Source organism: Hypanus sabinus, chromosome 3 (genome assembly GCF_030144855.1).
Source record: "Hypanus sabinus isolate sHypSab1 chromosome 3, sHypSab1.hap1, whole genome shotgun sequence".
Taxonomy (NCBI): Eukaryota; Metazoa; Chordata; class Chondrichthyes; order Myliobatiformes; family Dasyatidae; genus Hypanus; species Hypanus sabinus.
This window is the reverse complement of record NC_082708.1, coordinates 90,923,111-91,067,289: the sequence shown is the minus strand read 5'-3', so window position 1 is coordinate 91,067,289 and position 144,179 is coordinate 90,923,111.

Sequence of the window (144,179 nt, the reverse complement as noted above, 5' to 3'; positions counted from 1 at the left end):
ACTGTCTACAAGCTTTCTCTATTTGTGAGCCAACCTCCTCTTCCCCAGTCTCTTCAGTTCTCTTTAGCTGCCTTCTCTTTGGCTTTAATTTGTTAGCCATGGTTGTGTCATCTTTTCTTTAGAATACTTTTTCCTCTTTGGGACATATATAACCTGTGCCTTCGAATTGCTTCCAGAAATTTCAGCCATTGTTGCTCAGCTGTCATCCCTGCCAGTGTATTTTTCCCCAATCCGTTTTGGCAGCTCCTCTCTCATGCTTCTGTAATTCCCTTTACTCCACTGTAATACTGACACATATGACTCTAGCTTCTCCTCCTCATATTTTAGGGTGAATTTGATCATATTATGAGCAATTTTCCCTGTGGGTTCTTTTTCCTTAAGTACTCTAATCAATTCTGATTCATTGCACAGCATCCAATCCAGAATAGCTGATCCCTTAGTGGGCTCAACCATGATCTGCTCTGAAAAGCCATCTCATTGGTGCTCTAGAAATTCCCTCTCCTGTAATCCAGCACCAACCTGATTTTCCCAATATAACTACATATCAAAGTCCCCCACGATTATTGTAACATTGCCTTTTTGGCATACATTTGCTATCTCCCATTGTAATTTGTAAACCGCATCCTTTCTACTGTTTGCAGGTCTGTATACGACTCCCATCGGGGTCTTTTTACCCCTTCAGTTCCTTAGCTCTATCCACAATAATTCGACTCCTTCCGACCCTGTGTCACTTCTTTCTAGTGATTTGATTTAATTTTTTACCAACAGAGCAACGCCACCCCCTTTGCCTTCCCGCCTGTCCTGTCAATACAATGTGTATCCTTGGACATTAAGCTCCCAGCTGTAATCTTTTTCAGCCATGATTCTATTATGACTATAACATCATACATGCCTATCTGCAACTGTGCTACAAGTTCATTGACCTTATTCCGTATAAGCATGCATTCAAGTATAACACCTTTAGTCCTCTATTCACCCTTTTCAATTTTGTTCACCTTTTGGATTGTTACTCATCCTGTTGACTGTAATTTTGCCCTGACATCAGCCTCTCCTTGATAGGAGTTTCACTACACATTGCCTCTGTTTGCAAACCAGCTCCCTCATCTTCAGCTCTAATATCCATCTTTCCTACAATACTTAGGGTATATGGGCCGAATGCAGGCTGAGGTGGGTATTCAACGGGCTGATTTCATGCGGTACAGCTAAGACTCACTCTGACAACGACATAAGATACAAAGGGCTGTGGAGCAAATGTCTTTTGGGAATTTACCAGTTAAATGTGATGGACTTGTTCCAGCAGTTAGATTTCTCTGCTTTGCTATCGTACTTAATGCCATTTGTTCTGAAATGTAGTCATTGAGCTCAAATTGCAGTTGCAGATGACAGGAGAGAGACAGGCTACTGGACAGCATTTACAGGAAGGGAGATATCATGGAGTAAAGGAAGGAAACAAAGTAGTTGGTGACTAGGAGGTAAACATGATTCAAGTGTTGACTATGGATAGCAACTGCTGTTTCATGTCTCCATTAACCAGGTTTATCAACCTGAGTAAGTGGGAATTCCACACACACATTGCTGCATCATTCACACAATCTGAATGTCATATTGTCCTGATCCCAGGAAAGGGTGGATAATGGAGTATACACCCCATGGCCACTTTATTAGGTACATGTATACCTGCTTTCTAATGCAAATATCTAATCAGCCAATCATGTGACAACAACTCAATGCATTAAAATACGCAGACAAGGTCAAGAGGTTCATTTGTTGTTCAGACCAAATATCAGAATGGGGAAGAAGTGTGATCTAAACGACTTTGACCGTGAAATTATTGTTGCTGTTGGACAGGGCCATTACGGTATCTCAAAAATTGCTGCTCTTCCAAGGTTATCTTAGAGTTTACAGAGAATGGTGCAAAAAAAAAACCCTAAAAAAATCCAGTGAGTGGCAGTTCTATGGTTGTAAAGGCCTTGTTAATGAGAAAGGTCAGAAGGGAATGGCCAGACTGGTTCAAATTGACAAGAAGGCAACAGTATCTCAAATAATCATGTATTACAATGGTGGAGTGCAGAAGAGCACCTCTGAATGCTCAACATTTCAAACCTTGAAGTGGATGGGCTACAGAGGTGAAGACCACAGGATATACCTACTAAAGTACTACTGAGTGCTACTGAGTGCATCTCAGGTAAGCTTATAGAAATAAGAGTGGGCCGTTAGAAGCCAGGTTTCAAATAGCAAGACACGGGAAAGCATTTTGCAAATGAAGTCTTGCAAATTTGAAGAACTTCAGAATTGCTGTAGATTGAAAACAAGGTTAATGTTTTCAGGGTCTTCCCTGGTGAAATTTTCCAGTTCAATAGTTAGATCAGATATATTGAAAAGAAAGAGTTCAGTGGCAAATGAAAAACAAAATGAGAGTTATCCCTTAAAGAGAATGGACACTTAGAGATAAACAAACAGACATTTAAGCGTGGATCAAGATTTACAGCTTTAAATTGGTGGAGAAATGACTATTCTAAGACTTTGCTGAGTTATTTTTCTGTACAGGAATTATGGTTGAGCAGAATTAGGAGGAATTGGGAATTTTACAAGGAAGAATAACTGAGAAGGGAATGTGTGGTAATAATTGTAGATGATAGGGTTTTTACCTAAACCAAAATAGACTGAAGTGGAGAGCAAAAAATTATACAGAGCTAGACTGGAGTGTATGGAAAAAGCAGCAATGTGTAACTTCGTTGATGTGCAATGGACAGAATTTACAAGGTTATTGATTTTCCATAGAGTTAGAAAGGTAAATTAATAGGAAAAAAGACTGTGTAGCCTTGCATATTTTATGATGATATAATAATAACTAAACCAAGGCTGTCCTTCTGAGGCAAAGAGCCTTATTAATCTGTTATAAGCTCTGCAGTCTGGCAAAAAAAATGTATGGAAGCTGATGTTCAAATCAAAATAAAAAGGTTATTGGTCATAGGTTGAGAAAATTAAAATGAAAATAAGAATGAATATTTCTTAATCTGGTTATGGACTTAATTAACTCAGATACCATGCAACTAATAAGACAGAACAATGTGAGGAATAGGGTGATAAAATAAACAGAAATACTACAGATGGTATTGCAACGAATCATCCAATGTCTTCCTTTGAATTAGTTTAATAGTTTGAAGTTACAAAACAGAACAGCAAGGGTCACTGAGACAGTGCAAGGGCATTTACTTCTGTGGAACCCCCTCCCGCCACTTCCCGCCACACTTTTCAATTAATAGCATGAAAAGCGTGGCAGCAGGATGCTGGAATGGTTTCTGTAAAAGTGAAAACCCTTGTACCAGAAATAACAAATCTGTACCTAGGGTTTCTTAAATCAGTGTCTAGATAGTCCAACCAGAGGAGAGGCCATGCTGGAACTGATATCAGCAAACTGGCATGGTAAGATGACTAACCTTTCAATAGGGAGAACCTTCAGGAAACTGTGATTGTAACTCCATATTTTTAAGATAGCTGTGAATCAGGATAAGTATGGACACTGTATTAAATTGAGGTAGAGCAAATTATGGTAGTATTAAACAGGAATTCAAGTGGGAACAGCTTAAAGGTTTAGGAAGCTTTTTGGGCTTCACCGTAGCATAGGGGTTAGTGCAACACAGGGCATCAGAGTTCAGAGGTCAATTCCGATGTCATCTGTAAGGTGTCTGTACATCCTCCCTGTGAATGTGTGTTTCCCTCAGGTACACTGGTTTCATTCCACAGTCCAAAGGTGTGCCACTTAGCAGGTTAATTGGTCATCGTAAGTTGTCCTATGATTAAGCTAGGATTAAGTCGGTCATTTGCTGGTGGTGCAGCTCAAAGGGTGAGAAGGGACTATTCTACGTTGTATCACTAACTTAACTAAGTAAGCTGAAATCAAACAAATCCCTTGAGGATTAGAAGGAAGCCAGAAAAGAACTCAAGAAGGGAATTAAGAGATCCCAGGGCTTCATGAAAAGTCCTGGGCAAGTAGGATTAAAAAGAATCCTAAGGCATTCTGTACATACAATAAGACCAACAAGGTAGCTAGGGAGTGGGTAGAACTACTCAAAGATAAAGGGAGGAACCTGTGCTTAGAGGTGAAGGATGTGGGTAACGCTTGCATTGTTATTTGCCAAAGAAAAGTATGTGGAAGGTAATGAGATCAGAGTGGAGAGCACTGATCTACAAAGGACATTTTGAGATAAAGAAAAAAGTAGTTGTGGGTCTCTTGAAGAACATTAAGGTTGAAGGTCCACAATCGGTGGTGTTTTCTAGGGATCTACTGTAGGTTCCTCAGCTGTTTGAGGTTTTATATAATTAACTGAGCTGAAAACATGGATAGATGATACAAAGATTGGTGCCATTTTAGGTAGTGTAGAAGATTGCCAAAGGACACAGAGGGATAAACACTCAGTGGCCACTTTATTAGATACTTCCTGTGCCTAATAGAGAGGCCACTGAGAGTATGCTTGTCGTCTTCTGCTGCTGCTAACAATCTTCTTCAAGGTTTGATGGGTTGTGTGTTCAGAGAAGCTCTTCTGCACACCACTTTTGTAATGCATGGCTATTTGAGTTACTGTCACCTTCCCGTCAGCTTGAACCAGTCTGGAGTCTGAATTTTCCTGTTAACTTCAACCAGAAAACCAATCTCCTCTGACCTCTCTCATCAACAAGGTGTTTTCACTCACTGGAGTCTTGCTCTAGAGACTATTGTGCTTAATTATCCCAGGAGATCAGCAGTTTGGGAGATAATCAAACTACCCTATCTGGAAACCACAATCATTCCAAGGCCAAAGTCACTTAGATCAGATTTCTTCCCCATTCTGAACAACAACTGAATCACATAATCTTGTCTGCATGCTTTTATGCAGAGTTGCTGCCATGTGATTGGCTGACTATATATTTGTAATAATGAGTATGTCTGTAAGTCTACCTAAAAAAGTGACCACCAGATATACACCATTTGCAGATATGGGTGGAGAAATGGCAGTTAGAGTTAAATTGGGTCAAGTATGAGGTAATGCACTTTAGAAGAGCAATTGTAAAGGGGCGATAACAGTAAATGGCAAGATTCTTAACAGTATTGATGTACATATGGAACTTGGATTGCAGTCCAGAGCTCCATGACAGTGGTGCTACTGGTTGGTGAGATGTTAAGGAAGTCATAGGCCACACTTGCCTTTATTACTTGAGGCAGAGCTTAGGAATTTGTGGTGCAACTTTATAAAACTCTGATTCGGCTGCATCTGGAGTATTGCATTCAATTCTGTTTGTCCCACTATTGGAAGGATTTGGGGACTTTGGATGACATCTTCACAAACTTTTAAGAAAGTAGAGGTGCTGCCATGCTTTCTTTGTAACGGCACTTAGTGCTGGCCATGACAGGACCTCTGAAATGCTAACACTGAGGAATTTAATGTTACTGGCCCTCTCAACCTCTGATCCCCTGATGATGACTAACTCATGGACCTTAGGTTTCCTTCTCCTGAAGTCAATAATCAGCTCCTTGGTCTTGCTGACATTGAGTAAGAGGGTGTTGTGACACCACTCAGCCAGATTTTCAATCTCCCTCTTATATGCTGATTCATCACCTCCTTTGATTTGGCCAACGCCAGTGGTGTCATAAGCAAAATTAATTATGGTATAGGAGTTGTGTTTAGCTTCACAAGCGTAAGTGTAAAGTGAGTAGAGCAGGAGATTAAGCACAGCCTGTGCTGATGGTGATTGTGGAGAAGATGTTGCCTATCAGAACTGACTGAGGTCTGCAAGTAAGGAAATCGAGGATCCCGTTGCACAAGGAGGAATTGAGGCCCAGGTCTTGAAGTTTATTGATTAGTTTTGAAGGGATGATATTATTGAATGCTGAGCTGTAGTCAATGAAGAGCATCCTGATGTATGCATCTTCATTGTCCAGATCTTCCAGGGCTGAGTGAAGAGCCAAAGAAACAGCATCTGAGGTTGATCTGTTGTGATGGTAGGCAAATTGGAGCTGATGCATGTTGCTTTTCAGGCTGGAGTTGATATGTTTCATCACCAACCTCTCAAAGCACTCCACCACTGTGAAAGTAAGAGCTACTGGATGATAGTCATTGAAGCACCGGTTTATCAGAAGCCTTCTTAAAGCACAAGGGTACCTCAGACTGCTGGAGACGCTCCAGCCAGTCAATCAGCACAGTCTTCAGTACTCAGTCAGGAAGCCCATCTAGGCCAGATGGTCTCCTGCAGAATAGAATAGATTCTCAGAGACTGAAATCACAGGGCTGTCAGAGACTCTGGGAGTTTGTGAAGGTTCCTCTATGTTTTGACAGTCAAAGTGAACGTAAAAGACATTGAGTTCATCTGGGAGCAAAACCTCGTTATCATCTGTGTATGTTGTTTGGTATCACTTTGTATGAGGTGATGGCATCATGCCCTTCCACAGCTGTCGAGCATCCTTCATATATTACAATACACTACCTTGAGATTCGTTTACTTGCAGGAAATTAAAGAGATACAATAGAATTTACAAAGAACTATACATAAACAAAGGCTGACAAATTTTACTATTGTACAAAACAAGACAAATTGTGCTACTAAAAACGGTTCTGAGAGCAAGAGCTTTAAGGAATCCATGAAAGTGAGTCTCAAGGTTGTGGAATCAGTTTGGAGTGTAGTTATCCATGGTTGCAAGATAATAAATGCTACTGAAGCTTGTGGTGTGGGACCAAATGCCTAATCCATATCAGGTACTCGTGCCTAATGTTAGTACTGAGAATAGAGTATGGCCAGGATGGTCAGGGTCCTGGATAATGGATGAAACTTTCTTGTGACAATGCTCCATGTAGATGTGCTCAGTGTGGGGAGGGCATTCCCTGTGATGGACTGGGATGTATCTACCAGTTTCTGTACACTTTTCCATTCTTTAGCAGTGACATTTCCAAACTGGTACTCGCCATTGTGCATCTCCAGAGATTAATCAAAGTTCTTGATGAAAGGCCGAATCTACGTAAATTTTAAGAAAGTAGAGACGCTGTTGTGCCTTACATGTTGGTTTCAGGACAGATCTCCTGATTTGATATGCTGAGGAATTTAAAGCTACAGACCCTCTCCACCTACAATCCCCTTATGAGGACTGGCTCATGGATCTCCAGTTTTCTCCTGTAGTCAATAATCAGCTTTTTGGTTTTGCTGACATTGAGTGAGAAATTGTGGCATAATTCAACCAGATTTTCAGAATCCTTCCTATATGCAGATTAGTAACGGCCAACAACAGTGGTGTCATCAGCAAACAAGGTACAAGGTACAAAGTGAGTAGAGCAGAAGTCAAAGCATGCAGCCTTGTGGTGTATCTGCCCCATTGGTGTGATGTTGCTGCCACTCTGCAGTGACTGGGGTCAGTATAGTTTGGCAACAAAATCTTGTCCCTATGCAAGTGAGAATACTAAGGATCCAGTTGCACAAGGTGGTATTGAGACCCAGGTCTTGGAGCTCAGTGAACAGTTTTGAGAAGATGATGGTGATTTTACTAAAGCTCTGCAACTTATACCTTACCAAATTCCCAGCAGCAATCCACATTATCCTTTTGCTTGCCTTGTCATGATTTGGCTGTACTGTGATTTGAAATTCTTTAACTCCTTTATGATCGTTATCACTACCTCTATAGATACTTCCACTGAGATCCCTTTGCTTTTCTAATTGTAACTTCTTGCACACCTTCACTTTTGGTGAAGCTATATTGGTGGATAGAGCTTCTGTGTCCCAGTTTCTGAAATCTTGGAAATACCCCCATTGATCTTCCAGCATTCAACAGTACACTATCATCTCCTTGAAGCTAACCAAGAAGCTCCAAGACTTAGGCCTTGATAACTCCTTGCGCAACTGGATCCTGGATTTCCTCACTTGCAGACCTCAGTAAGTACGGCAACATCTCCTCCAAAATGTCCATCAGCACAGCTGCGCCACAAGGTTGTCTACTTAGTCCTTGCTCACTCACTATGATAATGATAATAATAATGTTTTCATGAAAGCAATGTATTGCACTTTAAAGTGTTTTACAAAGGGATAAGATGCAAACATAAAAATAAAAGCAGAAATGACTTCAGTTAAAAGCAAGGATAAATAAATAGGTTTTGGGCTGCCATTTAAGTGTTAACTGAGACAGAATACCAGGAGTTTTAGATATTGAATTCCATAGGTTAGGAGTGTGGTTAAAAAAAAGCTTTTGAAAGAGATGTTTAAATTTAAGAGATCAGCAGAAGACCTGAGAACTTGAGCAGGCCTATAAAACGAAAGCAATTCTGTGATGTATTCCTGTCCCAGACCACTGAGAGCTTTAAAAAAAGTAAGAGAACTCTAAAATCAATTCTAAAAGATTCAGGAAGCCAATGCAGAGTAGTTAGGATTGAAATGATATGCTCTCTCATCCTGGTTTTAGTTAAAAGTCTAGCAGCAGCAGTCAACAACTTTAAATTCCTTGTATTATTATCAAATGATCTGTCCACGTTAGTGCCATTTCAAAGAAGACATGGCCACACCTTTACTTTCTTAGAGGTTTGTACAGATTCGGCATACCACCTAATACTTTAAAAAACTTATATATTTCTACTGTGAATGTTTGTAAGAAAATACATCTCAGGGTTGTATATGATGACATATATGTACATTGATAATAAACTTACTTTGAACTTTGGGCTTGTTTGTCTCACTCTTTTTAAGTCACCTTTGTTTTTCCCATATCTCAGCATGTTGGTAAATTTCAAATATTGTTTGATGAAGCTTCTGTGCTGCATCGATGTCAAGCTGATAGCACTTTGAGCTTTTAGTTAAGTTTGGATTTAAATACCACTGCAAAAACAGAAGTTTGCTGATGACACAAAGGTTGGAGGTGTTGTGGATAGTGTGGAGGGCTGTCAGAGGTTACAGCGGGACATTGATAGGATGCAAAACTGGGCTGAAAAGTGGCAGATGGAGTTCAGCCCAGATAAGTGTAAAGTGGTTCATTTTGGTAGTGTACCATATAGCCTACTGTATAACACGTTATTGAGCGTACGCTATTGGGTGTGTATTGATCTGTATATATGTGTTCAGTTTGGATTCTGCCAGATAAGAAGCATGAAATTTAGCTCTAGTCTCTAGCGTTTTTATTAAAGTTTTGTTGTGTAATCCAGTCACACACACAACAAATTGGTGACGAGGATGGGATACAAAACCACACATGAAAAACAGACTACATCAGATTGCTATAAAAAAGAATAATCCACGGAAATATCTCCTCAGTGTTGGAGATGGTGAAATTGTAGAGTTCGGTGCAGTGGAAGGCAAAAAGGGTGCAGAAGAAGCAAATATAAATGATCCTGGAGGAATTCCAGTCCAAGGAAGCTGATATGTTACGGACAGAAATCGTTATCATCGCTGCAACCCTCGCCACCGAGGTCCACCACGTAATTACCAACAGAACATTGAAGGTGGAGAGAAAGGGGATGGAGCAGAGTCAGCAACAGATGGGGGAAACCAAGATTATCAAAATTAGCATCATCGTTCTCCTTACAGAAGACAATGTCACCCACCTTACTTTGTTCATCCTCGCTATGGTTGCTGCCCACAATATAGCAAACAGCCTCAGGGAGAAATTACTGAGGGTGGTGAAATAAATGAAAAACAGGTTGCTGGGGAAGAAGGTAAACTTAACAGAGGACAAAATCAATTCCATTCAAATAATAACAGCTTTCGCACAAGGTAAACCTTGAACCAATTTTTTCCTCCATTGAGAATCATACACTTAATACTTTGTGGGAAAGTTTCTTTTGCATGTACATATTTTGAATCATCAGCCAATATGTCTTGTTTTTCACAAAGAAGTTGAGAAACATCATCAAAACAGAGGTGAATTCTGGCAACAAACTGAAAGGTTTCTATTGTTGTATTTTCACACTTGTGCTGAATGTGCATCTGAAGGAATTCTCCCTCTTAAGCCAGACAGATAGCACTGCGGGTAATCTTTAATATCAGCAAAACTGTACTTTAACAGCAGCTTAAGAACAATGAAATGAACAACAGGATTTTGATCAACTGCTGCACCAAATGGTGAAAGATTACTGGTAAAAGTTCTGATCTTTCTGTGAGTCATGGGATTGTCCTGACTTTTGAATAACTAGCAGAGATAGCAGATCACAAACCATTTCTTTTGTTGGTGGCAAGTCATCTTTGAAGCAGACCATGGAAACTCCCTGTGCTCAGAGGTCAGATTTTCATGACTTTTTTTTAATGGAAATCTGTGTTAAAACAAACAACTTTTTTGACAGACGTTACTCAGAGGGACAGAGAAGAACCCCCACCCCCAAAGACTTGAGTTATAATTATTATTATGTTACTTTCTTATAATTTCATATTATTAAGTTACTAATTAAACAGTGGGTGGGCATTTGTATATTAAGGGTACACATACAGTATTTGTCTAGCATAAAAAAAGTTGATACACTTTTTGAATAAAAGGGGAGGAGTGTATAATATGGGACTATTTTATGTCGTAGTAACACGTTATTCAGCATGCACTATTGGGCGCATATTGATTTGTATATATGTGTTCAGTTCGGATTCTGTCAGTAAAGAAGCATTTTTATTAAAGTTTTGTTGTGTAATCTGCTCACATACAAAACAGGTAGGTCAAATATGATTGCAGAATATAGTATTAATGGTAAGACTCTTGGCAATGTGGAAGATCAGAGGGATCTTGGGGTCCAAGACCACAGGACGCTCAAACCAGCTGCACAGGTTGACTCTGTGGTTAAGGTGTACAATGTATTGGCTTTTATCAATCATGGAATTGAATTTAGGAGCCGAGAGGTAATGTTACAGCTATATAGGATCCTGGTCAGACCCTACTTGGAGTACTACCACCCCACGGGAAGGATGTGGAAGCCATAGAAAGGGTGCAGAGGAGATTTACAAGGATGTTGCCTGGATTGGGGAGCATGCCTTATGAGAATAGATTGAGTGAACTCGGCTTTTTCTCCTTGGAGCGACAGAGGATGAGAGGTGACCTGATAGAGGTGTATAAGATGATGAAAGGCATTGATCGTGTGGATAGTCAGAGGCTTTTTCCCAGAGCTGAAATGGTTGCCACAAGAGGACACAGGTTTAAGGTGCTGGGGAGTGTTACTGGGTCACTTACCAGCAAAGTTAGAGAGGTCCGTTGAAGTCTGATGGTACTATTTTTAACAGTATTTATTGGTAAAAATACACAAAAATAATATCAATGCAAACATACAGATAATATACATCATCAATACTAACTCTAACAGTGCGGGTATGATAATAATCAATAAGAAATAAGCTCTATCGTTGTCTAGGGGATAATGTATTGTCCGATGGAAATATAAAAGTCATTAGCTCATTTAGGCTGCAGCCTTTGGTTGGAGTCAAGAGAGACAGATGTTTAAACTTGCCAGCTTTTCCTTTTTACGATGTCGATCCTTTGAGAGTTCCGTTTTTTGTAGTCGGTCCTTTTAGCTAAGCCGTTCCATGGACGCCCGCCAATTCCTAGGCCAAGGAAAAGGACGCACACGAGCCCCACCGGCTGTCGCTATTAAACGCTCTCATGGGATTTCTAGCGTTTCTCCGGGTGCGTCTCAAGGGGCTGTTCCCCAGACCCTCTTTTATCCTGACTCACAGGGTCTCAGATGTCAATCAGGGTGGAGGGATGCCTCCCCTCAACCAGCCCACCCCTGAGGGCTTCAAATAAATAGCACAGTATTCATACACAATTCCATCTCCAAGAGGCAATGGCCATTTCCCGTCACTTTGTATCGCTGAGGGGCCAGGACATTCTCATTTCCTGGGTCTCCTGACCTGACTTAATAGCGATCTTGCGATTCACAAAAAGGAGGGGGCAGGAGTAGGTACAGAGGAGATGTCAGGGGTAAGTTTTTTACTCAGAGAATGGTGAGTGCATGGAATGGGCTGCTGGCAACGGTGGTAGAGGTGGATACAATAGCGTCTTTTAAGAGACTTTTGGATAGGTACATGGAGCTTAGAAAAATAGAAGGCTATAGGTAAATCTAGTAATTTCTAATGTAGGGACATGTTCGGCACAATATGGGCTGAAGGGCCTGTATTATGCTGTAGGTTTTCTATATTTCTCAATTGAGGCTGGCAATACAAAGTGATAGCATCAGAGCTATAACCTTTGGATGAGATGTTGAACTTGAGAAGTTCTATTTGAGGAGGATATCTGTCCCTCAATAAACATTATTTACAAAATGGAATTATCAGGTCATTATGTGGCTTATGGATGGTAAGGTCAGCATTTGCTTCCTATCTTTAAATAGCTGATGGAGAGCTGCCTTTTGAATGGCTGCAGTTGTTCAAGTGAGGGTACTCCTATGGTGCTCCTGATCAGGAAGTCCCCAAACTTAGATTAATCAATGGTGTGACTTGGAGGGGAACTCGTAAGAGGCATTCTCAAATGCCTGGTGCCCTTGTACTTCTACTCATTTCAAGCTGTGAGTTTTGGAGATGGCTTATTGGTCTATTAGTTTATTAAATTGATTCATTGTTGTCACATGTACCGAGGCACAGTGAAAATTTCATTTTGCATGCCATCAATACAAGTCACAATAGAGAATGAAGTATTACAGTTTCAGAGAAACTGCATTGTAGCCAAACAGTAACGTGCAAGGCCATGTGCCAAGATGAAAAGCTTCTGTTTTGTGCGCCACCCAGACATATCGTGCCATGCATAACTGTACTGAGGTATTAAAAAGAAAGCAGAATGTGGAAAAGTATTGCAGTTACAGACAGTGTACAATCCAACAGTCAGGTCAGCTGCATGGTTTACCAGTTAAATTGCAAGGTCAAAGTTCCAAAATATTACAATGTTCAGCTGTTCAGCTGTCTAATATCAGTGGTGTATACTATCAAGATTTTGTATCTTCTTCCTGACAGAAAGGGAAAGAAGAAAGACAGGGTGGTGGAGACCTTGAGTATATTGACTGCTTTCCAGAGGTAGTAGGAATTGTAGACAGAGTCAATGGAGGAGAGGTTGGTTTGCAACACTCTACAATTTCTTGCAGTCTTGGGCAGAGCAATAGCTATACCATCAGAGCTTTGTTAGCCATCATATCCACATGGCTGGGCAATGACAAATTGTTCATGATACTGTACCCAGGAAACTGAAAAGTCCATGTTGTTGCCTATCATTACTTCTAGGGCACCTTCAGAGGCAAACTCAGTGTTGCAGCTCGATGGACACCATAAAGTCATAAGATAGAAGAGGCCATTTGGCCAATCGAGTCTGCCCTGCCATTTCATCATGGCTGATCCAATTTTCCTCTAAGCCCCAATCTCTTGCCAATCCCTTCATGCCCTGACCAATCAAGAATCTAGCAACCTCTGTCTTAAATATATATAAAGACTTGGTCTCCACAGCTGCCTGTAGCAAAGAATTCCAGAAATGCACCAGTCTCTGGCTAAAGAAATTCCTCCTCAACTCTGTTCTAAAATGAAATCTTTGTATTTTGAGGCTGTGTCCTTGGTCTTAGACTCTCCCTCCATAGGAAACATTCTCTCCACATCCACTCTATCAAGGCCTTTCATCATTTTATAGGTGTCAAAGTTAAAGTATGTTTATGCTCAATGTATACTTTATACAACCTTGAGATTCGTCTTCTCACAGGCAGCTACGAAACAAAGAAACCCAGTAGAACCCATTAAAACAAAAGAAGACCATGAAACACCAAACATGCAGAGAAAAAAATGAAAAGATATGTGCAAACAATAACAGTAAACCATTAGCATTCAGAACTGAAGTTCACAAATTGAGTCCACATCAGTGCAGACATGAGCAGTGATTTGAACAGGCCCATGCCTCGCCCTCCGACTTCAGCACCCTGTCCTTTTCAATCCAGCCCGGCACATAAATTGTCCATATCTTGCACTCGGACTTAGACCCTGCTCTTCAATACACACTTGGGATGTTGCTCCACTACCTCAATTGGGCCATTCACAACTTTTTCAATTCAGCTTGGTGCTTAAATCTATCTAATTCCGCTCATTCCTCGCTCTCAGGCCTGGGTTCGGGCCCCACCACCTTCACTCTGTATTGCCTCTGCTTGCCATGCATCAGTTCTGCTGAATTGAATTATCTCCAAGTTCAGTCCAGGAATGGCCAAACATTGGCTCATTCCCCACTCTCCCTGTGGAATGCCACTAGTCATCAGCCTCCAGTTAGAAAAGGCTCCCTTTATTCCCACTCTTTGTCTCCTGCCAATCATCCACTGCTGTATCCATGCTGGAATCTTTTCTGTAACAGCATGGCCTCATAGCTTGTTAAGCAGCCTCATGTGTGACACCTTGGCAAAGGCCTTCTGAAAATCCAAGAACATCAACTGAATCACCTTTGTTTATCCTGCTCTTATTTCTTCAAAGAATTCCAACAGATTTGACAGGCACGATTTGCCCATGCTGACTCTGGCCTATTTTACATGTGACTCCAAGTACCCTGAGACCTCATCCTTAATAATCAACTCCAATATCTTCCCGACTACTTACTGGCCTATAGTTTTCTTTCTTCTGCCTCACTGCCTTTTTTAAGAGTGGGGTGACTTTTGCTATTTTTCAGTCTTCCAGAACCATTCTAGAATCTAGTGATTATTAAAGGATCATTTCTTTGTTGCCCATCAGCATTGTTTTCCAATGGTCAGATATCTGCTCTCACTTTTCTCTTACACTTAATTTAGATGAAGAAACTTTAGGTATCCTCTTTAACGTTATTGGATAGGTTACATCTTCACTTTCTTAATGACTTCTTAATTGCCTTCCGTTGGCATTTAAAACCTTCCCAGACCTGTAACTTCCTACTAATGTTTGCTCTATTTTATTCCTTCTCTTTGTCTGTTATAACCATATAACAATCACAGCATGGAAACAGACCATCTCGGCCCTCCTAGTCCGTGCCGAACTCTTAATCTCACCTAGTCCCACCTACCCGTACTCAGCCCATAACCCTCCACTCCTTTCCTGTCCATATACCTATCCAATTTTACCTTAAATGACACAACTGAACTGGCCTCTACTACTTCTACAGGAAGCTCATTCCACACAGCTATCACTCTCTGAGTAAAGAAACCCCTCGTGTTTCCCTTAAACTTCTGCCCCCTAACTCTCAAATCATGTTTGAATCTCCCTTACTCTCAATAGAAACAGCCTATTCACGTCAACTCTATCTATCCCTCTCAAAATTTTAAATACCTCGATCAAATCCCCCCTCAGCCTTCTACACTCCAATGAATAGAGACCTAACTTGTTCAACCTTTCTCTGTAACTTAAGTGCTGAAACCCAGGTAACATCCTAGTATATCGTCTCTGCACTCTCTCTAATTTAATATCCTTGTTAAGGAGATGTCAGTGGAAAGGAGGCTACCGCGCGGAGCTACTAGTGCATTTAAAAATTAAGGTTTTCGACTCCCAATACCAACTATCATGCTGGCAAACGTGCATTCTCTGGTGAATGAAGTCCATGATCTCAGAGCTAGGGTGCTGAATCAGAGGGACCTCATGTGTCCTTTGTTTCACAGAACCCTGCATTCATACCGGATGCAGCGATTCAGATCGATGGGTTTACTATACACTGTCAGGATAGATCTATAGAGTCTCTCAAAAGCAGAGATGGTGGGGTATGCTTCCTGATCAACTCTTCTTGGTGCACAAATATATCAGTTCTAACTCTTTTTTTTATAATTTATCTTTTTATTGAAGTTCGTCAAACAAATATTTCCCTAAGATGTATTTCAGACATTGTACATATATATCATATAATCATATATATCACAAAATCTCCACAAAGTATTTATCTAGGGTATTCACATAGAAAAGAGCGGAAAGAAAAAAACAAGCAAAAGGAAAGAACTATGTGCAAGTAGGGAGAGATTGTTTTTTTACAACAGATTCATTGACTTGTGAGAATAAAATCAGGCCTATGAGGCATTATGTAGTTAAACCATTTTTCCCCAGTATGAATCAAGTTGTTCCAGCTTATGATTAACAGCTGCTGTTATCTTCTCCATTTTGTAAATGTCCATTGTAATTTCCATCCATGTATTTAAAGTTGGGCTCTCCTGTGATAACCATTTCCTAGTAAGAGTCTTTTTACCAGCCACCAACAGTATATTCATTAAATATTTATCTCTGTTCAACCATTCTTGAGGTATATATCCAAAATATATGGTCTTACTCTCCAAGGGTACTTCACATTTAAAGATGTCTTGTAGGACATTGTGTATCCCCCTCCAATAGTTTTTAATAACAGGGCAGTCCCAAAAAATATGATAATGATTTGCATTTTGATTTCCACAATTTCTCCAGCAAACAGGGAGGTTACCATCAAAATGGGATTTCTGAGAGGGTGTAATAAAATATCTTACCAAGTTTTTCCATCGAAACTCCGTCCATTTCTGCGAATTGATACTTCCATTGATACCTCCATATTGTTGTCCATTCTTCCTCAGATATAATTATCCCTCCTTCCTTCTCCCATTTTGTTTTAATGTATGAAGTCGAATGTGTTTTAAGATTTGACAACCCCTTATACATGCTTGAAATGATTCTACTACCATTATCTGAATTATATGCTTTTCTAAATAGCTCTATCAAGCATGTACTTGCCTTGGTTACATTTTTAAGCATCTTATTAACATATTGTCGCATCTGTAAATACCAATAAAAATCTTGTTTTTCTAATAAGTGCTTCTCTTTAAGCATTTCAAAACTGAACAGTGTTCCTTCTTTCATTATGTTGCAAAGAACTGTTATTCCTTTAGCTGTCCAGTCCTTAAATCTAGTATCCAATTTATTTGGTGTAAAATCAGAGTCATATGCACACCATTTATGAATTGCAATATCTCCCTCTAGATTATATTCCTTTATAGTAGTTTTCCATATTTTAAGAGTCAATTTCACCCATGGGTTATCAATAGTATTTATGTACATTTGCAAGTTGTTATCAACCAAAATTGCTTGTATGGGGATGGGAAGTACCCGCTCCTCAATGTTTTTCCATTGAGCATTATATGATGGGTTGCATCAACATATCACAGCTCTCAACTGTGCTGCAAAATAATAATCTCTAAGAGAAGGCAAGCCCCATCCCTCCTTTTCCTTTGCTAATTGCAAAGTTTTATGAACTCTAGGCCTTTTACCCCGCCAAGTATACCTTGATGACATCTTGTTCCATTCATTGAATTGATTTTGATTAATCTCTATGGGTAGGGTCTGAAAGAGATATAACAGTCTGGGCAGTATATTCATTTTAATAGACTCAATCCTTGAACTGAGACTGAAAAAAGGAATCAGGCTCCATCTTGCCACATCTTCCTTAATTTTTTTATATAAAGGCTGATAATTACATTCTGATAATTTTGCCAGATCTTTTGACATAATGATGCCCAAGTATTTGAAAGGCTCTGTGTGCCATGCCCAGGGATATCTACTTTCAATTTCTCTTGATGGGCTATTGTTATATGAAAGTAATTGGGTTTTATCTATGTTGATCTTGTATCCTGATAATTGACCATATTGTTCAAAGGATTCCATCAGTTTAGGTAAAGAGTATGTTGGTTGCCCTAGATAGATCAAAATGTCATCTGCATAACAAGCCAATTTATTCTCTGTCCCTTTAATAGTAATTCCCCTGATATCTCATTTTGTCTGATGTATTGAGCTAATGGTTCCAGATATAACGCGAAGAGTAGTGGTGACCATGCACAACCCCGTCTCGTGCCCCTTTCTAGAGTAAGACTATTTGATAAATATCCATTGATTTTAATCCTAGCAGTAGGATTGTCATATAGTGTCTGTATAGTTTTAATAATTGTGTCTTGGAAACCAAATCTATGTAAAACTCTGTAAAGAAATTTCCAATTAACTGAATCAAATGCTTTTTCAGCATCCACGCTTATCACTATTGCTTCGATTTTAGTTTTTTTGTATATGATCCATAATGTGAAGTGTCCATATATTGTCTTGAGTCTGGCGTTGTCGTATAAAACCTGTCTGATCGTTACGTATCAGTATGGGTAGAAACTCCTCTAATCATTTGGCCATGATGGAGGTAAATAATCTATAATCTACATTAAGAACGGATATTGGTCTAAATGACCCGCTTTCCATTTTATTCTTGCCTTCTTTCGGTATAACTGAGATTATCGCTTCCTTCCAACTGGGTGGCATTTGTGCCTTTTTTAGAGCCCAGTTCAGTGTGGGGAGTATAACAGGAATTAACTCATTTTTAAATTCTTTGTACCACTCTGCCGTATACCTATCTGATCCTAGTGACTTGCTTAATTTAAGCCTACTAATTGAAGCTTTTAATTCAACTTCAGTTATGTCAGCAGTCATCCTTCTATTTTGTTCTTTGCTTAAAGTGGGTAACTCTAGAGAATTCAAGAAGGTGTCAATTTGGTTTATGCCCCCCCCCCCGGAACTTTGGAATATAGCGTTTTGTAAAACACTGTCAGGGAAAAGGTCTCTCCATATGTCAATTAAACCAACATCCTCAAAAAGTGTATTAACTTTCTTATGTAAAGGTTTTGTTTCATAGGTATTTCTATTGGAAGAGTCTAAGTTTGGTTGTAATTGTAAATTTAAGTCTCCCCCACATATTAGGAGACCTTCTGTTTCTGTTACCATAATATCAGTAATTTTCTGAAAGAAACCAATATCACTTCCTGGGGCTGCATATATATTCAATAGAGTAACTGAATTGCCATCTTTATTCCCCCTTACCAGAATATATCTGCCTTCTTTATCGCCTATTTCAAATATTTTTTCAAAATTTAGCTTACTTGAGATAAGAATAGCAACTCCTCTCCTATGTCCTGATTTATATGAGGAGAAAAACAGATTAGTGAAGCCCATTCTCTTTAGTTTTTTTTTATGCTCATTATCACTTAAATGAATTTCCTGGAAATATACTACATGGGCTTGTTCTCTTTTCATTTTGGATAAAATTCTCTTACGTTTGATTGGATTTAATAGCCCATTTACATTAAAAGAAATGAATTTTACCTTGTCCTTAGCCATCTGAATTTATCTGTCAATGTATCATTGAAATTAGAATAAAACTTAATCGATCTACTCCCTGAACAAATAAGAACCTAGAAACTCGAATAATAACAAAAATGGCAACGAACGTGTGATTCCAAGGCTGAGGTCTCTAGTAAATGACTCTACGTTGAGCTAGAGGAAATGTCTAGCTGTGGGGGATGACCCCTCCTACTTGTGAGTTGAGGGCCCCCATTGCAGTATTCATAAAAATCAGTGAACAAATCCATTACACAGAAAAGATTTCCCTGTGTACTCCTCCTATATATATACACATACATACACACACACACACACACACACACACACACACACACACACACATATATGCACAAATATATATATTCTCATTTTGATGGGGTAAAAGGAGTAAGTAAGCGAATAAAGAATAACAACTAAGTAATATAAAATCCACATTATAATAAGTATTTCTCGAGATAGGTCTATCACCGTGTACTTCTGCTTCTGTTTAGCTTCTCAGCATTTTTAAAGTTAGTCAAACCTTATAGCTCTTATGAAGGGGGTGAGGACTGTCTTTAGGAAAATCCTGGTCTCTTCCTGATATGTTTCTCTCGGCCTTCTCCCATCTCCTGCCTTCTCGATTCTCGTACTATTTCCCAAGCCGAGCGAGACAAGTCCTCAGCCAGGCTTTCTGTCATTTTGGTCACGCTGATGGGCAACCTTCTGGCCTTCATCTCTGTAGTCGCCTCTTCCACTGTCTGGTACAACTGCGTCCCGTTGTCATAAAACACTCAAAGTTTAGCAGGGTACAGAGTTTGAAATCTAGTCTTATTTTGCTTTAATGCTCGCTTTACTTTGGAGTATTCTTTGCGATTCTGGAGGACCACGGTAATCTTGGTAGAAATATATTAATTTATCCTCTAAAAACACTCTCTTCTTACCCCAGGCTCTTTGTAGAATCTCCACCTTGGTGCTGTACCGAAGGAATTTAATTATAATTGAGCATAGCTTTCTATCCTGGGTAGGCTTTGGGACTAACGCGCGGTGCGTCCTCTCGATTTCCAGCTCCATAGCCGGGGGAAGGTCCAACGCGTCCAGCAGTAACTTTCCAACAAACTCCGTCATAGATGGGCCCTCCGCTCCTTCAGGAACGTTGTAGATTCTGATATTTTTCCGCCATGATCTTCCCTCCAGGTCAAGTAGTTTATCTTCTTGGTGATGTATTATTTTTATTGTCTTGCTCAGTATCTGTTCCATGTTTTGAATGCGATCTTCCACCTTCTCAATTCGAGTCTCTGCCACCGCTATTTTTTGATGAACACTGGCGAGCTCTGCCTTAATATCATGGAGCTGCTGCTTTATATCTTTCTGGACGTCCATTATTTCTTTCAGGATTTTGAAGACATTTTCCACTTCGACTGAACAAGGCCCAGTGGCCACCTCGCTCACACGCAGTCGGGTCGGAGAGCTGCTCACTGCACTCCTCTTGGACGCAGGCTCCGCAGTGTCGCTTTTTAAATTTCCATTCCTTTTCCCCATTCTTGCCCCGCTTTTCAGTTCAAATATTTTTCGAAAAATATTATATTTGACGGATTAATGAGGCTTAATACGGAAGAGCTAGTGACTTAAGCTGCCATTCTCGATGATGACATCACCGGAAACCCCCATATTAGTGCTGTCTCAATTCTGCTCACTGGACCTGCAGTTAAGTACTGTCCATTTTACCTACCATGGGAGATTTCCAGGGTCATTTTAGCAGTATACATTCCACCTCAGGCTGATGTCAATCGGGCTCTAGATGTCTGAGCAATGGGATCAACGTATATGAAACAGAGCATCCTAATGCCTTCACCATCATTTTAGGGAATTTTAACCAGGCCTTCTTGAAAAAGTCTCTAAACAATTATCATCAACTGATCACTTGCAGTACCAGAGGGAAAAACACACACCATCAAGAATGCCTACTGTGCTATCTCACGCCCTCCCTTCGAGAAGTCTGATCACCTAGCTGCACTTCTACTTCGACTTTCCCCCGCTTTACGAATGTTCCTTATACACCGTTTTGCTTTTACAAAAGACGTACATTAGTAACCTGTTTTCACATTACAAAGAGGATTTTCGTTTTTACAAAAATTTTTCCCATATAAATTGATGGTTCTTTGCTTTATGCTGTTACCGCTTAAGAAAGGTTTCATAGGAACGCTCTACCTTTGTAAAGTGGGGGACACCTGTATGGGCAGATACTGAAGACTGCAGCACCAGTAGTGAGGACCAAGAAGGTTTGGACAAGGGAGGCACAGGAGCACCTATAGGACTGCTTTGAATCGGTGGACTGGACTGTATTCAGGGATTTAACATCAAGCCAGGACGGGTATGCTGCAGTTGTTACTGCCTTCATTAAAGCCTGTGTTGATGAGTGTGCACCTACAAAGACTTACTGTACATTCCCAAACCAAAAGCTGCGGATGAACCAGGAGGTACTTCATCTGCTAAAGGCTAGATCTGTGGCATTCAAGTCTGGCAATCCAAGTCTATATAACAAAACCAGGTATGACTTGCAGAGGGTTATTTCAAGAGCCAGGAAACAATTCCAGGTGAGGCTGGAGGTGACATTGACGCACGTCAACTCTGGCAGGGTTTGCAGGCCATTACCTCCTACAAAGTGAAACCCAATGTTATGAATGGCAGCAAAGCTTCACATTTTCAATCTTTCACTGCTTTGGTAAAGATGTTCCCAGCTGCTTCAAAAGGGCAACAATTATACCAGTGCCCAAGAAGTTTAGCATGAGCTGCCTTAACAACTAACATCCAGTAGCACTTAGATCTGGGCCAGGGATAAATTGGTGGCATAGGGATGCAAGGTGGCCTGGCTCAAAGGGCCAGAGAGCTTATTCAGTGCTGTAGCAATAAATAAATAAAAGACATTTCATCACAGAATAAATTATTCTTGTCTGTGTCATTTCTTAGAATCCCTCATCAGGACATCTGCACAGCCAGCCCTAATAAATAGAAATGCCAGTCCTACAATCAGACGTTAAGGAGATAAGTAATAGAAATTTATTGCATTTTATAACACTCCCCGAATATTCCTGGTGACAGCTGGCACTGATTAGGATGACTATATAATGGTATTCCATCCATGACTGAGGACAGATTGCTTCTGGATTGTTTTTTCCCTTGGACAAGCCTGCAATGGATGTGCACAAGAAACTCACTTTCTTTATTGGCTGACCACAAATTGCCCCCTCTGCCAAATGAAACTGGTTGCTGGAAGTCATAATAAGCAATACAATTTTGACTCTTTGAGCAGATTTTGGTAATTTCTTGTTTTTCCACACAATGGACCTCTCAGAGGATCAGGTAGACAATGATACTCCTTATCTGTTATGACCCTCACGTTAAACTGCAAATCCATTGCAGAGGCAATTCCTGTTCAAAAAGGTTTATGTCAATATGACAGAGAGTTGTAACCAATTGACTTAATGTCAGCTTTGAGTATGTTAACAGGAACAATAATCAGTGGAAGCATTAATTGATAAGTGGCAAAGTCTGAGTTGATAGAGAACAAACATGCAATCATCAGACACAAATCATCTTTGACTAAACTGTTTGAACTGTTCAATGAGGTAAAGAGAAGACTGATGGAAAAAAATGCATTTGATGCTATCCAGGTGGATATTCAGAGGGTTTTTGTGTAAATTGAATCCACAACAGGTCACTTAACAGAATTATAGCCACAGTAATTAAAGATTGCTAGGGAATTGGCTTTGTATGAACTTGCAAATTAAGAGGAGTCATTCACATCCTTTCAAGGATTAAATAGGCACCTGATAGAGAAAATTTGCAGATCTTAAGGGAAAGAGTCATAAATGCAATGGGGGACTTCAATATGCAAGGGGATTGGGAAAATCAGGTTGGTGTTGGATCACAAGAGGGGAAATTTGTTGAATGACTGCAAGATGGATTTTAGAGCATCATGGTTAGAGCAGCTACTTGGGAAGAAGCTATCTTAGAGTGAGTGTTGTGTAATAATCCAGATTTTATTAAGGAGCTTAAGGTAAAGAAGCCATTAGAAGGCAGTGATTGTAATATGATTGAATTCACACTGCAATTTGAGAGGGAGAAGCATAAGGCAGATGTGTCAGTATCACAATGGAATAAAGGCAATAACAGAGGAATGGGAAGGAGATTACCCAGGTGATTAGAGGCAGGGGTGTATAGTTAATGTTTTGGGCTGAAACTATTGAGTCCTGCCAAAGGGTTTTGACCTGAAATGTCGACTATACTTTTTTCCATAGATGCAGCCTGGCTTGCTGAGTTCCTCTGGAATTTTGTGTGTGTTTCTTGGGTTTCCAGCATCTGCATATTTTCTCTTGTTTCTCAGCATCACATTCCTGCTCTTATGTTCTAGACCTCTTGAAATGAATGCTAACATTGCATTTGCTTTCCTCACCACTGACTCTACCTGCAAGTTAACCTTTAGGGTGTTCTGCACAAAGACTCCCAAGTCCCCTTGCATCTCAGAATTTTGAATTTTCTCCCTGTTTAGAAAATAGTCTGCATATTTATTAAGGGTGAGGTTTCAGGGTACTTGGAGACTAATGATAAAATAAGTCAAAGTCAGCGTGGATTCTATGAAGGGGAACCTTGCCTGACAAATCTGTTTGAGTTCTTCGAGGAAGTAACAAGCAGGGTGGACAACGGAGAGGCAGTGCATTTTAGTTACTTGGATTTTCAGAAGGCATTTGATAAGGTGCCATACATGAGGCTGCTTAAAAAGATAAAGTCCTATGGGATTTCAGGAAAGATACTGGCATGGATAGAGGAATGGCTGACAGGCAGGAGGCAGTGAGTGGGAATAAAGGGGGCTTTTTCTGGTTGGCTGCCAGTGACTAGTGGTGTTCCTCAGGGGTCAGTATTGGGACCACTACTTTTCAATTTGTTTGTTAATGATTTGGATAATGGAATTGATGGCTTTGTGGCAAAGTCTGCGGATGATATGAAGATAGGTGGAGGGGTAGGAGGTGCTGATAAAGCAATGCAATTGCAGCAGGACTTAGACAAATTGGAAGAATGGGCAAAGAAGTGGCAGATGGACTACAGCATTGGTAAATGTACGATAATGCATTTTGGTAAAAGGTACAGTAGTGTGGACTATTATCTAAATGGGGAGAAGATGCATAGGGCCAAGGAGTCCTCGTGCAAGACTCTCAGAAAGTTAATTCACAGACTGAGTCTGTGGTAAAGATGCATATGCAATGTTGCAATTTATTTCAAGGGAAATAGATATAAAAACAAGGAGAAAATGCTGAGCCTCTATAAGACACTAGTCAGGCTGCACTTGGAGTATTGTCAATGGTCTTGGGCCCCTTATCTCAGAAAGGATATACTGTCATTGGAAACAGTCCAGAGGTGGTTTGCGAGGATGATTCCAGGAATGAAGGGGTTAACATATGAGAAGCATTTGGAAGCTTTGGGCCTGTACTCACTGGAATTTAGAAGAATGTGTGGGCATCTCATTGCATCTACTGAATTTTGAAAAGACTAGGTAGGGTAGATGTTACTAGGAAAGGATGTTACTACTGATGGGGGCCTCTAGAACCAGAGTGCATAGCCTCAAATTTGAGTGTGATCCTTTAGAATAGAGGTAAGGAGAATTCCTTTCTCTTGCTAGAGAGTAGAGAATCTGTGGAATGCTCTGCCACAGACAGTTGTGCAGACCAAGACCATGGGTATATTTAAAGTGAATATTGATAGTTTCCTGATTGGCCAAGGCATCAAAGGTTCTGGTGAGAAGGTAAGTGTATTGGGTTGAGTGGGATCTGGGATCATGTAAAAGACACTAGCAATGTGCCAGATGTTGAAGGTTGCAAAGGAAGAGAAGTGAGCGCAGTTACTATTACAAGGGAGAAAGTGCTCAAACAGCTGAAAGATCTAAGGGTACATAAGTCACCCAGACAGATGAACTGCAAACAAAGAGTTCTAAAAGAAGTAGTGATCGAGATTGTGGAGGCATCAGTAATAATCTTTTTAAAATTATTAGATTCTGGCAAGGAGTCAGAGGACTGGGAAATTGCAGATGCCACTTCATTCTTTAAGAAAGGAGAAAGACAACAGAAAGGAAATTATAGACCAGTTAGCTTGAGCTCAGTGGTTGGGAAGAGGTTAGAGTCAATTGTTACAGATGAGGTGATGAAGTACTTGATGACACAGGACAAGATAGGACAAAGTCAGCATGGTTTCCTTAAAGGAAAATCTTGCCTAATGAGCCTAATGGAATTTTTTGAGGTGATCACACGTAGGATAGATAAAAGAGATGTAGTAGATGTTGTATACTTAGTGTTTCAGAAGGCCTTTGACAAGGTGCCACACACAAGGCTGCTTGGTAAGAGCCCATGGTATTACAGAAAAGTTACTGGCATGGTTAGAGCATTGTCTGATTGGTAGGAGGCAATGAGTGGTAATAAAGGATCCTTTTCTGGTTGGCTGTCAGTGATTAGTGGTGTTCCACAGGGGTCGGTGTTGGGACCACTACCTTTTATGCTGTATATCAATGGTTTAGATGATGAAATATATGGCTTTGATGCCAAGTTTACAGATGATATGAAGATTGGTGGAGGGGCATGTAACATTGAAGAAACAGGTAGGCTGCAGAACAATTTGGTCAGATTAGAAGAATGGGCAAGAAAGTGGCAAATGAAATACCATGTTGGAAAATGCATGGTCATTCACTTTGGTAGTAGAAATAAATGTGCAGATTATGTTCTAAATGGGGAGAAAATCCAAAACTCTGAGATGCAGAGGGACTTGGGAGTCCTTGTGTAGAACACCCGAAAGGTCAATTTGCAGGTGAGTTGCTGGTGAGGAAGGCAAATGCAATGTTAGCATTTATTTCAAGAGGTCTAGAATATAAGTGCAGGGATGTGATGCTAAGGTTTTATAAGGCACTGATGAAGCCTCAACTTGAGTATTGTGAACTGTTTTGAGATCCTTATCTAAAAGATGTGCTGCCATTGGACAGGGTTCAGAGGAGGTTCACAAGGATGATTCCAGGAATGAAAGGTTATCATATGAGGAATGGTTAATAGCTCTGGGTCTGTACTAGCTGGAATTTAGAAAGATGGAGGAGGGGGAAGAGATCTCATTGAGACCTTTCCACTGTTGAAAGGCCTAGCCAGAGTAGATGTGGAAAGGATGTTTCCCATGATTGGGGAATCTAGGACAAGAGGACATAGACTCAAAAGAGAGGGATGTCAATTTAAAAGAAAGATGAAGAAAAATTTCTTTTGCTTGAGGGTAGTGAATTGTGGTATTTATTACCTCATGCAGCTGAGGAGGCCAGGTCATTCATTGGGTGTACTTAAGGCCGAGATGACAGGTTCTTGATTGGACATGGTACCGAAGGTTATGAGGAGAAGGCCGGAGAGTGGGCTGAGGAGGGGCAAAAGGATCAGCCATGATTAAATGGTGGCATAACTAGATGGGTCAAATGGCCTAATTTTGCTCCTATGTCTTATGGTCTTATAGATCAGTCATGATGGAATGGCACAGCAGACTCGATGGGCTGAATAGCCTAACTCTGCTCATATGTCTTATAGTCTTATTGTTCTCCTTTGGTCAGACAGCTTATTCTTCCACCATGTCCTCCGATTGGCTTCCAATGTTCTATCTCCCTCTTAGTACCCCAACATTGAACCCACCAACCCTGTTTCCATATTGAAGTATCATTAAAAAAGCCTGATTTTTAAAGGGAAGATTCACAATGATTCAAGGTGCAATGTGCTGAACCACGGTAATGTGTTTCTGAACATTACCTTCACAACAGTTTTGTATCACACACAAGATGCTGGAGGAACTCAGCAGGTCAGGCAGCATCTATGGAGGGGAATAAAGAGTTGACATTTTGGACTAAGATTTGCATGACCCTTCAGGCTGAACATCATCCTGTTCAGTCAATCAATTGTAGAGGTCTGTATTTTTCACCATGTTGTGCTGTTAAGATCCCTGTGTTAAATCTTAAGATGAATTTGCCCAGAGGTTCTTCAAAGGTCAAGAATGAGACAAAACTCTTCTAGTTACAGATGTTATATTAGATGTTCATCATAATACAGGTCAGACAGGGTCAACCTGTACCAATAAGATAGGCAAGTGAAGAAGTAACAAAGGAGCAAAGTAAAAAAGGTAGTAGGGATAGTCCAGGTAATTATAGACCAGTGAGCCTTACGTCTGTGGTGGGAAAGCTGTTAGAAAAGGTTCTTAGAGATAGGATCTATGGGCATTTAGAGAATCATGGTCTGTAAGGGACAGTCAGCATGGCAGATTGTGCCTAACAAGCCTGATAGAGTTCTTTAAGGAAGTGACCAGGTGAGGTGAAAGTGATAGATGAGGGTAGTGCAGTGGATGTGATCTACATGGATTTTAGTAAGGCATTTGACAAGGTTCCACATGGAAGGCTTATTCAGAAAGTCATAAGACATGGGATCTAGGGAAGTTTTGCCAGGTGGATTCAGAACTGGCTTGCCTGCAGAAGGCAGAGGGTCATGGTGGAGGGAGTACATTCAGATTGGAGGGTTGTGACTAGTGGTGTCCCACAAAGATCTGTTCTGGGACCTCTACTTTTGTGATTTTTATTAATGACCTGGATGTGGGGGTAGAGGCGTGAGTTTGCAAGTTTGCAGATGACACAAAGGTTGGTGGTGTTGTAGATAGTGTAGAGGATTGTCGAAGATTGAAGAGAGACGTTGATAGGATGCAGAAGTGGGCTGAGAAGTGGCAGATGGAGTTCAACCTGGAGAAATGTGAGGTGGTACACTTTGGAAGGACAAACTCCAAGGCAGAGTACAAAGTAAATGGCAGGATACTTGGTAGTGTGGAGGAGCAGAGGGATCTGGGGGTACATGTCCACAGATCCTTGAAAGTTGCCTCACAGGTATATAGGGTAGTTAAGAAAGCTTATAGGGTTTTAGCTTTCATAAGTCAAGGGATAGAGTTTAAGAGACATGATGTAATGATGCAGCTCTATAAAACTCTAATTAGGCCACACTGTGTGGACACACTGTACTGTGTCCAGTTCTGGTCGCCTCACTATAGGAAGGAAGTGGAAGCATTGGAAAGGGTACAGAGGAGATTTACTAGGATGCTGCCTGGTTTAGAGAGTATGGATTATGATCAGAGATTAAGGGAGCTAGGGCTTTACTCTTTGGAGAGAAGGAGGATGAGAGGAGACATGATAGAGGTGTACAAGATATTAAGAGGAACAGACAGAGTAGACAGCCAGTGCCTCTTCCCCAGGGCACCACTGCTCAGTACATGGCTTTAAGGTAAGAGGAGGGAAGTTCAAGGGGGATATTAGAGGAAGGTTTTTCACTCAGAGAGTGGTTGGTGTGTGGAATGCACTGCCTGAGTCAGTGGTGGAGGCAGATACATTAGTGAAGAGACTATTAGACAGGTATATGGAGGAATTTAAGGTGGGGGGTTATATGGGAGGCAGAGTTTGAGGGTCAGCACAACATTGTGGGCCAAAAGACCTGTAATGTGCTGTACTCTTCTATGTTCTATGTTCTATGAACATGATAATATGCTTTCGTTTTGTGCACAAACTGGTCTCAACCAGTTAGTTGGATCAGAAACCTGTAAACAGTCAGGTACTGAGTGAGTCACACTTCAGCTTTGCAGACAACAAAACTTCAGATTCAAGATTCAAAGTAAAATATTTTTTAAAAAATTGGATAGGTATATGGACAGGAAAGGAATGGAGGGTTATGGGTTGAGTGCAGGTAGGTGGGACCAGGTAAGCATTCGGCACGGACTAGAAGTGCTGAGATTGCCTGTTTTCGTGCTGTAATTGTTATATGGTTATATGGTTAAGAATGTTTAATATTAAAGAATATAAATTAGACAACCTTGAGATTTTGTCTGCCTACAAAGCACAAGAAACCCAAAAGAACCCAATTTTAAAAATAAAGACCAACTCCCAATGTGCAGAGAAAGAGTAAAAAACACAAATCGTGCAAACAATAGAATAGAAGTAAGCACCAGCATTCCGAACCAAGTTGAGCCCTTAGATCCAAATCGCTGGAGCAGGTCCAAAGCCTCAGTCTCAGTTCATCATATTAGCAGGACAAAGCTTGCAGACACAGCACCAGGGCAGTTTCATAGACTAAAGCATTGAAGCAAAGTATAGAACTAAGTAACCAAGGCGACCAGAAAATGATGAAGTGATAATTGAAGAAATTAGGGACAACAATAAATGAGCAATTAGTAGAAGCATCAAATGGATGTTTGTTGGTGTGGCTATGCAAGAATTATGGAGGGATCGATAGGCCAGTAAACATGGCAATAATGGAAATTAAAAAAGTATTATGAATGGGATGGAGGGAACTGGAGTGTTAGACTACATCCACACTAGACTGGATAATTTTGAAAACGCTGGTTTTGCATAAAAACAATAGGTATCCACACTATGCGTCTTTAAAAATATCTCTGTCCACATTGAAATAGATATCTCGGCAAATCTCCTCCTACTGTGCATGCGCAGGACACATCTACCGAAAACAAGCAACATGTTTGGTGTCGAATCTCGCTGTGAAAGACAGTGCGTGTTTGTTTAGTTACAGACTAGAAAAACTTAAAAGACGGACAGCTGTTGGCTCTCAAGCAGGAGGACTTAAAAGTAAAAAAAAACAAATACTGCAGCGTATGAAGGCAACTGACAGGGAGTTTGCAGACAGTATGACCTGGCTGATGACGAACATTGAAAAACTGATGATCTCTCTTGCATTAATAAAGCCCCTTGTTAAATGTATAAAACATGTCTGCATCAGAATTATTTCATATTTCCATACAATGTTACATTAGGCTGTTACACATCTATTGTCAGAGAAGTACTGGTATAAATAGGGAAACCAACCATACAAGCAAGGACAGAAAACAGAGCAAAGTGAGTATACTTATTTATTCAGTAAGTTATGGGTCAAAGTATTTGGTGAGTACATTTCTAACTCTTCTGGCTTCAGTCTCGTTGCCGTCAGTTCTGAAATTGTTAGGTTGCTTTCAAGAAAACATTGAAATGGCACGCTGCCGTCACAATCTGTTCTGGCAAGTCATGACAGCGTGTACAGATTTCTCCAGTTACCCCATCCACACTGCTCCGGCCAAGCGGCGTTTTCAAAATTACACACCCTGAAAAGCGTTTCTGAAAATCTCCACTTTCAGGGGGCGAAAATGCCATTTTAGTGTGGATAAAGGGTAAAAATGGAGAGAAAAAGCTTCAGTTACAGATTTATCCAGTGTAGTGTGGACATAGCCTTATTAGTAGCTGGCGATAATGAGGAATTTGGAGCAATAAACATAAGGTATCTGGGTTTTGGGCAATTGGGAGAGGCATAATTTATGAATTAGGGACATCTATATAAGGATATTTGCATGGAATGGCAGAGCAGAGTGGACGGGCTGAATGGCCTAATTCTGCTCCTATGTCTTCTGTTTTCTGGCCGACTATTCTAAATGGACATAATCAAAGGCTGCAGATTCTTGTTTTCCCAAGAATAATACCTGGTAGTTCTGGGCAGATGGGGTTCATCAGCCATGGTGACAGCATATCTTGGAGAAGGAAAACTCTGATCTCAAACCTCTGCTGCCTTGTGGCTATACCCACTCATGGTGAAGGCTTTGGTAGTAAACCTTGAGGAAAAAATCTGGAGCTTGAGTCCCTAAGGCAGTCCTACATGCTGGCTGGCGAAATCTGCCAAGTTGTATTGGTTTCTGCCATTCCTTTGGTTACATCAGTTCTATGGGCAATAGTTTGCTCTCCATATTGTACTGCCCAGGCTTGCATATGATAGTTAGGATGTAACATCCATGGTCAACTCTGACCAGTGGAGGGCCTCAGTACTCAGCAGGATAATACCTAGGGAGTGATCTAAAATACCAACTCAGAATTAGGTTAATTATCACCAACATGTGACGTGAAATTTGTTAACTTAGCAGTAAATACCAATTAATATAGCTTTGATTATCATTTGAGTATCATTGAATTAGTCAAATTGGATCTCTGTGAGTTTCACTTTGAAGAAAATAAATAGCAATTAATATGAAAAATACGTATACTGGATTAGTTATTCAAGCTGGAAGCACTGGAGAATTGTGACAGTGTCCTGAATAGCAAAATAGTTTGAGGCTAAGCCCCTTTCTCCATACGTCTACAAAGCCAGTTCAGATAGCAGGCTGTGCTCGTTCAATGAACATTAAATTAGAGACACGAGACTGCAGGTACTGGAATCTGGGGCAACACACAAATTGTCCAGTCCAAACAAAAGGTCTGCACCCAAAATATCAGCTGTCTGCTGCCATCAGTTGAGTTCACCTGTTGAGTTCTTCCAGCAATTTGTACTTTGGGATTTAATTTCATAGCATTCCAATTTATGTGTCTATGTTGAATATTCCTTTGAGTTCAGAATTATGTATGAGTTCTAACCTAATAGTCTGGACAATTCCATTTGGGATCAAGATCAAGCAATGGGAGTGTCAGGCCCCATTGGCAATAGAAGTGTTATGGATACAGGGCAAAATTGTTTCAGGACCAATGCAGATTTAAAAGGCAGAATCATGGATTATCTTTTGATTTAAAGTAGGAGCAACCATCGGGTAAGGTAGTTGGGGTGATAGTTGACTCAGAAAATCTAAATGAGATGCCACAAAATAAATAATGAAATAAAATTTGAACATGTTGTTATTGAACCCACTCAACCATGTTATCTTTTGCACCTCATTCTATACTCATATTAGCGCAACACTATGACAGCATGGGGCATCAGAGTTCAATCCCGGCCTCTTCTGTAAGGAGTTTGGACATCCTCCCTGTGGAATGCATGCGTTTCCTCTGGGTTCACTGGTTTTCTCCCACAGTCCAAAGACCTAAATTGTCCTGTGATTTGGTGACGTATAAATCAGAGATTGCTGGTGGTGCAGCTCGAAGGGCAAATCTGTAATAAATAAAAACAAAATAAACTTCCAGTCTTTGCCAATATATATATCTATAGGCTTGGTCAATATGTGTTAGTGAGTCGGGATGTGTATTGACCAGAGCAATGAAGGACGTGTATTTGTGTATACATTTCATTAATGTGAATTATATTCAAAGACAATGATAGATTTTTAGGTAATGAAAGAATCAAAGAATATGCAATTACTACAGGAAAGTGGCAAGGAGTAAAAGATCTTATTGAATAGTGGAACAGATTCAAGAGCTGGATGGCCCATTTCCACTTCCATTGTTTATTTCCACATGTTCTCTGTGTTGTGGCATTGAACCTGGTCTATCTTATGAGGTTATGGTATTTTTCACCTTAATTCTGTGAGTGCAACTCTTGAGGGTTAGTGTGTAGACCATCTGTGGTAAATGACCAGAACAGTGGCACAGAGTAGATTGGTCATGTTGTGAATCTTATTTGTATCTGTCTTTCTGAGTAAATCTCCCTCTCCCCTGTCACTTCTCTACCCACCATAACACATTGTGTGGCAACACGAGTGAATCTGCAGATGCTGGAAATAAATAAAAACACAAAATGCTGGCAGAACTCAGCAGGCCAGACAACATCTATGGGAGGAGGTAGTGATGACGTTTCGGGCCGAAACCCTTCATCAGGAGGGTGACGATGTTTTGGCCCGAAACGTCGTTACTACCTCCTCCCATTGATGCTGTCTGGCCTGCTGAATTCCGCCAGCATTTTGTGTTTTTATAACACATTGTGTGTTGCTGCTGCCTAACAACATGGGGAATACAATATGCCTTTAAGAGCTATAAGCCCTGCTGTTGTTGCTGTGCAGCAAGTGGAAGCAGCTGATGCAAATGTAGCACTAAATGAAATTCAGAGAGCAGCTGTGGGAATCTGCTCTCATTACCTTATAAGGAAGTGTTTGGCACTTCACAGTGGCTGGGAGTGATCTTTACAGAGGGACTCCATTTAATGTGGAAATACCATGGATGATGTTTTAAGTCTCTAAAAAATGGAATGAATTGGAATCAGGTTTAGTATCACAGGCATATATCCTGAAATTTGTTGTTTTGCAACAGCAGTACATCACAAAAGATAATACTGTGTAAAGAACTATAAAATATAATAAGAACTACATACAAAATATTAAATTAAATTAGTGCAAAATAGAGCAAAAAATACTGAGGTAGTTTCATTATTTGAATTGTCCATTCAGAAATCTGATGGTGGAGGGGAGAAGCTGTTCCTGAAATGCTGAGTGTGTGCCTTCAAACTCCTGAACATCCTCCCTGCTGGTAGCAATGAGCTCCTGTGTGATGGGGGTCCTTAATGAAGGGTGCCACCTTTTTGAGGCATCACGTTTTGAAGGTGATGCACCATCAATAACTCACACTGAGACGTAGGCGAGATATCGGCTTTTATTGACTGGAAGAAGGAACCAGGAGTGAGTGTCTATCATACAAGGTCTTGGAGACTGAGGCCGAGCGTCAGGCCGCAGGTCTCCTTTATACAGGGGCCTGTGGGAGGAGCCACAGGAGCAGTCAGCAGGGGCGTGTCCCGACAGGCGCATAGTTCACCACATTCACCCCCCCTTCGTTTGAAAAAGTCCTCATGTGGCGAAGGTTCTTACAAGTCAAGCCTATCAGGTGGTCGAATCTGTTGCTGCGATCTACGTAGCACCGGCTGTGACCGCATAGATGCCGGCAACATTGGTGATTGCACAGGGGACGGGGGTTGCGCGTGTTCTTGCCCACTAGGCGCCGGTGATCCCTCATGCATGTGCGAGGCGCCTGGTATAAATGTGTACGAAACGCCCGGTATACAAGTGTCGTGAGGAGTCTGTGTAGGGCCTGGTGAGCACGGTGTCAACTCTGGTGCAGGGTTCTCAGTCACCGGAGAGCCTTCAGGGTAGTGGTCTGCTGCACCTGCGGGTGCCAGGTCGCAGATGGAGACCGTGTCCTCCCGCCCATCAGGTAAGACCACGTAAGCATACTGGGGGTTCGCATGTAGAAGGTGAACCCTCTCCACCAGCGGGGAGTACTTATTGCTCCTCACATGTTTCCGGAGCAGCACTGGCCCCGGGGACGTCAGCCAAACTGGTAGGGTGGTCCCAGTGACAGACTTCCTGGGAAAAGAGAATAGGCGTTCGTGAGGGGTGGCATTGGTGGACGTACATAACAGAGAGCGGATAGAGTGCAGTGCCTCAGGGAGGACCTCCTGCCATCGAGAGACCGGCAACCCTTTTGACTTAAGGGCTAAAAGTGTGGCCTTCCACACTGTGGCATTCTCCCGCTCCACCTGGCCATTACCCCGGGGATTATAACTCGTGGTCCGACTGGTAGCAATGCCCCTAGCTAGCAAGTACTGGCGCAGCTCCTCACTCATAAAGGAGGACCCTCTATCACTGTGGATATAGCAGGGATACCCGAACAGAGTGAAGAGCTGGTGCAGGGCATTTATGACGGACGTGGCAGTGGTGTCGGGGCAGGGGATGGCAAAGGGGAACCGTGAGAACTCGTCAATAACACTGAGAAAATAGACATTGCGGTCAGTGGAGGGAAGGGGGCCCTTAAAGTCAACACTCAGGCGTTCAAAAGGGCGGGTGGCCTTGACAAGTTGTGCCGTGTCAGGACAGTAGAAGTGCGGTTTGCACTCGGCGCAAATTTGGCAGTCCCTGGTCATCGTCCTGATGTCCTCCAGGGAGTACGGCAGGTTCCGAGCTTTCACAAAATGGTAAAATCGGGTGACCCCCGGATGGCAAAGTTGTGCATGAAGGGCGTACAGCTGGTCGAGCTGTGTGCTAGCACATGTTCCCCGGGATAGGGCATCAGGGGGCTCATTGAGTCTGCCAGGATATCATAGGTGTAGGTGGAGAGTTCTATCCTCCACCGCAAAATCTTATCATTTTTGATCTTGCCCCGCTGTTGGTTGCTGAACAGGAACGCAACCGAGCGCTGGTCGGTCAGCACTGTGAATCTTTTGCCAGCAAGATAGTGCCTCCAGTGCCTAACAGCCTCCACTATGGCCTGGGCTTCTTTCTCCACCGCGGAGTGCCGAATTTCGGAGCCTTGGAGGGTGCGAGAAAAGAATGCTACTGGCCTGCCTTCCTGACTGAGGGTAGCAGCCAGAGCGAAATCAGAGGCATCACACTCCACTTGGAAGGGAGCGGTCTCGTCCACTGCATGCATCGTAGCTTTGGCAATGTCCGCTTTAATGCAGTTGAAGGCCGCGCAGGCCTCAGCAGAGAGGGGAAACGAGGTAGACTTGACCAGGGGGCGAGCCTTGTCTGCGTAATGGGGGACCCATTGGGCGTAATAGGAAAAAAAAACCCAGGCACCGTCTGAGGGCCTTGAGAGTGGTGGGAAGAGGGAGCTCTAACAGGGGGCGCATACGTTCGGGATCAGTCCCAATAACCCCGTTTTCCACGACATACCCAAGTATAGCAAGGCGGGTGGTACCAAAAACACACTTGTCCCTGTTATAAGTAAGGTTCAGAGCTGCGGCCACTTGGAGAAATCGTTGGAGGTTGGCGTCGTGATCTGGCCTGTCGTGACCACAGATGGTGATGTTATCCAGATAGGGAAATGTGGCCTGCAGTTGGTACTGGTCCACCATCCGGTCCATTTCCCTCTGGAAGACAGAGACACCATTCGTGACACCGAAAGGGACGCGCAGGAAGTGATAGAGCCTGCCGCCCGCCTCAAAGGCGGTGTAGGGGCGGTCCTCTGGGCAGATGGGGAGCTGGTGATAAGCGGATTTCAGATCTATTGTCGAGTACACCTTATACTGAGCAATCTGGTTGACCATATCCGCGATGCGGGGTAGGGGGTAGGCGTCAAGCTGCGTAAACCTATTGATGGTTTGACTATAGTCCACCACCATCCTATCTTTCTGCCCAGTCCGAACAACAACTACCTGGGCCCTCCAAGGGCTTGAGCTTGGCTCAATGATCCCCTCCCTGAGCAGCCGCTGCACCTCCGACTGAATGAAGGCCCGGTCCCCCGCGCTGTACCTCCTGCTTTTGGTTGCCACAGGTTTACAGTCGGGGGTCAGGTTGGCGAACAGCGGTGGGGGAGGGACCTTGAGAGTGGAGAGGCTGCAAGTGTCGGTAGCGCAGCTGTCGGCCTGGTTCTGGATGGGATGTGTGTGTGCGGGTGTGTGTGTGGTCAGTAGCGGGGTATGAGAAGAAGTCCCACAAAACTGAGGATTCCGGACAGTGAGTGGTGGGAGGGGCCCGTCGTATACCATAGTCACACTTTCGAGATGGCTCTGGAAGTCCAGCCCCAATAGCACAGGTGCACACAGATTAGGCATGACCAGCAGCTCGAAGTTCCGATATTCTGTGCCCTGCACCACCAATGTCGCTACACAACCCGCCCGGATGTCTGTGGACTGCGACCCAGAGGCCAAATGGAACCTCCGACTTACCGGCCGCGTTGCGAGTCCGCAGCATTGCACTGTGTCCGGGTGAATAAAACTCCCAGTGCTGCCCGTGTCAAACAGGCATCCAGTCCAGTGTCCCTCCACCTGGATGTCCATCATGGACCTTGCAAGCTGGTGTGGGGCGCTTTGGTCGAGAGTTACAGTGGCCAGAGACCCGGTAAGCATCCGAGGGTCGGGGGCGGGGCATACTGACGTCGACAAAGATGGCCGCTCACATCCGGGGTACCCGGTCAGCATCCGAGGATCGGGGGCGGGGCATGCTGACGCCGACAAAGATGGCCGCCCACATCCCGGTATGCAAGATGGCGGCCCCCACGTTTCACCCGCAGCGCTGCACTCCGCTCGAGGTTGAGACTTACAGACCTTGGCGAAGTGGCCCCGCTTTCCGCAGCTGGAGCAGGTTGCTTCTCGCGCTGGACAGCGTTGTCGAGGATGTTTCTTTTGGCCACAGAAATAACAAAGCACGAGTTTCTGACGGGGCCACCCGTGGTCAGGGTCGGGGAGCTCGTGGAATCGCGACTGGCGGCGGCGTTGGCGAATTCGCTCCCGGGAGCCGGCAGTGGCGGGGTCTGAGGAGTCCACGGAACCGGCGGGGAATCGCGCGACTGGACAGCGTCGGCGTTATGCAGCGCAGCTTCTAGAGCATTGGCCGTCTCTATCGCCGAGCTTAAGGTAAGATCTGAGTTCTCCAGCAGCCGCTGGCGCATGTACACTGACCTCAGTCCCGTCACAAAGGCGTCTCGCACCAGCAGCTCCGCATGCTGTTCTGCCGTGAGCGTCTTGCAGTCACAAGCTCGGACGAGTGTCTGTAATGCTCGGAGAAACTCAGCGCACGATTCTCCAGGCCGCTGTTGCCGGGTAGCTAAACGATGTCTTGCGTAGACGGTGTGCACCGGCCGCAGGTACTGTCGTTTGAGGGCGTCCAGTGCCCCATCGTAGGTCGGCAGGTCCCGGATAAAGGAGTAAACTTTGGAGGAGACCCTCGAGAGTAGGATTCTGTGCATAACGGCGGGTTCAGTCGCACGAAGCTCCGCCAAGTACGATTGGAAGCATGCAAGCCAGTGTTCAAAAGCGAGAGCTGCGTCAGGGTCTTGAGGGTCCAAATCCAACCGGTCCGGACGCAAAACGGGTTCCATGTTTTAAAACTTCCAGTCAATAAAATTGATGCACCATCAATAACTCACACTGAGACGTAGGCGAGATATCGGCTTTTATTGACTGGAAGAAGGAACCAGGAGTGAGTGTCTATCATACAAGGTCCTGGAGACTGAGGCCGATCTTCAGGCCGCAGGTCTCCTTTATACAGGGGCCTGTGGGAGGAGCCACAGGAGCAGTCAAGCAGGGGCGTGTCCCGACAGGCACATAGTTCACCACAACAGGGCAGGCTAGTGTCCATGATGGAGCTGGCTAAGTTTACAACTTCCTGCAGCTTTTTCTGATCCTCTGCAGTCACCCTTCCATACCAGACGATGACACAACCAGTTAGAATGCTCTCCATAGTGCATCTGTATAAACTTGCAAGAGTCTTTAGTGGCATACCAAGTCTTCTCAAGCTCCTAATGAAATATAGTCACTGTTGCACCTTCTTTGTCATTGTATCAATGTTGGGCTCAGGATAGATCCACAGCAGACATCCAGGAACTTGAAGCTGCTCACCCTTTCCACTACTGATCTGTCGATGAGGACTGGTGTGTGTTCCCTCAATTTCCTCTTCCTGAAGTCCACGATCAATTCCTTGGTCTTAATGATGTTGGGTGCAAGGTCATTGTTTCAACCAGCTGATCTATCTCACTCATGTACACCTCCTCGTCACCGTCTGAAATTCTGCTAACAACAGTGTTTGGAATTTATAGATGGTGGGTGTAGATAGAGTAGTGCAGTTGGCTTAGCATGAATCCTTAAATTCTTATTCTAGATGCCTAATCTTGAATATATTAAGAGCAGTTAAGGTTTATATTTTATTATCAATATGTTTAGCTTGCTATTGTCTCAAGAAAAACATTATAACAGACTTTTAATGGCTTTTTTCAGTATATTACTGACAACTCTATAATGATTCAGAATTGAGACAGCTAGGTATACATTCCCTGAATGTGAGCGACTTCACTGACAATATCACATGGTTGTCGTACAGTTGGTTTTCCCTCATGAGCTTTCGCAGTTGAGAGAATTGGAAGTGGGGTCATCACATGAGTAGCCAGAATATTTGACAGCTGCATGTTGCTTTTTGTCCTGCCTATCAATGCAAAATACTATATGCTCATTACAGCTAATGCAGACGTCAGAGCTTGGCTCATAAACTTTACAAAGATCATCAATTATTCTGAAAATGTTCTGCTCGTAGTGAATGACTGGACACCTCAGAAACATTTGTCATGAGTATGTGATGCAAAGTGAAAAGTGCAACACCCTATCATATTGTATATTACGTGAAGGAATTTTAATGTTAGTCTATTTAATTCTTTATCAATCAGAGCTGCTCAGTTTAGATTTCCCAAGTTAAATCAAATGTCATTTATATTCTGATCTTGTAATTTGTTTAAGGGCACTTCTGCTGGAAACTCCCTTCAATGTTTAGGTGCCAAGCGAACTTTTTGTCATTGATCATCAGGAAGTGCCTGATTGGATCAACTTAGTGAAGAATTCTTACATTGATCAGTCCTATTTCTACAACTTCTTATATGATGGTATCTATCAGGCACATCCTTGGGTAGATAGCTGAACTCCACTGGGTCAGTTATTCCAAACACCCTGAACACCTCTCTTCACAAACTGGCATTGTATTAATAGTCAATGAAAATGTTATTGAAGAAAAAACATAAATAATCGTTGGATAAACATAGCAAGCAGCAAGCCTCTGTGGAAGATCAAGTTTTGAGTGTGTGCCTTTAATCATTACTGAAAGAGAAAAGTGTGTAGAAGTCTGCTAATCTTCACTCCAGGTATAAGATTTAAACAATGCCCCAGGTCCAAGATTATCATAAATTGGAAAGAGCAGCACAATGTTTGCTTGTTTTATCTTGAATTGATTAATTCACAACCTAACTTTCCAAAGCACAATTTTTGTAATACCTCCTTGTAATATGACGAAGCATATTCTGCAAATATGCACCGTGCTTCCTGCAAGGTCAATAAAAAATTCCTGAATTGTGGGAGCCAGAACTGTACTCGGTAATCCAGACAGAACACAGCCAGGGCTTTATGTCACTGGCAAATGTTATATAAAGCCTTTATGTGGAGAGAATCAGTAGATTTTAGAGATGGTATTAGCCCACTGAATAAACTACCAGGTATTAGAGTTCAGGATATCGTTGAATAGCTGAACAATATCTCTAAGGGCAGAAGTAAAAAAAAGACTAGTACAATTGACTTTAGTAGATGACAAAAGAGGTTCTACATTCAGAGTTTCAGAAACAACGAAGTCAGGGATGCCAGAGATGAGTGAGATTTTAAACCAGATTCTGATTCTGAGGTTGTTGCGGCACCATTCAACAAGATTTTCAATCTCGCTCCTATATGATTTGTCACCACCTTTTATCCAGCCAACAACAGTAGTGTTGTCAGCAAACTTAAATATGCATTGGATCTGTATGTAGCCTCACTCTCATAAGTACAAGGCGAGCAGAGCATGGCGGTTAAGCACTCAACCTTGTGGTGCACCTGTGCCGATGGAGATTGGGGAGGAGGTGTTGCAAATCCAAACTGACTGGGATTTGTAAGTGAGGGAATAAAGGATCCAGTTGCACAAGGAGCTATTGAGGCCGAGGTCATGGAGCTTATTAGTTTCAAGAGTTAGTTGATTTGTTTCACAGTGTTGAATACTGAACTGTAGTCAATGAAGAAAATCCTGATATATGCATCTTCACTGTCCAGATGTTCCAGGGCTGAGTGAAGAGCCAATGGAACGGCATCTGCTGTTGACCTGTTGTGAAGGTATGTAAATTGGAGCAGATCTACGTCACTCCTCAGGCAGGTATTGATAGTTTCATGACCAAACTCTCAAAATATATCGTCACAGCGAATATAAGTTCTACTGGACAATAGACACTGAGGCAGTTTATCACGTTCTTCTTGGACATCAGGATGATTGAAGCCGATGGGTAACTCAGACTGCTGAAGCAAGAGGATAAGGTTGTCAGTAAAACTCCAACCAGTTGATTATCACAGATCTTCAGTACTCGGTCAGGTACACCACCTGAGCAAGATGTTGTCTGGCAGTTCACCCTCCTGAAGGGAGATCACAGGCTCATCAGGGACTGTGGGAATTTGTGAAGGTGCTTTCGCATTCTGCCTGTCAAAGAGAACACAAATAACATTGAGTTCAGGTGAGCTTGTTTTCACATACGTTACTTGGTTTTACTTTGTAAGTGGTGATAGCATTGAAGCCCTGCCACAGCTGTTAAACATTCTTCTGTGATTCATTTGTTTGGAATTGTTACTTTGCACGTGAGATAGCTTTCCAGAGGTCATACCTGGACCTCTTGTACTTTTCGTAGAAGTCAGACCTCATCTGATCCTCAGCAGCCTGCAGATCTCATGGTTCATCCAGGGCTTCTGGTTGAGGAAGACTTAATGATTTTCTGGAAACACGCTCATCTACAATTGGACAAACCTGAGTCTACCTTCTCCACTGGCAGCTTGTTGCATACTCTCACCACCCTCTGAATGAAGCAGTCCCCCCACCCCCATGTTCACCAAGAGCATTTCACCTTTCATCATTAACCCATGAGCTCTAGATCTTGTTTAACCCTGAAAAATTTGAAACACTATTGAAAGAGATTGGTTAGTAACTGGATCAAAGCATCAAACTCCACACCATGAGGATCTGAAACTCTGGATTTACATTCCCGAAATTTTTAAATGTTAAAAAAATCTTGCAATGGCAATATTAACAGTATTTTTATCTACACATTCAAATGAGTCATTGCTTACAGTGATGAACTTGGTCAAGTCTAATTATAGAAGGAAACTTAACTGATGAAACAAGTGTTCTGTACATAGCTCTGAAAACAACCAAAGACAAGCCAGGTATAAAATATTTGTCATTGTTAGAGCAGCAACACCAAGTCTCACTGAGAGTAAACTGTCTTCATTTTCCTTTTCTGTGTCTTTTACGAATATTCACGAAAGCTTATTATTTCATGTTCACGTTTCTAATGTTATATATGAGGTACAATAGCAATACCATTTACCAATTATGTTACTTGCAATTGTATTTTTCAAAGATTAATATTGTGGCGAGCATTTGTTCCAGAGTGACAGATGAGAAAAGCTTGTTTAACTCAACAGCCGTTTTTATTGCGATAAGCACAAAAACAGACCGGGCATGATAACCCGGGGAGGGAGGAGGTCAGTCTCGTACAGACAGGGGAGGTGATTATGACACACCCTGGTTACAGTCAGGGTGACCCACAAACACACAAGCGAAAAACTATAACCTGAGCTAAAATGTAACAATAAATGAACAACACCCCACCATAAACCCACAGATGCATCTTAAACAGCAGGAGTGCTGGGGTGAGCTGCTGACCACACCCCCTGAGGGACAAACTGACCACCTGAGGGGTCAACACTCCCTAGCAACCTCAGAGTCCATGACACAGTCCTGAAGTGGCAATGGTGGCCGCCTGGGGCTCTGGGGGTTGTATGTAGCTCCCCCCAGGGGAGGCGCTGTTTGGAGACGCAAGAGACAAGGTCCCGGGAGTGTAATTTCTTTCCTTCAGGCTTGCTGGGTCAGTGGTGGCCAAAGGCTGATATCGTGCTAGCCATTCCTGGTTCATCATGACTACCTTCCTCTCAGGCAACCACAAACTGTATACCACATTGGCAATGCGATCGAGCACCTCTCCCAGCCTCCTCCAGTGGCTTCCAAGCCTGGGCAATGGCCCCTTCTTCCAGGAGGGGCAGTAGACCCATCCTGGTGCCCCCACTGTGTACTGATGCATTGGCACCCCAGACTGGTGGCCCGGCCCCTTCTGGGATGTGCAGACGTCACAGCAGTGCACGAACAGCTCCACGTCCTGGCTGTACCCAGGCCAGTAGAAGAGTTCACACAGCCTGTCCAACGTCTTTACAACTCCGAGGTGGCCGGCCCCCACCAGCCCGTGTGCCAACCGCAGCTCCCAGGGGACCACCAGCTGCTGGAGATGTCTGTCACCGTCGGACAACTGCTACCGGCGGAACAGCAACAGGTTGTGCACCTCCAGTGTTCCCCACTCTGAGTGCAGGGCCTTGGTCTCTGGGTCCAGGGCAGAGACCTCTGCCCACTCCGGCCGTCGTCCCACGCTCAGCCATTCCCTCACTCGGGTCGGCTCAGGACCGCTCACCTGTTCGCCGCACAGCTGCTGGTCCACGGTGGGGAGGTGGCTGCAGGCTGTCACCCGAAGGGCCGTCACCGTCACTTGCCCGTGGCTCAGCGGTGTTGTGTTGGGCAGCTGCCGGGTGTTCTACACTGCCGCGGGCCGCTGTGAAACCGGCGGTGGTTGCTGCCCCCGGTGGGACCGCTTCCTGGAGCTGCCCTGCTGGAGAGACACGGCGTCAGCACCGAGGCAGAATGTTGCCCCTGACACATCCACACGGGCCCCCAGCGGGACAGCAGGTCCAGGCTACTCTCGGATGTCGGTGAGCCACACCTCGTGTTCCACTGCGATGTGCAACCTCCTCTTCCCTCGCATCGCCGCACGGTCGCTGGTGACCATCTTCAGCTGGACCGCCGTCGTTGTCCACCCAGGCATGGATGCTGGTCCATGTCGGGGAGAATACCGGGACGAATGAAAGTGATGGTTGACCCCGTGTCCACCAGTGCTCAGCATCTGATGCCCTCCACCACGCAGTCCACATATGGACCCAAACCTTGCTCTTCACCCAAATGGCCCACCTGGAGGGGCGACAATGGAGGGGTTCTGCTGGAGGATTGGGGTGGTGCTGCCCGCTCCGCATTTCCCAATGGCTGCGCTGGGCTGTGGTGTGGCACTGATGTGGTCTCCCTCTCCACACTGCTAACAGCCATTGCTCTGTGGCATGTCGTGGGATGGCACAGCACTGGTCGGACCTGTCTCACGGACTCCTCAGTGGCACGAGCCTGGGCTCGCTGCATGTGGGCTGATGCTGGAACGCCTTGTGGGGGTGCTAAAATTGATTCTGCCTGCTCTACCTCAGCCTGCACCTCGGCCAGCGAAGATGGTGATGTCTGGTGGAGCCGAAAGCACTCTGGCATGAGCGCCCTTGCAAAGGCATGGCAGGCAAGCTCCTCCTGGGCCTAAGAATGGAACTGGGGGTAGCCATGCCAGACACAGTGGCAGAGATCTGCTGCAAATGCCCCCAGGCTTTCTCCCACATGGTAACACCTGCTGGCCAGTTCTTCCCTCACTACTCCCTCCAATGGCCTCTGCTCGAAACGCCAATCCATGAAGGACCTGTGTCATGCTGCTCAACCGGTAGTTCAACCCCCTCCAGCGCCAGGGTAAGGTACACTGCTGTCTTGCTGGGGCTCCACCTGTTGTGCTACATGGCATTTAACATGCCAGATAAGGTTCCAGGTGGCTGTTTTAGGTGGACCGTGTGACATTAAATGCCGATGCAAGAGGTCTTCCTCTTGCTCTGGCAGTGTTGGTAATGCCTGCTATGTTGCCTGTGCTCCCATGCAGGCCACGAGGGAGCTGGGTGATACACTCTGCTCTGCCCTCGGTTTGGGGAGCCTGAGTACCCTCTTCCCATCAGAGTTCCCTGGGAAGGCACGATGTTTGGTTCCCAGGTTCTCCCTCTGGGTCAGTATCCTGTCTTCGGGAGCCTGGTCTGGGGGTGCGGAAGAGGCATACTGCTCGATCCCTTGACTTATTCCCTGGGTTTTAAGGTGCTCCATCTGACGTCGTAGCTCTTCAATCTTTCTGTCAATTTCAAATCCCACTACTGACTCCAATATGGTGAGCATTCCAGAATCAGAATCGTGTTTATTATCACTGGCATGTGACATGAAATTTGTTAACTTAGTAGCAGCAGTTCAATGGAATACATAATATAGAAGAAAAAAATAAAATAATTACAATTATAAATAAAAAGCTAAATCAATTACAGTATACATACAGTATACAGATCAAAAATGGTGCAAAAACAGAAATAATATATATTAAAAAGTGAGGTAGTGTCCATGGTTCAAGGTCCATTTAGGAATCAGGTGACAGAGGGGAAGAAGCTGTTCCTGAATCGCCTTCAGGCTTCTGTACCTCCTACCTGATGGCAACAGTGAGAAAAGGACATGCCCTGGGTGCTGGAGGTCCTTAATAATGGACACTCCCTTTCTGAGGCACCGCACCTTGAAGATGTCCTGGGTACTTTGTAGGCTAGTACCCAAGGGACTGACTAAATTTGCAACCCTCTGCAGCTTCTTTTGGTCCATAATGACCAAGAAAAGTTTTTATAGATGCTGCCTGGCCTGCCAAGTTCCTTAAGCATTTTGTGTGTGTTGCTTGGATTTCCAGTATCTGCAGATGTCCTCTTGTTTAACTCATCTGCCGTTTTTATTGCGATTAGCACAAAAACAGACCGGGTGCGATGACCCGGGGAGAGAGCAGCTCATTCTCCTACAGAAAGGGGAGGTGATTATCACTCACCCTGGTTACAGTCAGGGTAACCCACAAACACACAAGCAAATAACTGTATAATCCAAGCTAAAATGTCACAATAAATGAACTTGAATATCCCACCATAGCCCCACAAAAGCATTTTAACACAAGAACAATAAGTAGTGGTGGCTACCAGAAATGCTGGGGTAAGCTGTTGACCAGCTCCCCTCCCCAGAGTGTCACAGTATTAATGATTTTTGAACAGGTTTTATAAAATGATTTATTTATTTCATTCTGTCTTATAATTTTATGCTTTTTATAGTAAAATAATGAATATATGCAAATAAACAACAGGACTCATTTTTTTCTTTAAAGTTTATAATGATAATTGCAAACACCTATGTCAGGATGCTGTTCATTGACTATAGTTCAGCACTTAGCACCATCATACCCAAAGTCCTAATCAATAAGATACAGAACCTGGCCCTCAGTACCTCCCTTTGCAATTTGATCCTTGACTTCCTAACCGAAAGAGCACAATCTGTGCGGATTGTTGATAACATCGCCACCTCGCTGACGATCAACACTGGTGCAGCTCAGGGGTATGAGCTTAGCCCACTGCTCTACTCTCTATAAACCCATGACTGTGTGGCTAGGCATAGCTCAAATACCATCTATGAATTTGCTGATGATACAACCATTGTTGGTAGAACCTCAGATGGAGATTAGAGGGTGTACAGGAGCGAGATACACTAGCTAGTTGAGTGGTTTTGCAGCCGCAACCTTGCAGTCAACGTCAGTAGGATAGAAGAACTGATTGTGGACTTCAGGAAGGGTAAGACGAAGGAGGACATACCAATCCTCATAGAGGGATCAGAAATGGAGAGCGTGAGTAATTCTAAGCTCCTGGGTGTCAATATCTCTGAGGATCTAACCTGGTCCCAACATATTGATGAAGCTATAAAGAAAAGGCAAGACAGCAGCTGTATTTCATTAGGAGTTTGAAGAGATTTGGTTTGTCACCTAAAACACTTGAAATCTTCTGTAGATGTGGAGAACATTCTGACAGGCTGCATCACTGTCTGGTATGGGGGATGCGGTGGGGGGAGCTACTGCACAGGATCAAAAGAAGCCTCAGAAAAGTGTAAAATTAGTCAGCTCCATCTTGGGAACTAGCTTCCGTAGAATCCAAGATATCTTCAAGGAGCAGTACATCAGAAAGGCATGTCCATTAATTAAGGATGCCCATCACCCAGGATATGCCCTCCTCTCATTGTTACCATCAGAAAGGAGGTACAGAAGCCTGAAGGCACACACTCAGTTGTTCAGGAACAGCTTCTTCCCCTCTGTCATCTGATTCCTAAATGGACATTGAATTCATGAACACTACCTCACATTGTTTTGATCTATATTATTTTGGTGTTGCACTATTTTTGATCTAACTATTTATTTACATATATATACTTACTGTAATTTTTTCTCTCTCTATTATCTATGTAGTGCATTGAACTGCTCCTGCTAAGTTAACAAATTTCATGACACATGCCAGCAATGATAAACCTGATTCTGATTCCGTTTCTGATTCTGAAATTCCCAAGGCAAACAAGAATAGTTTTCAGAGGATTAGCACCAATGTGAGCATGATTAATCACCTTGTTAGTCCCTCACCAGGATTGCTTGTCTGTGAGCGAACATCAAAACTCCTTGTTTGAGGAGCCTTCTATTTCTCCCGGCGATTTATCCTTCTGAGATTGGATTGCAGGAAATCCAAGAATGAATGCAAGGGATGACCGAGGAACAGCTGAGCTGGTGAGTTGTTACTTGTGGAGTGTGCTGCATTGCGATATGCAAGAAGCAGATTGGTGAGCTTCTGGTTCAGTGTCAATGTGGTGTGTTCTGCTGACGTTGCTCACAGTGTGGTCTTTAGACTCTGGACAAGCCTTTGGTGGTATGGTGCAGATGTAATGTGTCTTATTTCATTCATTTTCATGAATGGCTGAAACTGTGGTCCATTATCACAGACTGTTTTGGAACACCTGTCCTTGACAGACAGACAGACAGATAGATAGACATACTTTATTGATCCCAAGGGAAATTGGGTTTCGTTACAGTCGCACCAACCAAGAATAGTGAAGAAATATAGCAATATAAAACCATAAATAATTAAATAATAATAAGTAAATTCTTCCAAGTGGAAATAAGTCCAGGACCAGCCTATTGGCTCAGGGTGTCTGACACTCCAAGGGAAGAGTTGTAAAGTTTGATGGCCACAGGCAGGAATGACTTCCTATGACACTCAGTGAGAAGTGTCTTCTCAATACCACAAATGTAGAAGGCTGTTGTGGAGCGTGTGAGAAATGACATAAATGTGAATTTAGAAGTCTTTCATTTGTGACACATGAACAAAAGATTACCATTAAGGACAAAAGAAGGAAGTTGCACATAGATGCTGAAGAAATGGTTACTGTAGAAAATCAGTACTTTGCAGCTCTCTTCACCAAGCTAGGCAAGAAAATGCTTCCAGAGTGTAGAATCCATACATTTGTTTTCTATCTGCATTGTATTCCATGGTGCATGTTTATTATATTTATTATGGTAATGAGTGGGGGCATGGAAAAAGTGAAGGGGATAAGTTACATCTTCATGCTTTGTTAGTCGTCGTTACTAGCTTGGGACCAGTGGATGTCAAATTTTGTGCTGACCACTCAGTAACACTCAATTAGCTTAGCTTACGCTTGGGCTCACTTAAGTTTCATCATTTCAAGATTGTATGTTTGCTAATTTCTAACGTAGGATCAGATGCATATCCTCGACTTTTGAAACAAACATCATTGGGACTGGGGCATGTCATGCAGTTATAAAAAATCCATAGGAATCTCTGGCAACAGCACTATTGTTTTGGTTTTGCTGCTACACCAAGTAACAGGGAATAATAACCACATTATCATTTAATATCATGGAAGTATTAGTTGGATAGATTTAAAGTAAGTCATGAAGACTGGAAGGGATGCATCCCAGACATGCGTTTTGAGAATGGTACAGAGAAAATTATGGGGACTAAGCATATTCTCAGTAGTGCAAGGAAGAATAGTGAAGTGATGTTCATGGACTATTCAGAAACCTAATAGTTTACGTTAGGCCAGGCCTAGACTGTGCAAGCAAAACAGTCTGCATAAAATGCAGCCATTTTTATAGAAAAATTTCAAGAGATTTGTACTGGAAAAGGTACAGAGGAGATTTACCATGATGCTGCCTGGTTTAGAGAGTATGGGTTATGATCAGAGATTAAGGGAGCTAGGGCTCTACTCTTTGGAGAAAAGGAGGATGAGAGGAGACATGATAGAGGTGTACAAGATATTAAGAGGATTAGACAGAGTGGACAGCCAGCACCTCTTCCCCAGGGCACCACTGCTCAGTACAAGAGGACATGGCTTTAAGGTAAGGGGAGGGAAGTTCAAGGGGGATATTAGAGGAAGGTTTCTCACTCAGAGAGTGGTTGGTGCGTGGAATGCACTGTCTGAGTCAGTGGTGGAGGCAGATACATTAGTGAAGAGACTACTAGACAGGTATATGGAGGTGGGGGGTGATATGGGAGGCAGGGTTTGAAGGTCGGCACATCATTATGGGCTGAAGGGCCTGTAATGTGCTGTACTATTCTATGTTCTATGTGATGGGCTGCGTTACATGGGGTCCAGTATCAGTCCAGTATGATTATATTGAAGCCAGCTCCAATGTTTACCTGTGAAAGGATCAGCGTTATAATGCACAGCAAAATGGGCAGTAGTATAATGTTTCTGTGATTGAGCCAACACTCGCCTGCACATGGGATCAGCACACCGGAGAGATGACATGCCAGTATCACAGTGTGAAAATTTATATCTTGGTCAATGGAAATGCATTTGCTTAGGAATATTTCAAGATAATTGTTTGTTGTTTCAAAATTGCTCTTTGATAAAGTAGGAACCGGGAACTCAAGCTACATCAATCATTCAATTCAATTCAAGTTTGATTGTCATTCAGATTCATGAAGACAGCTAAACGAGACAATGCTACTACAGGCTAAAGGTGCAAAGAGACATACCAACAGTCATACAGTAAGCACACACAAGATCACAATCATGAAATAAGAGTCCCAATATCCACCTCCCCTCCCCCCCACTGCAGCACCACAGCTGAATGCATACTTTTTAGTTAACAAACCCATATAGAACATCAGTAAAAATACAACAATGCAGAATATGCATTAATGTATATAGTCCAGACCGTCCCAACCCACTGATATCATCTGTCAACAGTCCCTGCTAGGTGACACCATGATTTTGAGGCCCACGTTTGCAAAGGATTAAAACAACAGGTAATCATAACAGAGAATGAACAAGTTCAGTAGTGTATTACCATATCTTAATATTATAAAAATATTGTCATAAAAAGATATCTGAATATTTGGTGCTAGAGCCAAATGACTCAATGGGCTCCTTTATTTGTTGACTATGTCTTGGCTGTTATAACAAATTACATAGAGGGCTAAAGCTACCTGCACACTGATGATGTGCTATTGGCAATAGAAGACAGTAATCCAATTGCTGTTATTGTACAGTGTTATAAAGGAAACAAAGTGGATGTATGTCATATGCCTCCAGAAGAAATTGAAGAAGTTACTTACTTATTGAGTTGGTAGAAAGTACAATAAAAAAAATTATATAATTAAGACTGATTGGTTCCCATTTGTTGGTTTTCTCTGGAACAACATTCTTCGGGTGTCAGCATTCTTTGTGTGAAATACAGCAAACTTTCTGTATTCCAGCATTGTTCAAAATCCCATTCTGAATGATAAGCAAAATAGGAACACCAAGTCATGCAATATCCTGTCTTGGAAAGTATATTAATCTCGGACTAAATCCTTGAACTCTTCATGCAATGGCACCAGGGAGAATGAAAGAGTTCAATGCAATGGCTCACCATTGACAACTTAACAAGGCAGTCAAGGAATGGCAATAAATGGTGCTTTTGCCAGTGAAACCTAGATCCTGAAACATAACAATTAATTGAGGGTTTTTTTAACTGAAGGCTTGAATGAACATTCAAACCCCTACTGATTATGATATGGCTTGTGTTAACTAAACAGCCTTGGCTTTGTAGAATAAATTGTACTGGATATCCTGATGTTATCTTCACACAGTAACATTCCACATCAAATAAGCCTAGACATTACAAATTTGCCTATTTCATATTTCTGCGCTTGCCAGTCTGACTTGGGGAGCTGCTCTTTGGTCACTGGAAGGAGGCATTTGAGGACAATGTGCCTAGAATTGCCTCATGTCTTGATGATCATGATTATGGCACATGTTACAGGCTTGTGAAGGAATTAGTCTAGGTATACTAGGTATTTTTACCTGAAACTTTTCATTGCAAGGATGGACCTTACACTTTTCATCTATAAAACAAAAAGCCTTTATCAATTTGCCACTGCTGTACAACAACACTGTCTGACAAAAGCTTCATGACTTGTTCTTCAAATGTAGGTCACATCTCATACTTCAATGAAGGCAGCCATCAATGATGAAATGCACCATCTGGTTCACTGCAATCTTCAGTCAACTGGGAAAAGTATTTGAAGATCAAAGTGACCAAACATATCAAAGTTCAACAAGTTCAAAGCTCAAATCGAATTATTTATATGTCATTATATACCACCCTGAGATTAATTTTCTTGTCAGCATACTCAATAAATCCATAATAGAATAATAATCATAATATAGTCAATGAAATACTGCACCAACTTGGGCATTCAACCAGTGTGCAAAAGGCAACAATCTGTAATAATAATCATAAATACATGAGCAATAAATATTGAGAACATGAGATGAAGAATGCTTGGAAATGAGTTCATAGGTTGTGGGAGCAATACAGTGATGGGACAAGTGAAGCTGAGTGAAGTGATCACCTTTGGTTCAAGAACTTGATGGTGGAAGTGTAATAACTTTTCCTAAACCTGTCATGGTCTGGTCCGAAGTCTGCATTCTGGTTCACGGTCCGGTCCCCAGACTCTGTCCCTTTTTTCAATTGGACTTAAACATAAGCACCTGATATTCATCTTGGGGGCTGGGAATATAAATGACCCTGGGATTGAGTGTGGTTGGGGGGTTGTCTTGTCAGTCTCCCACCGGTGGAAGGCTAGTACATTCAGTGAGTTAGTGATTTGGCTGTTCCATAGCCTGCCGAGGTTACTGGCCGCCTCGAGTCTTGGAGCCACCCCAGGCCGAGCTCCCTTCCTGTCCCTCGCCTCCGTCGGGTAAGCCAGGTCAATTGCCGTTACTCTGTGGTTAGTTCTGTCCCTTCCTGTCCCTTGTCTCCGTTGGGTAAGGCAGGCTGGTTGTCGTTACCCTGCGGTTGGTTCTGTCCCTTCCAGTTCCTTGCCTCCGACGGGTAGAGTCCCACATCCTGCCCAGGGGCGAGCTCCATGAACCCCAGCCTCAAGCCTCAAGCTCTAAGAACCCCAGCCTCGAGCTCCAAGTCTCAAGTCCCTAGAACCCAGGCCTTGTCACGTCTTTGCCTGATTTGGGGTCTGAGCCCGAGTCAAGACCCAGATTTTGGGTCCGTGTCCAGTCTCAGCCTCTGAGTCCACTCCAGGCTCCTTGTTCCCAGTCCCTCGTCCTGGTCCTGCTTCTCTAGCCTAGTCTGTGACCTGTCCCGTCCTGTTCTTTGTACTTCAGTGTCTGTGTCCTGCATTTGGATCCAGTCTCAACACCATCCTTATGACAAAACCTGGGGTTGTGGAAGAGTCCAGAGGCTCCTGTATCTTCTTCTTGATGGCAGCAGAGAGCGTATCCTGGGTGATGGAGCTCCCGGGTGATGGATGCTACTTTCCATAAGACCATAAGATATCGGAGCAGAATTAGGCCATTTGGCCCATTGAGTCTACTCCACCATTTCATCATGGCTGATCCAATTTTCCTCTCAGCCCCAATCTCCTGCCTTCACCCCGTATCCCTTCATGCCCTGACAAGTCAAGAATCTATCAACTGTCTTAAATACACATGAAGACTTGGCCTCCATAGTTGTCTGGGGCAAAGAATTCCACAGATTCACCATGCTCTGGCTAAAGAAATTCCTCCTCATCTCTATTCTAAAAGGAGGCCCCTCTATTCTGAGACTGTGTCCTCGGTTCCTAGAGTCTCCCATCATATGAAATATCCTCTCCACATTACTCTATCGAGTCCTTTCACCCCTCATTCTTCATAATTCTAATGAATATAAGCCCAGTACTATCAAACACTCTTATATGGAAAGCCATTCAATCCTGGAATCATTTTCATGAACCTTCTTTGAACCCACTCCAGTTTCAGCACATCCTGTACTAAGATAAGGGGCCCAAAATTGCTCACATTACTCCAAATGAGGCCTCAACAGTCTCAACATTACGTCCTTGCATTTATGTTCTAGTCCTCTTGAAATGAATGCTATCATCCTATTTGCCTTCCTCAACCTGCAAATTAACCTTTAGAGAATCCTGCACAAGGACTCCCAAATCCCTTTGTGCCTCATGTTTTTGCATTTTCTTCCATTTAGAAAATAGTCAACTTTTTCATTTCTTCCACAAGTATATGATCATACTGTGATACTCTGGGGGGGGGGGGGGGCGTTGGTCGTCAGCCCATCCCTGCATTTCTAATGACCAACACTGTTTATTGTTCTTGTGTTAAAATGCTTTTGTGGGATTATGGGGTGGGGGGGAAGTTTCAGTTCATTTATTGTTACATTTTAACTAGAGTTGTACAGTTACTTGCCTGTGTATTTGTGGGTCACACGAACTGTAACCGGGGTGTGTGATCGTCACCTCCCCTGCCTGTGTGAGGCTGGTTGGGTTCACTCTCTGGGTCCTTGTGCCCAGTCTGTTTTGTGTTTATCATAATAAAATGGTTGTTGAGTTAATGAGCTTCCTCGTCTGTCATTATGGATCAAATGCTCACTACATTGGTGTCAGGAGTGGGGTATGAGATTGAAGAGCTACGATGTCGGATAGAGTGCCTTAAGACCCGGGGAATAAGACAAGGGACTGAGCAGTATGCCTCCCTGCACCCCCGGGCAGGGCTCATGAAGATGAGACCCAGATGGAGGACCTAGGAACCGAGCATTGTGCCTTCCCAGGGAGCCCAACGGAGCAAGTGTACCCAGGCTCTCCAACCCCGGGGACTGAGTGGAGCGCATCACTCTTCTCCATCGGGACCCACACCATGCTAGACGCCGCTGGAACAAGAGGAAGATGAAAGGGCCACGACGATTTGCGCCTCAGGGTCCACCCTGAAGCTCCCCAGCCGCCTGGACCCTTACCTGGCTAAGTCAAACATAACGGGTGGAGCCTCACCGTGACGGCATTACATCTTGCCATGTCACTGAAGGTGGAGCCCGTGAGACAGGTTCGACCCCACCATTGGCCACAAAATGATCTCTGCTACCGGTTCGGTGAGGCAGGTCACTTGGCCTGGGATTGCCCCACACTGGCACCACGCCACAGCTCAGCGCAGCCAGCGGGAAACGCCGAGCGGGCGGCACCACCCGAATCCTCCAGCAGAACCCCTCCGGGTGGGCTGTTTGGGTGAAGAGCATGGCTTATACGTGGACCGTGTGGTGAATCACTGGCCTGGACCTGCTGTCCCGCTGGGGGCCCGTGTGGATGTGTCGGGGGCAACACTCTGCCTCGGTGCTGACGCCGTGGCTCTCCAGCAGGGCAGCTCCAGGAAGCGGTTCCACCGGGGGCAGCAACCACCGCTGGTTTCACTGTGGTCCATGGCAGTGCCGAACACCTGGCAGTGGCCCAACACAACACCGCTGAGCCACAGGCAAGTGATGGTGACGGCTCTTCAGGTTTTTTGTTGCGTGTTGCACCAGATAGTCAGCCATTCTTGTCTGGCGCGTGGTCTCAGGATTAACTGGGTCATGATATGAATATTCCTGACTCGACCTTTGTATTTTTTATGAGGCTAGCTCGATGCTCAACCCAGATGGAAAGCATGCTCAGGACTTGGGAGCCTTCACTCCGGAGTCCAACGCTGATGCCATTGCACCACAAGCCGGCCTAGGCCCTTCGGGTGACAGCCAGCGACCACATCCCCACCGTGGAACAGCAGCTGCCAGCAAATAGGTGAGTGATCCCGTGCTGACCCGGGTGAGGGAATGGCTGGGTGTGGGACGATGCCCTGGACCTAGAGACCAAAGCCCTTTACTCCAGTGGGGAATGCTGGAGGCCCACGATGGCTTGCTGTTCGGGCGGTGGCAATTGTACGATGGTGACAGACATCTCTTGCAACTGGTGGCCCCTGGTTGGGCAGGCTGTGTGAACGCTTCTACTGGCAGGACATGGAGCTGTTCATGCACTGCTGCGAAGCCTGCATGTCCCAGAAGAGACTCAGCTGCCAATGCAGCAGTAAATTGTGGGGGCCCCAGTATGTGTCAACTGCACCTCCCTGAGGAAGGGACGATCCCCCAGACTGGGAAGCCACTGGAAGTGGTCAGGAGAGGTGCTCAGCCTCCCATGTGGTATATCGGATGTGGTTTCCTGAGCAGAAGAGGGCAGTCACGTTGGCACCAGGAGCGGCTGGCACTGCGTCAACTCTTGGCCACCATAACCCAGCAAAGCTGAAGGAAGGAAGTGACACTCTGGGTGCCCTGCCTTTTGCCTCACAAACAGGCGGCAGTGTCGACGCCCATCAGGATTTTGTACTTAGCTATGGACTTTGGGGTTGCCAGGAATGGCTGACCCCTCAGGTGGACATTTTAGTTTGAGTTGTGTATTTGTGGGTCACTCTTACTGTAACCGTGGTGTGTGATGGTCTGTTTTGTGTTTATCACAATAAAATGGTTGCTGAGTTAACGAGCTTCCTCGTCTGTCTGTCATTATGGACTAAATGCTAGCCACAATATAATTCCCGACACTATTCCATCTGCCACTTTTTTGCCCATTCTCCTAATCTGTTTTAAATTCTCCTGTAGCTTCCCTATTTCCTCAAAACTGCATGCCCCTCCACCTATCTTCATATCACCTGCAAACGTTGCAACAAAGCCATCAATTCCCTCATCATTAACAAATAACTTAAAAAGAATCAATCCCAACACCTTTGTGAAAAACCACTAGTCACCAACAGTCAACCAGAAAAGGCTCCCTTTATTCCCACTCTTTGTCTCCTGCCAAACAGCCTCTACTTTATCCACGATAGAGTCTTTCCTATAATACCATGGGCTACTAGCTTGTTAAGCAGCCTCATGTATGGCAACTTGTCAAAGGCCTTCTGAAAATCCAAGTACACAACATCAACTGATTCTCCTTTGTCTGTCCTGCTTGTTATTTCTTCTAAGAATTCCAACAGATTTGTCAGACAAGATTTTCCTTTGAGAAAACCATGCATATTTTATGGCATATTTTATCATGTTTCTTCAAGTACTCTAAGACCTCATCCTTATTATGGATGATCTAATTAATGAACTGGATGATGGGGTGGTAAATTGGATTAGTAAGTATGCAGATGATACTTGCAGGTGGTACAATTCAGGTGGCGTTGTGGGTAACGAAGTAGGTTTTCAAAGTTTGTAGAGAGATTTAGGCCAGTTAGAAGAGTGGGCTGAACGATGGCAGATGGAGTTTAATGCTGGTAAGTGTGAGTGAGGTGCTACATTTTGGTAGGAATAAGACAAATAGGACATACATGGTAAATGGTAGGGCATTGAAGAATGCAGTAGAACAGAGTGATCTAGGAATAATGGTGCATAGTTCCCTGAAGATGGAATCTCATGTGGATAGGGTGGTGAAGAAAGCTTTTGGTATGTCGGCCTTTATAAATCAGAGCAATGAGTATAGGAGTTAGGATGTAATGTTAAAATTGTACAAGGCATTGGTGAGGCTAAATTTGGAGTATTGTGTACAGTTCTGGTCACCGAATTATAGGAAAGATGTCAACAAAATAGAAAGAGTACAGAGAAAATTTACTAGAATGTTACCTGGGTTTCAGCACCTAAGTTACAGGGAAAGACTGAACAAGTTAGGTCTTTATTCTTTGAAGCATAGAAGGTTGAGGGGGGACTTGATCGAGGTATCTAAAATTATGAGGGGGATAGATAGAGTTGATGTGGATATGCTTTTTCCATTGGGAGTAGGGGAGATTCAAACAAGAGGACATGAGTTGAGTTAGGGGGCAAAAGTTTAAGGGTAACACGAGGGGGAATTTCTTTACTCAAGAGAGTGGTAGCTGTGTGGAACAAACTTCCAGTAGAAGTGGTAGAGGCAGATTTGGTATTGTCATTTGAAGTAAAATTGGATAGGTATATGGACAGGAAAAGAATGGAGGGTTATGTGCTGAGTGCAGATCAGTGGGACTAGGTGAGAGTAAGCGTTCGGCACGGACTAGAAGGGCCGAGATGGCCTGTTTCCGTGCTGTAATTGTTATATGGTTATTAATCAACTCCAGCATCTTCCCAACCACTGAGGTCAGACTAACTGGCCTATAGTTAACCTCCCTTCTGTCTCCCTCCCTTCTTGAAGAGTGGAGTGACATTTGCAATGTTCCAGTCTTCAGGAAACATACCAGGATCTAGTGATTCTTGAAAGATCATTACTAATGCCTCCACAATCTCTTTAGCCACCTCTTTAAGAACCTGGTTGTGTAGACGATCTGGTCCAGGTGACATATCTACCTGCAGACCTTTCAGTTTCCCAAGAACCTTCTCTCTAGTAATGGTAACTTCACAGACTTCATGACCAATGACACCTGGAACTTCCACCATAAGGCTTGTGTCTTCCACAGTGAAGACTGCTGTAAAAAAAACTTAGTCTGTTTGTCAGCCATTTCCGTGTCCCCCATTACTACCTCATCAGTATTGTATTCCAGCTGTCCGATATCCACTCTAGCCTTTCTTTCACACTTTATTTATCTGAAGACAATTTGTCACTCCACTGTAATACTGATACATCTAGCTTCAGCTTCTTTTCAAATTTCTGGGCGAATTTGATCATATTATGATTACTTGCTCAAAGGGCTTTTTAATCAATTCTGGTTCAATGCACAACACCCAATCCAGAATAGCTGATCCCCAGTAGGCTCAGTCACCAGTTGCTCTAAAATGCTATCTTGTAGGCACTCTAGAAATTCCCCCTCTTGGAATCCAGCACCAACCTGATTTTCCCAATCTGCCTGCATATTGAAATGCCCATTACTAATGTAACATCTCCTGTTTTAATTGGTAGACCGCATCCTTACTACTGTTTGGAGGCCTGTATACAACTCCCAGCAGGATCATTTTACCCTACAGTTCTATGCACAATAATTCAACACCTTCCAATCCTATGTCACCTCTTTTTAATGATTTGATTTCATTTTTTACCAACAGAGCAACTCTGCTTTTTTACCTGTCCTTTCCATACAATGTGTATGCTTGGACATTAAAGTCCAAGTTATAATCTTCTTTCAGCCTTGATTCAGTGATACCTGCCAATCTGTAAATGTGCTATGAGTTCATCTACCTTATTCGGTATTCTGTGTGCATTCAAATATAACACTTTTAGTCCTCTATTCACTTTTTTTGATTCTGTCCACCGTTTATATTACTACTCATCCTACTGACTGCACTTCTGCCCTAGCAACAGCCTCTCCTTACCACACATTGCCTCTGTAAACCAGCCACCTCATCTTCAGTACTATTAGCTGCCTTTCCTATGATATTTCTTGCACTCAGGGCACTGGTCACACTATGCACAACATTTTGAATCCTGACTTTGTGGGAGGTCTTACCGACACCTGTCTCCACAACCTTGTGGTGACCTACCTTCCAGCGCACTCGAACCTACTCACAAAATGGTGCACGCTGGCAGAGAGGCCGACCCCAAAAAGGGTGCCAGGCCTTCTTCACCAGCAAGCGGAAAAGCCCGCGTGCGGGAAGGGACTGGGAATATGCATTCCCGTCCGGGGAGGGTGGAAACGGGAAGGCTTAAAAGCGAGGCCGTGAAGTTTTACGCAACTGCAACTCACCATCTGCGTGTTGTTATTCCAGCGCTGTGTGTAGCACACCGCTACAATTGGTGACCCTGATGGCCCAAATGATATTTGGACAGAAGATGAACGACGCCGCATCTGTTCATGCAGTTTCGTTAAAACTGCCAAGCTTCTGGACGCTGCGACCTCACCTACGGTTCCAACAAGCAGAAGCCCAATTCCACATTTGGCAAATAACCTTGGATTCTACACGTTACTACTATGTGGTGAGCTCCCTTGACCAGGACATGGCCACCCAGGTTGAGGAGTTCATACAGTTGCCCCCAACGGACGGCAAATACACAGCATTCAAAGCCCTGCTCATAAGGACTTTTGAACTCTCACGGCGTGAGCGAGCTGCCCGCTTACTGCACCTGGATGGTTTGGGAGACAAGCTGCCATCGGCATTAATTAACGAGATGCTGGCCCTGGCTGAAGGACACAAGCCCTGCCTCTTGTTTGAGCCGGCGTTCCTAGAGCAGCTGCCCGAGGACATACACCTGCTGCTGTCCGACGTGGATTTCAGTGACCCCCAGAAGGTGGCGGCCCAGGCAGATGTGCTGTGGAAAGCCAAGAGGAGAGTGGGGCATCTGTCACACAGATCACCAAGCCACGTGCACGACAGCAGACCAGACCAGGCCCAGCAGCAGAGCCCACAAAACCCAGAGGCAGGAGAGCAGAGGCCAACAAACAATGGTGCTTCTACCACCAGCGGTGGGGCACAGAAGCCCACCGCTGTAGCCCGCCCTGCAACTTCCCGGGAAATGCCAGGCCCAGCTGCCGCTGATGGCTACGGCGGCTGGCCATTGGGATAGCCTCCTGTATGTCTGGGGCAAACAGTCGGGATGCCACTTTTTGGTCGACACTGGAGCTGAGATCAGCGTCTTACCTCTGACGAGTTATGACACCCGCAACAGAGAACCGGGACCCACCCTGAGGGCTGCGAACGGCAGCACGGTAAGGACCTATGGCACCCGTACTGTGCGGCTACAGTTTGGCTCCAGCCGTTTCACGTGGGATTTCACACTGGCCGCTACGGCCCAACCGCTCCTGGGAGTGGATTTTTTGTGAGCTCGCTGCCTGCTGGTCGACCTGCAAGGGAAGAGAATGGTCCTCACCAAGACTTTTCAAATGTTCTCCCTGGGTGAAGCCCAGTTGCCGGCCCTACACCTAGACTCCAACACGCTGTCCGACAATGACTTCACCAGAGTCCTGGCATTCTTCCCATCAGTTCTGGCACCGTAGTTCACGGCAGCCATGCCCAGACATGGGCAACCCAGGGACCACCCCTCCACGCCCGTGTTCGAAGGCTCCCCCCAGACAAGCTCCGACTGGTGAAGGAGGAGTTCAAGAGGATGGAGGAATTGGAGATCATACGGCGGTCTGACAGCCCATGGGCCTTCCCCCTTCACATGGTACCCAAAGCAACAGGGGGCTGGAGACCATGCGGCGACTACCGCAGACTGAAAGAGGCTACAACACTGGACCGCTACCCTATGCCGCACATACAGGACTTTGCAGCAAACCTGCAAGGGGCAAGAATCTTTTCCAAGGTAGACCTCATCCGGGGATACCATCAAGTCCCGATGCATCTGGACGACATCCCCAAAACAGCACTCATCACTCCATTCAGCCTAAAGAATGCCACACAGACGTTCCAGCGGCTCATGGACGCAGTGGGACGCGACCTGGATTTTGCGTTCATTTATTTGGACAACATCCTCATAGTCAGCAGTAGTCGTCAGGAGCATCTGCCCCACCTCTGTCAACTCTACGCCTAACTGTGTGAATATGGCCTAACAATCAACCCGGTCAAATGTCAGTTTGGACTCGACACCATCAACTTCCTGGGCCACAGGACTACTAAAGATATGGCAACCCCTCTGCCCGCCAAGGTAGACGCGGTCTGCCACTTCCCCCTACCCAACACACTCAAAGGCCTGCAGGAATTCGTGGGTATGGTGAATTTCTACCACCGCATCCTCCCATCAGCAGCTCGAATCATGTGCCCCCTGTTTATCCTGATTTCAGGTAAGGGCAAGGACACTACCTGGGACGAAGAGGCTGCAGCCGCTTTCGTTAAAACCAAAGAAGCCTTGGCAAACTCCGCGATGCTAGTGCACCCCAGAACGGACGTCTCTACCGTCCTCACAGTGAACGCATCTAACACGGCAGCTGGTGGAGTGCTGGAACAACTTATCGAGGAGCGCTGGCAACCCCGGCATTCTTCAGCAAACACCTACGTCAAGCTGAACTCAAATACAGTGCTTTCAACTGGGAGCTGTTGGCACTATACCTGGCAATCCAGCATTTTAGGTACTTCTTAGAAGGTAGGCCCTTCACCGCGTTCACGGACCACAAACCGCTTACCTTTGCATTCACAAAGGCGTCCGATCCCTGGTCGTCCCGCCAGCAGCGGCATCTGTCCTACATCTCCGAATACATGACGGACATCCGGCATGTCTCAGGAAAGGACAATGTCGTGGCGGACACACTATCCAGACCAACCATCCAGGCTCTGTCCCAGGGGTGGACTATGCAGTGCTGGCAGAGGCGCATCAGGCAGATGCTGAGATCCCTAGTTACAGAACTGCAGTCCCCGGTTTGCAGCTCCAAAACTTCCCCGTAGGCCCAGGTGAGAGGACCCTACTGTGTGACGTAGCTACTGGCCAACCGCGCCCCATTGTCCCGGCAGCCTGGCGGTGGCGCGTTTTCGACTCCATTCACAACTTAGCGTACCCCTTCAACCGGACAACTGTCTGGATGGTCTCCAACAGGTTCGTTTGGCACGGACTCTGCAAGCAGGTCAGTGAATGGGCCAAAACGTGCATGCACTGCCAAACAGCCAAGGTGCAGTGGCACACCAAAGCCCTGCCGCAGCAGTTCCACCCCACCCGCCGGCATTTCGACCACATTCATGTGGATATCATGGGGCCCGAGGAGCATGGCAGCTCCTAACTATCGTTGACCGGCTCACAAGATAGCTTACCGACACCACCTCCAAATCCTGCGCCCGAGCACTGATTGCCACCTGGGTATCTCGTTTTGGCGTACCAGCCCACATTAACTCTGACAGAGGTGCCCAGTTCATCTCTAGCCTGTGGTCAGCTATGGCCAGCCTTTTGGGAACACAGCTGCACCACACAACTGCCTACCTCCCACAGTCGAACGGACTAGTGGAGCGTTTCCACCGTCACCTGAAGTCGGCTCTCATGGCCCGCCTCAAAGGGCCTAACTGGGTGGATGAGCTCCCCTGGGTCCTGCACGGAATCCGCTTGGCGCCCAAAGAAGATCTGCACACCTTGTCAGCCAAGTTGGTGTACGGCGCACCCCTGTTCGTCCCAGGAGACTTCATGCCAGCACCAAGGGGGCAAGAGGAAGAACCCGCAGCAGTCCTGGACAGACGACATGAGAGGCTCGGTAACCTGGCCCCCGTACCCACTTCACAGCATGGACAGAGCCCGACCTGCGTACCCAAAGACCTGCAGTACGATTAGTTTGTTTTTGTATGACATGGCGGACATTGGGCACCGCTACAGCGGCCCTACGAGGGGCCGTTTACGGTGATCAGGAACAACAGGTCCACGTTCGTGCTGGACATTGGGGAGAAAAAGGACTCAAACCGGCCCATGTGGACTTGGTGCAGCTGGTCGAGGTTCAAGCACCACGGCGCAGAGGCAGACCTCCCAAACAGAGGCCAACTCAGACTGTGGACATTGGGGAGAAAAAGGACTCAAACCGGCCCATGTGGACTTGGTGCAGCTGGTCGAGGTTCAGGCACCACGGCACAGAGGCAGACCTCCCAAACAGAGGCCAACTCAGACTGTGGACATTGGGGAGAAAAAGGACTCAAACCGGCCCATGTGGACTTGGTGCAGCTGGTCGAGGTTCAGGCACCACGGCACAGAGGCAGACCTCCCAAACAGAGGCCAACTCAGACTGTGGACATTGGGGGGAAAAAGGACTCAAACCGGCCCATGTGGACTTGGTGCAGCTGGTCGAGGTTCAGGCACCACGGCACAGAGGCAGACCTCCCAAACAGAGGCCAACTCAGACTGTGGACATTGGGGGGAAAAAGGACTCAAACCGGCCCATGTGGACTTGGTGCAGCTGGTCGAGGTTCAGGCACCACGGCACAGAGGCAGACCTCCCAAACAGAGGCCAACTCAGACTGTGGACATTGGGGAGAAAAAGGACTCAAACCGGCCCATGTGGACTTGGTGCAGCTGGTCGAGGTTCAGGCACCACGGCACAGAGGCAGACCTCCCAAACAGAGGCCAACTCAGACTGTGGACATTGGGGGGTGTATCACTGGTTCTGGGGGGTGTTATGTGGTGACCCACTTTCCAGTGCACTTGAACCGGCTCACAAAATGGCGTGCACCGACAGAGAGGCCGGCCCCAAAAAGGGCAGCGGGCCTTCTTCACCAGCAAGGGGAAAAGCCCGTGCGCAGTAAGGGACTGTGAATACAGCATTCCCGCCTGGGGAGGGTGGAAACAGGAAGACTTAAAAGCGAGGCCGTGAAGTTTGAATAAATCTTTTATGCAACTGCAACTCACCGCCTGCGTGTCGTTATTTCCAGCGCTGTGTGTAGCACACAGCTACAACCTCTCCATTAACAGTTCTGGCACTCTAGTTCCCATCCCCCTGTAACTCTACTTTAAACCCCACCTTGTAGCAATAACAAATCTTCTCACTAGGATATTAGACCCCTTCCAGTTCAGGTGCAAATCATCCCACCTGTACAGGTCCTACCTTCCCTGCTAGAGACCCTAATGATCCAAAATTCCTCCCTTCTACTCCAACTCCTTAGTCACATATTAAACTGTATAATCTTCTTAGTTCTGGTGTCACTAGCACGTAGCACGGGTTGGAATCCTGTGATCACAACTGTGGAGATTCTAATCTTTAACTTAGCACATAACTTCCTGAACTTGTTACTTGTCCTACCCATGTCATTGGTGCCTTAATGAACCATATCTTCTGGCTGTTCATCCTCCTACTTAAGAATGCTGAGAACTCAATCCGAAATGTCCAAGATCCTGGCACCTGAGAGGAAACATACCATTGGAAATATCATTCTCACCTACAGAACCTCCTGCCCATTCTACTAACTACCAAATCCCCTATCACCACAGGGTGCCTCTTCTCCCCTCCTTCCCTTCTGAGCTGCAGAGCCAGACTTGGTGTCAGAGACCCGGCTACTGTGACTTTCCTCTGTTAGGTCAACCCTCCCCCAAACAGTATACAAACTGATATACCTGTTGTTGAGAGGGATGGCCACAGGGGTACTCTGCGCTGGCTCCTTAACCCCTTTCCCTTTCCTGACCATCACCCAGTTTCCCGTGTCCTGCACCTTGGGTCTAACTATCTCTCCATGTAGTTTCTATCAACACCTCAGCCTCCCGAAATTTCCAGTATTCATCCATTTCCAGCCCCAACTCCTTAACACCATTTGTTAGAAGCTGCAGCTGGATGCACTTCTTGCAGTTATAGTCATCAGGGACACTGGAGGTCTCCCTGCCTTTCCCTATCACTCGAGAGGAGTATTTAACTTTCCTGCCATCTCTACTGTCCTTGCTGACCAGATATGAAGAGAAGGAAAAAAAACTTAACCTTGTTTTTCTTTTCTTTGCTTTCTCTGAAGCCTGGAAGAGCTAAAGCCTCGAGATTACCACTCTAGCTCTGTCCCCTCAGATGGCACCTGCTATACTTGCCCCTCCCTTCCTTTTATTTGCTCTTTGTAATCAATCCCAAATGCCAATTGGTTGTTGATCAAAGCTCTCTTTCACTGTAGCTTCCTGCTGCTGGCTTTTCTACTCAGGCAGTGGACCTGAGTGAAATTGCCTCCTTCTGATGTCCAGATTGGTCTTTCCTGTGACAACGCTTTGTGTAAATTTGCGCAGTGTTGAAGAGGCTTTACCCATATGGACTGGACCGTATTCATTACGTTTTGTAGCATTTTCCATTCACGAGCATTGGTGATGCACCCATATACTCTCTGCCACACATCCTCTGAAATTATTGCACCAAGGAATTTAAAGTTGCTGACCATCTCCACTTCTAATCCTCTGAGGAAAGACTGGGTCATGGACCCCTGGTTTGCTCCTCCTGAAGTCAATCATCATTTCCTTAGTCTTACTGACTTTGAGCAGGAGGTTGTTGTGATGGCACCACTCTTTCAGATCTCTCTCCTTCATGCTGACTTGCCACCACTTTTGATTAGGCCCATGACAGTGGTGTCATTAACAAACTTGAATATGGCATTGGAGCTGTGCTTCGCCACACAGAAGTGTAAAGCGAGCAGAGCAGTGGGGTAAGCACACAGCCTTGTGGGTGTATTTGTGCTGGTGGAGATCATGGAGGAGATGTTGTTGCCAATCCAAGATGACCGGGGTCTGCAAGTGAGGAAATTCAGGATCCAATTGTAGCCAAGCTCTTGAAGCTTATTGATTAGTTTTGAGCAGATGGTATTGAATGCTGAGCTGTATTCAAGAAACAGCATCCTGATGTATGCATTTTGAAGTCCAGTTGTTCCAGGGTTGAATAAAGAGCCAATGAAATGGCATCTGCTGTGGGCCTGTTGTTCTGGGAGGTAAATTGGAGTAGATCCAAGTCACTTCTCAGGCAGGAGTTGATATATTTCATCATCAGCCTCTCAAAACACTTCATTACAGCAGGAGCAGGCATAGTGATGAGGTCATGACACTTGTTTAAAAGGAAAGAAGGGCCATTGTTGGGAGCAGGTCAGTGGTGAGAGTCGGAATGCCAGGCTCCTTTTTTTTTCCTCTTACTGTAGCTAGTGTAGTAAATAGCTGTTGTATGTTCTTTAAGCTGGATGTTGGAGTCCTGAGAGCCTCTCCCAGGGGGTTATATCTGCATGAAGTGGATTTGGCTGCAGCTCCTTGAAGACAGTGTAAGGGGTTTGGAGCAGCAGCTGGATGACCTTTGGCTTGTACAGGAAAGTGAGGAGATCATCGATCAGAGTTACAGAGAAGTTGCAGGAGGCGAGTAGCTGGGTGACTGTCAGGAGAAATGAAAATGTGAACAGGCATTTAGTGCAGAGCACCCCGTAGTATACTGCTTTGGATATTGTGGAGGATGACCATCCTGGGGAATGCCACGGAGTCCGGATTAAGGGCACTGAACTTGAGTCCGTGGTGCAGAAGATAGAGAGGGAGAAGAGGGGAGCGGAGTAATAGGGGACTCGATAGTTAGAGGAACAAGCAGGATATTCTGTGGAGCTGAACAGGACACTCGGACGGTATGTTGCCTCCCAGGTGCCAGGACCAGGGACATCTTAGATCATTTCCAACGTTGGTTGTAGTTGGGAGCTAAATATCCAAGGTAACATGTTTTATTGGAGGGATAGGAAGGAAGAGGGGGTGGCATGGGCCTGCTGGTAAAGAATGGTGTCCAAATTCATAGAATCAAAGAAAACCTACAGTATTTTGGCCCATAAAATCTACAGCATCCAGGCCTTTTGGCCCACAAAGTTGTGTCCCTAGCCTAGAAATAACTCGGCTTACATAGAGCCCTCTATTTTTCTAAACTCCATGTACCTATACAAAAGTCTCCTGAAAGACCCTGTCATATCCGCCTCCACCACTTTTGCCGGCAGCCCATTCCACACACTCACCACTCTGAGTAAAAACCTTATCCCTGACATCTCCTCTGTATCTACTCCCCAGCGCCTTAAACCTGTGTCCTCTTGTGGCCACCATTTCAGCCCTGGAAAAAAGCCTCTGACTATCCACACGATCAATGCCTCTCATCATCTTATACAGCTTTATCAGATCACCTTTCATCCTCTGTCGCTCCAAGGAGAAAAAGCCAAGTTCACTCAACCTGTTCTCATAAGGCATGCTCCCCAATCCAGGCAACATCCTTGTAAATCTCCTCTGCACCCTTTCTATGGCTTCCACATCCTTCCTGTACTGAGGCGACCAGAACTGAGCACAATACTCTAAGTGGGGTCTGACCAGAGTCCTATACAGCTGCAAAATTACCTCTCAACTCCTAAATTCGATTCCATGATTGATGGCCAATACACCATACGCCTTCTTAACCACTGAGTCAACCTGCGCAGCTGCTTTGAGTGTCCTATGGACTCGGACCCCAAGATCCCTCTGATCCTCCACACTCTCACAAGTCTTACCTATATTCTGCCATCATATTTGACCTACTAAAATGAACTACTTCACACTTATCTGGGTTGAAATCCATCTGCCACTTCTCAGATCAGTTTTGCATCCTATGAATGTCCCGCTGTAACCTGTGACAGCCCTCCACACTATCCACAACATTTCCAAGCTTAGCATCATCAGCAAACATACTAACCCATCCTTCCACTTTTTCATCCAGGTCATTTATAAAAATCACGAAGTGTAAGGGTCCCAGAACAGATCCCTGAGGCACTCCACTGGTGTCCGACCTCCATGCAGAAAATGACCCGTCTACAACCAATCTATGCCTTCTGTGGGCAAGGCAGTTCTGGATCCACAAAGTAATGTCCCCTTGGATCCCATTCCTCCTTACTTTCTCAATACGCTTTGCATGGGTTACCTTATCAAACACCTTGCTGAAATCTACTGCTCTTCCTTCTTCAATATGTTTAGTCACATCCTCAAAAAATTCGATCAGGCTCGTAAGGCATGACTTGCCCTTGACAAAGCCATGCTGACTACTCCTAATTATATTATACCTCTCTAAATGTTCACAAATCCTGCCTCTCGGGATCTTCTCCATCAACTTACCAACCACTGAGGTAAGATTCACTGGTCTATAATTTCCTGGGCTATCTCTACTCCCTTTCTTGAATAAAGGAACATCACTTGCAACCCTCCAATCCTCCGGAACCTCTCCCATCCCATTGACGATGCAAAGATCATCGCCAGAGGCTCAGCAATCTCCTCCCTTGCCTCCCATAGTAGCCTGGGGTACATCTCATCCAGGCTCAGCGACTTATCCAATTTGATGCTTTCCAAAAGCTCCAGCACATCCTCGTTCTTAATATCTACATGCTCAAGCTTTTCAATCTGCTGAAAGTTGTCACTATTATCACCAAAAACCTTTTCCATAGTGAATACTGAAGTAAAGTATTCATTAAGTACCTCTGCTATTTCCTCTAGTTCCAGACACACTTTCACATTTGATAGGTCCTATTCTTTCATGTCTTATCCTCCTGCTCTTCACATACTTGTAGAATGCCTTGGGATTTTCTTTAATCCTGCCCGCCAAGGTCTTCTCATGGCCCCTTCTGGCTCTCCTAATTTCCTTCTTAAGCTCCTTCCTGTTAGCCCTATAACCTTCTAGATCTCTAACATTACCTAATTCTCTGAACCTTTTGTAAACTTTTCTTTCCTTAACCAGATTTATTACAGCCTTTGTACACCACGGTCCCAGCATCCTACCCTAACTTTCCTGTCTCATTGGAACATACCTATGCAGAACTTCACACAAATATTCCCTGAACATTTGCCACATTTCTTCTGTACTTTTCCTTTTGAACATCTGTTTCCAATTTAAGCGTCTGATTTCCTGCCTGATAGCCTCATATTTCCCCTTACTCCAATTAAACGCTTTTCTAACTTGTCTGTTCCTACCTCTCTCTAATGCTATAGTAAAGGAGATAGAATTATGATCACTATCTCCAAAATGCTCTCCCACTGAGAGACCTGACACCTGACCAGGTTCATTTCCCAATACCAGATCAAGTACAGCCTCTCCTCTTGTAGGCTTATTTACATATTATGTCAAGAAACCTTCCTGAACACACCTAACAAATTCCACCCCATGTAACCCCCTTGTTCTAGGGCGGGGGTCGGCAACCCGCGGCTCCGGAGCCACATGTGGCTCTTTTACGTCTGTGCTGCGGCTCCCTGTTACTTTGGGAAATAATTGGTTGTGGCGACCCTTTTCCTGGCACATCCGAACCGACTCACAATTAGATAGCCTACGGGGGTTTGCGAGCACAGAGCTTTGGAGCCTCTGCGCCATGGGGGGCAGGTTGAGGGAGGCTTAAAAGTGAGGCTGAAGATTTCGAATAAGGTTTTTTCCTTCGACTGCAGTTACCGACTCCGTGTCGTAATTTTAGCGCTGCGTGTAGCACACCGCTACATGGTCAGTATTTAATTAAAATGTATTTTATGTTAGTTTGTTAGTTTTTGAAATGTAAATTTAAATTTGAAGTTTATGGTGATCTTGTACAATCTAAATAAGATGTTGTGGTGACCCATTTCCTGACACATCCGAACCGGCTCACAATTAGCCAGCGTTCAGGCTAAGGGAGATAGCCTACGGGGGTTTGTGAGTACGTGTCTTTTGCAGCATCCACGCCCATGGGGGGCGGGTTGAGGGAGGCTTAAAAGCAAGGCTGTTTAGTTCGAATAAAGCTATCTTTGACTGCAGTTTACTGACTGCGTGTAGCAACCGCTACGTGTTTTTATTGCTGGCTGTCCAGAGGGGAGGTGCTGAAATGCTTTGTCGCGTGTCTGGAAGAAGTGAAAACTTTCCTGGGCAGCAAAGGACTCAACTTTCCTGAGCTGGAACAGCCAGAGTGGCTGGAAAAGCTACACTTCATGGTAGACATGACAGCGCACCTGAACACGCTGAACACAGCTCTTCAACGGGGTAAGGACGTACAGCCCTGCACATGTTGGAGGATGTTTTGGCATTCGAGCGCAAGTTGACGTTGCTTGCCAGAGATTTACAGAAAGGCACATTGTCTCACTTGCCCAATTTGAGAGAGTTCAAACAATGTCACGACATGATAAATTCGGAGTATTTACATTCTGCAATCATCGCAATGCAAACATCGTTTGGGAAACGCTTCTGTGAGTTCAGAGAGGAAAAAAACACATTATCCTTCCCGGTCACTCCCCTAAGCATCGATCCATCCCTACTGAATACGACTGCATTGTCAGGTGTGAGTCAACCTGAACAAGTATGATAAATATTTTAATTGCCTATTATTTTACGTATATTCATATGTTTTCATTGTTCAGTGAAATAGTCCTTTTATTTTTCAGGTTGACAGCCGGCTGACGTTATTTTTGGTTTGCTGCTGGCGGCAAATTTAAGTTTAGCGTTTTTCATAAATACAAGAAGGACTCAAATAGACGTTGAGTATTTTACTTAAAAGTAACCTTTAACCTAACGTCTTTTTTTCGGAGCTCAAAATGTTTCTGTTGCATGCAGAAATGTAATTTCGTTTTCTCTGCAGGAGTTCATCAATTTCATAAATGCAACATATTATAGTTTGTTTATACATAGCATAAAGGCAAAACAAAACGTTGTATGCAGTGTTATTTCATTTTAAATGTCAAACGGGTTTTGCGGCTCCCAGTGTTTTCTTTTCTGTGGGAAACGGGTCCAAGTGGCTCTTTCAGTGGTAAAGGTTGCTGACCCCTGTTCTAGGGAGATGCCAATTTATATTTGGGAAATTAAAATCTCCCATCATGTTATTATCTGTACTATTATTACCTTTCCAGGATCTTTTTCCCCATCTGCTCCTTGATATCCCTGTTACTATTGGACAGCCTATAAAAAACACCCAGTAAAGTTATTGACCCCTTCCTGTTCCTAATCTGCACCCACAGAGACTCCCTGGACAATCCTTTCATGACGTCCACCTTTTCTGCAGCCGTGACACTATTTCTGATCAACATTGCCACGCTCCCACCTCTTTTGCCTCCTTCCCTGTCCTTACTGAAACATCTAAAACCCAGCACGAAGTAACCATTCCTGTCCCTGAGCCATCCAAGTCTCTGTAATGGCCACCACATCATATCTCCAAGTACTGATCCATGCTCTATGCTCATCTGCTTTGTTCACAACACTCCTTTGATCTGAGCATGTCCCTTCTCTGTCTCCTATCATACTCTATATGGGAGCCAGATGCCTCTTCTCCAGTTTCTTCAGTTTGGCACCTGAGAACATTTCTATCACATACAAACCTTTGATTTCTGTCCACCCAAGCAGTCCTCGCGTGACCTTTATCTGCCTCCACCTCACCATCTGCTCTACCATTCTGGTTCCCCTCCCCCTGCAAATCTAGTTTAAACCCCCCGGAGCAGCACTAGCTAACCTACCCTCAAGGATGTTAGTCCCCTTCCAGTTCAGGTGCAAACCATCCCGTCGGAACAGGTCCCACCTTCCCTGGAACAAAGCCCAATTGTCCAGAAACATGAAGCCCTCCCTCTTGCACCTTCTCCTTAGCCACATATTTAGCTGCATTATCTTCCTATTTCTAGCCTCACTAGCACATGGCACAGGGAGCAATCCTCAGATTGCGACCCTAGAGGTCCTGTCCTTCAACTTTGCACCTAACTCCCTAAAACTCTCTTTGCAGGACCTCCTCCTCCTTCCTATCCACGTCATTGGTCCCTATATGGTCCACAACATCTGGCTGCTCACCCTCCATCCTGAGAATACCGAGAACTCGATCCAAGATATTGCGGACCCTGGCACCAGGGAGGCAACAGACCATCCAAGATTCTCGGTCTCTCCCATAGAATCTCCTATCTGTCCTCCTAACTATCAAATCCCCTATCACTCCTGCTCTTCTCTTTTCCCTCCTTCCTTTCTGAGCTGAGGGTCCAGTCTTGGTGTCAGAAACACAACCACTACATCTTGTCCCTGGTAGGTCATTCCCCACCAACAGTATCTAAAACGATATTCTTATTGTTGATGGGAATGGCCAGAGGGGTGCTCTGCTCTTCCTGTCTATTCCCCTTCCCTCTCCTGACAGTCACCCAACTACCTGTCTCCTGACTCCTAGGGGTGACTATCTCCCTGAAACTCCTGTCTATTTCTGCCTCTGCCTCACAAATGATCCAAAGTTCATCCAGCCCCAGCTCCAGTTCCCTAACACGGTTTGTCAGGAGCTGCAGCTGGATGCACCTTTTATGGGTGTAGTCATCAGGGACAATTGTGCTGTCCCTGACTTCCCACATCCTGCATACGGAGCACTCGACTGCCCTAACTGCTGCCTCCATTACCTACTCCTAAGTTAATTAAATTATTTAAAGGAACTTACCCAGCCTTACCTCACTTGGAAAAAGCTCGTCCTCAGCTTCTGCTCACTGAAGCCTCTCGAACCAAAGCCTGAAAGCTCCACTCCTACCCTGAGCCATTCACACCACTGGCCGCTCCTCTTCAGTTACCCCTACTTTTATTTGTCCCTACCAATGAACTCACGAGCCCTTCGTTCCTCCTCTTCCTGCTACAACGGTTTGACGATCACACTGTCCCAAGTACCTGCTGCGCACGCCTTTTTAAATCACACTCACCTCAGCTGTTTCCCAGCACTCCCTTGAGCCCTTCGTTCCTCCTTTTCCTGCTGCAACTGTTTCTCGATCATACTGTTCTGCAGGGGTGTTGTTGAGACCACTTCTTGTTATGCTGTATATAAATGATTTAGATGATGGAAAAGATGGCAGATTATACGGAGATTGGCGAAGGAGCAGGTAGTGCTGAGGAAAGAAGTAAACTGCAGAAGGACAGTCAGATTAGGAAAATGGGCAAGGAAGTGGCAAATAAAATACGATGTTGGAAAATGCATGGTCATGCATTTTAGTAGTAGAAATCAATGTGCAGACTATTTTCTAAGTGGGGAGAAAATCCAAGCCCTGTATTCAAGCCCTGCCTGAACTGCTGAGCATCCTTGATCCAGAATTTCCACTTTGCCTATGAGATGGGCTTTATGCCTGGGCCTCTTGTAATTTTCTTGGACACCAGATTTGAATGCCTTGGATCTTATGGTTCATTCAGAGCTTCTGGTTGGGTAAGACTCTGAATGATCTTATGGGGACACACTTGTCTACAACTGTTTTAATAAAGTCTGAGACAACCATGATGCATTCACTCAGATCCCCAGATCAGTCCTTGAACATGGCCTAGTCTGTCGACTGAAGCAATCTCATAGCTGGTCCTCTGCCTCCCATGCCACTTCTTTGTTATCTTAATCTCTGTAACTTTTCTGTTTGGCCTCTGTATGGAGGTCGGAGAAGGTAAGGTAAGTGACCAGATTTACTGAAGTACCAGCTAGGCGTGGAATGGTAAACATTTCTTAAATTAGTATAACGCTGATCTAGTATTTTGAGACCTCCGGTGCTACTGGATATATGCTGAAGGCAATTGGGCAGGGTTTTAGAACATAGAACATAGCACATTACAGGCCCTTCAGCCCACAATGTTGTGCCGACCCTCAAACCCTGCCTCCCATATAACCGCCCATCTTAAATTCCTCCATATACCCGTCTAGTAGCCTTTTAAACTTCACTAGTGTATCTACCTCCACCACTGACTCAGGCAGTGCATTCCACACACCAACCACTCTCCACACACCAACCACTCTCTGAGTGAAAAACCTTCCTCTAATATCCCCCTTGAACTTTCCTCCCCTTATCTTAAAGCCATGTCCTCTTGTACTGAGCAGTGGTGCCCTGGGGAAGAGGCACTGGCTGTCCACTCTGTCTATTCCTCAAACATTCCTCTTACATTTTCTTCAAACAAACCTGGTTAAAGTCCCTAACTATGATTTGAAATGCATCGGGATGGACTGTTTCTTGTTTGGAGACGGCATCATGCAGTACTCAAGTGCTTGATCGTAGTTGGCCACTGGGGTTATGGAAATTGCTGTCACGATTATGGAGGAGAACTCCCTAGGCAAATAGAATGGACGGCATTTGATTGTTAGGTATTCAAGATCAGGGGAACATGAGTTTGAGAAAAACACCACATTGAAGCATGACCGAGAGTTTATCATGAAACATACACTTTCTGCCTTTTCTGAATCAGCAGTTTGGTCCATTCTGTGAATCACAAAGCCTTCGGGTCTGAACATTTATCTGGCTTGCTGGAAGTAATCATCCTCTGAGAAGCAGTGTGTCAGCCTGTAGCAGGCACCTCAAAGCAATGGAACCTAAACACAAACACCACTCTGTAAAATCCTACAAATTCACTGGGTGCAACACTGTGCTATCCAGCTCTTAAAACTTGTCTTGATATTAATCAAAAAAAAAGAATATAGTTGGCCTTCTACTTCAGTACCACTTTCCAGCACTATACTAATTTTTTATTATTCAGAAATCTACTGATGTCAAGTCCATGGGTACACAGACACAAAAAGAAAATAGCGGAAGTACTTCATTTTTCAAACAATCATCTGCATTTTCTGTCAGGCACCTGCTGCACCTGTAGCAATTTCTGTTGACCCTACCATTGATCGCATTAGTCACTTCATTATGTGTACAAAGTCGCAAAGAGTAGTGGGAGAGTGGAGGATTGGGAAAACGTTAAAAAGCAACAAAAAGCAACTAAATAACTAAGGAAAATAAATTAGCACTTTCAGTAAAAGGGCGGTAAGAGTTGATATCAGACCAGTGGAAAATGATGCTGGTGAGGTAGTAATGGAGGTCAAAGAAATGGCAGATGAACTTAATAGGTACTTTGCATCAGACTTCACTGTGGAAGACCCTAGCAGTGTGCCAGAGGTCTGTGTCAGGGAGCGGGAGTAAGAGTCATTGCTATTACAAGGAAAAAGTGTGAAGCAAACTGAAAGGGCTAAAGATGGATGAGTCACCTGGACCAGATGGACTACATCCCAGAGTCCTGAGAGAGGCTGCTGAAGAGCTAATGGATGCATTGGTCATGATCTTTCAAGAATCACTTGATTCTGGCAGGGTCCCAGAGGGCTACAAGATTGCAATTGTCACTCCACCTAATAATAATAATAATAATAATAATAATAATAATAATAATAATAATAATAATAATAATATTTTATTGGTCCCAAATGAGTAATTATTTCATTACAACAACATTTAAAAACACACTGAGCAAAAATAACAAATAATAAAAAGTATAATAATAATAATAACTAATAATAAAGTACAAATAATAATATGCACAATAATAATTTACCAATGTTCAATAATGTGCAATACTGTGCAATAATAATGTACAAAACAATAAAACAGAGACTATTGTACTATGATGTGTATTCTCCTGTCACATAGAGATGAACTGTTGTATACGCTTATTGCATTTTGTAAGAAAGATTTTCTGTAACAATCCTCGTGACAGCAGAGCTGAATGAGTCTGTTCGAAGTGGTGGTCCGTTGCTTATTCAATAGTTCATGGAGAGGATGTGCCAGATTGTCCATAATGGATAACAGTTTGTTTAGTAACCTCTTCACCACTAACTCAAAAGAGTCCGGTTTGTAGTAAAGGACAGATCCAGACTTTTTGATGAGTTTATTTATTCTTTTTGTATCACCAATACCAATGTTGCTCCCCCAACATAAAGCTGCTAAGAAAACTGAACTCGCTACAACAGACTGGTAAAAGATCTCCAACATCCTGTTGTACACATTGAAGGGTCTCGGCTTCCTTAGAAAACAGAGTCTGCTCATCCCCTTCTTGTGAACAGCCTTGGTGTTGGGTTTCCAGTCAAATTTGTTGTCAAGGTGAACACCCAAATACTTGTACTCCTCTGCCAGCACAACTTCTCCCAGAATGTATACAGGATGTGTCACAGTCCTCTTCCTCCTAAAATCAATGGTTTTGGCCACATTCAGGAGAAGGTGATTCCTCCTGCACCACTCCACGAACTTATCCACCAGTCCTCTGTACTCTGATTCCTGCCCATCTCTGATACACCCAATCACCGCAGAGTCATCAGAGAACTTCTGCAAGTGGCGAGACTCAGATTTGTACTGAAAGTCTGAGGTGTACAGTGTGAACAGAAACGGAGACAGGACAGTCCATTGTGGCGCTTCAGAGCCATTCACCACCATCTCAGGCAGAGAACTACCCAGCCGTACAAACTGGGGTCTATCTGTGAGGTAGTCAGAAATCCTGGAGATAGTGGATTTATCTATTCTCATCCTTTGCAGCTTCTTGCTCAGAAGAAGTGGCTGGATTGTATTGAAGGCATTAGAGAAATCAAAAATTGTGATTCTCACAACGTAACCAGCATCATCTAGGTGGGAGTGAGATTTCTGCCACAGGTAGATGACGGCATCAACCACTCCCACATGAGGTTGATAGACAAACTGTAGAGGGTCCAATGAAGATCTCACCTGTGGTCCATGGTAAGTCAGGACCTGCCTCTCCAGCACCTTCACCACACGAGATGTTGGTAGTCATTAAGTTTAGATGGAATCATCTTCCTGGATTTAGGAACCAGGTAAGAAGTCTTCCATAGCACTGGTATCTTTTCCTGACTCAGACTCAGATTATAAAGGTGCTGTGAAATGCCAGACTGCTGGTTTCCACAGGCCTTCAGTACTCTGGGGCTGATACCATCCGGTCCAGCAGCCTTGCCTTGATGTAGTCTCTCCAGCTGTCTCTTAACCTGACCTGCAGTCACAGGAGGGGGAGGGTGGTCACTGCAAAGAGGCAGGATAGTCCAAAGCTGAGGGATTTGGAACACAAGCACTCACCAGAGGGGCGGTGGGAGAAGGCTTTGAAAGCAAGGAGGGTGTGTGATTTGGGCAAATGGGGAAGAGGACAGCAGGAGGTCCCGTGCTGAATCTGTTGAAAAACAAGTTCAATTTGTTGGCCATATCCATGCAGCCCTCGATCTTCCTTTCCTTAACCTTGACACCAGTGATCTGCTTCATGCCCGACCACACGCCCCTTATGCTATTTTGCTGGAGCTTGTACTCCAGCTTCCTCTTTGCACCCCCTCAGCTTTACCCTCAGTTCACTCTGTACTTGCCTCAGTACTCCTCTATCTCCAGACCTGAAGGCTTTCTTACTATTCAAAAGTTCTTTCAGGTTACTGGTGATCCGAGTTGTGATCAGATCTGCCAAGGGGGAAGGGCAGCGGTACTGTTTGCATCCTTTACATTCCCACACAGAAGGTCCAGTGTTCTGTTGGCACCATTTTGGTATAAGAAGGGAGGAAATCAAAAGAAAGGAATTTGTAGGCCAGTTAGCCTCTCAGAGGTTGGGAAAGTGTTGGAGTCCATTATTGAGGACCAGGTTTTGTGGCAGTTGGAGACTAGTGATAAAATAAGTGAAAGTCAACATGGTTTCTGTGAAGGGAAATCTTGTCTGATAAATATGTTAGAGTTCTCTGAGGAAGTAACAAGCACTGTGGACAAAGGGGAGGCAGTGGATGTCATTTACTTGGATTTTCAGAAGGCATTTGATAAGGTGCCACACATGAGGCTGCTTAACAAGATAAAATTCACTAAAGATACGGGTATGGATAGAGGATGGCTGACAGGCAGGAGGCAGTGAGTGGGAATAAAGTGGGCATTTTCTGGTTGACTGCCAGGGACTAGTGGTGTTCCTCTGGGGGTCAGTATTGGGACTGGTACCTTTCACGTTGTTTGTCAATTAGATAGTGGAATTGATAGTTTTGTGGCAAAGTTTGCAGATGATACAAAGATAGGTGGAGGGATAGGTAGTACCGAGGAAGCAATGCGATTGCAGCAGGATGTAGACAAATTGGAAGAATTGGCAAAACAGTGGCAAATGGCATACATTGAGAAATGTATGATAATATATTTTGGTAAAAGGAACAATAGTGCAGACTATTATCTAGATGGGGAGAAGTTTCAAAAATCAGAGGTGCAGGGGGACTTAGGAGTCCTCGTGCAAGACTCCCAGAAGGTTAATTTACAGGTTGAATCTATGGTAAAGAATGGAATTGCAATATTGACATTTATTTCGAGGGGAGTAGAATATAAAAGCAAGGAGATAATGCTGAGCCTTTATAACACACTAGTCAGGTTGCACTTGGAGTATTGTCAACAGTTTTGAGCCCTGTATCTCAGAAAGGATATGTTGTCATTGAGAGAGTCCAGAGAAGGTTCACAAGGAAGGTTTTGAATGAAGGGGTTAACATACGAGGTGCATTTGGTAGCTTTGGGCCTGTACTCACTGGAATTTGGAAGAATGCAGGGGGATCTCATTGAAACCTACCGAATGTTGAAAGGGCTAGATGGGGTGGATGTGAAGAGGATGTTTCCTCTGGTGGGGGTAACCAGAACTTGAGGACACAGCCTCAAAACTGAGGGGCAACCTTTAAGAACAGAGGTAAGGAGGAATTTTTTTTAGCCAGAGAGCTGCAGTGGAGGCCAAGTCCATGCATATATTTATGGCAGAAGTTGATAATTTCCTGATTGATCAGGGTATAAAAGGATGTGGCAAGAAGGCAGGTACATGGGGTTGAGTGGTATCTGGGATCAGCCTTGGTGAAATGGTGGAGCAGACTTGAAGGGCTGGATGGCCTAATTCTACTCCAATGTATTATGGTCTAATGGACTGTATCCTTTCAGCTGCCAGCTCCCAAGATTCTGAAATTATGTTCTAAACCTCTCTGGTTGTCAACTTCTTTCTTCCTTAGGAATATCCCTTTAAACTTATATCTTAGACCATCCTTTTGATAATTTGCCCAAAAATTCTTCATATAAGAATAATAAAATAGCATCTGTGGAATATTTTACTTCCCCCAAAGTTGAGCAGGGCACCTAGAGTGTTAAGAATCTGGATAGGGGTGCAATTTGTGAAACGTGTCTGGAATTTTTCCTGAGAATGTATCAATATCCTTACTTGGGAGGATACAGCATTCACCTCCTTTTAGAGAAAAAGACAAAGCAATATCTGATCAGGGAGTATTTTGGACCCTGTGACCATAATTCTGTTTTAAGAAAAGGAGCAGCATGTTCCTGTTAGGGTAAAGGATAAACCTGGCAAGTTTAGGGAACTCAGGCTGATGAAAATTATTGAGGCTCTGGTCATGAAAAAAAAGGAAACATACATTGGGTTTAAGAGGCCAGGTATAAGTAAATCCCTTGATGACTACAAAAAGATGAAGAATATTCATAGGAGGAAAGTCAGGAGGGCAGAGAGGGTATGAGATGGATCTGGCAGGGAAAGTTAAGGAAAATCCCGAGGGCTTCTCAAGCATAAGAGATGGGTTCTTTAAGAGTAACATGTGGCTAAGAAGAGAGTAGATCTCTTAAAGATCAGTTAGGCTGCTCACATCTTGAGCCACAAGAAATTATGTGAGATTGAGAACAAATATTTCTTCTCGATGTTCACTGAGAGTGAATTTGTGGTTACTCAAGAGGGAAAATTTATTTGGACTTTTAGCAAGGCCTTCGATGAGGTTCCACATGGCAGAATGTTCTGGAAGGTGAGTTCCCATGGAATCCAGGGAATGCTATTTAGGTAGATTCAAAATTACCTCAATGATAGAAAGCAGAGTGTGGTGGTTGAAGCAACATACACAAAATGCTGGAGGAACTCAGCTGGCCAGGCAGCATCTGTGGAAAAAAGTACAAATGATGTTTCAGGCTGAAATGTTCACTGTACATTAGAGGCATTAGGGAGTGTAAACTAACAGAGGAACCTTGGTGAACAAGCTTTGTACAATTTTGGTCAGTCTGTGAGTGGAAACACATGGTTGAACTGGAAAGAGAGCCAGAGATAATGTGTAAGGATGTTGCTACCTCTAGAGGGCCTGAGTTATAATGAGATGTTGGTCTAAATGTAAAAGAACCTGAGTTATAGTGAATGGTTGGTCTAGAATGTAAAAAAAAACCCAAGTTATAGTGAGTGGTTGGTCTGGAACATAAATAAAAACTGAGCCATAGTGAGTGGTTGGTCTGGAATGTAAAAGAACTGAGTTATAGTCAGGGGTTGTTCTGGAACATTTAAAAAAAAACAATTTATAGTGGGGAGTTGGTCTGGAACATAAAGGAACCTGATTTATAGTGAGGGATTGGTCTGGAACGTAGAAGAATGAGCAGCATTCTTATAGTTGTGTTTAAAATTATGAGAGAAATATCTAATATGAATGGTAACAATCTTTTCCCAAGTGCAGGAGAGTCCAAAACTGATCTGCAGATTAAGGTGAGGGGGGAAATTTTTAAAAGGGAGCTGAGGGGCAACTTTTTCATATAGAAGGCGGTGAGTATCTGGAACAAGCTGCCAGTTGTGGAGGTATTGTAGTATAACTTGAGAATCTCTTGAAGAAGCACATGGAGGGTGGGACCTAGAATGATATGGGTCCAACACAGAATATTGGTGTTAGCTGGGTGGACAATGTGGACAGAACAGGTTCATTTGCCCAAAGGGCTCTGTAAGTGCTCTATAAGTTCATAACTCTATGTTCCTTAGTTTCAATTTTTGGACTAAGTTTCTGTAAAAGAATTTGGCTTGAGCTTCATTAATGTATAGAAATTATTATTTTTATTTTATGTTGATTTACTGATTTTCATATTTGACAAGGAACAGTCAAATGCTGTTGCTTCTAATAGTGACATTTAATTTTCTTAAGGATTCCCACTCTCTGAATCTTTCCTCCCTTACCCTCTCCATGTCTTATGTTGTAAAATCATAATATTGTGCCCTAAAGATGTTAATTACTTGGCTTTCCAATGTATTATAAATAAATCTGTGCAGGTTTCTTAAGGTTGTCATAGCCTGTGGGAGGGTGGGGGTGGTGGTTGCCTAGTGGGGATAAACCCATACTCCCTATTTAATGTCCCAGTGTTATGCATCTGAAATCACCTCTGACAACAAAGTCCAGCTCCTGGCCTTCACATCTTCATGTATGGTTTTGTTAGTAAATCTGGTGGGAACTATTTCTACTGACAGGAGAAGGGACAAAGGTGTGTCACTAATGCCTTAAAACCAGTCGCTTCAAGCAGATGGGGCTTGTCACCTGTGGTTGGCAGCTTATGTAGAAGGAAAACTCTGATCTCTAATCACTGCTACTTTGTGGCTATACCAGCTCATGGGGAAGGATTTGGGAGAAAACCCCAAAGGAAAATCCAGAGCTGGAGTCCCTAAAACAGTCCTACGTTGAGATCAATGCTGACTGGCAATGCCTGTGATGACACGGGTTCATTTGGATTCATCAGCTATGTGGAGAAGGGGAGCTTACTACAGCTTGCTCTCAATATCGTACTGTCCTGGCTTGTGTGCCATAAAGACAGCTAGGATGCAGCATCCGTGGTTGACCCTGACCAACAGAGGTCTCTCAAATCGATGGGAGAGTTCTTTAAAATGTCCTAGTGTGGTGAACTACATATACCTGTCTGGACACGCCCCCCCCCCCCCGCTGACTGCTCCTGTGGCTCCTCCCACTGACCCCGGTATAAAGGCAATTGAGGCCTGAGCCCTGCCCTCAGTCTCCAGGATGTAGCATGGTGGTCAATTGCTGCTTGTTCTTTCTTCCAGTCAATAAAAGCCAAATATCTCGCATCACGTCTCAGAGAGTTATTGATGGTGCATCAATTTTATTGACTGGAAGTTTAAACCATGGACAGCATTTTACATCCGGAAAAATTAGACCTTGATCCACAAGACTCCGAAGCAGCTCTTGCCTTTGAACTCTGGCTTGCAATCTTCCAATCATACTTGGAACAGATTCCAGTGACTGAGCCTGCCATGAAGTACAAAATATTACTATCCAGAGTAAGTCCGAAAGTATTCTCCCTTATCAGGGACCTACCGACCTACCAAGGGGCACTGGACGCCCTTAAAAGACAGTACCTGTGGCCGGTGAACACCGTCTATGCAAGACATTGCTTAGCGACGCAGTGACAGCGGGCTGGAGAGTCAAGCGCCTTGTTTCTCCGAGCCCTACAGACACTCGTACGAACTTGCGACTGCAAAGCTCTCACGGCGGAGCAGCATTCAGAGCTCCTGGTAAGAGACACCTTTGTTACAGGGATCAGGTCAGTGTACGTGCTCCAGCGGCTGCTGGAAAATGCCGATCTTACCTTACGCTCAGCGATCAAGACGGCTGACATGCTGGAGGCTGCTCTGCACAACGCTGATGCTGTTCAGCTGCGTGATCCCCCGCCGGTTCCGTGAACACCTCAAACCCTGCCGCTGCCGGTTCCCGCAAGCAAATTCACCAATGCCGCTGCCAGTCGCGATTCTACGAACTCCCCGAACCCGGCCGCAGCTGCTGCCAGTCGCAAGCCCATGCAGTGTTACTTCTGCTGACTCGAAAAGTACCCCCGAAAATGCTGCCCGGCCCGAGAAGCGACCTGCTCCAGCTGCGGGAAGAAGGGCCATTTCGCCAAGGTCTGTAAGTCTAAACCACGAGCGGGGTTGGGCAGCGCTGCGTGTGAGGCATGGGGGCCACCATCTTGCCTACCCGCCTCATGCGAAGCATGGGGGCCGCCATCTTGCCTGCCCGGATGGGGGCGGTCATCTTTGTCGGCGCCAACATGCCCCGCCCCCGACCCACCAGTGCTTACCGGGCACCAAGATGGCAGTTCAACTCTGGCCTCTGTAACCCTCGACCAAAGCACCCCACACCAGCTTGCAAGGTCAATGATGGACATCCTGGTGGAGGGGCACAGGACTAACTGCCTGTTTGACACAGGCAGCACTGAGAGTTTTATTGACCCAGACACAGTGCAATGCTGCAGACTCGTGACACGGCCGGTAAACCAGAGGGTCACCATGGCTTCTGGGTCGTATGCCACAGACATCCAGGTGGGTTGTGTAGCGACATTGGTGGTGCAGGGCACAGAATATCGGAACTTTGCGCTACTGGTCATGCCTCAACTGTGCGCGCCTGTGCTATTGGGGCTGGACTTCCAGAGCCACCTCGAAAGTGTGACTATGGCATATGACGGGCCCCTCCTACCACTCACTGTCAGGAATCCTCAGTTCTGTGGGACTTCGTCATATACCCCACTACTGACCACACACACACACCAACCCACACATCCCACCCAGCACTATGCCGACAGCTGCGCTACTGACACCACTTGCAGCCTCTCCACCCTTAAGATCCCTCCCCCACCGCTGTTCGCCAACCTGACCCCCGACTGTAAACCTGTGGCAACTAAAAGCAGGAGGTACAGCGCGGGGGACAGGGCCTTCATTCAGTCAGAGGTGCAGCGGCTGCTCAGGGAGGGGATCATTGAGCCAAGCATAAGTCCTTGGAGGGCCCGGGTGGTAGTTGTTCAGACCGGGCAGAAAAATAGGATGGTCGTGGACTATAGCCAGACCATCAATAGGTTCAAACAGCTTGACGCGTACCCCCTACCCCGCATCGCGGATATAGTCAACCAGATAGCTCAGTACAAGGTGTACTCGACAATAGATCTGAAATCTGCTTACCACCAGCTCCCCATCCGCCCGGAGGTCCGCCCCTACACCACCTTTGAGGCAGGCGGCAGGCTCTATCACTTCCTGCACATCCCCTTCGGTGTCATGAATGGTGTCTCTGTCTTCCAGAGGGAAATGGACTGGATGGTGGACCAGTGCCAGCTGAAGGCCACATTTCCCTATCTGGATAATATCACCACCTGTGGTCACGACTGGCCGGATCACAATGCCAATCTCCAACGATTTTTCCAAGTGGCCAAAGCCCTGAACATTACTTATAACAGAGACAAGTGTGTGTTCGGAACCACCCGGCTCGCTATCCTTGGGTATGTTGTGGAGAACGGGGTCATTGGCCCTGATCCAGACCGTATGCTAGAATGTTAGACTGTTAGAACTCCCTCTTCCCACCACCCTCAAAGCCCTCAGACGGTGCCTGGGCTTCTTTCCCTATTACGCCCAATGGGTCCCCCATTACGCAGACAAGGCCCGCCCCCTGGTCAAGTCTACCACATTTCCCCCCTCTGCCGAGGCCCGCGCGGCCTTCAGCCGCATTAAAGGGGACATTGCCAAAGCAAAGATGCATGCGGTGGACGAGACCATTCCCTTCCAAGTAGAGAGTGACGCCTCCGAATTCGCGCTGGCTGCTACCCTCAATCAGGCAGGCAGGCCAGTAGCATTCTTTTCTCGAACCCTTCAAGGCCCTGAAATTCGGCACTTCACGGTGGAGAAAGAAGCCCAGGCCATAGTGGAAGCTATTAGGCACTGGAGGCACTACCTCGCCGGCAAAAGGTTCACCTTGCTGACCGACCAGCGCTCAATTGTGTTCATGTTCAGCAACCAACAGCGGGGCAAAATCAAAAATGATAAGATTTTGCGGTGGAGAATAGAACTCTCCACCTACAACTATGATATCCTGTACCGGCCTGGAAGGCTTAATGAGCCCCCTGATGCCCTATCCCGGGGAGCGTGTGCCAGCGCACTGCTCGACCAGCTATACGCCCTCCATGCACATCTTTGCCACCCGGGGGTCACTTGATTTTACCATTTTGTGAAAGCCCGGAATCTGCCGTACTCCCTTGAGGACATCAGGACAATGACCAGGGACTGCCAAGTCTGCGCTGAGTGCAAACCGCACTTCTACCGTCCTGAAAAGGCGCAACTTATCAAGGCCACCCGCCCCTTCGAGCAACTGAGTGTTGACTTTAAGGGCCCCCTTCCCTCCACTGACCGCAATGTCTACTTTCTCAACATTATTGATGAGTACTCGTGGTTCCCCTTTGCCATCCCCTGCCCCGATACCACTGCCACGTCCGTCATAAAAGCCCTGCGCCAGCTCTTCACTCTGTTCGGATATCCCTGCTATATCCACAGGGATAGAGGGTCCTCCTTTATGAGTGACGAGCTGTGCCAGTACTTGCTGGCTAGGGGCATTGCTACTAGTAAGACCACGAGCTATATTCCCCGGGGAAATGGACAGGTGGAGAGGGAGAATGCCACAGTGTAGAAGGCCACACTTTTAGCCCTTAAGTTGAAAGGGTTGCCGGTCTCTCGATGACAGGAGGTCCTCCCCGAGGCATTCCACTCTATCTGCTCCCTGTTATGTATGCCCACCAATGCCACCCCTCACGAGTGCCTATTCTCTTTTCCCAGGAGGTCTGCCACTGGGACCACCCTACCAGCTTGGCTGACATCCCCAGGGCCAGTGCTGCTCTGGAAACATGTGAGGAGCAATAAATACTCCCCGCTGGTCGAGAGGGTTCACCTTCTACATGTGAACCCCCAGTATGCCTACGTGGTCTTACCTGATGGGCGGGAGAACACGGTCTCCGTCCGCGACCTGGCACCCGCAGGAGCAGCAGACCACTACCCCGAACACTCCACAGTAACTATGAACCCTGTACCCGAGGTGACACCACGCACACCGAGCCCTACACAGACTCCTCACGACACTCCTATACCAGGCACATGCATGAGGGATCAATGACGCCTAGTGGGCTGACACCTTCAGTTAGGCCGGAACCAGCACAACCACCGTCTCCGGTGCAATCACCACCGGCATCTGTGCAATCACAACCGGTGCTATGTAGATTGCAGTGACAGATTCGACCACCTGATAGACTTAACCTGTAAATATACTTGTAAGAAACTTCGCCCCATGGGGACTCTCTTTTAAAACAAAGGGAGGGTGAATGTGGTGAACTACATATACCTGTCAGGACACGCCCCCCCCCGCTGACTGCTCCTGTGGCTCCTCCCACTGACCGTGGCTCCTCGCACAGACCCCAGTATAAAGACGATTATGGCCTGAGCCCTGCCCTCAGTCTCCAGGATGTAGCATGGTGGTCACTTGCTGCTTGTTCTTTCTTCCAGTCAATAAAAGCCGATATCTCGCCTCACGTCTCAGAGAGTTATTGATGGTGCATCACCTAGTCAGCTGGAAGTTTGATACTAAGGTGCAGCTATGAAGAATCCAGTAAATGCTCAGCAGCTATTTTGTACAGCTGTCCATGACTGAGAGTGAAATCCTTAATAGGATCAACCTACAGATTAAAAAGCCTTAACAGGATTCAGTACTTTCCAGACTGATAGATCTGTGTGCTTGTTAAAGTGATTATGGGTTAATATAATTCCTTTGGAAATGAAAATAATTTTTAAAATTGATTTGGAAGCAGATTTTATGAAATGGGAGAAAAAAGTGTAAATGCCATCAGCTCTGAAACAGGCCAGTACTTCTTTGATAGACTATTTAACTGGATAAACAGAGGCTGGAGGGTAAATCTAAAACTTAAGTTGATACTTGGATGTTGGAATTTAAAACACATTGCAAATGTGTTCTTTTAAAAATATTATTTGCTGTTTTTTCTCATCCACAACAGTCCTAATTTTCCAAAATAGTGTTGTACTAGCGCTAAAACCTTCTAGAGAGTCAGATCTCAGGTATTGCCTGCAGTCTTTGCTTCACTTTCCACAAAGGATAACTGAGTTAACATTTTGAGGTGAAGATTAATTTTCTAAGGCTCACAGCTTAGGTGTCAAAGAGGGCAAAGCACTTATCAACAAGAACATTGTTAATTATTAACCTAATCACATCTATCTAGCTGAGATCATTCCATTACAATTTCCCCGTCTTGCATCCCGATGTCTTGCAGTCACCACTGATCTTCTCCCTCACGAGGAGCATTTTGACTCTTTCACACTCACACCATGCCAGTAATACCTTGGTCACTATTGCTATTGACAAGTCTCTCCTCAAATTTAACAAATGGCGACCTCCTTGGGCTTAAAACCACAGCTTGCTTCCATAAAGCATGGAACAGACCAATACAGCAGAGGGATAGGCCCATGATGTCTGTGCCAGCCATAATGCCAGTCCAGATTTATCCACCTGTCAGCCCTACCTGTCATGTGTCCACCTAAATGCCCCTAAACATTTCCACTGACAGGGTAGAAAGCATCGTATAGTGTGCAGCTCACCACCTCGCACCCCACCCCATACAACTGCATGTCCCCCCCCCAAAGCATTTCTGCCATCTCTGATGCTCATTAAGAATGCAATTGAACCCTTCCTGTAAAATATATGTTCCATAAATACAAGGCATTCTGCAGTTGCTGGAAATCTTGAGCACACACACAAAATGTGGAGGAACTTAGCAAGCCAGACAACATCTGTGGAAGGAAATAAAAATTCGACATTTTGGGCCAAGACCTTTCATCAGGACTGGAAAGGAAGGGGGCCACAATAAGAAGATGGGGGGAGGGGAGTGAGTGGAAGGGTAATGGGTGAGACAAGGCAAGGGAAAAGGTGAATGAATGGGGGAGGGGATGGAATAAGAAGCTGGTTGAGGATTGAGAAAGAGATAAAGGGATGAAGAAAAATAAATCTTGAAAGAGAAGATAGTGGACCATGGAAGGGAAGGTGAAGGGGAATCAGAGGGAGATGATGGAAAGGTGAGGAGAAGGGAAGGTGTGAGAGGGTAAGCATAATGTGGACCAGAAAAAGAGAAAAGAGGAGGGGGAGAGATTACCAGAGGTTGGAAAATCGATGTTCATGCAGTCAGTCTGGAGGCTACCCAGATAGGATATCAGAATCAGAACTGGGTTTAATATCACTGGCATAGGTTATGAAATTTGTTGTTTTTGCAGCAACAGTACAATGCTATACATCAGAAGAATGTTTGATGGCTCTGGGCCTGTATTCACTAGAATTTAGAAGAATGAGGGGTGAAATTGAAATCTATTGAATGGTGAAAGGCCTTGATAGAGTGGATGTGAAGAGGACGTTTCCTCTGGTGGGATAGTCTAAGACCACACAGCCTCCGGATAGAGGGGTGTCCTTTTAGAATGGAGATGAGGAGGAATTTCTTCAGCCAGAGCGTGGTGAATCTGTGAAATTCTTGTCCACAGGCAGCCGTGGAGGTCAAGTCTTCATGTATATTTAAAGCAGAGGGTGATAGATTCTTCATTCGTCAGGGCATGAAGGGATATGGGGAGAAGACAGATGTAGGGTTTTCAGTTATATTAATTGCCACTGGCTAATAATTAAATGGGTTCTCTGTAGTGTTATAATGAAGTGGCTTCTCTGTGATGTTAACTGTTGAGGTAATGTTCTTTGTAGCTGAAATGTCTGGGTTATAACCGGGGAACTAACCAATGGAAGTCATGTTATTCTATCTATATGTGTGGGAACCGGGGTTGGTGCGCAGAGATTCGGGAGGAGAGGCGAAGAGGAAGGACATGTGGGAAGTTCTCTGGTTGACCACCGTGGTTGGTCCCAGGCCGAGGGTCGAGGAGTTCAGAGGAGGTTGTTCAGCGGAGGAATACCTGCTGCATGAGCTCCAGCAATTTATTTGTGCACAAACTATTTCATTAAAAGTAGTGCCTTTTTCTTTTTCTTTTCCTTTTATATTCTGTTTCTCTATTAACCCTTTAGCCAGAGTTATAAAGTGTAATCATTTAATTGCATATTGTGTACTGTCTGATATTTTACGTTGCAGGTTGTACCGAAGTGCATTACACAGCATCCACACAAATGTGATTACACCATTTGGAGGGGCAGATGGCAGCTTTCCCTAGACGAACATGAGTTAATCAAGCCTGAGTGTTACATAGAGAAGAAAATTGGACCAGCCAAGATGAAATTATGTTGCAGGTGCAATGGGCCAAGTGGCCTAATTCTATGGTCTTATGGTCTTATAATAATAAAAAACTATTTTTATTTATTATCTCAATAAATCAATGAACAAGTATAATGTTTACAATCACAAACGAGAGATCTGCAAATGCTAGAAATCCAAGCAGCACACACAAAATGCTGGTGGAACTCAGCATGCCAGGTAGCATCTAAGGAAGAGAGTATAGATGACATTTCGAGGCGAGACCCTTCAGCTGTTAATGTTTTTTGTGATTTATTTAATTGGGTTCTCTTTATCTTGTTTTAGTACTTATGTGAAGATCTGATCATATTTATGCAGAAGTACAGAAAATTCTACAGGGTTCTACAAACTTTCTAGCAACACTGTAAATAGAGAGGTTCTGGAAAACTGAAGGGGCTAAAGGTAGATAAATCACCTGGACCAGATGGCTCAGGAGATTCTGGAGGACTAGTTTATCTTTAAAGAATCTGAGATGGTTCTTGAAGACCTCAAAATTGCAAATGCCTCTCCACTTTTCAAGAAGGGAGAGAGGCTGAAGAAAGGAACTAGACCAGGTAGTCTGACCTCAGTGGTTGGGAAGATGCTGAAGGATGAGGTCTCAGGGTACTTGGAAGCTCATGATAAAATAGATCATAGTCAGCATGGTTTCCTGAAGGGAAATTCTTTTGGAATTCTTTGAAGAAATAACAAGCAGGATAGACAAAGGAGAATTGGTGGATGTTGTGTACTTGGATTTTCAGAAGGCCTTTGATAAGGTGCCATACATGAGGCTGCTTAACAAGCTACAAGCCCATGGTATCACAGGTAAGATTCTAGCATGGATAATGCAGTGACTGATTGGCAGGAGGCAAAGAGTGGGAGTAAAGGTAGCCTTTTCTGGTTGGCTGCCGGTGAATGGAGGTGTTCCACAGGGGCCTGTGTTGGGACTGATACTTTTTACATTATATGCCAATGATTTGGATGATAGAATTGACGGCTTTGTTGCTAAGTTTGCAGATGATATGAAGAAAGGTGGAAGAGCAGGTAGGTTTGGGGAAGTAGAGAGGCTGCAGAAGGAGTTAGACAGATGAGGAAAATGGGCTAAGAAATGGCAGATGGAATACAGAGTCAGGAAGTGTATGTTCGTCCATTTTGGTAGAAGAAATAAAATGATTCACAAGGAAATCTGCAGATGCTGGAAATTCAAGCAACACGCACAAAATGCTGGTGGAACACAGCAGGCCAGGCAGCATCTATAGGGAGAAGCACTGTCTACGTTTCGGGCCAAGACCCTTCATCAAGTCATCTCTTACTATTTTTTCTTTCAGTTAGTCCTGACAAAAGGTCTCGGCCCAAAACGTCAACAGTGCTTCTCCCTATAGATGCTGCCTGGCCTGTTGTGGTCCACCAGCATTTTGTGTGTGTAAAATGAAATGATTGTCTGTTTTCTAAATGAAGAGACAATACAAAAGTCTGAGGTGCAACGGGACTTGGGATTCCTTGTACAGGATTCCCTTAAGTTAATTTGAGGGTTAAGTCTGTGGTGAGGAAGGCAAATGCAATGTTAGCATTAATTTCAAGAGTAGAATATAAAAGGAAGGATGTAATGTTGAGACTTTATAAAGCACTGGTGAGGCATCACCTGGAGTATTGTGAGCAGTTTTGGGCCACTTATCTTAGAAATGATGAGCTGAAACTGGAGCAGGTTTAAAGGAGGTTCACAAAAATATTTCCAGGATTGAATGGCTTATCATGAGAGTGTTTGGTGGCTCTGGGGCTGCATTCACTAGAGTTCAGAAGAATGAGGGGTGACCTAGTTGAAACCTATTGAATGGTGAAGGCCTTGAGTGGATGTGGAGAGGATGTTTCCTGTGGTGGGAGAGACTATTACCAGAGGGCATAGCCTCAGAATAGGGGGCATCCTTTTAGAATGGAGATAAGGAATTTCTTTAGCCAGAGAGTGGTGAATCTGTGAAATTCTTTGCCACAGGAAGCTGTGGAGGCCAAGTCTTCTTGTATATTTAAGGCAGAGGTTGATAAGATTCTTGACTGGTCAGAGCATGAAGGGATACGAGGAGAAGTCGTGAGATTGGGGTTGAGAGGAAAATTAGATCAGCTATGATGAAACAGTGGAGTAGGCCATATCTGCTAATTCTGCTCTGAAATTGCATGGTGTTGTGAAGGAATTGACTGAGTTCGCAACTTTCTGCAGTTTCTTCAGATGTTGCTCCTCCAAACTGAGTTTGGACTCATCTTGTAAGTAGAGGAGGACATGAACAGAAGAAAAGTCAAATTGAAATGAATTGCCACAGGAAACCGTCTTTTGCGGCAGACAGAGTGAAGGTGCTTGATAAAGCAGTACCCCAATCTGGGTCAGGTCTCACTGATACAGAGGAAACCACACCAGAGGCACTTGGGTACAATAGATGGCCATGACAGACTCGCAGTTGAAGTGGCACTGCACCTGGAAGGATTGTTTGGGGCCTATATATTTATTAAAGGGATCTTCACAAATGTCCCAACAATATTGTTGTAAATCTGAGAGCAATTAGCTACATGACACAGTTCTCATAGGGGAAACACCTCAAAGTACAAACATTGTTCACAACAAAAATAAACTAAATTTCCCCCTTTAAACAATTAAAATCTGAAGCAGCACATTGACCCAGGTTCAGTCCTGACCTCGGGTTCTGTCTATGTGGAGTTTGCTAGTTATGAGAGGAGATGATGGAAATGTGTAAAGATTAAAATAGGATTGGTAGAGGGGTAGTGTAAAATGTATGCTTGATAGTCATGGTCAGTAAATTGCTTCCACTCTGTTCTTTTTCTCCTTCCTAATCTGCCCATTTCTTCCTATACGCACCCAAATCACATCAAACTTTAAATTCAATTCCAGTTTGATTGTCATTTAGCCAGACATGAATACAGCCAAATGAGACAGCATTACGACGGGGTCAAGGTGCAAACACACATTACCACCAGTCACACACAGTAAGCACTCACAAGATTACAATCACGTAATAAGAGTCCCAATGTCCACCTTACCCATCCCCCCACCCCTCCCCCAGGATGCCGCAGCTTGATGCATACAATTTAACAATCCCGTTCAGGATATCAGTAATATGCATGTATCTATACAACTCAGAACCCCGGCCCGCTGATGTCATCTGTTGACTGTCCCCTGACTCCCACTGGGCAACACTGACTTTGAGGCCCAGTCCTCACCCCAACACTCCCGCTAAGTGAATCTGTAGTTTAGAGGCCCAGTCCTTGTATATAGAAGCACATATAGAATATTAGTAAAAACGCAACCAGAAAAAAAAAATATATATATATAGTCCAGACTCCTCAGTCCAGTTTACATCTTCAGTCTGCACTACGTCGACCTGGTGCAGCGTAATAACTCAAACACCTCTCCCTCAGTGGCTGAAAAGCAAGCGATCCTGCAGCTTGAGACTCGAATGCCACCAAAAGAAATCCACAGTTGATCATAACAGAGCTTGTCTTCTGCTGAGTGAAACCCGGGTGGACAGTGTTCCCTCCGTTCTGGGCGCCACCCCCGGTGAAGCACAATGGCTTCATCTCCTCACTTTGGCAGCTGCAAACAGGCAACACCATGGCTTCAGGCTTAGACCTTGCTACAACTGAGGCTCCCCCACCATCCATCCCTGCTCTCATCCAATAAATCAGTGAATTGAACTTGTGGCCTACCGGATTAAAAATGTGCAAATGGATCTTGCGATCACAAGAAAAGCAACCATGATGGGCACTCGCTATCTGACTGTGAGCCTCCATCGACTCAGGCAGCAGCACATTGTGTGGCTTTTTCATTATCTTCACCAACGAGCAACTTGCATTAAGGTGGATAAATCTCCAGGACCTGACTGAGTGCCTTTTGTGACAGACAAGGACAGGCCAGGAAACTACACACTGGTCAGCCTGACATCAGTATTGGGTACATTACAAGAGGAAATTCTGAGGAACAAGATCTACTCGCATTTGGATAGACGGAATGTGATTAGAGAAGTTGCAGCTTTGTGCAAGAGAGGTGCTGCTTTTAGAGTTTTGTGAAGAAGTGACCATAAATGAAGATATAGGGCTGTGAAGGTTGTCTGTGTGGATTTTATCAAGGGCTTTGACAAAGTCCTGTATGGTATGTTAGTCTGGAAGGATGGGATGCAAGGACAGCTAGTTAGGTGGATTTAGAATTGTCTTGGAGGTAGGAAGCAGACAGTAGTGTTTGCAGGTTTTTTCTCAGAATGGAGGCCAGTGACTAGCAATGTGCTGCAGTCGTCAGTATTGGGACTCCTCTTATTCATTATTTAAATAAATGACTTGGTTGCAAATGGATATGGCTTGATCGAGGTTTGTGGATGATGTACAATTAGGAGGTGTTGTTGAGAGTGAAGAAGGTTATTTTCTGTAAAAGGAGGTTAGAAATGCGGTCCAAGGAGTGGTAAATGAATTTCAATACAAATAAGTGTGAGGTGTTGCAGTGTGGAAAGTCAAACCAATGTAGGATTTAAACAATGAACGGTAGGGCGCTAGGGATTTAGGATTTTAAATTCATAGTTCTTTGAAAGTGGCATCACTGGTAGAAAGGGTGTTGAAGTGTTTTGAGCACACTGGTCTTTATCAGTCAAGACACTGAGTATTGTAGGTAGGACATTATCTTGCAGTTCTCTAAGTCATTACTGAGGCTGCACTTGGAGTATTGTATACAGTTTGGTCACTCTGTCATGGAAAAGATGTAGTTAAGCTGGAAAGAATCCAGAAAATATTTCTGAGGATGTTGCCGGAACTAGATAGGCTGAGTTATAGGGAGCGGTTGGCTGAGCTAGTTCTTTATTCCATGGAGGGTAGGAGAATGACCAGGTCCTTGTAGAAATGTTTAAAGTTATGAAAGGCATAGATATGTTGGATGGTAATGGTATCTTCACCAGTTGGGGAGAGTAAAACTAAGAGTCGTAGATTTAGGGTGAAGAGGGAAAATTTAAAGGAGACCCAAGGGGCAACTTCTTCACACAGAGAACTGTGAGTATATGGACAAAGCTGCCAGAGGAAGTGATTGAGGCAGTTACAATTGTATTATTTAAGAAGCACTTGGATAAATCTGTGGTGGGGGAAATAGAGACATATGGATTAAACACAGCAACAACGCAGCATGTACTCATTGAGCCAAAGAGCCAATATCCGTGCATAAGAGAACATTGCCACGTGACACATTCCAGGCTGCTAGAATACATGCACAGACGGGTGGTACAGCTAATGCAAAGGCTCTCTGGGGAAGGACTTTCGAGAGAGACATGGAGAGGGGGAGGCTCAGTGAGCTAGGGAAGCCCCTCAAACAATGAAACTGTATACTACCCTGGAGTGGGCGGCTATGATACTATGGTGTAAAAAAAGTGTTAACACTACTGAATGTATATCAGTAAGAATGTAGAGTTCTGCACCATACTCAGAATGTTGGAGGAACTCAGCAAGTCAGTGTTGGATTACAATGTAAAATTGTCATTTTTCTTAGATTCAGGTGCATGGAGGTCAGCCAGTGAGGACAGTGAGAAGAGTTTAAAAAGAATACAGAAAAAAGAGTTTAAAATACAGCGGGCGTTGGAGAAGCGGGTATCAGAGTAGAGGGAGACAGAGTAGGAAGGCTTTGGCTCAACGGGACTTTGGTGATAAAGGGTTGAGACGAGGTAGGTTACCTGTGTAGAATACAGACAGAAAATATGTGTGTGAGGCTGGTTTTCTGTGTTCAGTGTCAGATGTGGGAGGTCCTGGAGACTCCTGGCCTCCTGGAAGACCACATCTGCACCAGGTGCGTCAAGCTACAGATCCTTAGGGACTGTGTTAGGGAACTGGAGATGCAGCTCAATGACCTTCATCTGGTCAGGTAGAGTGAGGAGGTGATAGAGTGGAGCTAAAGGCAGGTAGTCACTCCAGGGCCTGGGGAGACAGATAAGTGGGTAACAGTCAGAAGAGGTGAGGGCAAGAGGCAGATGCTAGAGAGTACTCCAGCGGCTGTCTCCCTTAAAAATAAGTACTCCTGTTTGAGTACTGTTGAGGGTTTCAGCCTGTTGGGGAAGCGACAGTGGCCCTGTGGCTCAGAAGGGTAGGGAAAGGAAGAGGAAGGCAGTAGTGATAGGGGACTCTATAGTTAGGGGGTCAGACAGGCGATCTTGTGGATGCAGGAAAGAAACACGGATGGTAGTTTGCCTCCCAGTTGTCAGGGTCCAGGGTGTTTCTGATCATGTCCACAATATCTTGAAGTGGGGAGGAGAACAGCCAGAGGTTGTGGTACATATTTGTCCCAATGACATAGGCAGGGAAAGGAAGGAGGTCCCAAAAACAGACTACAGGGGAGTTAGGAAGGAAGTTGACAAGCAGGACCTCAAAGGTAGTAATCTCGGGATTATTGCCTGTGCCATCTGACAGTGAGTATAGGAATAGAATGAGGTGGCAGAGGGATTGAAGAACATAGAACAGTACAGCACATTACAGGCCCTTTGGCCCACAATGTTGTGCCGACCCTCAAACCCTGCCTCCCATATAACCCCCACCTTAAGTTCCTCCATATACCTGTCTAGTAGTCTCTTAAACTTCACTAGTGTATCTGCCTCCACTATTGACTCAGCAGTGCATTCCACACACCAACCACTCTCTGAGTGAAAAACTTTCCTCTAATATCCCCCTTGAACTTCCCTCCCCTTACCTTAAAGCTGTGTCCTCTTGTACTGAGCAGTGGTGCCCTGGGGAAGAGGCGCTGGCTGTCCACTCTGTCTATTCCTCTTAATATCTTGTACACCTCTATCATGTCTCCTCTCATCCTCCTTCTCTCCAAAGAGTAAAGCCCTAGCTCCCTTAATCTCTGATCATAATCCATACTCTCTAAACCAGGCAGCATCCTAGTAAATCTCCTCTGTACCCTTTCCAATGCTTCCACTTCCTTCCTATAGTGAGGTAACCAGAACAGGACACAGTACTCCAAGTGTGGCCTAATTAGAGTTTTATAGAGCTGCATCATTACATCACATCTCTTAAACTCTGTAGCTCGACTTATGAAAGCTAACACCCCATAAGCTTTCTTAACTCCCTTATCTACCTGTGAGGCAACTTCAGGGATCTGTGGACATGTACCCTCAGATCCCTCTGCTCCTCCACACTACCAAGTATCCTGCCATTTACTTTGTCCTCTGCCTTGGAGTCTGACCTTCCAAAGTGTACCACCTCACACTTCTCCGGGTTGAACTCCATCTGCCACTTTTCAGCCCACTTCTGCATCCTATCAATGTCTCTCTGCAATCTTCAACAATCCTCTACACTATCTACAACACCCCAACCTTTGTGTCGTCTGCAAACTTGCCAACCCACCCTTCTACCCCCACATCCAGGTCGTTAATAAAAATCACGAAAAGTAGAGGACCCAGAACAGATCCTTGTGGGACACCACTAGTCACAACCCTCCAATCTGAATCCACCACGACCCTCAGCCTTCTGCAGGCAAGCCAATTCTGAATCCACCTGGCCAAACTTCCCTGGATCCCATGCCTTCTGACTTCCTGAATAAGCCTACTGTGTGGAACCTTGTCAAATGCCTTACTAAAATCCATGTAGATCACATCCATTGCACTACCCTCATCTATATGCCTGGTCACCTCCTCAAAGAACTCTATCAGGCTTGTTAGGCATGATCTTCCCTTCACAAAGCAATGCTGACTGTCCCTGATCAGACCATAATTCTCTAAATGCCCATAGATCCTATCTCTAAGAATCTTTTCCAACAGCTTTCCCACCACAAACGTAAGGCTCACTGGTCTATAATAACTTGGACTATCCTTACTACCTTTTTTGAACAAGGGGACAAGATTTGCCTCCCTCCAATCCTCCAGTACCATTCCGGTGGACAACGAGGACATAAAGATCCTAGCCAGAGGTTCAGCAATCTCTTCCCTTGCCCCGTGAAGCGGCCTGGGGAATATTCCATCAGGCTCCGGGGACTTATCCGTCCTAATGTATTTTAACAACTCCAACACCTCCTCTCCCTTAATATCAAGGGGGCAGGGATTCAGATTTCTGGATCATTGGCACTTCTTTTGGGGCAGGAGTGACCTGTACAAAAAGGACAGGTTGCACTTGAATCCCAGGGAGACTGATATCCTGGCGGGGAGGTTTGCTAAGGCTATTGGGGAAAGTTTAAACTAGAATTGCTGGGGGATGGGAACCAAACTGAAGTGATGGAAGAAGGGGTGGTTGGCTCACAAATAGAGAAAGCTTGGAGACAGTGGGTAAGGGAGGATAGGCAGGTGATAGAAAAGGCATGCACTCAGACCAATGATTTTAGATGTGTCTATTTTAATGCGAGGAGTATTATGAACGAAGCAGATGAGCTTAGAGCGTGGATCAGCACTTGAAGCTATGATGTTGTGGTTATTACAGAGACTTGGATGGTGTGGGGATAGGAATGGTTACTTCAAGTGCCAGGCTTTAGATGTTTCGGAAAGGGCAGGAAGAGAGGCAAAAGAGGTGGGGGTGTGGCACTGTTGATCACGGATAGTATCACGGCTACAGAACAGGAGGAAGTCATGGAGTGAATGTCTACTGAGTCTCTGTGGGTGGAAGTTAGGAACAGGGAGAGGTCAATAATTCTACTAGATGTTTTTTATAGACCACCCAATAGTAACAGGGATATTGAGGAGCAGATAGGTAGACAGGTTCTGCAAAGGTGTAATAATAACAGGGTTGTTATGGTGGGAGATTATAATTTCCCAAATATTGATTGACATCTCCCTAGAGTGAGAGGTTTAGATGGGGTGAAATATGTTAGGTGTGTTCAGGAAGGTTCCTTGACACAATATGTAGATAAGCCTACAAGAGGAGAGTCTGTACTTGATCTGATATTGGAAAATGAACCTGGTCAGGTGTCAGGTCTCCTAGTGGGAGAGCGTTTTAGAGATATTAATCACAATTCTATCTCCTTTACATTGGAGAGGGATAGGAACAGTCAAGTTAGGAAAATGTTTAATTGGAGTAAGGAGAAATATGAGGCTATGAGGCAGGAACTTGTAAGCATAAATTGGAAACATGTTTTCAGGGAAATATATGGAAGAAATGTGGCAAATGCTCAGGGGATATTTGCATGGGGTTCTGCATAAGTACATTCTGATGAGAGGGAAAGGATGGTAGGGTACAGGAACTGTGGTGTACAAAGGCTGTTGTAAATCTAGTGAAGAAGAAAAGAAGAGCTTATGAAAGGCTCAAGTGATAAAGATCTAGAAGACTATAAGGCTAGCAGGAAGGAGCTTAAGAATGAAATTAGGAGAGCCAGAAGGGGCAATGAGAAGACCTTGGCGGACAGGATTAAGGAAAACCCCAGGGCATTCTGCAAGTATGTGAAGAGCAAGAAGATAAGACGTGAGAGAATAGGACCAATCAAGTGTGACAGTAGAATAGTGTGTATGGAACTGAAGGAGATAACAGAGGTACTTAATGAATACTTTGCTTCAGTATTCTCTACGGAAAATGATCTTGGCGATTGTCAGAATGACTTGCAACAGACTGAAAAGCTTGACATGTAGATATTAAGGAAGAGAATGTGCTGGAGTTTTTGAAAAGCATCAAATTGGATAAATCACCAGGATCGTACAGGACGTACTCCAGGCGGTGGTGGAGGCGGAAACGATAAGGACTTTTAAGAGATTTTCAGATAGGTACATGGAGTTTAGTAAAATAGAGGGCTATAGGTAAGCCTAGTAATTTCTAAGGTAGGAACATGTTGGGCACAACTTTGTGGGCCGAAGGGCCTGTATTGTACTGCAGTAGGTTTTCTAAGTTTCTATGACATTGTGGACCAAAGGACCCATTCCTCTGCCATACTGTTTAATGCTCAATGTTCTATCCTCATAATCTCCAAACTGGGTTTGGTGATTGTGCGCAGGAACAAGAACAATATTAAAATTCCCCAGATAAGTGACACAAAATTGAACTCAGTATCTCAGACACAAATTGCACAATCCTTTTTTTCAGTCAGAATTAGAATCAGGTTTACTAGCACCAGCATGTGATGTGGAATTTGTTAACTTAGCAGCAGCAGTTCAATGCTAATAATCCAGCAGATTCATAATCTAGCAGAGAGAAAAAAATAATAAATAAACAAGTAAATCAATTACATATATCGAATAGATTTTAAAAAACGTGCTTACCAAGTTAGGAGCCTGTGGTATTACAGGAAAGTTACTGGCATGGTTAGAGAATTGGCTGATTGCAGTGAGTGGGAATAAAAGAATCCTTTTTTTGTTGTCTGCCAGTGACTAGTGGTGTTCCGCAGGGGTCTGTGTTGGGTCTGATTCCCTATTATGCTTTATATAAATGATTTAGATGATGGAATAGATGATTTTGTTTTCAAGTTTTCAGATGATATAAAGATTGGTGGAGGGGCAGATAGAACTGAGGAAACAGGAAGGCTGCAGAAGGACTTAGGAAGTGCAGAAGGAGTAGCAAATGAAATACAATGTTGGAAAATGCATGGTCATGCATACTGGTAGTAGAAATAAATGTGCAGACTATTTTCTTAGTAGGAGAAAATCCAAAAATCTAAGGTGCTAAGTGACTTGGAAGTCCTTGTGCAGAACACCCTAACTTGATTAACTTGCAGGTAGAGTCGGTGGTGAGGAAGGCAAATGCAACGTTAGCATTCATTTCAAGAGGTCTTGAATACAAGAGAAGGGGTGTGATGCTGAGACTTTATAAGGTGCTGGTGAGACCGCATCTTGAGTATTGTGAACAATTTTGGGCTCCTCATCTAAAAAATGATGTGCTGATGTTGGAAAGGGTCCAGAGGAGGTTCATAAGGATGATTCCAGGAATGAAAGGGCTAACATATGAGGACGTTTCATAGCTCTTGGTCTGTGCTTGCTGGAATTTAGAAGGATGAGGGCAGATCTCATCGAAACCTTTCGAACGTGGAATGGTCTAGACCAGGGGTCGGCAACCCGCGGCTCTTTCATCTCTGTGTTGCGGTTCCCCGTGGTTTGTTAGTTTTTGAAATGTAATTCGAAATTTGAAGATTATGGTGATCTTGTACAATCTAAATAAAACGTTGTGGTGACCCCATTTTCTGGCACATCCGAACCAGCTCACAATTAGCCACCATTCCGGCTAAGGGAGATAGCCTACGGGGGTTTGTGAGTACGTGTCTTTTGGAGCATCCGCGCCCACGGGGGGTGGGTTGAGGGAGGCTTTAAAGCAAGGCTGTTTAGTTTGAATAAAGTTATCTTTGACTGCAGTGTCATTATTTTAGCGCTGCGTGTAGCACACCGCTACAATGTGTTTTTTATCACTATTAATATACCTCACCACTGCCAATGCCTGACACCCGCCAGTGCGCGATTTCTTTTAATTTTTCGATCCAAGGTAGGCTAACTATAGAGTAACCTTCAACCCAATGTCTTTTTTTCAGAGTTCAAAATGTTTTTGTTGCATGCAGAAATGTAATTTCGTTTTCTCTGCAGGAGTTCATCAATTTCATAAATGCTACTCATTATAGTTTGTTTATACATAGCATAAAGGCAAAAAAAAATGTTGTATGCAGTGTTATTTCATTTTAAATGTCAAACGGGTTTTGTGGCTCCCAGTGTTTTCTTTTCTGTGGGAAATAGGTCCATATGGCTCTTTCAGTGGTAAAGGTTGCCGACCCCTGGTCTAGACAGAGTAGATGTTGGGGAATCCAGAACAAGAGAGCAGAGCCTTAGTACAGAGGTGTGTCCATTTAAAACAGAGATTAGGAGAAAGTTCTTTAGCCACAGGGTGGTGAATTTGTGATATTTGTTACCACATGCAGCTGTGGAAGCTAGGTCGTTGGGTGTATTTAAGGCAGAGATTGATAGTTTCTTGATTGGACACGGCATCAAAGGTTACAGGGAGAAAGCCAGGGAATGGGGATAAGGAGGAGGTAAAATGATCAGCCATGATTGAATGGCGGAGCAGACTTGATGGGCTAAATGGTCTAATTCTGCTCCTATGTCTTATGGTTTTATGGTCTTATGGTCTATAGTCACTTGATGACACATATAAATCTGAGTGTTATCTGCATAATTAAGGTAAAATATTTTATTGCTTACCATGATTTGAGCTAGAGGGAGCATGTATATATTAAACAGAAGAAGGTCTAGTGTGGACCCCTGAGGCACTCCACAAGTCATTTTTATGTGATCTGATATGCAGCTACCAATCAATACAAAATAGTCCGTATCCTGTAAATTACAGAGTCGTCTGTATGTTGTTGTGGGCATTATAGAGTCATGGCTGGGAAAAGGCCATTGGTGAGAGCTTAACATGAAAGGATATAATTTCTATCAAACAGATGGGCAGGAAGACAGAGCTGGTGGTGTGGATCTGTTGTTAAGAGATGGAATTACATCTTTAGAAAGAGGTGACATAGGGTCAGAGAATTTGAAACTTTGTGAGTGGAGTTAAGAAACTGCAAGGGTTAAAAAAACATTATTGGAATTATATATAGGCCTTGAATTGAATTCATACTGCAATTTAAGAGGGAGAGGCAGAAGTCACATGTATCAGTATCGTAATGGAATAAAGGGAATTACAGAGGCATAAGAGAGGTGTTTACCCAGGTGGACTGGAGGAGGATACTGATGGAGATGATGCAGAGTGAAGGTGGCTGAAGTTTCTGGGAATAGTTCACAAGGCGTATGATAGATATGTTCCACATAAGAAATTCTGAGATGGCAGAGGTAGGCAACCCTGACTGACAAGGAAAGTTAAGACGTACAAAAAAGCTGGATGAACTCAGCAGGTCGTGCAGCATCCATTGAAAGAAGCAGTCAACGTTTCAGGTCGAGACCCTTCGTCAGGGCAGAAAAGTTAAGGACTGGTTAAAGGCCAAGGAGAGGGCATATAAGGTAGCAAAAATAATTGGGAAGTTGGATAATTGAGAAGCTTTTAAAATCCAACAAAAGGCAACTAAAAAGCTTTAAGAAGGGAACAGATGAAATATGAGGGAAGACTAGCCAATAATATAAAGCAGGATATAGAAGTCTTTGCAGTTATATAAAAAGTAAAAGGGAAGTGAGAGTTGTATTGGACCACTGGAAAATGATGCTGGTGAGGTATTAATGGGGGACAAAGAAATGACAGATGAACTTAATGGGTATTTTGCATCAGTCTTCACTATAGTAGACTCTAGCAGTGTGCCAGAGGTCCGTGAGTGTCATTGTTATTACAAAGGGGAAAGTGCTAAGCAAACTGAAAAGTTTAAGGTGGATAAGTCACCTGGACCAGATGGATAACATCCCAGAATCCTAAGGGAGGTTGTTGAAGAGATTACGGATGTACTGGTCATGATATTTCAAGAATCACTTGATTCTGGCATGGTCTCAGATGACTGGAAGATTCTTTAAGAAGAGATGAAGGCAAAAGAAAGGAAATTTTAGTCCAGTTAGCCTAACCTCAGTGGTTGGGAAAGTGTTGGACTCTATAATTAAGGATGAGGTTTCAGAGTAGCTAGAGACTATTGATAAAATAAGTCAAACACAGCCTGGTTTCTGTAAAAGAAAATCTTGCCTGACAAATGTGATTTCTTTGAGGAAGTAACAAGCAGGGTGGACGAAGGAGAGGCAGTGAATGCCATTTACTTAGATTTTCAGAAGGCATTTGATAAGGTGCCATGCAAGAGGATGCTTAAGAAGATAAAATCATATGGCGTTACAGGAAAGACTCCGGTATGGATAGAGGAATGGTTGACAGACAGGAGTTAGTGAGTGGGAATAGAGGGGGCCTTTGCTGATTGGCTGCCAGTGACTAGTGGTGTTCCTCAGGGGTCAGTATTGGGACTGTTACTTTTCACATTGTTTATCAATAATTTAGATAATGGGTTTGATGGTTTTTTGGCAAAGTTTGCCAATGCTACGAGGATAGATGGAGTGGTAGGTAGTGCTGAGGAAGCAATGTGATTACACCAGGACTTAGAAAATTGCAAGAATGGGCAAAAAAAGTGGCAGATGGAATACAGTGTTGGGAAATGTATGACAATGCATTTTGGTTGAAGGAACAATAGTGCAGACTATTATCTGAATGGGGAGAAGGTTCAAACATCAGAGGAGCAGAGGGGCTTAGGAGTCCTTGTGTAAGACTTTCAGAAGGTTAATATACACGTTAAGTCTGTGGTAAAAAAAGCAAATGCAATATTGGCATTTACTTCAAGGGGAATAGAATATAAAAGCAAGGAGATAATGCTTAAATTTTATAAAACACTAGTCAGGCCACACTAAGAGCATTGTCAATAGTTTTAGGCCCCATATCTCAGAAAGGATGTTTAGAGTCCAGGGGAGGTTCCCAAGGACTGAAGACAGGCATATGGGGTTAAGTGAGATCTGACATCAGCTGTGATGGAATGGTGGAGCAGACTTGGTGGACTCAATGGTCAAATTCAGCTCCTATGTCTTATGGTCTTATGGTATAAGTACAATTTAAACCATTTTAGGACTGTACCAGAAAGTCCCACCCAGTCCACTAATATGCCACAGTCAACTGTGACAAAAGCAGCACTGAGATCCAGTAAAACCAAAACAGAAATTTTACCAGCATCATGGTTTAAGCGGATGTCATTTAAAATCTTAACCAGAGCAGTCTCAGTACTATGGTGTTGTCAAAATGCAGACTGGAAAACATCCTTACAGTTGCTCGTGCCAAAAAGGTAGAAAGTTGCTGATAGACAACCTTTTCAGTGATTTTACTTAAACATGGTAGGTTTGATATAGCCCTGTAGTTATTAATTACTGTGGCATATAGATTGTTCTTTTTTAAAAGAGGCTTAAGAACTGCAGTTTCCAGGGCTTTTGGGAAGCAGTCTGATAGAAGAGAATGTCTGCTGCCATACAATTAAAAGCACTTTTAAAAACGGTTGTAGGGAAAATATCAAGGGAACAGGAGGAGGATATCAAATTTAGCACAATGACGAGAGCAAGTCTTTCTGTGCTATTCACACATGACATCCAATAGATGGGTACAGATGGATAGAGAGTTGTTGAGTTGACTGACAAACTCTGATTCTGTGGGTGAAGGTAGCTTTCAAAAGAATTCAAGTTTCAAAATTGTTTAATGATGTTTCTAGTGCACAATTGATAGGAGAAGAAAATCTCAAAAATAACACAATAAAATAAAAAACACAATATATATCAGTAAATAAAGTAGCTTATATACATAGATTGATTGTATGTCCATAAAGTGACACTAGGCATAGGAGCGTCTGTACATAAGGTGACTGACAGGAAATGATAAAGAGGTGGCGGGGAGTGTAGAGGGGTGGGTTAGTGGGTGGTGGTGTTGATCGGCCTTACTGCTTTAGGAAAGTAACTGTTTTGGAGTCTGGTGGTTCTGACTACAAGATAAGATTTAAAAAAGATAATATTAAAAGTTAAATAAATAAAAAAGTTTTCCCTTTACAACCATAATTATAAAAGTTGGTCATAACCAGCTGAGAAAAGTAGTTTTTCAAAAATAATTTTTAAAGCCTCAATTTGTCTGACTTAGAAATAAGTCTATCAGGAATATCTACCATTTCAAGTTGTGTATTAAACAGGAACAAGATGCTTCCGATTAGCTGACTTTTCAAGCTAATAAATCCATCCTCAATTTTCCACTGCCGTTAAATTATAGTATACAGGAAACAAACCATGCTCAACAACTACCTTCCTGTACTCTGTGCTTAAATGGAGCCAAATGGGTTTGCACATAGAGCTATGTTGCAGATCATTGCAGTCCCTTTGAATTATGTTGATCACAGTAAAGACTCGATTTGTTCTTTAAGGTTTTGTTTAGAAATTGAATAGAATTCAATATAGTAAAACACAACTACAGATTTACTCATTTACAGATAAATCTTACATATTAAGTTTTTTTTTTCAGTGCTATTAATTCCCAAAGGCTTCTGACAACCAAGCTGTCATTAAAATAATTGCACGTCTAATTGTAATGTTTCTATGTTTCTAAATGCCAAACTTCATTAAAGTACAGCTTTTTTCAATATGCTAACTTGTATTTGACAAAGTTACTTTATATGATATTCTCTACTTAGAAATAGCTACAAGATGATTTGAATGACAGAATTGATGGCTTTGTGACCAAATTTGTGAATGCTGTAGAAGGATTTAGACAGATTAGGAGAATGGGCTAAAACGTAGCAGATGGAATATTGTATAGGGAAGTGTATGGTCATGTATTTTGGTAAAAGGAATAAAAGTGGAGATTATTTTCTAAATGGGGAGAAAATACAAAAATCCAAGGTGCAAAGGGACTTGGGAGTCCTTGCGCAGGATTTCCCAAAGGTTAATTTTCATGTTGAGTCAGTGGTGAGGAAGGCTTTCAGTTTGAGAGTACTGGAATAGAAAAGCAAGGATGTAATAATGAGCCTTTATAAAGCACTGGTGAGGCCTCACTTGGAGTATTGTGAGTAATTTTGGGCCCCTTATCTTAGAAAGGATGTGCTGACATTGAAGAGTGTTCAGAGGGTGTTCACCGGAATGATTTCAGGAATGAAAGGGAATCTTCATATGATAAGTATGAAGAGTGTCTGATGTCTCTGGCCCTGTATTTGCTGGAATTTAGAAGAGGTGGGATTTCAATGAAACCCATCGAATGTTGAAAGGCCTAGATAGAGTGGATGTGGAGAGGATGTTTCCTATAGAAACATAGAAAATAGGTGCAGGAGTAGGCCATTCGGCCCTTCGAGCCTGCACTGCCATTCAGTATGATCATGACTGATCATCCAACTCAGAACCCTGTACCTGCTTTCTCTCCAAACCCCCTGATCCCTTTAGCCACAAGGGCCATATCTAACTTCCTCTTAAATATAGCCAATGAACTGGCCTCAACTGTTTCCTGTGGCAGAGAATTCCACAGATTCACCACTCTCTGTGTGAAGAAGTTTTTCCTCATCTCGGTCCTAAAAGGCTTCCCCTTTATCCTTAAACTGTGACCCCTCGTTCTGGACTTCGCCAACATCGGAAACAATCTTCCTGCATCTAGCCTGTCCAATCCCTTTAGAATTTTATACGTTTCAATAAGATCCCCCCTCAATCTTCTAAATTCCAGTGAGTATAAGCCTAGTCGATCCAGTCTTTCTTCATATGAAAGTCCTGCCATCCCAGGAATCAATCTGGTGAACCTTCTCTGTACTCCCTCTATGGCAAGAATGTCTTTCCTCAGATTAGGGGACCAAAACTGCACACAATACTCTAGGTGCGGTCTCACCAAGGCCTTGTACAACTGCAGTAGAACCTCCCTGCTCCTGTACTCAAATCCTTTTGCTATGAATGCCAACACACCATTTGCCTTTTTCACTGCCTGCTGTACCTGCATGCCCACCTTCAATGACTGCTGTACAATGACACCCAGGTCTCGTTGCATCTCCCCTTTATCTAATCAGCCACCGTTCAGATAATAATCTGTTTTTCTGTTCTTGCAACCAAAGTGGATAACCTCACATTTATCCACATTAAATTACATCTGTCATGAATTTGCCCACTCACTTAACCTATCCAAGTCACCCTGCATCCTCCTCACAGCTAACACCACTGCTCAGCTTCGTGTCATCCGCAAACTTGGAGATGCTGCATTTAATTCCCTCGTCTAAATCATGAATACATATTGTGGGGGGAGTCTAGGACCAGAGACTCAGAATAGAGGGATGTCCATTTAGTGTGGAGATGAGGAACAATTTCTTTAGCCAGAGGTTGAATCTGTGAAATGCATTACCACAGGCAGCAATGGAGCCCAGGTCATTCATTGGGTGTATTTAAGGTGCAGTTTGATAGGTTCTGTTATGGTCTAGTCCGGAGCCCGCATTCAGGTTCTTGATCCGGTCCGTGGACTCCAGACTCCGGGTCTTGTAGCCATCCCACTTTCACCCTTGAGCCCAATTAGTCACACCTGTGGATCTTCGTGGCTTGTTTGGACTCAAGGAGGTGCACCTGGTGCCCATCGGCTGGTGGTGTATATATGGGGCTCTGGGACTTGGGGGGGGTGTCCTGCCTCTCCTGTTCCTCTGGTTGCCCTAGCTTGGAGGTCCCCTCGTTAAAGACTAGTTCTTTGAGTAAGTCTGGCAGTCACCCTGGACCTAGTTCCCTTCCTATCCCTTGCCTCTGTTGGGCAAGCCTGGCTGGACTGCCATTGCCTGGTGGGGGACTCTGCCCCTACCTATCCCTTGCTGCCAATGGGTTCTGCCCTGCAACCTACCCAGGTGCCCTGTGAACTGCTCAGGCCCCCGTGTTCCTGCCTGGGAGGTCCGGGCCCTGCCTAGGAGTTATGCAGCTTGCCCAGAAGTTTCTGCCCCACCTATCCCTTGTTGTTGATGGGTTCTACCCCGCTACCTACCCAGATGTCCTGTGAACTGCCCAGGCCCCCATGTTCCTGGCTGGGAAGTCTGGGCCCTGCCTAGGAGTTATGCGGCTCACCCAGAAGTTTCTGCCCCACCTATCCCTTATTGTTGATGGGTTGTGCCCTGCTAGCTACCCAGATGTCCTGAGACCTGCCCAGGCCCCTGTGTTCCTGCCTGGGAGGTCTGGCCCTGCCCAGGAGTTATGCCCAGGAACTCTGGGATCCTCCTGCCTTGCCTGAACTCTAAGACTCTCCCAGAACACCAGAATCACCTTGTATATCACGTCCCTCACGCACTCCACGGTCACCACATCTTGTCTATCGTTTAGTTGTTCCCATCCTGCCCCTAGTATTTCAGTGCCTGTGTTCTGCGCTTGGGTCCATCCTCCTGTCCCCTTATTACAGGTTGTGGGGAGAATGGGATGAGAGGGAAAATGGATCAGCTACGATGAAATGGTGAAGCAGACTCGATGGGTGGAATGGTCTACTTCTGCTCCCATGTTTTATGTCTTATGATTTGTCACGCTAGTGCATTTTAAGGTGTAATTTAACTTGTGCTCCAAAACTTAGACATGATTACCTAGCTACATAGCAATTATTCAGTACAACACAGAAAGGGAGAGGAAAGATTATGTACTCTGTACACAGGTACTGTATTCTGTGTCAATCAGGCACACAGTATAAGGAATAAAATGGATGATCTTGAAATTCAGCTACAGATTGGCAAGTGTGACGTTGTGGCCATCTCTGAAACTTGGCTAAAGGACGGATGCCATTGGGAGCTGAATGTCCAAGGATATACGGTGTATCAGAAAGATAGGTTAGTAGGCAGAAGGGAAGGTGTAGAGTCTCTATGGGTTGAGTTAAGAAATGGCAAGGGTAAAAGGACCCTAATGACAGTTTACACAGGCCTCAAATAGCAGCCAGGATGTGGATTACAAATTACAGGAGAAAATTTAAAAGGCATGTCAGAAGGGCAATGTCATGATAATCATTGGGGATTTCAACATGAAAGTCAATTGGGAAAACCAGGCCAGTACTGGACCTCAAGTGAGAGAATTTGTAGAATGTCTAAGGGATGACTTTTTAGTACAGCTTGTTGTTGAGCCCACTAGGAGATCGGTGTGCTGGATTGGGTATTGTGTAATGACCCAGAGGTGATAAGAGAGTTTAAGGTCAAGGAACCCTTGGGTACACTGGTCACAATATGATCAAGTTCACTTTGAAATTTGAGGAGGAGAAACTAAATTCTAATCTGTAGGTATTTCAGTGGAGTAAAGGAAATTACAATGGCATGAGACGGGAACTGGCCAAGCTTGACTGAAAAGAGACACTAGCAGGAAGGGCAGAAGAGCAGCAATGGCTGAAGTTTCTGTGAAAAATGAGGGAAGTGCAAGACAGATGTATTCCAAATAAGAAGAAATTTTGAATGGAAGAAGGACACTATCATGGCTGACAAGTGAAGTCAGAGCCAAAATAAAAGCAAAACAGAGGGCATACAAAAAAGCCAAAGCTAGTGAGAAGATAGAGGATTGGAAATCTTTTTAAAAACTTGCAGAAGGAAACTAAAAAGGTCATTAGGAAGGAAAAGATGAATTATGTAAGGAAGCTGGCAACTAATAAAAAAGAAAGATACTGAAAGCTTTTTTAAGTATATAAATGATAAAAGAGAGTTCAGGGTCAAAATAGGACCAATAGAAAATGACACTGGAGATATTGTAACGACAAAACATTACAGCACAGAAACAGGCCTTTTGGCCCTTCTTGGCTGTGCCGAACCATTTTTCTGCCTAGTCTCACTGACCTACACCTGGGCCATATCCCTCTAAACCCCTCTTGTCCATATACCCGTTCAAGTTTTTCTTAAATGTCAAACATGAGCCTGCATTCACCACTTCATCTGGCAGCTCATTCCACACTCCCACCACTCTCTGCGTGAAGAAGCCCCCCCAATATTCCCTTTAAACTTTTCCCCCTTCACCCTTAACCCATGACCTCTTTATTTTTCTCCCCTGGCCTCAGTAGAAAAAGCCTGCTTGCATTAATGAGATGAGAGAGTCAGAGATGGCAGAGGAACTGAATGCATATTTTGCATCAGTATTCACATCTGTAGTATACCGGACATTCAAGAGTGTCAGGGAAGTGAAATTTGTGCAGGGAAAATTACGATTAAGAAGGTGCTCAGGAAGCTTAATGGTCTGAGGGTGGATAAATCTCCTGGACCTGATGGAATACACCCTCGGGTTCTGAAAGAAGTAGCTGGGGAGATTGTGGAGGCATTAACAATGATCTTTCAAGAATCGATATAGATTCTGACATTGTACTGGATGATTGGAAAATTGCAAGTGTTACTCCGCTATTTCAGAAGGATGGGAGGCAGCAAAAAGAAAACTATAGACTTGTTAGCCTGACATCAGTGTTTGGGAAGTTGTTGGAATCAATTGTTAGGGATGAGATTACGGAATACCTGGAGGCACATGGCAAGATAGGCTAAAGCCAGCTGGTTTCCTGGAAGAAAAATCCAGCCTGACTAACCTACTGCAATTGTTTGAGGACATGGCAAGCTGGATAGACAAAGGAGATATGGTCGATGTGGTGTCAGATGTGGTGTTGTTGTCAGAAGGCCTTTGACAAGGTGCCGCACATGAGGCTGCTTAGCAAGATTAGATCCCATGGAATTACAGAAGAGTTACTAGCATGGGTGGAGCATTGGCTGATTGACAGAGAACAGAGAGTGGGAATAAAGGAATCCTATTCTGGTTGGCTGCCATTTACCGGTAGAGTTCCACAGGAGTCAATGTCGGGACCACTGCTTTTTACAATGCATGTCAATGACTTGGACTCTGGGATTAATGGATTTGTGGCTAAATTTGCAGATGATAGAAAGATAGGTGGAAGAGTGGGTAGTGTTGAGGAAACAGAAAGCCTGCAGAGAGACTTAGATAGTTTAGGGGAATGGGCAAATAAGTGGCAAATGAAATACAATGTTGGAATGTGTATGGTCATGAACTTTGGTGGAAGAAATAAACAGGCAGACTGTTATTTAGGTGGGGAGAGAATTCAAAATGCAGAGATGCAAAGAGACTTGGGAATCCTTGTGCAGGATACCCTAAAGGTTAACCTCCAATGGTGAAGAAGAAAAATGCAATTTTGGCATTCATTTCTAGAGATAAGAATGTAAGAGCAGGGATGTGATGTTGAGGCTCTATAAGGCACTCATGAGACTACACTTATGTGCAGTTTTGGGCCCCTTATTTTAGAACCGATATACTGTCATTGGAGAGGATCAAAGAAGAGTCATGAGAATGATTCCAGGAATTAAAGGGATACCATATGAGGAATGTCTGGCAGCTATTAGGCTGTATTCCCTGGAGTTCAGGAGAAGGAGGGCATCTCATAGAAACATTCTAAATGTTAAAGGCCTGAACAGATTAGATATGACAAAGTTATTTCCCATAATAGGGGAGTCTAGGACAAGAGGACAGGACTTCAGGATTGAAGGACGTCTATTTAGAACAGAGATGCGGAGAAATTACTTTAGTCAGAGGGTGGTAAATCTGCGGAATTTGTTGCCATGTGCGACTGTGGAGGCCAAGTCATTGGGTGTATTTAAGGCAGAAATTGATAGTTTCTTGATTAGCCAGGGCATTAAAGGCTATGGGGTAAAGGTAGGGGAGTGGGGATGACTGGAAGAATTGGATCAGCCCATGATTGAATGGTGGAGCAGACTTGATGGGCTGAATGGCCTACTTCTGCTCCTACATCTTATGGTCTTATGGAAAAGGAAGTGTTGGTATTCTTGAAGATGAGTCAGTCTGTAGACTTTGATGGGATTGAACCCAGGTAATTTGGAAAAGCATGAGGGATATGGCAGATTAATAGTTTGTCATGGACGAGATAGACCAAAGAGTCAGTTTCTGTGCTGAATGAACTGCTGAGGCCATGGCAGAGATCATACTATCCCAGGCAACGTTGTTCCTCTGTCTAAGATGGGCAACAGAGACTTTCAGGAAATTAAAGGCCAATGAGCCTTTCACCAGTGTAGGAAAATTATTGGAGAAGGTTCTTCAAATAAGACCCACACAGATCTGGAAATGCATAGACTTGTTAGGTATATTCAAAATGGCTTTGTGTTGGATAAACCACATCAAACAAACTTGATTGAATTTTCTGTGACAGAGATGATCGATGAGGGTAGGGCAGTGACATCATAACATGAACTTTAGTAAAGCTTGAGGCAAGGTTTCTCATGGTAGGCTGATCCAGAGGGTTAAACCGCAGAGGTTTGTAGATTGGATCCAAATTTGGCTTGTCAATAAAAAATATATTGTGGTGAGCATTCGGTCCATGATGACAGACAAGAAAAGCTTGTTTAACTGAACAGCTGTTTTTATTGCAACAAGCACAAAATGAGCACTGATTTGGATACATTATCATGCTTCCACATTACTTGCACACCCTGCATAAAGTAAACACAAATTTATACCCGCATTCTTGGATACCCGCGTCTTTCTTTGAATTTGTTTAATGTTTTGAATTTGTTATGTTTTTCAAAACATAACACTGGCAAGTAACTAATGTTGTTAATTACTAATCAGTGATAGGGTAGTTTATGGAGAGAATTCTTCAGGATAAAATTTATGAGCATTTGGAGAACCATGGCCTAGTTAGGGAGTGCCAGCATGGCTTTGTGCTGGGCAAGTCGTGTCTTAATAACTTGATTGAGTTCTTTGATAAGATGATGAGGATGATCGATGAAGGTAGAGTTGTGGAAATTGTTTACATGGATTTTAGAAGGTGTTTACCCAAGTCCCTCATAGAAGTTTATGATGCATGGGATCCATGGTGAATTGGCTGCTTGGATTCAGAACTGGTTTGCCATCGAAGGCAGAGGGTAATGGTCAAAGGGAGTTATTCTAACTGGAGGTTTGTGATTGGTAGTGTTCTGCAGGGATTTACACTGGGACCTCTGTTGTTAAGATGTATATAAGTGACCTGGATGGAAATAAAAATTGGTGAGTTAGTAAGTTTGCAGAGAGAGTGTTGTAAATTAGCAAGGGATATAGACCATTTGCAGTTAAGGGCATAGAAGTAGCAGATGGAGTTTAACCTGGCCAAATATGAAGTGCTCCACCTTGGTAGGCCAAGTGTAAACTGACAGTCCACTGTTAAGGGCAAGACCCTTAGCAGTATTAATAAGGAGAGAGATTTTGGAGTCCAAGATCATAACTCCCTGAAAGTAGCTACTCCGATTGATAGGACGGTTAAGGCATTTGACATGCTTACCTTAGTCGAGGAAGTTGTGCAGTAGCTTTATAAGGCCACGTCTGGGGTATTGCATACAGTATTGGAAAGATTGATTACAGGAATGATTTCGAGACATTTGAGAGGATGCAGAAGGGGTTTAGCAGGACGTTGCCTGAATTAGAGGGCATGTGATATAATGAGAGCTTGGACAAACTTGGGTTGTTTCCTGTGGAGCGTTAGAGGCTGAGGGAAGATCTAGTAGAGGTTTATAAGATGATGAGAGGCATAGGTAGAGTAGACAAACAAAATCATTTTCCCAGAGTTGAAATGGGCATGCATTTAAGAGGAGAGGGGGTAACTTCAAAGAAGATGTGAAGGGCAAGTTTTTTACACAGAGTGTGGGTGCTTGGAATGCGCTGCCTGGGGTGGTGGTAAAGGTAGTAACATTAGGGACTTTTAAGAGATGTTTAATAAGCAGATGAATGTGAGGAAAATGGAAGAATATGGACATTGTGTAGGCAAAGGAAACTAATTTAGTTGGCTATTTGATCACTAATTTATTTGGTTTGGCAAACACTGTGGGCTGAAAGGCCTGTTTCTATGTTCTCTGTGTTCTGGTTGACTAGTGGTGTTCTGCAGGGGTTGCTGTTGCTTTCACGTTATACTGTAAGTCACAGATGGAGTTGATGGCTTTATGGCCAAGTTTGCAAATGGTAGAAAGAAAAATGGAGGGGCGGGTAGTGTCAAGTTTGCAGAAGGACTTAGATTGAAAGGATGGGCAAAGAGGTGGCAGATAGAATGTAGTTTGGGGAAGTGTATGTTTGTACATTTTAGTAGAAGGAATAAAGGCATAGACTATTTTCAAAATGGGGAGAAAATTGAAAATCAGAGATGCAAAGGGATTTGTAAGTCATCATACAGGATTCTCTAAACTTGCAGCTTGAGTCTTTAGTGAGGTAGGCAAATGTAGTGTTTGCATTCGAGAGGACTAGAATGTAATGTGTTGGCCAGACCACACTTGGAGTATTATGAGCAGATTTGAGCCCCTTATCTAACAAAAACGTGCTAGTGTTGTATAGGGTCTAGAGGAGGTTCATAAGAATGATTCTGGGTTAGTGTATGAGGAGCATTTGATGGCTCTGGGCCAGTACTTGCTGGAACTTAGAAGAATGAGGGGGAAATCTCATTGAATGTTGAAAGGCATAGATTGAGAGGATGTGGAGAAGATGTTTCACATCATGGGGGAACCAAGAACCAAAGGGCACAACTGCAGAATAGAGGGATGTCCATTTAGAACAATGATGAGGAGGAATTTCTTTAGCCATATGGTGGTGAATCTGTGGAATTCATTGCCACAAATGGCTGTGGAGGTCAAGTCATTGAGTATACTTAAAGCAGATTCGATGGGTTCTTGATTAGTCGGGGCATCAAAGGTTATGGAGGGGATGCAGGAGAATGAAGTTGTGAGGGATAAATCGACAATGATGGAATAGTGGAGCAGACTCAATGGGTGAAATGGCCTAATCCTGCTCGATATGTATTATGGTGCTATGAGTGGTACCATACTTAGAGTATTGTGTTCAATTCTGGTCACCTCATTATAGGAAGAATGTGGAAGCTATGGAGAGGGTGCAGAGGAGATTTACCAGGATGTTGCCTGGTTTGGAGAACAAGTCATATGAAGCAAGGTTAGCAGAGCTGGGACTTTTCTCTTTGGAGCGTAGAAGAATGAGAGGGGACTTGATAGAGGTCTACAAGATTATGAGAGGCATAGATAGGGTGGACAGTCAGTACCTGTTTCCCAGGGCACCAATAGCAAACACCAGAGGGCATATGTACAAAATTAAGGGAGAGAAGTTTAGGGGAGACACCAGGGGTTAAGTATTTTACACAGAGGGTTGTGAGTGCCTGGAATGATTTACCAGGGGCAGTGATGGAGGCCTAAACATTAGAAGTATTTAAGAGCCTCTTGGACAGGCACATGGGTGGAAGAAAAATGAAGGGTTATGGGGTGGTGTGGATTTAGTACTTTTTTTTAAGGATTATATGGGTCGGCACAACATGGAGGGCTGAAGGGCCTGTACTGTGCCGTAGTGTTCTATGGATTCATCTCTGAATACACTACAAGTTGTCATTGACTTCATCAAGACCTGTATGGATAAGTGTGTGCCTTTGATTTATCCAAAGCAAAAGCCATGGATGAACCAAGAGTTTCATAGTTTGCTGAGGGCTGGATCTGTGGCATTCAAGACCAGAGATCCACAACAATACAAGAAGTCTAGGTTCAACCTATGTAATGCTATTTTAAAAAGAAAAAACTTCCATTTGAAGTTTATGATGCAATCAGATACACGTCAACTCTGACAGTGTTTGCAAGTCATTACTTCTTACAAGGCAAAACCTAACATAATGCGTGGCTGTGATGTTTCACTCCCAGATGAGCTTAACTCCTTTTGTACATGTTTTGAAAGGGAGAATAAAACTACACCTATGCACATCCCTGAAGCATCTAGTGACCCTGTGACCACTGTCTCAGAGGCTGATGTCAGAACATCTTTCAAGAGGGTGACCCCTCGCAAGGCATCAGGCTCTGCTGGTGTACCTGGAAGGGCCCTGAAAACCTGTGCCAATCAATTGGTGGGTGTATTCAAGGACATCTTCAATCCTCACTTCTGTAGTTGGAGGTTGCGACCTGCTTCAAAGGAGTGAGAATCATACCAGTGCCCAAGAAGGTCAGGGTGAGCTGCTTCAATGACTATCACCAAGTTGCACTCACATCTACTGTGATGAAGTACTTTGAATGGTTAGTATGGCCAGAATCAACCCTTGCCTAGGCAGGGATCTGAACCCACCGCAATTTACCTACAGCCACAGTGGATGCAATCTCACTGGCTCTCCACTCAGCCTTAGGTTATCTGGTCAATAGCAAAATCTACATCAGGCTGCTGTTTATTGATTACAGCTCACAATCCAACACTACTGCATCTAATCAATAAACATCAAAACCAGGGCTTCTGTACCTCTCTCTGCAACTGGATCTAGGACTTCCTCAGCTGGAGACCACAATTAATGTGGTTCGGAAATAACATTTCCTCTTTGCTGATGCTGGTGATCCTCACGGCTGCGTGCTTAGCCCACTGCTCTACTCTTTCTATACCCATAACAGCTCAAATGCACCTATAAATTTGCAATGACACAACCATTATTGGCAGAATTTCAGATGGTGACAGGAGTGACAGGAGGCAATATCAACCTTACACTCAATGTCAGTAAGACCAAGGAATCCAACGAGTTAGGGAGTTGGAGCGGGAGCTGGATGAACTACGGATCATTCGGGAGGCAGAGGCAGAGATAGATAGGAGTTATCAGGAGGTAGTCACACCAAAAATCCAAGAAGTAAACAGATGGGTGATGGTCCAGAGAGGCAGGGGGAGCAGGCAGAGAGAGCAGAGCACCCCTGTGGCCATTCCCATTAACAATAAGTATACCGTACTGGATACTGTTGATGGGGATGACCTACCAGGAATGAGTTGTAGTGGTCCTGCCTCTGGCACAGAGGTTGAACCCTCAACTAGAAAGGGGAGGAGGGAAGAGAAGAGAGCGATAGTTTTAGGGGATTCTATAGTCAGAGGGGCAGATAGGAGATTTTGTGGGGCAGATCGGGAGTCTTGGATGGTATGTTGCCTCCCTGGTGCCAGGGTCCGGGACATCTCAGATCGGGTGCAGGCTATTCTTGAGAACGAGGGCATGAACCCAGATGTAGTGGTCCATGTAGGGACCAACGATGTAGGTAAGGTGAGTGAGGGGGTCCTGCTTAGAGAGTTAAGGGAGTTAGGAGTGAAGCTGAAAGGCAGGACCTCCAGGGTGACAATCTCGGGATTGCTACCTGTGCCACGTGCGAGTGAGGCGAAGAATAGAATGATTATGCACATTAATACGAGGCTGAGAGCATGGTGCAGGAAGGAAGGGTTCAGGTTTTGGGATAATTGGTCTTTGTTCCAGGGACATTGGGATCTGTTTCGAAGAGACGGTCTACATCTGAACTGGAGGGGTACTAACATTCTTGCAGGAATGTTTGCCAGTGCTGCTCGGGGGTGGGGGGGGGGGTTTAAACTAGATGTGCAAGGGGCAGGGATCCAGATTATGAGAGAAGATGATATGATGAAGGATAAGGGACAGGTGGGGAATACACGTTTCCCAAATATTAATTATGTAAAGGAGAAAGGTGAGACAGAACATGTGTTGGAAAAGTTACATGTACAGAGGGTTGGTCAGAAGGAGCATGGGGTTAAATGTGTAGAAGGTTTGGGTGATCTTGAGAAGGTCATCAAAATTCAAGGTGCAATTAGCCCAATGGAAGTTCAAGGAGCTGGGTTAGGTACAATAGACAGTGTTTTAAGCAAAGAGAGGAGGAATGGGCTAAGAATTCTATACTTGAATGCGCGTAGTGTCAGAAATAAGACAGATGAGCTTGAAGCTCAGATGAAAATGGGGAACTACAATATTGTTGGGATAACGGAAACATGGCTGCAAGGGGATCAGGCCTGGGAATTGAGTGTACCAGGGTATACGTGCTATCGTAGAGACAGAAATATGGGAAGAGGGGGTGGGGTGGCCCTGTTGGTGAGGAATGAGATTCAGTCCTTAGCAAGAGGTGACTTGGGAACAGGGGAAGTAGAGTCTGTGTGGATTGAGCTGAGGAACAGTAAGGGTAAAAAGTCCCTAATGGGTGTTGGGTACAGGCCCCCAAACAGTAGCCTGGATATTGGGTACAAGTTGATTAGGGAGTTAACATTGGCATGTGCTAAAGGTAATGCAGTCGTTATGGGAGATTTCAACATGCAGGTGAACTGGGAGAATCAGGTAGGTGCTGCACCCCAGGATAGGGAGTTTGTGGAGTGTCTAAGGGATGTATTTTTGGAACAGCTTGTGCTTGAGCCAACCAGGAACGAGGCTATTTTGGACTTGGTGATGTGTAATGAACAGGAATTGATAAGTGATCTTGAAGTAAAGGAGCCATTAGGAAGTAGTGATCATAACATGATAAGTTTTTATCTACAATTTGAGAGGGATAAGGGCAGATCTGAGGTGTCAGTGTTGCAATTAAATAAAGGAGACTACGGAGCCATGAGGGAAGAGCTGGCCAAAGTTAAATGGGCGGATGCCCTGGCAGGAAAGACAGTGGATCAGCAGTGGCAGATATTCTTGGGGATAATACAAAAGATGCAAAAGCAGTTCATTCCAATGAGAAGGAAGGATTCAAAGAGGGGGAAGGGGCCACAGTGGTTGACAAAGGAAGTCAGAGATTGTATAGCATTAAAGAAAAAGAAGTATGACAGGGCTAAGATGAGTGGGATTACAGATGATTGGGAAAGTTTTAAGGAACAGCAGATCTTAACTAAAAAAGCAATACAGAGAGAAAAAATCAGGTATGAGAGTCTAGCCAGGAATATAAAAGGGGATAGCAAAAGCTTTTTTAGCTGTGTGAAGAGAAAGAAGATAGTTAAGAACAATGTTGGCCCCTTGAAGAATGAATTGGGAGAAATTGTTATGGGAAACAGGGAAATGGCAACAGAATTTAATGCATACTTTAGATCTGTCTTCACCAGGGAGGGCACAAGCAATCTCCCAGATGTATGGATGGGCCAGGGTCATAAGATATCAGAGAAAATGAGACAGATTGACATTAGGAAAGAAACTGTGATGAGTAGACTGGTAGGACTGAAGGCTAATAAATCCCCGGGTCCAGATGGTCTGCATCCGAGGGTTCTAAAAGAGGTGGCTCAGGAAATTGTGGATGCATTAGTAATCATTTTCCAATGTTCCTTGGATTCAGGATCAGTTCCTGAGGATTGGAGAGTGGCTAATGTTATCCCACTTTTCAAGAAGGGAGGGAAGGAGAAAACGGAGAACTATCGCCCTGTTAGCCTAACATCAGTCATGGGGAAGATGCTTGAGTCCATTATTAAGGACGAAATAGTGGCACATCTTGATGGCAGAAATAGGATTAGGCCGAGCCAGCATGGATTTACCAAGGGCAAATCATGCTTGACTAATCTGTTGGAGTTTTTTGAGAGTTTAACAAGGATATTAGACGAGGGTAAGCCAGTGGATGTTGTGTACCTAGATTTTCAGAAGGCATTCGATAAGGTGCCACATAGGAGATTGGTGAGTAAAATCAGAGCTCATGGCATTGGGGGCAGGGTTTCAACATGGATAGAAAACTGGTTGGCAGATAGAAAGCAAAGGGTAGAAGTGAATGGGTGTTTCTCGGACTGGCTGGAGGTGACTAGTGGGGTACCACAGGGCTCTGTATTGGGACCACAGCTCTTACGATTTATGTCAATGATTTAGATGAGGGCATTGAAAACTACATCAGCAAGTTTGCTGACGATACTAAACTGGGTGGCAGTGTGACATGCGAAGAGGACGTTAGGAGAATACAGGGAGACTTGGATAGGCTGGGTGAGTGGGCAGATACTTGGCAGATGTCATTCAATGTGAATAAATGTGAAGTTATCCACTTTGGAAGCAGGAACAAGAGGGCAGAGTATTGTCTGAACGGTGTAGAGTTAGGTAAGGGAGAAATGCAAAGAGACCTAGGAGTCCTAGTTCATCAGTCAATGAAAGTGAATGAGCAAGTGCAACAGGCAGTGAAGAGGGCAAATGGAATGTTGGCCTTTGTTACAAGGGGAATTGAGTACAAGAGCAAGGATGTCCTTTTGCATTTGTACAGGGCCCTGGTGAGACCACACCTGGAATGTTGTGTACAGTTTTGGTCTCCAGGTTTAAGGAAGGACATTCTGGCAATTGAGGAAGTGCAGCGTAGATTCACTAGGTTGATTCCTGGGATGGCAGGGCTGTCTTACGCAGAGAGATTAGAGAGTTTGGGCTTGTACACGCTGGAATTGAGGAGATTGAGAGGGGATCTGATTGAAACGTTTAAGATAATTAAAGGATTTGATAGGATTGAGGCAGGAAATATGTTCCAGATGTTGGGAGAGTCCAGTACCAGAGGGCATGGATTGAGAATAAGAGGTCAGTTATTTAAAACTGAGTTGAGGAAGAGCTTCTTCTCCCAGAGAATTGCGGAGGTGTGGAATGCACTGCCTCGGAAGACGGTGGAGGCCAATTCTCTGGATGCTTTCAAGAAGGAGCTAGATAGATATCTGATGGATAGGGGAATCAAGGGATATGGGGACAAGGCAGGGACTGGGTATTGATAGTGAATGATCAGCCATGATCTCAGAATGGCGGTGCAGACTCGAGGGGCCGAATGGTCTACTTCTGCACCTATTGTCTATTGTCTATTGTCTATTGAATTGATTGTGAACTTCAGGAAGGGGAAGTCGAGGGAACACCAATCCTCATTCAGGGATCAGCAGTGGAAAGGGTGAGCAGCTTCGAGTTCCTGGGTGTCAACATATCTGAAGATATATCCTGGGCCCAATAGGTTGATGCAATTTCAAAAAAGCACAACAGCAGCTATATTTCTTTAGGAGTTTGAGGAGACTTTGAATGTAACCAAAAGCTCCAGCAAATTTCTACAGATGCACTGTAGAGAGAATCAAACTGGTTGCATCACCATCTGGTATGGAGGGGTGACTGCACAGGAACAGAAAACGTGTCAGGAAGTTATAATCTCAGCCAGCTCCATTATAGACACTAGACTCCCCAGCATCGAGGACAAAAGGTGGTGCTTCAAAAAGGCAGCATCCATCATTAGGGGACACCCATCACCCCAGGCATGCCCTTTTCTCATTGCTACCGTCAATGAGAAGGAGCAGGAGCACTCAACATATTAGGAACAGATTCTTCCCCTCTGCAATCAGATTTCTGAATGAAGAATGAACACCTCCTCAATATTTGTTTCCTTTTTGCTCTTTTTTTGCACTACTTAATTAATTGATTTTATATCTATATATATCTTATTGTAATTTGATAATTTAATTGATTTTATATATACTCTATATATATATATATCTTATTGTAATTTGATAATTTAATTGATTTTATATATATCTTATTGTAATTTGTAGTGTTTTATTATTATCTATTGCGCTGAACAGCTGCCGTGAAACAACAAATTTCACAATATCTGCGAATAATGCTAAACCTGACACTGATTTGGATTCTCTGATCTATGAGCTGTTCCCAGAGACACATATGAAGATGAACATCAAGTGCTGTTGGAAGATCATCAATTCAGTGAAGGACGCCCTTTGGTCTGCCCAGAACCTTATGGTCTTCTAGCATATCGACGTGTCCATGGAAAAAAGCTGCCAATTGGCAGTATGTGCTGAGTGGCTCACTTAAGCTTGGTGCAGCCACCAGAGGGGCTTGTAAGCAAGGACGACAGTGTAAGGTTGTTCTGCTACTGGAGAGGGAGGGGCCAGGCTAGGGAGGAAGCCCTTCGATCATTGAAGTAGTGTACCGCCATACTGGGCCATATGAATGACAACAGTGCTATTGATCGACATACAGGACTGTAATAGAACTGCACTGAAAACTTTGACTTTGAATGTACAGAACAAACAGGCATTATTCTCATATATATTTTTATTAATTAATAAAGTTTATTTTGTTAAAAAAATTTGAGTGGTTGAAGTTAAGTATGTGATTGTAGTTAGTGAAACAGTAGTCAATCATTTATTGTCTTTTTGTTTAAAATATATAAAGTATCATGTCAGGAGAGTCAGTTTCTCTTAAACTTTCTCCAAAAGGTCTGCTGTGTGAATAAAGACTTTTATATGTTCCAGTTACAGCTTGCATGTGGCACAGTCACAACAGAGAAAAGAGAATATGTGGGAGGCCGTACTAAATGGTCATGGATGGATGACCCTCAGAAAGAAAGATTACCCAGAATAATATTGAAGCATTGTAGCATCATCCAGTTCTACAACTGGTCTCTTGAAATATCAACTTCGATCGTTCAGATTTTTAAAAATTATCCTCACTTTTAATTTTTATAATTCTTGTGTCCAAGCTTCCAGAGGAGATTAACTTAAGTGGGAAGGTACGTAACAAATTGATAGACTTGGAAAAAAAGGACTGGGTAGGTGTCACTAATCACAGTTATAGTCACCCACTCTCAACTACATGCATGTTCTGACCAAGATACATCAGAGTCTGGTTTTAACATAAAACATAGAACAGTTTTGTACAAGGTTATAGTGTCTTCACTGTAAAATCCAAAGTCTTGACATGTCATTGTACAGCAGATATACGGTAGGAAGAAGATGAGATACAGAGAACAACAATACTTGAGAAAGGTTTTGCACAATACCTCTTGTCTATTGTGCTTCAGGATGAATGAAATCTAAAGCTTTAGCTTTAGCAAGGCCCTTGACAGTCTCACAGGGGAGGTTGTTCAAGAAGACTCAGTCATTTGCCATTCAGTATGAGGTAATAAATTAGATTCAACAGTTGCAGGAGAAGCCAGAGAGTGGTAGATAGTTGCTTCTCTGACTGTAGGTCAAAACTAGAGATGTGCCACAGGGATTGGTGCTGAGTCTGTTGTTGATTGTCTTCTGTTTCAATGATCTGAATGGCAATGTGGTAAACTGGATAAGCAAATTTGTGGATGACACTGTGGTGAACTACATGTGCCTGTCTGGACATGCCCCTGCTGACTGCTCCTGTGGCTCCTCCCACAGACCCCTGTATAAAGGCGATCTGAGGCCTATGCTTTCTCTCAGTCTCCAGGACGTAGTATGATGGTCACTCACTCCTGGTTCCTTCTTCCAGTCAATAAAAGCCGATATCTCGCCTTACGCCTCAGAGTGAGTTATTGATGGTGCATCAGACACCAAGATTGGAAGTGTAGTGGACAGAGGAAGAAAGCTTGCAAGGTGATCTGGACCAACTGGAAAAATGAGCTGACAATGGCAAATGGAATTTAATATAGATGAGGAGGATAAACCAGGGTAGGGCTTACACAGTGAACATATAGGGTTTTTGTGGAATATGGTAGAACAGAGGGATTTGGGAATACAGATCCATAATTCCTTAAAAGTGGTGTCACGGGTAGATACTGTAGGTTAACAAAGAGAATATTCAGCACATTGGCCTTCATAAATCATGGTACTGAGTACAAGAGTAGGGATGCTATGTTGACATATAAGATGTTGGTGAGACCTAATTTAGAGTATTGTGTACAGTTCTGGTCATATAATATTGAAAGGGTACGGAGAAAATTTACAAGAATGTTGCTGGTATTTGAGGACCTGAGTAATAGGGAAAGGTTGAACTGGTTAGGATTTCATTCCATGGAGTATAGGAGAATGAGGAGAGGTATGAAAAATTATGCAGGACATAGATAGGATTAATGCAAGCAGGTTTTTTCAACTAAGATTGGGTGAAACTAGAACCATAGGTCATGGGTTGGTGAAAAGTGAAAGGTGAGGGTGAACTTCTTCATTCAGAGGGTAGTGTGAGTGTGAAATGAGCTGCCAGAGGAAGTGATGGGTGTGGGTTTGATTTCAACATTTAAGAGAAGTTTGGATAAATATATGGATGGCAGGGGTATGGAGGGCTCTGGTGCAGGTGCAGGTAGAGTAACAGTTTGGTATCAAAAAGTTCTGTTTCTGTGCTGTAACTTTCTATGTCTGTTCAAATCATTTGACATATATAAAAAGGCAAAACAATTACTTCACAATAGACAACACAAATGTGTTTTGGTATCTGGCATCTAGATCTGATTTTATAGATTCATTTGAATGGAATGTATTTCTATGAATGAATGCTCACTGAAAAGGCAGGATAATATTGATCATACATATCTTCCAGCCTCAAAGGATGTATTTTTTGCAGACTTCCAAGTGGGAGAAAATCTTCTAAGCAATGACAGGAGGGTAGTGAAGGATTACATGATCAGAAAGTCAGCTAACAAATAAATAAATAAAAACATTGTATATTATTTAAACATAAGCAGAAATCCTTCACTTTGTAATCAAACTCAGTAAAAGAAATCAAGAAACCAAGTGAAAACTTCATGGGCAATGATGATATTTTCCATTCTTGTACATCTCTACATTGCATATGTGTTGAAAGAATTGCAAGGATCATAATAATGGTAATAACTGGAGCAGGTTTTGAAAATATAGTGCAGACTTGATTAGCTATGCTCTTGTGTGTTATTGCAGAATGATAAGGCAGCATTTATTACCTACTTTTAGTTCTTCTGAAAGCAGCTAGTCCAGCATGCAGAGTGAGACCAGAATAATTCGCAGAACAGCCCTGGTATAGCTGACAGGTTAACCTCCTTTGCAGCAGTATTTATTTCTTCATTACATTGTAGGTTAGCAGGTTAGGACTTGAGAATATCACTTCAGGATAGTTAGTTTACGTAACCATAGTATCTACTGCAGACATTTTGTCCAATATATCAAAAAGTTTTTAAAATCCAACAATAAGCACTAAACCATATTTGCAAGGTTTCCTGATTTATTCCTGAATACTTGCAGAACAGTAAACTTAATCTTCATTTAACCCTGGTATTAGTAATTTGATCAGTTACAACACCATCAAGAATGCTTACTATGCCATCCCATGCCAGCACTTTGGCAAGCTCGTCACCTGCTCTACTTCTCCTGGCATATAGGCAGAGACTGAGGACCCCGCACCAGTGGTAAGGGCCACAAAGATGTTGTCAAGGCAGGAGGAGGACCACTTACAGCACTGTTTCAATCAGTGGACTGAACCATATTCGGGAGTATATCTTCAGATTTGAATCCAGAGAGAATGCAATGATCATTGCCAAAAGAACAGAAATCTCTTCCTTCACTTCCCATAGCAACCTGGGCATCTATCTGCTAGAATGTTTGAGCATGTCAGCTTGTTTTATGCTGTCTTCACAAACATACAGTATAGATCCATCTCACTGGTGAATTATGAAGCAATGTATTTGTTAAAGACTTCCCCTACCCTTTGCAACTCCAGGCATATATTTCCTCTTCCATCCCTGATTGGTCCTACCCTTACTCTAGTCACACGAGTGAATCTGCAGATGCTGGAAATAAATAAAAACACAAGATGCTGGCAGAACTCAGCAGGCCAGACAGCATCTATGGGAGGAGGTAGTAATGACGTTTCGGGCTGAAACCCTTCATCAGGAGTGAAGTAACATGGGATGATGCAGAGGGGATAAGAAGTGGGGGAAGGGATGAAGTAGAGAGCTGGGAAGTGATAGGCTGGAGGGAAATGGGCTGGGGGAATGTGGAGAATTATGGGAAATAAAAGAGAAAGAAAGGTAGGGCTGAGGGGAGATTATAGTGAGGGGGGAAAAAAGAGAGAGAAAGAGAACAAGACTAAAATAATAGATAGGGTTGAGGGTAAAGGGGGGCAGTGGTATCAACGGAGGTCTGTGAGTTGGATGTTCATGCCGGCAGGCAGGAGGCTACCTAGGCAGGAGATAAGGTATTGCTCCATCGACCTGCGTGTGGCCTCATCGTGATGGTAGAGGAGGCCATGGACAGACATGTCAGACTGGGTGTGGTCTGTGGAATTGAAGTTTGTGGCCGCAGGGAGATCCCGCCACTGCTGGAGGACTGAATGCCAGTGTTCGGCGAAACGGTCTCCCAGTCTGCGGCGGGTCTCCCCAATGTATAAATGGCCACACCAGGAGCACCAGATACAGACTATCACCCCAGTTGACTCGCAGGTGAAGTGGTGCCTCACCTGAAAGGACTGTCTGGGGCCTGGGATGGTGGTGAGGGAAGAAATGTCAGGGCAGGTGTAGCACTTCTTCCGTTTGCAGGGATGAGTGCCCGGAGGGAGGTCGGTGGGGCGGGATGGGGGGGATGAATGGACAAGGGAGTCATATAGGGAGCGATCCCTGTGGAAAGCCGAGAGTTGGGGGGAGGGGAAGATGTGGCTGGTGGTGGGATCACGTAGGAGGTGGTGGAAGTTACGGAGGATTATACGTTGGATCTGTAGGCTGGTAGGGTGATAAGTGAGGACCAGGGGGACTCTATCCCTGGTGGGCTGGCGGGGGGATGGGGTGAGGGCAGAGGTGCGTGAAATACGGGAGACGCGATGGAGGGCAGAGTTGATAGTGGACGAAGGGAAGCCCCTTTCTTTAAAAAAGGAAGACATCTCCTTTGTCCTAGAATGAAAGGCCTCATCCTGAGAGCAGATGCGGCGGAGGCAGAGGAATTGAGAGAAAGGGATAGCATTTTTGCAGGAGACAGGGTGGGAGGAGGAATAGTCTAGGTAGCTGTGGGAGTTGTAGTAGATGTCGGTGGATCAGCTGTCTCCAGAGATAGAAACAGAGAGATCTAGAAAGGGGAGGGAGGTGTCGGAAATAGACCAGGTGAATTTGAGGGCGGGGTGAAAGTTGGAGGTGAAGTTAATGAAGTGGAAGAGCTCAGCATGTGTGCAGGAAGCAGCGCCGATGCAGTCATTGATATAACGCAAGAAAAGAGGAGGACAGATACCGGTGTATCTCTAGTCACCCTCCTTGTTTTTCATGCCTCAAGATTTTCCTTATTCCTACACAGCAAGGTCTTCACCTGTACCTTTCTAGCTCTCCTAAGTTCATCCTTTGGCTCCTCCCTGTAAGCTTCCCAGAGCCCTGTCTGATCCTTGCTTCCTAAACCTTAGGTAATCCTCTTTCTTCCTCTTGACTAGATGTTCCACATCTTTTGTCAGGCATGGTTCCTTCACCCTGCCAACCTTTCCCTGCCTCAATGGAACAAACTTATCTAGAACCCCATGCAAGTGCTCCCAAAACAACCTCCACATTTCTGTTGTGCAATTCCTTTAGTATATAGCATGTTTGCTATTTACAGAGTACATCTGTCCCAATTTATGCTCCCAAGCTCTACTTACACCACCTTCTATCTTGCCTGGAAATTCTACATCATAGAATACTCAGTTGCAAGTCTTGCCTGTGGTTCAGCCTTGTCTCAGTGATATCATGAACAATATCATGGTTCCATTTGTTAATTTAAACTTTGAATGCATCTATCTTACTGGTTGGTCTCCTTGCACTAAGATTGATGCAAAGCATTTTTTCCCATGATGTGTATTTACCTGCCTGATCCTCATCTACATGTTTTCTTTGAGCCCCATTCTCCAGCCAAGTCTTCTCTAGTTCAAGTTTATTATCATGGTTATACATAGATAAGGTATTAATGCCATGAAAATTAGCCTTTGCAGCAGCAGCACAGAGCATTATAAACAATGATAAACATAAATTAACATAATTAAATTTAGCAGCTCTAATAGGACTTGCCCCAGCTATGCCTGACTCTTTGTTGGCTACGTACAATAGTCCATGTTTGAAGCAATACTGTCCAACTCTTTCTCTGTTACATTGAATATAGTACTGGTGCTGAGCTCGTCAGTTTTGTCAACTTTGCTTCTAACTTCTATACCCTTAAATTCACTTGGTCCATTTCTGACACCTCTCTCCCCTTTCTCAATCTCTCTGTCTCCATCTCTGGAGGCAAACTGTCAACCAACATCTTTTATAAACCTACCACGGCTATCTTGACTATAACCCTTCCCACCCTGTCTCCTGTAAAAATGCTATTCCTTTTCTCAGTTCTTTTGTCAGCACCGCATCTATTTTGTTCCAAGGATGTGGCTTTTCATTCCAGGACATCAGAGATGTCCTCCTTCTTCAAAGAATGGAGTTTCCCTTCCTCTATCATTGATGCTGCCCTCACCCACATCTCCTCCATTTATGCTCACACCATCTTCTTACCACCTTAACTATAGTTGAGTTCCTCGAGTCCATACCTACCACCCCATGAACCTCCACATCCAACACATCATTTAAATCTGTCCCATCTCAAGGTCAAGTTCACATTCAAGTTCCATTTATCGTTGTTCATGCGTACACATGTATTCTGCCAAGCGGAATAGCATTCTTCCGGATCAAGGTGCACAACCCAGTACAAATCACTCACACACACAACACCAAAAGTAATATTATCACAAGTAAATTAACAAATAATAAGGTACATCACTTCCTTAAGGTTGTTATAGCCATGGGAGTGGGGCAGCGGGGATAAGTTCCTACTTCCTTTTAAATGCCCTCATTGGCGTAAGCCTCAAATAGCCTCTGACAACTAAGTCCAGCTCCTGGCTACTAAACCCAGCATAACACCTTAATTTGCCTCAAAACAGCAGACACCTCCTCTGTAATCTATATAGAGTCCAGGAAGTTGATGCCATTTTGCCTCACTTCCATCGACTCTGTCCATCTGCTGAATAAATACAGCTGCAAAAAATGATCTCACCCCATCTTGGTTTGGCTACATGTATGGATTACCATTCTGAACTTCCAAAGGACCAATTTTGTCCCTTGCATCCCTTTCTCTCTTAATGTATCCATAGAATCCCTAAAGATTCTCCTTCACCTTGTCTACTAAGGCAACTTCATGCCTTCTTTTAGCTGTCCTGATTTCTTTCTTCAGTGTTCTCTTGCATTTCTTGTACTCCATAAGCACCTCATTTGTTCCTACCTGCCTATATCTACTATGTACCTCCTTTTTTTTACTTAACTGGGGCCTCAATCTCTTGAAAACCAGGATGCCATACACTTCTTATCTTTATCTTTTATTCAGAAAGGCACATACAAGCTTTGGAGTCTCAAAATTGATAAGTTTTGTAACATTAATCAGGATTGTGGGATTGATGGTGTTAAATGCTGAGCTCTAGTCGATCAACAGCATCCTGACATAGGTCTTGGTATTTGTCTAGGTGGTCTAAGACCCTGTGAAGAACCATTGAGATCAGTGTGAGAGCATTTTGGAGATAGTGAACATAATTCTGTCTCCTTTACCATAGCATTGGAGAGAGATAGGAATAAACAAGTTAGAAAAGCGTTTAATTGGAGTAAAGAGAATTATGAGGCCATCAGGCAGGGAAATTGGAGGCTTAAATTGGAAACAGATGTTCTCAGGGAAAAATACGGAAAAAATGTGGCAAATATTCAGGGGATATTTGTGTGAAGTTTGGTATAGGTATAGGTTCCAATGAGACAGGGAAGTTATGGTAGGGTACAGGAACTGTGGTGTATAAAGGCTGTAATAAATCTAGTCAAGAAGAAAAGAAAAGCTTACAAAAGGTTCAGAGAGCTAGGTAATGTTAGAGATTGAGAAGATTATAAGGCTAATAGGAAGGAAATTAGGAGAGTCAGGAGGGGCCATGAGAAGGTCTTGGCGGGCAGTTTTAAGGAAAATCCCAAGGTATTCTACAAGAATGTGAAGAGCAAGAGGATAAGACATGAAAGAATAGGACCTATCAAGTGTGACAGCGGGAAAGTGTATGGAAAAGGAGGAAATAGCAGAGGTACTTCATGAATACTTTACTTCAGTATTCACCATGGAAAAGGATTTTGGTGATTGTAGTGGTGACTTTCAGCAGACTAAAAAGCTTGAGCATGTAGATATTAAGAAAGAGGATGTGCTGGAGCTTTAGGAAAGCATTAAGTTGTATAAGTTGCCGGGACCAGATGAGATGTACCCCAGGCTACTCTGGGAGGTGAGGGAGGAGATTGCTGAGCCTCTGGAGATGATCTTTGCATCATCAATGGGGATGAGAGAGGTTCTGGAGGATTGGAGGGTTGTGAATGTTGTTCCTTTATTCAAGAAAGGGAGTAAAGATAGCCAAGGAAATTATAGACCTGAGAGTCTTACCTCAGTGGTTGGTAAGTTAATGGAGAAGATCCTGAGAGGCAGGATTTATGAACATTTGGAGAGGTATAATATGATTAGAAATAATCAGCATGGCTTTGTCAAGGGCAGGTCATGCCTTTCAAGCCTGATTGAATGTTTTGAGGATGTGGCTAAAAACATTGATGAAGGAAGAGTAGTAGATATAGTTTATATGGAATTCAGCAAGGCATTTGATAAGGTACCCCAGGCAAGGCTTATTGGGAAAGTAAAGAGGAATGGGATCCAAGGGGACATTGCTTTTTGGATCCAGAACTGGCTTGCCCAGAGAAGGCAAAAAGTGGTTGTAGGCGGGTCATAATCTGCATGGAGGTCAGTCACAAGTGGGGTGCCTCAGGGATCTGTTCTGGGACCCTTACTCTTCGTGATTTTTATAAATGACCTGGAAGAGGAAGTGGAGGGATGGGTTAGTATGTTTGCTGATGACACAAAGGTTGGAGGTGTTGTGGATAGTGTGGAGGGCTGTTAGAGGTTACAGCGGGACATTGATAGGATGCAAAACTGGGCTGTGAAGTGGCAGATGGAGTTCAACCCAGATAAGTGTGAGGTGGTTCATTTTGGTAGGTCAAATATGATGGCAGAATATAGTATTAATGGTAAAATTCTTGGCAGTGTGGAGAATCAGAGGGATCTTGTGTTCCGAGTCCATAGGACACTCAAAGCAACTGTGCAGGTTGACTCTGTGGTTAAGAAGGTGTAAGGTGTATTGGCCTTCATTAACCGTGGAATTGAATTTAGGAGCTGAGAGGTAATGTTGCTGTTATATAGGACCCTGGTGAGATTCCACTTGGAGTACTGTGCTCAGTTATGGTCGCCTTACTACAGGAAGGATGTGGAAACCACAGAATGGCCGCAGAGGAGATTTACAAGGATGTTGCCTGGATTGGGGAGCATGCCTTATGAGAATAGGTTGAGTGAACTCGGCCTGGATTGGGGAGCATGCCTTATGAGAATAGGTTGAGTGAACTTGGCCTGGATTGGGGAGCATGGAGGAAGGGAGGAGGGAGAAGGAGAGAGAGAGAGAAAGAGAGAGAGAGAGAAAGGGAAGTAAGAATCTACTCTAATAGTTAAGCCCTTAAGTAACAGAATGGGGAATCGAAACAGTAAGTGTCCACCAGAAAGCAAAGGTGGACTCCCGGAAGTATATTTTTCACCTGGGCCTGGCTCACTGATCCACTAGTCAAGATGCTGATGAATAAGAATACGCAAGGAAAGGCTGGAAATTTATAAGCAGTTGAAATAACTCCTATGTGACCCGTTGGTTCCCCTGGGTTCACCCATCGACAAGGTTTGCTTGGAAACAGAGGACAGCAGTTACTCTAATATCCTCTTGTGATTTGTATGGGTGGTGACTGACCGTATGGCGGGTCTTTCAATCTAAAGAAAATTCAGTACTGGAGACATGAAACAGAAGCTGGGAATGGGGATCTGAAGTGGGACATAGAGCATATGGTGTGGAGTTTAACTAAATGGGAAAAGGTGGCAGGACGGTTGAACCTAAGAAAGAAGAAAACCAGACTCCTCTGAAGGCAGAGGTACCCTTATTGGGGCCCTCGGCTCCAAGTGCCTCGGACACCAGACTGTACCCTGTGACAGAGGCTATAGCCAAGGAGGCTCAACTACAACCGAAACAGCAAGAACTTTTCCTGGGGGGGGTGGGCAGTATTCCCCCATGTACCATTGGCATTTAAACCTCTATTTAAACCAAAAGATCTGGGACCTATCATGAGGCTGGTGTTGGAAAACCAAAAGCTGTCTCACCAAAGTGGGGAGATTTATTACGGACCTGATACCAGAGTGACAAGGTGGATGTGAGTTTCATAGATGGAGCCTTCCTCCACTCCCTTTGAACATCAATTGAGTGACTCTGTTGAGAGTCATCAAGTGGATCTGGTGCTGTGGGCACAATCATAAGACTATAGACATAGGAGAAGAATTAGGCCATTCAGCCCTTCAAGTCTGCTCCACCCTTCCATCATGGCTGATCCCAGATCCCACTCAACCCTATGCACCTGCCTTCTCACCATATCCTTTGATGCCCTGACTGATCAACTTCTGCCTTAAATGTACACATAGGCTTGGCCTCCGCCACAGTCTGTGGCCGAACATTCCACGGACTTACGACACTCTGGCTAAAGAAATTCCTCCTTATCTCTGTTCTAAAGGGTCACCCTCAATTTTATATCTACCCTATCTGTTTCTTTCAACATTCAGTAGGATTCAATGAGATCTCCCTATGAGATTCTTCTAAATTCCAGTGAGTACAGACCAAAAGCTGTCAAACGCTCCTCATGTGTTAACCCCTTCATTCCCAGAATCATCCTCTTGAAACTCCTCTGGACTGTCTCCAATGACAGTGCATCCTTTCTGAGATATGGGGCTCAAAACTGTTGACGAAGCTCCAATTGTGGCCTGACTAGTGTCTTATAAAGACTCTGCATTATCTGCTTGATGTTACATTCAGTTTCCCTTGAAATAAATGCCAACTTTGCAGTTTCCTTCTTTACCACAAACTCAACCTGAAGATTCCTAAGTCCCTTTGCACCTCTGATGTTTGAACCTTCTCCTCATTTAGATAATAGTTTGCACTATTGTTCCTTTTACCAAAATAGATTACAGGGTATTATACATTTCCCAACACTATATTCCATCTGCCACTTTTTTGCCCATTCTTCCAATTTGTCTAAGTCCTGCTGCAATCGCATTGCTTCCTCAGCACTACCTACCCCTCCACCTATCTTTATGTTATCTGCAGACTTTGACACAAAGCCATCAATTCCATTTTCCAAATCATTGATAAACAATGTGAAAAGTAGCAGTACCAATACTGACCCCTGAGGAACACCACTAGTCATTGGCAACCAACCAGACAAGGCCCCCTTTATTCTCACTCATCACCTCTTGTCTGTCAGCCATTCTGCTATCTCTCCTGTAACGCCATAGGATTTTATCTTGTTAAGCAACCTCATGTGTGGCACCTTATCAAATGCCTTCTGAAAATCCAAGTAAATGACATCCGCTGCCTCTCCTTTGTCCACCCTGCTTGTTACTTCCTCGTAGAACTCTAACAGATTTATGAGGCAAGATTTTCCTTCACAGAAGCCATGCTGACTTTGATTTATTTTATCATTAGTCTCCAAGTACCCTGAAAACTCATCCTTAACCATAGACTCCAACACTTTCACAACCACTGAGGTTAGGCTAACTGGCCTATAATTTCCTTTCTTTTGCCTTCCTCCCTTCTTAAAGAGTGGAGTGACATTTGCAATCTTCCAGTCCTCCGGAACCATGCCAGAATCAAATGATTTTTGAAAGATCATGACCAATGCATTTGTTATCTCTTCAGCAACCTCTCTCAAGTCTCTGGGATGTAGTCCATCTGGCTCAGGTGACTTATCCACCTTAAGACCTTTGAGTTTACCTAGCACTTTTTCCTTTGTAATAGCAATGGTCCCTCCTGGTCCCTGACACAGACCTCTGACACAATGCTAGAGTCTTCCACAGTGAAGACTAATGCAAAGTACTCATTAAGTTCATCTGCCATTTCTTTGTCCCCCATTACTCTCAACAATGTCATTTACAAGTGGTCCAATATCAACCCACACCTCCCTTTTACTCTTTATATAACCAAAAAAAACCTTTGGTATCTTGCTTTGTATTTTTGGCTAGTCTGCCCTCCTATTTCATCTTTTTCCTTCTTATAGCTTTTTTAGTTGCCTTTTGTTGGATTTTAAAAGCTTCCAATCATCCAACTTCCCACTTACTTTTGCTAATTTATATGCCGTTTCCTTAGCTTTTATTCAGTCCTTAACTTCCTTTGTCAGCCATGGTTGCCTACCCCTGCCAACATAAGAATGATGTGTGGTTAATTAAATCCGTAGTCCCCTCATCAGGTCACCCTCAAGTGAAACACCCGATTACCCTCCATCAGGCCATGGTGCTTATCTCCAGATGCAATGAATGGGATTAAGCCAGGGATTGAAAACTTATTGCACAAAGCCCCTGCTACACGCTGATATTACCCATTGCCAAGCCAGAAAAACTGAGAGAGTGGTGGTTTGTACAGAGCTTAAGGGCTATAAATCAGAAAGATTTCACCAGTAACGCTGGACACCAATGTGATACTTGCCTCTGTCCTGTCAGGTAGCTGCTGGTACACTGTAATTGATTTGTGTTCAGCCTTCCTCTCTATACCCCTGCACAAAGGCGGTCAGAACCTGTTTGCCTTTATCTACAATGGACAGCAGTATACATGGACCAGACTACCTCAGGGCTGAACGGAAAGCCCGGCGGGGTATATGCAGCTGCTATCTGTGATGATCTGGCAGAGTCACTACTGCTCAGAGGCAGTATGATATTGCAGTATGTGGATGATTTGCTGTTGGCTTTGCACATGTTGACTGGCTGTAGAAAGGACTCTGTGTATTTACTAAATCACTTAATAGCTCGAGGCCGCAGAACATCCCTGTCAAAATTGCAGCTCTACCAATCTACGGAGACATACCTGGGCTATGCGCTTCACCAAAGAACTGGCTGGCTGCAGCCGGTGCGCATAACATCTATTGTACAGGCCTCGAGACCAGCTACCAAGAAGGTGGAGTAGGAGCTGTCGGAGTCCATTGCACTTGCATTAGCATCTGCATCGCTCTCTCATCAGTGCCAGACTGTCTAGCAGCTTATTGGCCTTTTTGGGCGTATTGTGTAATTGTAGAATATTGGCACAATGACGTGCCCTGTGTGTTGTTGTGACTCATGCAGCCCTGGACACCATATTGTGGACAGAGGAGATGGAACAAGCTAATGAGGCATTGAGGCGTGTCCTGATATAGGCACCCACCCTGGGACTGCCAGAGTACTGTGGGCCTTTCCAGTTGTATGTGAATGAAAAGGAGGGTGTTGCCAGAGCAATAGCGACTCAAAAACACGGGAGGCTAAGAAGACCTGCAGAGTACTATTCCACACTCCTGCCCCCAGAGCTTAGAGGAATGCCAGGGTATTTGAGGGCAGTAGGAGCTATAGCTGTGATGGTTGAAGACTGCACCATTAGTACTAGACAATGCTTGTACTGCGCTGACACCTCATGCAGCTACGCAACACTTCAACAAAGTCCGCCAAATGGGGTATGAGTTCATGCTGCTCAGTAAATCGAATTTACTCTTCAAATTAGCCCTGGCCCTCAACCTGGCTACACTGGGCCCTATGGTAGAATCCTCCCAGCCTCATAACTGTGTAAAAGTGCTCCAAACTGTCACGTCCCCCCAACCCAACTTTTATTTACTGTGCCCCTTGACAACCCGGACTTGATACTCTTTGCTGATGGCTCCTCTTGTAAGCCCAATGACTACACCATATTGGAAAGCCAAGCTTTTTGAGACCTTGGAGGTAGGGGCCCTCCCCCAAAGAACGTCTGCTCTGGCAGCTGAACTCTTTGCCCCGACACGAGCCTGTGTTCAGGCAGAGGGATGCGCAGTAAATAATTATACCAACTCTAGAGCAAACACAAGAAAATCTGCAGATGCTGGAAATTCAAACAACAACACACACAAAATGCTGGTGGAACACAGCAGGCCAGGCAGCATCTATACAGCATTTTGTGTGTGTTGTTGTACCAACTCTAGATATGCTTTTGGAGTGGTGCATGACTTTGGGTCAGTCTGGCAACATTGAGGTTTGTTACGTCATCAGGGAAGCTGATGCAGCACGTGCACCTTACAAGCTGAGCAGTTACCAAAAACAAATTGCTGTTATTAAGGGCAACGTGCTCCAGACCAGGGTAATGTGGCCGCTGATAAGCTACTAGACAGTCTGGCACTGATGAGAGAGCAATGCAGATGCTAATGCAAGAGCAATGGACTCCGACAGCTCCTACTCCAACTCTGCAGGATCTGCTTGCGGCTTAGGAAGGGGCCCTAGAAAAGGAAAAAGGAATATGGAGAGATAAGCAGTTTTATAGGGATACTGAGAGGTATGGAGACATCCTGATAGTGGCCTTGTGTGTCTGAGATGTACCTGCATGCTCTCGTTTGAGTAAGCCACAGGAAAGGTCATGTAGGAAAAGGGGAATTTCACATCAGATACAACAGTGGTTTGTGCCAGGATTGGCAGTATGGCTGGGCAAGAGGTGAGGAGTTGTGAAATCTGCTAACAAAATAACAGAGGACAATTGCCTGCTAAATTGATTGTTTGTCACTGGCTGAGGCACTGTTTACAGACAGATTTTGTACACATGCCTGCCAGTGGGGGTTACAAGTATCTACTGGTAATAGTGGATGTGTTTTATAAATGTGTTTTATAAAGCATCTCCCACTAGAAAGGATGATATGCAAACTGTGGTAAAGACCTTGATGAAAGACCAAACAAGAGAAATCTGCAGATTCTGGAAATTCGAGCAACACAGACAAAATGCTGGAGGCAGTCAGCAGGCCAGGCTGCACCAGCAGGACTGAAAGCAGTGGGGGAGCCATGAAAGAAAGTTCCACTAAACCCTCATCAATGAGAAGATTTGAACATTTTCCTGGAAGGGACTTCGCAAATCAAATCACAAACAAGAGAAAATCTGCAGGTGTTGGAAATCTGAGCAACACACACAAAATGCTGCAGGAGCTCAGCAGGCCAGGCAGTATCTATGGAAAAAAGTACTGAAGTCCTGCCGAAATGCTTTGGCCCAAAACATCGACTGTACTTTTTTTCCATAGATACTGCCTGGGCTGCTGAGTTCCTCCAACATTCTGTGCATGTTACTTTGATGAAAGAGGTCATTCCCAGGTTTGGTGTGCCGTGTAAATTTGATAGTGACCGAGGGACTCATTTTACAGGTAGCTGTAAAACTAATCAAGGAATTGGGCCAAGCATTAGGCTTTACTTGGGAGTATCATCTTCTGTATCAGTCCCAGTCCTCAGGATTAGCAGAAAGAATGAACAGAAAGTACTATTAAAAAGATACATCAGCTGAAGTATGCCGGGGAACTGGGCTAAAGTGGTGGAGGCCCTTCCTTTGACTTTATACATTCTAAGGAATCAAACAAACTGGACAACTAAGTTAACCCCGTTTGAAGTGTTAATGGGATGGCCAAAGCCAGTCAGATCCTGTCCTCCCTTAACAAACCTCCCTGCTCTGGACCAACGAGAAAACAATTGAAATTGTTAAAATCTTAGGTGAAGCCATAAGGTTGAAGAAGGGAGAGAGGCAGCCTCATTACCTCAGCCAGGAGAAACAAATACTCAACCCTTTAATCCAGCAGACTATGTGTATGTGAAAACACTTACGAAAGGTTCTCTTTCTCCTAGGTGGAAGGGACCCTATCAAGGGATCCTGGTAACAAGAACTACAGTGAAGGTGGAAGAGAAACCTGATTGGATACTCGTAACCAAGTGCAAGTTATCTTTTCCTGAGAAAGAGAAAAGAGAAGTCTGACTTATTGTTGAGATTTGGACTGTTGGGGTGCATTAAACTGGAAAAGGCTCATAATACTTATTTAAGCCTAGCTTATGGATATGCTAGTTGGACTAATGTGTCTAATTGTTGAATGTGCATGGCCATACCCACCCATGCTGGGTTGGGAGGGACGGGAAATGCCCCTGGTGGAGATACCTTTGGATAAAAAGGTAGATAAGGGATAGAAGAAGGTGCTGCAGGTTTTGGGTACTATAATGTAGGGATATGACTATACTATATGACCCCAATCGGCATAGTCAGGGGATAGACTGTGATTCGTGAAGAAAGACGCTACGAATACTATTCATACGGGTGGAATGTTTTTGAATACTGTCTGGAATTAGTCAAACAGGGATATATGGAATCCTTATTTCCCTTGTTACCTAAACACAACCCATACCCCTTGATTTATGATTTATAAAACAAAGGACAGCATCTCTTGGTGTAAGGAGAAAACGGACTGGACTAGTAATGCACCCACTACCAAGGCCCCTCCTCCCTCATCAAACAACACCTACTAGATAATGTACATGTCCCTGTATGGGGGCCGTTACCCAAGGTACGTAGTGTCAATTATATGAACAATAACTCAGCTTAATGAGCATCCTCCTATAAGAAGAGTGTGAAATAAATAAGCAAGATAGAGAGAGAAGTCCATAAATATAATTCTCCTGGAGGATGGTGGCTCTTTGGGAGAATGGAGGCCCTTTGGGAGAGTGGTGGCCCTTTGGGAGAATGGAGGCCCTTTGGGAGGATGGAGGCCCTTTGGAAGGATGGAGGCCTTTTGGGAGGATGAAGGCCTTTTGGGAGGATGGAGGCCCTTTGGAAGAATGGAGGCCTTTTGGGAGAATGGAGACCCTTTGGGAGGAGGATGGAGGCCCTTTGGGAGGATGGAGGCCCTTTGGGAGAGTGGTGGCCCTTTGGGAGAGTGGTAGCCCTTTGGGAGAATGGAGGCCTTTTGGGAGAATGGAGGCCCTTTGGGAGGATGGAGGCCCTTTGGAAGGATGGAGGCCTTTTGGGAGGATGAAGGCCTTTTGGGAGGATGGAGGCCCTTTGGGAGGATGGAGGCCCTTTGGGAGAATGGAGGCCCTTTGGAAGGATGGAGGCCTTTTGGGAGGATGAAGGCCTTTTGGGAGGATGGAGGCCCTTTGGAAGGATGGTGGCCCTTTGGGAGGATGGTGGCCCTTTGGGAGGATGGAGGCTCTTTGGAAGGATGGTGGCCCTTTGGGAGGATGGAGGCCCTTTTGGGAGAATGGAGGCCCTTTGGGAGGATGGAGGCTCTTTGGGAGAGTGGTGGCCCTTTGGGAGAATGGAGGCCCTTTGGGAGGATGGAGGCCCTTTGGAAGGATGGAGGCCTTTTGGGAGGATGAAGGCCTTTTGGGAGGATGGAGGCCCTTTGGAAGAATGGAGGCCTTTTGGGAGAATGGAGGCCTTTTGGGAGAATGGAGGCCCTTTGGGAGGATGGAGGCTCTTTTGGGAGAATGGAGGCCCTTTGGGAGGATGGAGGCTCTTTGGGAGAGTGGTGGCCCTTTGGGAGAATGGAGGCCCTTTGGGAGGATGGAGGCCCTTTGGAAGGATGGTGGCCCTTTGGGAGGATGGTGGCCCTTTGGGAGGATGGAGGCTCTTTGGAAGGATGGTGGCCCTTTGGGAGGATGGAGGCCCTTTTGGGAGAATGGAGGCCCTTTGGGAGGATGGAGGCCCTTTTGGGAGAATGGAGGCCCTTTGGGAGGATGGAGGCTCTTTGGGAGAGTGGTGGCCCTTTGGGAGAATGGAGGCCCTTTGGGAGGATGAAGGCCTTTTGGGAGGATGGAGGCCCTTTGGAAGAATGGAGGCCTTTTGGGAGAATGGAGGCCTTTTGGGAGAATGGAGGCCCTTTGGGAGAATGGAGGCCCTTTGGGAGGATGGAGGCCCTTTGGGAGAGTGGTGGCCCTTTGGGAGAATGGAGGCCCTTTGGGAGAATGGACGCCCTTTGGGAAGATGGTGGCCCTTTGGGAGGATGGAGGCCCTTTGGGAGGGTGGTGGGCAACAGTGGTGCATCATGGACTGTATTAATAGTAAGCTTTAGATTTACATGTGCCTTGATACCCTACCCAAGTCCCAGCCTAGAACCACAGGGATGTTTCCAAAGATGAAGTTGGAATCCTTTGATCCTGATGAAGAAGCTTGGTTAGAAATGCAGCCTCTGCCCCCAGATCATGAAGCCCTTTATCCAGATGATGAGGATATAGAGATGATCTGCTCATCAAAAGGGTAGACAATGAAGCCTGAGGACTAAGGTTTAACCGATTATGGGGATAGTGTGATAAGAAGTAGAATGGGTCTCTCTTACTAACAACAGATCTAGTGGTTAATGAGGAACTGTTAACCTTCTGACTGGAAGCCCACATGAATAAAAGCTTTTTTCCGTGGTTAATGGGGAACTGGCTGCCTCTGTGGGGACCTAGGTCTAATTTTGTGTAAGGTATGGGTATATCTGGAAACTTGCTGATACCCGAGAGGGGTGAATGAAACTTGCGACCTCTGTAAACTGCTGAACTGCATGTAGTCTAAAGTATAAAAGATCATGCTTATGCTTGCCTCAGACAGAGCCATAGACCTTTGTAAGGTCTCCATGATCACGTAATAAAATAATTAAACTGAATACCGGGATCTGAGTCTTTGTTAAAGTCTAACTGGTGACAATAATTTTTCTCTGACAGGAACCTTGTCAAATGCGTTATTGAAATCCATGTAGAAAACATCCACTGCCCAACCCTTATCTTCATTTCTTCTTCAAAACTTTAGTCATTTGAAAGACATGACCTCCCCCATGTAAAGCCATGCTAACTATCCCTAATAAGACCATGCTTTTACAAATATAAGTAATTCCTATCTTTAATAATCCCCTTCTATAGCTTCCTTACTGCTGAGGTAAGAAGGCTGACAAACCAGAAATTGACTGGATTATCCCTATTGTCCTTCTTAAACAACAGAACAACACTAAGGCTACATCCACACTACGTCAGATAAATCCATAACGGAAGCTTTTTCTCTTCGTTTTTACCCTCCGTCCACACTAAAACAGCATTTTCATCCCCTGAAACTGGAGCTTTTCAAAAACGCTTTCCAGGGTGGGTATTTTTGAAAACGCTGCTCTGGCAGATCAGTGTGGACGGGGCAACCGGAGACTTCTGAAAATGCTATCAGACGGCAGCGCGCTATTTCATTGTTTTTTTGAATGCAACCTAACAATTTCAGAACAGAGGGCAACGAAACTGACGCCAGAAGAGTTAGAAATGTACTCACCAAATACTTTGACCCATACCTTACTGAATAAATAAGTATACTGTACTCACTTTGCCCTGTTTTCTGTCCTTGCTCGTATGAAGGTAGTTTACATATTTATGCAAGTACTTCTCTGACAATAGATGTGTAACAGCCTAATGTAACATTTTATGGAAATACAAGATAACAATGATGCAGACATGTTTTATACATTTAACAAGGTGCTTTATTAATGCAACAGAGTTGGTCAGTTTTTCAATGTTCGTCATCAGCCGGGTCAATATGTCCATGAACTCCCTGTCAGTTGCTGCCGTATGCTACAGTATTTGTATTTTTTTAGTTTTAAGTTCTCCTGCGCGAGAGCCAACAGCTGTCCGTCGTTTTAAGTTTTTCTAGTCCATAACTACACAAACGCGCACTATCACACCGAGTATCGACACCAAACATGGTGCTTGTTTTCGGTAGATGTGTCCTGCGTGTGCGCAGTAGGAGGAGATTCGCCGAAATCTCCGTTTCAATGTAGACAGAGATACATTTAAAAATGCATAGTGTGGACGCCTATCGTTTTTACACAAAACCAGCTTTTTCAAAATTATCCGGTTTAATGTTGTAGCCTGACTGTTCTCCAGTTCTCTGGCACCTTGCCTGGGGCTTGCTAGGATTGAAAGATTTCTGTCAAGGTTCCTTACATGCTTCTCTCAATAACCTGGGATTAATCACATCGAGCCCGGTGGACATCCTTCAGGAATGTTCCTGAAGGGACCTAACACCTCCTCCTTTGTGATGTCAATATGCCCCTGTGAGTATATTAGTATATCTGATTGTCCTCTGTTCCTTCTCTTAAATGAATACCAATGCAAAGTATTCATTTTGTACCCCATTACTCCTCTGGCTTCCAGCATAAATTTCCTCCCATGGCTCAGAGAGATGCTACACTCTTCTAGGCAACTCTTTTGTTTCAAGATAGTTTAATGTCATTTCCAGTACACAACTGTAAAGGAGAACAAAATAATTGATACTCCAGATCTGGTGTAGCGTAAAAATAATGCGATAAAATAAAGAACAATAAAAGAAACACGATAAAAATAAATATGTAAAATAGCTTGTATGCATAGATTGATTGTATGCCCTTAGAAACCAGGAGTGTCTATACATTAAGTGACTGACAGGAAATAACAAAGTAGTGGTGGAGGGGTGGGTAAGTGGTGGAGGTGTTGATCAGAGTTAATTCTTGGGGAATGTAATGGTTTTTGAGTCTGCTGGTCCTGGTGTGGATCGTACGTAGCCACTTCCCTGTTGGCTGTGTGAAAAACAGTCTATGAGCAGATTGAGTGGGATCCTTCACGATGGTACTGGCCTTTATATGGCACTTTTCTGTATCAACATCCTTGATGGCAGGTATGCCAATGCCGGAGGGGTGGTAGGAAGGCTTTGTAGAACCTTCCAGTCTGTCGTAGTACAGTTTCCATACAAAGCAGTGATGGAGTTAGTTAGGGTGCTCCCTACTGTGTGACATGAGTATAGATGTGCATATTTCAGCTCTCTTCAGTGTCCTCAGAAAGTAGAGGCATTCATGAGGTTTCCTGAATAAGTATATATAGTTTTTCACAAATAAAGATGATGGAGGTGCTTCACATTTAAGATACACAATAAGGACTCATTTATAGTACTCCAAATACTGAATGCAAAGCATGGTAAAGATACATCATGTAATGATGTTATCACATCAGACAAGGCTCTTAAACAGAAACCCAACTCAATCTTGGCAGATGTGAATTATGCATATTTCCAGCAATTACATTACCCTAAACAGGTACACGCACCTCCCACCGCTCCCCAGAATTCACTAAAACTGGCTTTTGAGCGTGTCTGGAGCTGGGACAGGATGCCCCACCCACGTCCCAAGCTCAACAGGAGGAGGAACACCAGGTCCCAAGATCAACGGGTGGAGGAACACCAGGTCCCAAGATCAACGAGTGGAGGAACACCAGGTCCCAAGCTCAACGGGTGGAGGAACACCAGGTCCCAAGCTCAACGGGTGGAGGAACATCAGGTTGCAAGCTCAACAAAATAGGAACACCAGGTCCGGTGGTCCACGGGCGGAGGAACACCAGGTCCCAAGCTCGATGGGTGGAGGAACATCAGGTTTCAAGCTCAACGAGTGGAGGAACACCAGGTCCAAGCTCAACGAGTGGAGGAACATCAGGTTGCAAGCTCAACAAAATAGGAACACCAGGTCCGGTGGTCCACGGGCGGAGGAACACCAGGTCCCAAGCTCAACGGGCGGAGGAACACCAGGTCCCAAGCTCAACGGGTGGAGGAACACCAGGTCCCAAGTTCAACGGGCGGAGGAACACCAGGTCCCAAGTTCAACGGGCAGAGGAACACCAGGTCCCAAGCTCAACGGGCGGAGGAACACCAGGTCCCAAGCTCAACGGGTGGAGGAACACCAGGTCCCAAGTTCAACGGGTGGAGGAACACCAGGTCCCGTGGTCCACGGGCGGAGGAACAGCAGGTCCCAAGCTCGATGGGTGGAGGAACACCAGGTCCCAAGTTCAACAGGTGGAGGAACACCAGGTCCCGTAGTCCACGGGCGGAGGAACACCAGGTCCCAAGCTCAACGGGCGGAGGAACACCAGGTCCCAAGCTCGATGGGTGGAGGAACATCAGGTTTCAAGCTCAACGAGTGGAGGAACACCAGGTCCAAGCTCAACGAGTGGAGGAACATCAGGTTGCAAGCTCAACAAAATAGGAACACCAGGTCCGGTGGTCCACGGGCGGAGGAACACCAGGTCCCAAGCTCAACGAGTGGAGGAACACCAGGTCCCAAGTTCAACGGGTGGAGGAACACCAGGTCCCGTGGTCCACGGGCGGAGGAACACCAGGTCCCAAGCTCAACGGATGGAGGAACACAAGGTCACAAGCTCAACGAGTGGAGGAACACCAGGTCCCAAGCTCAACGGGTGGAGGAACACCAGGTCCCGTGGTCCACGGGTGGAGGAACAACAGGTCAAGCTCAACGGGTGGAGGAACATCAAGTCCAGTGGTCCAAGAGTGGAGGAACACCAGGTCCCAAGCTCAACGGGTGGAGGAACACCAGGTCCCGTGGTCCAAGAGTGGAGGAACACCAGACCCAAGCTCAACGGGCAGAGGAACAACAAGTCCCGTGGTCCAAGGGTGGAGGAACACCAGGTCCAAGCTCAACGGATGGAGGAACACCAGGTCACATGCTCAACGAGTGGAGGAACACCAGGTCCCAAGCTCAGAGAATGGAGGAACACCAGGTCCCGTGGTCCACGGGCGGAGGACCACCAGGTCCCGTGGTCCACGGGTGGAGGAACAACAGGTCGAGCTCAACGGGTGGAGGAACATCAAGTCCAGTGGTCCACGGGCCGAGGAACACCAGGTCCCAAGCTCAACGGGTGGAGGAACACCAGGGCCCAAGCTCAACGGGCGGAGGAACACCAGGTCCCAAGCTCAATGGGTGGAGGAACACCAGGTCCCATGCTCCGTGGGTGGAGGAACACCAGGTCCAGTGGTCCACGGACAGAGGAACATCAGGTCCCATGGTCCACGGGTGGAGGAACAACAGGTCCCGTGGTCCACGGGCGGAAGATCACCAGGTCCCAAGCTCAACGTGTGGAGGAACACCAGGTCCCCTGGTCCACGGGTGGAGGAACACCAGGTCCCAAGCTCAACGGGTGGAGGAACAACAGGTCCCGTGGTCCACGAGCAGAGGAGCACCAAGTCAAGCTCAACGGGCAGAGGAACACCAGGTCCTAAGCTCAACGGGTGGAGGAACATCAGGTCCCGTGGTCCACGGGCGGAGGAACACCAGGTCGCAAGCTCAACGATTGGAGGAACATTAGGTCCCAAGCTCAACGGGTGGACGAACACCAGGTCCAGTGATCCACGGGTGGAGGAACACCAGGTCCCAAGCTCAACGGGTGGAGGAACACCAGGTCCCGTGGTCCACGGGCGGAGGACCACCTGGTCCCAAGGTCAACGGGTGGAGGAACACCAGGTCCCCTGTTCCACGGGAGGAGGAACACCAGGTCCCAAGCTCAACGGGTGGAGGAACATCAGGTCCCATGATCCGTGGGTGGAGGAACACCAGGTCCAGTGGACCACGGGCGGAGGAACACTAGGTCCCAAGCTTAACAGGTGGAGGAACACCAGGTCCCGTGGTCCACGGGCGGAGGAACACCAGGTCCCAAGCTCAACGAGTGGAGGAACATCAGGTCTCAAGCTCAACGAGTGGAGGAACACCAGGTCCCAAGCTCAAAGGGTGGAGGAACACAAGGTCCCATGGTCCAAGGGTGGAGGAACATCAGGTCCCGTGCTCCGTCGGTGGAGGAACAACACGTCCAGTGGTCCACTGGCAGAGGAACACCAGGTCCCATGGTCCACGGGTGGAGGAACACCAGGTCAAGCTCAAAGGGTGGTGGAACATCAGGTCCGGTAGTCCACGGGTGGAGGAACAACAGTTCAAGCTCAACAGGTGGAGGAACAACAAGTGCCATGTTCCACGGGCAGAGGAACAACAGTTCCCAAGCTCAACGAATGGAAGAACATCAGGTCCTGTGGTTCACGGGCTGAGGAACAACAGGTCCCAACCTCAACGGGTGGAGGAACACAAGGTCCCATGGTCCACGGGTGGAGGAACATCAGGTCTCAAGCAAAACGAGTGGAGGAAAACCAGGTCCCAAGCTCAACGGGTGGAGGAACATCAGGTCTCAAGCTCAATGGGTGGATGAACACCAGGTCTCAAGCTCAACGAGTGGAGGAACACAAGGTCCCATGGTCCACGGGTGGAGGAACATCAGGTCTCAAGCTCAACGAGTGGATGAACACCAGGTCCCAAGCTCAACGGGTGGAGGAACATCAGGTCTCAAGCTCAATGGGTGGATGAACACCAGGTCTCAAGCTCAACGAGTGGAGGAACACCAGGTCCAAGCTCAACGAGTAGAGTAACATCAGGTCCCAAGCTCAATGAAATAGGAACACCAGGTCCAAGCTCAACGAGTAGAGGAACATCAGGTCCCAGGCTCAACGAAATAGGAACACCAGGTCCCGTGGCCCACGGGCGGAGGAACACCAGGACCCTAGCTCAACGGGTGGAGGAACACCAGGTCCCGTGGTCCATGGGCGGAGGAACACCAGGTCCCTAGCTCAACGGGTGGAGGAACACCAGGGCCCGTGGTCCATGGGCGGAGGAACACCAGGTCCCAAGCTCAACGGGTGGAGGAACACCAGGTCCCACGCTCAACGGGTGGAGGAACACCAGGTCCCACGCTCAATGGGTGGAGGAACACCAGGTCCCAAGCTCAACGGGTGGAGGAACACCAGGTCCCGAGCTCAACGGGTGGAGGAACATCAGGTCCCAAGCTCAACGTGTGGAGGAACATCAGGTCCCAAGCTCAACGGGCGGAGGAACACCAGGTCCTGTTGTCCACGGGTGGAGGAACACCAGGTCCCGTGATCCACGGGTGGAGGAACACCAGGTCTCAAGCTCAATGGGTGGAGGAACACCAGGTCCCATGGTCCAAGGGTGTAGGACCACCAGGTCCCAAGCTCAACGGGTGGAGGAACACCAGGACCCAAGCTCAACGGTTGGAGGAACAACAGGTCCCGAGCTCAACGGGTGGAGGAACATCAGGTCCCAAGCTCAACGGGTGGAGGAACAGCAGGTCCCCAGGTCCACGGGTGGAGGAACACCAGGTCCCAAGCTCAACGGTTGGAGGAACAGCAGGTCCCAAGCTCAATGGGTGGAGGAACACCAGGTCCGAAGCTCGATGGGTGGAGGAACACCAGGTCCAAAGCTCGACGGGTGGAGGAACACCAGGTCCCCTGGTCCACGGGTGGAGG